This window comes from Mirounga leonina, unplaced genomic scaffold (assembly GCF_011800145.1).
Source record: "Mirounga leonina isolate KUSES-001 unplaced genomic scaffold, KU_Mleo_1.0 Mir_53, whole genome shotgun sequence".
Lineage (NCBI taxonomy): Eukaryota > Metazoa > Chordata > Mammalia > Carnivora > Phocidae > Mirounga > Mirounga leonina.
The window spans coordinates 57,018,221-57,149,018 of NW_023270807.1; the positions used below are offsets into that span (position 1 = coordinate 57,018,221).

Sequence of the window (130,798 nt, forward strand, 5' to 3'; positions counted from 1 at the left end):
TATATGACAACAGCATCACAAAGGACAGACATGTGGTAAATGAAATTAAAGCATCTAAAGTTTTTCCATTGTATGGAAAATCAGAGCCTAATTAGACACTAATTGAAGGTAGGCTCTAAGAAGATAGGGATGCATGCTATAGGCTAGAGTAATCCTTAAGCAATATATTACTAGTAATCTAAAACATGGAGGAAATGGAGTAATAAAATTAATTAATAATTAAATAAATGCCAAAAAAGGGAAAAAAGAACAGAGGAGACAAAATGTATATAAAACTAATTTAAACCAAAATGTGCTGGTAATTACATTAAATATAAATAGAATAAATAACCCAATTAAAAGGCAATGATCGTGTGTATACTGTATATATATAATATTTTATATAAACAATGTGGGGGTTAGGGAAACTGACTCCCTACACAGTCAAAAATCTACATGTAACTTTTGATTCTCCAAAACTTAACTACTAATAGTCAACTGTTGGCCAGAAGCCTTACTGATGACATAAACAGTCAACTAACACATATTTTATGTTATATGTATTATATACTGTATACTTACAATAAAGTAAGCTAGAGAAAAGAAAATGTTCTTAAGAAAATCATAAGGAGGGATGCCTGGGTGGCTCAGTCGGTTGAGTGTCTGCGTTCAGATCAAGTCATGATCCCAGGGTCCTGGGATCAAGTCCCGCATTGGGCTCTTTGCTCAGTATGGAGCCTGTTTCTCCCTCTGCCCTTCACCCTGCTTGTGCTCACACACTCTCTCTCTCTCTCTGATAAATAAATAAATAAATAAATAAATAAATAAATAAATAAATAAATAAAATCTTTTAAAAAATCATAACAAAGGGAAGATACATTTACAGTCCTGTATTGATTTAAAGAAAAAAAATCCTTGTATAGTGGACCTGCACAATTCAAACCCATGTTGTTCAATGGTCAACTATATTACTTATAAGAGTTGTACTTTTTATACAATGACACAAAAAATTTCAAAGTATATGGATTTAAAAAAGGTATACTATGCAAGTATCAATCAAAGTAAAGCTTCTATAGCTATAATAATATCAGACAAAAACTTTAGGGCAATAAGTATTATTAGAGATAAAGAAAGATACTTTGTAATAACAGAAGTGTCAATTTAACAAGAAGATATAACAATCCAAAATTTAAATGTGCCTAGTAACAAAACATGTAAAGCAAAAACTAACATTATTTTACATGCCTTTCAGCGATTTATAGAAGAAAGAGAAAAAAAAAATCACTGAATCTGTAGAAGATTTGAACATGATTAACCAAATAGACCTCTTAGACTTCTAAGGACACGAGATATATTTATCAGAATAGGCCATATACTAGGCCATAAAGTAAGTCCAATGAATTTCGAAGTATTGAAATGTTATCAGACTAGATTAAGCCAAGCTAGAGAGCAATAACACATGTTTAGAATTTAAGCAATATTCTAAATAATAATGGTCAAAAAAAAAAACACAAATAACAATGAAAATTGGAAAATACTTGGGCGCCTGGGTGGCTCAGTTGGTTAAGCGACTGCCTTCGGCTCAGGTCATGATCCTGGAGTCCCGGGATCGAGTCCCGCATCGGGCTCCCTGCTTGGCAGGGAGTCTGCTTCTCCCTCTGACCCTCCTCCCTCTCATGCTCTCTCTCATTCTCTCTGTCTCAAATAAATAAATAAAATCTTAAAAAAAAAAAAAAGAAAATTGGAAAATACTTTAACCTAAGCATAATAAAAATTATAAGGAATGTGAAAGAAACAGTAAAAGCTATGTCTATATCAGGAATTCTTAATTAGGGACTAAAATTCAAAAGATCCATGAAATAGGAAGAGAAAATGTACAACTTCATTTCTACTAATCTCAAATAGAAAAAGAATAGCTATTTCCATTATGAATAGGCAACAGACTATATTAGTAATGGTAGGTTTGGAAAAATTTGCAAATAATTTCAAAATTTATAAGGAAATGCTAATACAGAAGTAATGGTCAAAAAGAAGAAAATTTAGGGGTTCTTGGGTGGCACAGTTGGTGAAATGTCTGACTCTTGGTTTAGGCTCAGGTCATGATCTCAGGGTCCTGGGGTCGAGCCCTGCATGGGGTTCCACACTCAGAGTGGAGTCTGCTTGAGATTCTCTCTCCCTCTCCCTCTGCCCCTCCTGCTTGTGCTCTATCTCTCTCAAATAAATAAATATTTTTTTAAAAAGAAGAAGGAGAAAATTTAGAGGATGCACAAAACTAGGTATTAAGACATTATAAATCTACAATAATAAAATAGTGTGGTATTAGAGCAAAGATATACAAATAGACTAGTGGAACAAATGGTTGAGAAACAGACCTACACATATATGGTTATCTGATTTATGATAAAGGTGAACAGTACTGGTGAAAGGACAGTGGATCCACTGGAAACACATACGTGAGAAAGAAGAGAAGAGAAGAGAAGAGAAACCAAAGAAAAGAAACTTGACCCCTACCTCACAATATAGAGAAAAATCAATTCTAGATTATCATAGATGACATTAATAGAAGAAAAGAAAGACAAAGGTCCTCTTACTTAAGATAGGCAAATATTTTTTATACAGAACACAAAAAGCATTTACCACAAAGAAGATTAATAAAATAGACTTTATTAAAATTTAGAACTCTTGGGGGGGGCGGAGCAAGATGGCAGAGGAGTAGGAGACCTGGATTTCGTCTCCTCTCAGGAATTCAGCTGGATAGGGATCAAACCATTCTGAACACCTACGAACTCAACAGGAGATCGAAGAAAAGAAGAGCAACAACTCTCTCATCAGAAAAGCGACCACTTTCTGGGAGGTAGGACGTGCAGAGAAGTGAATCCGAGGCGATATTCGGGAGGATAGACGGCGGGGGAGGGGCCTCCGTCGGCCGCTTCTGGAAAGTGATAGAGCCACGGAGCACAAAATCGGAACTTTTAAAAGTCTGCTCCGCCGAGGGACGTCACTCTGGTGGCTAAGCGGGGGTGGAACCCTCCGGGACAGTGTGGTCTCAGGACCCTCGGGGTCACAGAAAGACCAGGGGTGCCTGAGTGTGGCAGAGCTCCCAGGTAACGGAGCAGGGAAGCCGGCTGCAGAGGCGGAGCCCAGGCGCGGGCTCTCAGCTCGGGGTGGCCATAAACCGTGATCCGCGGCACAGTCGGGCCCCTGCTCCTCCAGCAGGGACCCAACAAGCGGCAGATCCAAGGAGACTCACCTTCCTCCCCCGGGAGGAGCCGCGCGGGAGGGCACCGCAGGGATCTGCTGGGTTTGGAGACTCCACCCGGGGTCAGGTGCCAGAGATAGAAACACGCGGTCACAGGCCGGGCGAGCACGGAGTGTGGCCGGAGACCGGGGAGACGGGAGTGACTGACGGCTTTTCTCTGGGGGCTCACTGAGGAGCGGGGCCCCGAGTTCTCGGCTCCTCCAGGGCGGAGATTGGGAGGCCGCCATTTTCACTCTCTGCCTCCAAAGCTGTACGGGAAGCTCGCAGGGAACAAAAGCCCCGGAGAGCAAACCCGAGCAGATTACTTAGCCGGGAGGGGGCAAGGGCGGGGCAATTCCGCCTCCGGCAGAGACATTTGGAAACCACGGCAACAGGCCCCTCCCCAGAAGATCAGCGAGAACAGCCGGCCAAGACCAAGTTTACCGATCAATGAGAACGGCAAAACTCCAGCGCTAAGTAAGGGACTACTGCACATAGAATTCATGGCTTTTTTACCATGATTCTTTAGTCTTTCAAAGTTAATTTTTTTTAACTGTCTTTTTTTCTTTTTTTTTCTTTTTGAATTTTTCTTTTTCCCTTTTTCAACCAACATCTTATCAATCCCTTTTTTTAAAAAAAAAATTTTTATTTTTCATTTTTAGAGTCATATTCTATCCCTTCATAGTAGTTACCCATATTTTTGGCTTATATATATAAGTTGTTCTCTCTTTAAAATTTTGAGATAGTTTCTTCTAACAGATTAAAATATACCCTAAATCTCTAGTATATGGTGTTTTCTATTCCCCTGCCTGATCACATCCTCTCCTTTTTTTTTCTTTTTCTTTTTTCTTTTTTTAAATCCTCTTCTTTCTTTTTTCAAACAACTTCTTATCAATTCCTTTTATAAAATTTTTTATAATTTCCATCTTTACAGTCATATTCCATCCCTTCACCATATCAACCCTTATTTTTGTACATATATAAGTTTTTCTTTCTTTAAAATTTTGGGAGGCACTTTCTTCTAAAAGACCAAAATACACCCCAAATCTAGTGTGTGGCACTGATCTATATACCAGCCTAATCATATTTGATCACATTCTGGTTTTTGTTGTTGTTGTTGTTGTTTTGTTTTGTTTGTTTTTGTTTTTATCTTTATCTTTTTCTTTTTTTTTCTTTTTCTTTTTTCTCTCTTTCCCTTTCTTATCCCACTGCTTCAGGTCTTTTCTGATTTGTTTAGAGTATATTTTCTGGGGACGTGGTTACTCTGCTAGCATTTTGTTCTCTCATTAATCTATTCTCCTCTGCACAAAATGACAAGATGGAAAAAATCACCTCAACAAAAAGAACAAGAGGTAGTACCGACTGCCAGGGACCTACTCAATACGGACATTAGTACGATGTCAGATCTAGAGTTCAGAATCATCACTTTAAAGATACTAGCTGGGCTTGAAAAAAATATGGATGTTATTAGAGAAACCCTTTCTGGAGAAGTAAAAGAGCTAAAATCCAACCAAGTAGAAATCAAAAAGGCTATTAATGAGGTGCAATAAAAAATGGAGGCGCTAAGTGCTAGAATAAATGAGGCAGAAGAGAGAATCAGTAATATAGAAGATGAAATGATGGAAAATAAAGAAGCTGAGAAAAAGAGAGATAAACAACTACTGGATCACGAGGGCAGAATTCGAGAGATAAGCGATACCGTAAGACGAAACAACATTAGAATAATTGGGATCCCAGAAGAAGAAGAAAGAGAGAGAGGGGCAGAAGGGATAATGGAGCAAATTATAGCAGAGAACTTCCCTAATTTGGGGAAAGAAACAGGCATGAAAATCCAGGAAGCACAGAGAACCCCTCTCAAAATCAATAAAAATAGGTCAACACCCCGACATCTAATAGTAAAACTTACAAGTCTCATAGACAAAGAGAAAATCCTGAAAGCAGCTCGGGAGAAGAGATATGTAACCTACAAGGGTAGAAACATTAGATTGGCAACAGACCTATCCACAGAGACCTGGCAGGCCAGAAAGGACTGGCAGGATATATTCAGAGCACTAAATGAGAAAAATATGCAGCCAAGAATACTCTATCCAGCTAGGCTGTCATTGAAAATTGAAGGAGAGATAAAAAGCTTCCAGGACAAACAAAAACTAAAGGAATTTGCAAACACAAAACCAGCCCTACAGGAAATCTTGAAAGGGGTCCTCTAAGCAAAGAGAGAGCCTAAAAGCAACATAGACCAGAAAGGAACACAGACATTATATGGTAACAGTCACCTTACAGGCAATACAATGGCACTAAATTCCTATCTTTCAATAGTTACCCTGAATGTAAATGGGCTAAATGCCCCAATCAAAAGACACAGGCTAACAGACTGGATTAAAAAACAAGACCCATCGATATGCTGTCTGCAAGAGACTCATTTTAGACCCAAAGACACCCCCAGATTGAAAGTGAGGGGGTGGAAAACCATTTACCATGCTAATGGACACCAAAAGAAAGCTGGGGTGGCAATCCTTATATCAGACAAATTAGATTTTAAACCAAAGACTGTAATAAGAGATGAGGAAGGACACTATATCATACTTAAAGGATCTATCCAACAAGAAGATCTAACAATTGTAAATCTATGCCCCTAACATGGGAGCAGCCAATTATATAAGGCAATTAATAACAAAAGCAAAGAAACACATCGACAACAATACAATAATAGTGGGGGACTTTAACATCCCCCTCACTGAAATGGACAGATCGTCTAAGCAAAAGATCAACAAGGAAATAAAGACTTTAAATGACACACTGGACCAAATGGACTTCACAGACATATTCAGAACATTCCACCCCAAAGCAACGGAATACACATTCTTCTCTAGTGCCCATGGAACATTCTCCAGAATAGATCACATCCTAGGTCATAAATCAGGTCTCAACCGGTACCAAAAGATTGGGATCATTCCCTGCCTATTTTCAGACCACAATGCTTTGAAACTAGAACTCAGTCACAAGAGGAAAGTCGGAAAGAACTCAAATACATGGAGGCTAAAGAGCATCCTACTGAAGAATGAATGGGTCAACCAGGAAATTAAAGAAGAATTAAAAAAATACATGGAAACCAATGAAAATGAGAACACAACTGTTCAAAATCTTTGGGATGCAGCAAAGGCAGTCCTAAGAGGAAAGTATATAGCAATACAAGCCTTTCTCAAGAAACAAGAAAAGTCTCAAGTACACAACCTAACCCTACACCTAAAGGAGCTGGAGAAAGAACAGCAAATAAAGCCTAAACCCAGCAGGAGAAGAGAAATAATAAAGATCAGAGCAGAAATCAATGAAATAGAAATTAAAAGAACAGTAGAACAGATCAACGAAACTAGGAGCTGATTCTTTGAAAGAATTAACAAGATTGATAAACCGCTGGCCAGACTTATCAAAAAGAGAAGAGAAATGACCCAAATCAACAAAATCATGAATGAAAGAGGAGAGATCACAACCAACACCAAAGAAATACAAACAATTATAAGAACATATTATGAGCAACTCTATGCCAGCAAATTAGATAACCTGGAACAGATGGATGCATTCCTAGAGATGTATCAACTACCAAAACTGAACCAGGATGAAATAGAAAACCTGAGCAGACCTATAACCACTAAGGAAATTGAAGCAGTCATCAAAAATCTCCCAAAAAACAAAAGCCCAGGGCCAGATGGCTTCCCAGGGGAATTCTACCAAACATTTCAAGAAGAATTAATACCTATTCTTCTGAAACTGTTCCAAAAAATAGAAATGGAATGAAAACTTCCAAACTCATTTTATGAGGCCAGCATTACCTTGATTCCAAAACCAGACAAAGACCCCATCAAAAAGGAGACTTACAGACCAATATCCCTGATGAACATGGATGCAAAAATTCTCACCAAAATACTAGCCAATAGGATCCAACAGTACATTAAAAGGATTATTCACCATGACCAAGTGGGATTTATCCCTGGGCTGCAAGGTTGGTTCAACAACCACAAATCAATCAATGTGATACGATACATTAACAAAAGAAAGAACAAGAATCATATGATCCTCTCAATAGATGCAGAAAAAGCTTTTGACAAAGTACAGCATCCTTTCTTGATCAAAACTCTTCAGAGTATAGGGATCGAGGGTACATACCTCAATATCATAAAAGCCATCTATGAAAAACCTACAGCGAATATTATTCTCAATGGGGAAAAACTGAGAGCTTTCTCCCTAAGGTCAGGAACGCGGCAGGGATGTCCACTATCACCACTGCTATTCAACATAGTATTGGAAGTCCTAGCCACAGCAAACAGACAACAAAAATAAATCAAAGGTATCCAAATTGGCAAAGAAGAAGTCAAACTCTCACTCTTTGCAGATGATATGATACTTTATGTGGAAAACCCAAAAGACTCCACCCCCAAACTGCTAGAACTCATACAGGAATTCAGTCAAGTGGCTGGATATAAAATCAATGCACAGAAGTCAGTGGCATTCCTATACACCAACAACAAGACAGAAGAAAGAGAAATTAAGGAGTCGATCCCATTTACAATTGCACCCAAAACCATAAGATACCTAGGAATAAATCTAACCAAAGAGACAAAGGATCTGTACTCAGAAAACTATAAAATACTCATGAAAGAAATTGAGGCAGACACAAAGAAATGGAAAAACGTTCCATGCTCATGGATTGGAAGAACAAATATTGTGAAGATGTCAATGCTACCTAGAGCAATCTACACATTCAATGCAATCCCCATCAAAATACCATCCACTCTTTTCAAAGAAATGGAACAAATAATCCTAAAATTTGTATGGAACCAGAAAAGACCCCGCATAGCCAGAGGAATGTTGAAAAAGAAAAGCAAAGCCGGCGGCATCACAATTCCGGGCTTCCAGCTCTATTACAAAGCTGTCATCATCAAGACAGCATGGTACTGGCACAAAACCAGACACATAGATCAATGGAACAGAATAGAGAGCCCAGAAATGGACCCTCAACTCTGCTCAACTAATCTTCGACAAAGCAGGAAAGAATGTCCAATGGAACAAAGACAGTCTCTTCAACAAATGGTGTTGGGAAAATTGGATAGCCACATACAGAAGAATGAAACTGGACCATTTCCTTACACCACACACAAAAATAGACTCCAGATGGTTGAAAGACCTCAATGTGAGACAGGAGTCCATCAAAATCCTAAAAGAGAACACAGGCAACAATCTCTTTGACCTCAGCCGAAGCAACTTCTTCCTAGAAACATCGCCAAAGGCAAGGGAAGCAAGGGCAAAAATGAACTATTGGGACTTCATCAAGATAAAAAGCTTTTGCAAAGCAAAGGAAACAGTCAACAAAACCAAAAGACAACCGACAGAATGGGAGAAGATATTTGCAAATGACATATCAGATAAAGGGCTAGTATCCAAAATCTATAAAGAACTCATCAAACTCAACACCCAAAGAACAAAGAATCCAATCAAGAAATGGGCAGAAGACATGAACAGACATTTTTCCAAAGAAGACATCCAAATGGCCAACAGACACATGAAAAAGTGCTCAATATCGCTCAGCATCAGGGAAATCCAAATCAAAACCTCAATGAGATACCACCTCACACCAGTCAGAATGGCTAAAATTAACAAGTCAGGAAACGACAGATGTTGGCGGGGATGCGGAGAAAGGGGAACCCTCCTACACTGTTGGTGGGAATGCAAGCTGGTGCAGCCACTCTGGAAAACTGTATGGAGGTTCCTCAAAAAGTTGAAAATAGAGCTACCATATGATCCAGCAATTGCACTACTGGGTATTTACCCCAAAGATACAAAAGTAGGGATCCGAAGGGGTACGTGCACCCCGATGTTTATAGCAGCAATGTCCACAATAGCCAAACTGTGGAAAAAGCCAAGATGTCCATCGACAGATGACTGGATAAAGAAGAAGTGGTATATATATACAATGGAATATTATGCAGCCATCAAAAGGAATGAGATCTTGCCATTGGCAACGACGTGGATGGAACTGGAGGGTATTATGTTGAGTGAAATAAGTCAAACAGAGAAAGACATGTGTCATATGATCTCACTGATATGAGGAATTCTTAATTGCAGGAAACAAACTGAGGGTTGCTGGAGTGGGTGGTGGGGTGGGAGGGATGGGGTGACTGGGTGATAGACACTGGGGAGGGCATGTGCTCTGGTAAGCTCTGTGAATTGTGCAAGACTGTTGAATCTCAGATCTGTACCTCTGAAACAAATAATGCAATATATGTTAAGAAAAAAAAAAAGAAGAAGGTAGTGGGAGGGGAAGAATGAAGCGGGGGAAATCGGAGGGGTAGATGAACCATGAGAGACGATGGACTCTGAAAAACAAACTGAGGGTTCTAGAGGGGAGGGGGGTGGGAAGATGGGTTAGCCTGGTGGTGGGTATTGAGGAGGGCACATTCTGCATGGAGCACTGGGTGTTATGCACAAACAATGAATCATGGAACACTTCATCTAAAACTAATGATGTAATGTATGGGGATTAACATAAGAATAAAAATAAATAAATAAAATTTAGAACTCCTGTTACCCAAAAGACATTAAGAGCATGAAAGGAATGCCACAGATCAGGAAGAGATATTCCGAACATAGGTCCAATAAAGTATTTTCCAACAAAGGACTTTTATCTGGAATATAAAATCATTTTCTAAAAATCAATAAGCAAACGACAGACAACACAATTTTTAAAAACTGGGCAAGAGATTGAACAGGAACTTTACAAAAGAGGATATCCAACTGGTCAGCCAGAATATGAAAAGGTGGTCAGCATTATTAGTCATTAGCAAAATGCAAAATAAAACTGTAAGATACCACAACACAACCATGGGATTGGCTAAAGTTAAACAATCTAAAAATTCTAACAATTGGTGAAAGTAGGTAGCACCTGAATCTCTTGTTTAGTGTTGAGAGTGGTGAAAACTGATACAATCACTTTGGAAAACTGATACATCCACTAATGCTGATCATACTTATAGCCCATGATCCAGCATTTCGAATAGAAATGCATATATATGTACACCAAAAAAATGCACAAGAATATTCATGCACTATTAATTAACACAAAAATAAAAACAACCCAATGGGCAAACAATAATAAATAGGCTAAATAAATTGTGATAAATACATAAGGGAATACAATTATAGCAAGGAATAAAGAACAATTTATTGTTACATGCAATAACATAAATGTCGAGTAAAAGCCAGACAAAAAAAAAAGAGTATTGTATGATTTTATATAAAACTCAAAAACAACTAAAACTAACCTGTAGTACAAAAACCAGAATGTTTTTTTACCTTTGGGTTAGATCTAACTCATCCTTTAGTCGTCTCCTAAGTTAAGTTTTAAATCTATTCTCTCTTCTTCTTTCCCATTTCCATTGCTTTAATTCAAGTTCTAATTACAGCTCGCCAGGGTTATTATAATCATGTACAATCATGTACATCTTTTAACGCATGTTGCCCCACTGCATCAAAACCTTCATTACTTGTCTGAAGCAAGCTTTCTAAAATACAAATCTAATTATGTTTTCTCCCTCACTTAAAATCCTTAAGTGGTTCTCTGTGACCTTCAAGATAAAATCCTAGACCCTTAGAACAGTATACAAGGCAGTTTATTTTACAGGCTCTGGCTATTTCTCTAGCTTCATCTGTTATGCTCCACATCGCATGCTGTAGCCATGAAGTTTCCAAATCACACCCTGTTACAAGTCCCTGTACCTTTGAACATGTTGTTCCTCTGCCCACAAGACCCTCCATCCTACCCCTTCTCTGCCTGGAAAACTTTAACACATCCTTTTCAAAATGTATACAGCTCAAGGATCCCTACCTCCAGGAATTCTTTCCACCGGCCCTAAAACTAAGGAAGGTAGGTGATCCTTTCTGTGAATTCACATTTGCCTCTGATCTAGTCATGTTTGTACTGCATCTAATTATCTATTTACTCAACTGATTCCCCAACTAGAATACAAGGAATTGAAAACAGGCAGTGTGCCCTTTTCTTCTAAATATCAGTGGTTCACCCAAAGCCAGCAACTAATAAATGAAAAAAAGTACTCATCTGCATTTGTTCAATTTGCCCCAGTTAGTTACCTGCAGCTGCTTTCTTGAATCTAAAGAGGACATGCAATTTATGTTTTCCATAAATGTAAAGCCCATCTACAGATAGGAAAAATACTAAGCAACTAAAATCATTTTTCAAAATTTTATAATTTTTTGCTCATAAAAGTGGTTATTGTATAAAACAAGCAAAAAATGGAAATTCACACTCCCAAATGGAAATTCACCTCCCAAAAAGAGGATAGATTTAAAACTTACTTAGGAGATGACTAAAGGATGAGTTAGATCATAGCTATTAGCTATGAAACAATTGCCAAGTTATTTAACCTCTCTGTGCCTTCACCTCTGCATCTGTAAAATGCAGTGTTTCTTTCTATTACAGTTGTCAGAAGGATTAAATGGGATAATACATATAATGCATTAAGCAAAGTGACTGGAAAAATTAAGTGTTTGATAATATCTACTGGTAGTAATAATAGCAACAGTAGAGCGGTAATTTAGAGAAATGTCTGTTTACAAAATGGAAGTATTCTAAAAATTTTTATGACAGAAAGTTGTGGCTATGAGGCAAGGAAAAAAAATCATTCTGTTGATGCATTACTCCCTGAAAAATCTCCAACCAAACCATCATGGCTTTTAAAGTATAACTTAGAGAGATACCTGTATAAAAAGTGTTGAATCACTGTTACAGGAATTATGCAAAGCAAACTATGAGACATCTCACAAATTCTTAAGTTTAAAAAAAAAGATGAAGGGGAATTGACACTGTAACTAAACCCAGAATCATAAATGTGTTTTTCCTCCTGTACTTAATACTAATCTTTGTGTCTTTATATTAAATAAAATTTTCATAGACCATAGTCTTATAACCATTTCCAGCAACTGAAAAACTAGACTTCATTTAGGCTTAGGAGTACATAATAGTAAAAAAAAAAAAAAAAAAAAAAAAAAAAAATCTTGGTGTTATAGTGCTTTCTTAATGGTAAATGGCCTTCAATTTTCACTTTTGGTGATAAGACTCTTGAATCTCTGTCATAATATTATCTGTTAGATGTATAAAAAACAGTGACTTGTGGTTCTGAAGGAAGCAGAAAGTATAATTTCCAACAAAAATGCATAACAAGGGCGCCTGGGTGGCTCAGTTGGTTAAGCGACTGCCTTCGGCTCAGGTCATGATCCCAGGGTCCTGGGATCGAGTCCCGCATCGGGCTCCCTGCTCGGCGGGGAGCCTGCTTCTCCCTCTCCCACTCCCCCTGCTTGTGTTCCCTCTGTTGCTGTGTCTCTCTCTGTCAAATAAATAAATAAAATCTTTAAAAAAAAAATGCATAACAAAATAAACCTGAACTTAAATGTGCTATGTTTATTATTTCCCACAGGGCCTTTTATAACAATACAAAAAGTTGAAAGCAAAATATATTTTTAACCTTAATCTTGAAAATCTGCATATCTGTAAATTTAAAAACAAATCTTCTGCCTTAAAATCCAAGTAACAGCTTTAGCACACTCTTATTATCTATATGATATCAAATTCTTCCACCAATTATTTTCTGCATTCTGACTGAGACAGAAATACATTTAATAATAATTATCTTATTTTTATTTATTTTGTAGACTAGATTTTATATAGAAACATGTTTTATTATTTACTTTTTTATTATTGCTTCAATGCGATACCAGAAAACCTCCTTAAAAATTAAAATATTCAATGGCCAGTTGTTTTGGCTAAAAATTTTCTGGCAATTGTTTCAAACAATTTTGTTACCAAATTTATTGCCTTGGGATCTTTTAGACACAAGCTAGCACTACTTAATTCTGTCTTCTCTTGCCAGCAGCAGATATGCCTTGGAAGTAAATGAATTATTACCTCACACATATGTAGTTCTAGCTACAGGGGTTGGTGAGTATCATCTTGGAAAGTTGGCATTGTTTTTAATTTTAAAAATCCTATTTTAGCATGTGGCAAAATTACACAATGTTCCTTCCAGATACTAAATGTATAACGATGAAATGGAGAAAACAAGAAACAATAGTAGACGTTATTTAATGACATCCAAATGGATGTTTAGAACCAAAAGACACTATAATATCCACTGCAGACCTATCATATTACAACCAAAGTCAGACCAGAATGATATGCCAAGCAAACATAACATTCCAAATGAAACAAAGCTGATAAAGAAAATCCTATCTCTTTAAGGGACACCAAATACAGGCAATTCCTATAGACTTACACAGGACATTGCACTTCTGCTTAGCAGTGAGTTCTCAAACCCGTGAGTGGCATCTAGGCAATGTTGCTGAAAGATCTCAATATTAATTTTTTTCTAAAGAAAATCAACAGAAAAACAACTAACTCTAAGTCAAGCAATGCTCTGATCATCATAAATATTCAGATATGAAACTGTATAGCAAGAAGGAGCACAAAAACAAGTGACAAAATCCATTTAAAAGATATTTTTGACCCTGTGTAACTGCTCTTTGGCCTGTTCCTAAAAGCCAAGTAACAAGGTGGCCAGATTTCAAGCTTTTTAAAAATATATTAAAATCTCCTGTATTTGGGGAAAAATTACTAGCCAAAAAAATTTTAACGCAGGAAAATATGAAGAAAATAATACATAATTCCATCTAGTATATTTATTATAATCATCGACTTTAAAAAATAAGAGCAGAACACACATAGTTTAAAAATTCCAACTATTCAGAAGGGAAACGAAATGAAAAGTAAACATCTCCCTCCTCCCTCATCCCCAGCTACCCTGGACTTTGCCTAAAATTGTTTAAAACTTTCTAATATATCCATCCAGAAATGCATGTTTATATTTGTACTCACACTTATGAATACTCACCTACCACTGTACAAGCGTGTGTATAATGTACTTCCATTTCAGAACACAAATGCAACAACTATTCCACTCTATGCTTTAGAGAAAACTGGTGTAGAAAAATGTGAACATTTTCTTTATGATGACTTCACTACATTTTATAAGAAGCATGATTCTGAAATAAATTCATCAGTTGTTTGTGCTTTGTTTCCTGCTGTCTCAAGTCCCTGTCACTAATCCTAATGACTCATAACATGCAGCACATCCAAATCTCCACTAAAAGTAATGGGGAGAATTATCCACATAATTCTACATAGGCTCAAAGGAAAATGGAACAACAACAACAAAAACTTCAAATGCTGATATTTAAAAAAAAATAAAAACCTTAAAAGAGAAACAAGTCATAAGGAAGACCTATGTGCCGATTGTATGATTTTAAATTTCTTTTATAAACCACTACTTAAAGCAATCTGAAAAACCTAACTTTAACCATCACTGCTTAAATTGAACATAGGAAGATATAGAAATTAAGAAATGCAAATGTTTTAAAAATTGATATTCTAAAATTCCCATTTATTTTATATCATATGTAAAAATAAGTAAAACTCTCTTGCCAAAAGCTCCCATGTAGATTTTTAAAAGAGCAACTGAAATTTTTAAAAGTCTCAATATTTCAATTTTTTTGAAATCTCATCAAATTGAAATTTTAACAGTTGCCTACTACATTTAGACATATTTTTAATATTTTTAATTAAAATAATTCATGGTCCTGTTCCTTATTTTTAAGTTCTTTAAAAAAATCACAATTTTGTTTATTTACATGAATAAGAAACAATTCCTTCATTTCAACATATTCTGACCTGAAATTGAATTTTTATCTATCAAAAACTTCATTATTATTTAGGGATAGAAATCATATAACTCTCATTTAATTCTTTGACAACAATTTATCTCATATGGGAAAAACTACTCTCCAAGTAAATCTGTGATTTTTTTTTTATTATTTCAAAATTATTGATCAAGTTGTCTCCTAACATTAGCAAATCTTGCCAATTTCAGTAACATGACCCACGACAGAGTGAAAATCAAACTTCTCAATTAGCACTCGTATTAAGAAACACCTGGGGAAGAAGCTATAATTCAAACTGATCATCTAATAGATAAGGCAGCTTCTGTCAGGGGAAGATACAACTCTTCCATTGGAAGAGAGCCTCTGAAATTTATAATAAACAGGCAATTAAAAATAAAAACACTGCATTGCAGAGTATGTTTGGGAAGCAGATTATGTGCATTTGGTCTGCAGAGTTCAGAAGAAGACTTTGAAACCTCCTTCATAATTAGTAACGGCTTGCCTTCCATCAAAATGCCCTTGCTGTTGGAATACAAGTGTATTGAAAATAACACTTGCTTTTAGAAGTGCTTTTTCTCCCCCCGCCTTGTCTCTTTGGTAGCCAGATCCAGCACCTCCCTCCCATCCTTCCAACTGCCACCACCAAGGGTCACAATGAAAAGGAAACTACAGTGGGCCAAATTATTTTACCAACTTAACTCCTCTAGACACATTCATCATGATGAGTCCTGACAAACTCTTATGATTAATACTGTCATTTGTAGTCAATGAGATCGATTCTTTCATCACCTTCAAAGCTGTACAAAAAGAAGACCAGGGGATGTATGGCCGCCGGTGGGAGGTGATTTGTCTTTTATAATTTACGGAAGTGATAAATCCAGCAGAAGAAAGGAAATATTTAACAGTAAGTTAGGGGGCTCTGTCATAGGGCAGATTGAACCACGGGGTGTTTACAACAAGTCCCACACTAACTCTGCCTAGTTATGTGACAAAATATTTCCAATTTTGATCCAATCTCATGCAGATTCCCTGCGGCCCCTTGGCTGGTCACATTCCACAGCACCTTAGAGACTATTTGCTCAGTATTTACAATGAACCGTATGTTGTGGGTAATTTGTCATCATCGTTTCAAAACATCAATCTCCTTGGCTTCTTTCAAATAGAATTGTGAATTGGGAGAAAACTCTCTAACACCATAAACCAACATTGTCTACTGATAATCTGATGTCTTTGTTAACTAAAATAATAATAATAAAATCCAGTGACCAAAACCGAACAACTTTCCCAGTTGCACATTTACTTCCCCTCTCACCTGTGTTTCCTCTTCGGGGACATAAAAATCTTCTTTTGGGTTTAGAGTTGTCAAAAATCAGCCCTGAGCTTCATTCCTTTGCCTTTTCTCCTTTTTTGTCCTGAGTGAAAAATTCCTCTGGAAAACAACATTTTCTGCCTGAATTGATAGCCCAACCTTTTAATTCTAGCATTTCAATACATGGACTAACGGAGATTATATATGTGTCTTCTGTTTCATGGACTTAGGTTTGTGATAATTTAGGTCTAGATTGCTGATAATATTGGGGCATTATACAATATATAGTCTGACAGCGGCCATAAAATGGACATTTGTTACTGCACTATGCTTCATGCTGCCTAATGGTGTCCACAAATATTTGCGAAACATAAAAAATACTGATATTTTGATGATGCAGTAGGATTACATCAAATAAAAAGCACTTTAGCTATAGCTGTGTGACAACAAAATTTATTGCACAACAATGGCAACAGAATTTAAATGGAAAGTTCTATGGAAAAAAAATAGCCTCCTTTCTCGAGGTTTATACGTGTGCATGATTTTATTGGTGTGCTAAATTGATTCTATACAGTAAACGGCATCATTGCCTTTACATAGCATTTTGATAATTTCCAGATGGTCTGTGTTTTCATTTTACATTGGAAATTATGAACATAGAATCATTTTCCAAAGTTTTAAAATGTGACATGGTTGCAAATCTCAAACCTAGGTAAACCCCGTGACTGTGAAAACACCTTTTTTCCTTATAAATGTAACATCTATAGACATACTTTCTATCACCCGTACAAAAGCCCTATGTGCCTAAAACTAATAGAACTGTTGGCAATGACTGTACTGACGACAGCCAATGGTGGGCAGATTATTTGATATCCCACCCATTCACTAATATGCCTTCAATCAAAGCTAAAACTTAAAAAAAAAAAAAAAAATTCTTTCGTTCTTTATCCTCTTCCCTTTCCCCACAACAAGACTCTTGGCCTGAAAGGAATTTTTCCATTGCATCTGATTTCCCAGCAGTCCACCTCCATAGCCTATCATTTGATATTAAATCGCAGTGTTGCTTCTGCCCACCCTGCTCGCGGCGATCCCATTTCAGCTCAGTGCACAGCCTGCATTGCTGTCCATTCTCCACACACGTCCTCCCCAAAGATCCTGTGTTGCAGACAGCTTTGCCACAGGGCAGGCAGCCTGGCTGAGTTCCAGGAGCATGTGGTGGGTGATCCTGCTTTGCGTTTCATGTTAAGTAGGGCTGGTGGATGATGCCGAAGGAAGGGCTCAAGAAGCCAGATGTGACATCCAGTGAAGGTTGGGCACTACCGTCATACCAGAGAATTTCCATTTGGTGTGGAGCTGGATGCCATGTTGGTTCCTGGCAGTCTTCTGTTTCACAAAGCACTTGGCTGCTAGTGTTTGTGATGGGATTATCTTTGCGGAGGAAGCTGAATTAATTCAGGTAGTAAAATTCATCTGTGTCTCAAATACAATAGCATTCGTTTCATATTTGCATTTTAAGTCATAAAAATAATATGCTTCCAACACACTGAAAACTTTTATTCAACTAATATTTTTGAATCCCTATTTAATGCTGGGACCTGTGCTAGGCATGAGGGATAGGGTAGAGAGCAAGGCACCTACAGAGTTTACCATTCATCATTGGATTGTGTCTGTATTTCCCTCTTCAATGATTTGGTGCTGAAGAACTAATTCCAGAACAGTATTCCATTTTGCTATTAATGAAAATGTTGGGGCACCTGGGTGGTTCAGTTGGTTAAGCAACTGCCTTCCACTCAGTTCATGATCCCAGGATCATGGGATCGAGCCCCGCATCAGGCTCCCTGCTCTGTTGGGGGCCTGCTTCTGCCACTCCCCCTGCTTGTACTCTCTCTGTGTGTCAAATAAATAAATAAATAAAATCTTTAAAAAAGAAAATGTAGAAGATTTGGGTATATACCAGTGTTATGTTATAACCTTGGATTCATTGAAGATATAGCTAATTAAACTTTTTCTGTTTGGGGGTAATTGTCATCTGCCTAAATATCGTCTTGCAAAATAGTCAAACAAAATGAATCATATGGTACCAAACATGTTAGTTTCCATTTCACTGACTTTCGTGCCACCTGCCAAACACACATACACATCCATACACACCCGCACATGCTCACACATACTCGGCCACTCCCCTCCCAGAAGTAACTTCTGTCGATAGTTTGGTATGTATACCATGCATTTACATACATGTGTGTTCATATCGCAATTATACTTCATGTCTTTTTTTGTATAAATGGGATTATACAATATTATTGTTTCGTGTATTTTTTTACTTAAAAATATGTCTTAGAGATCTTGCCAAGCCAGTATGCGTAAGTCTACCTCTTTCTTTTCAACAGCTGAACAGTATTCTTTACTAAGGATGGACCATGTTGGATCTAACCCAGGTCCCTATTGATGCTTCGTGGCACCATTTCTCAGCTTGAAGGAATAGGGCTTTATTGCCATTTTTTTTTATTTTAAGGAATTTCTGCAGAAAAGCTACACCCTACATATGATCTCCATTTTCAATATGTTATTCCTTTTCATTTGTAGGGTTTGAAAAGTATCAAAGCTCTAGAAGAGAATTCTGGGTCTAATTCTCTCAGGAGTCTTCTCTGAAGTACTCATTGCTTGGAGGCATTAAGTTCCAAGTTATATATTTGGTGGCAAGAGTAACCTCACAATTACTTCACACTTAAACTATATTTTTAAAGAATATTAATTAGTTTATGGTATTACAAGCCCAGCACTGAAATTTAAAAAACCAAAACTTGGGGCAAAAATAAATAAACAAAGTGGTCTTGTCTTTATTTAGATGATTTGGAAAAGGACATATCTCAGAAAACTGAGGATAAGAGTGTAAGGCATTATTCATTTGACTGAATTTTGAAAATCTGGTCCCAATAGGAATAGAGGGTGGGTCAGGTTTAAATCTGTGTGCTTTGATTCTGACTCTCACATAAACCAAGATATATAATTTGCCCTTTCAAATTCCTTTTTTGTGAAAGATATAAATAAATGTTAATGGAAAAGATACATTAGTGGGTAGTGATGATGATGTGATTTCAAATAATTCCAAACAGCAATTTCATCCACACTGGCTGTTACTGGTTGAACTTTGTCCCCCATCACAGATGATAAGCTGCTCAAAAATCACTATTCTTTGGCAATCTCTCTTAGGTTGTGAGCTTTCTGATATCCCATTAGGACAAAATACGTCAGCACACACATAAGCATCAGTGATGTTTCAGAGAATGGAGTACGACTCGTTTTGTGAGAATTTCTAAACTGAATGTCGTCATTTTTATCATCTTGTGCTTATCTTTTAAAGATCACCTGACTGAGATTACGTCTCCCTCATGTCTCCACATTTTATCAAGTTCTGCATAAAGCGATAAGTTTAATTCTCATGGTATAGGGGATTAGCTGCACAAAGATTTTAGACTCAGAAATAAGCCACTGACCATCTATGAAGCACATTGGAGACTGAGGGTTTGGGGCATGATTATTGCTGATTCGGGAGTATTGTCTTTTCCTTGACCCCTGGTCAGGTTAGCCAATAGACTGGCGTTGTCCTTCCTACTCCCACAGACCTAATCCAAATGTTATCCCAGCACACCAAAGCAGAGCAGAAATTGAAGGGGAGATCATTGTCCGACAATAGTAAATATTCAATTCCATCCCCTTTGTCCCTGGGTTTAGGAGGCGAAAGAGAGAGTCAACCTGGGAAGCGGCATTCTGTATTTAATAATGCAACCTCTATCAGCAAGATGAGAAAAGCAATCATGCAGCCTCAGTGCACTGCCTCGGGAAAGTCTGTCGCTGCTGCGGGCTACCTGCAAGCACCCTGCCTGTCGCAAGCTTTCCCACACGGCTCGCGACGCTAATGCTGCCCCCACGGCCCTCTCATGGTGTCTGGCAGTCTGTTCATTTCAAACAAATCAAAGTAGCCCTACTTTGGAAACCATCTTACATGATAAAGTCTATTTAATGTATTCTCATTTCCTGTGCAAAGTATGCGTTCTTTTCAGGTTCTTTAATTTTCGCTTATTTTCATTACAAAAAGAGAAATTAAATTTCTAGTATTTCTTTATCTCATTTACTCTTATTGTTGATATAATATTAGAAATTAAATTTTATAGCCTGGTTTTCCCCCAAAAACTGTATATAACAATCATATAAAAATTAAATGACCAACCACAATGACATGCCAGTTCACACCTGCTAGAATAGTTCAAATTAAAAAGACTGATTATACCAAGTGTTGGCAAAGATATGGAGCAATTGGAACGCCCACCCATGGAGAGTGAGAATGTAAACTGATAAAACTACTTGGGAAAATAGTCTGGCAATTTTCTAAAAAGCTAAGTATTTGCCTTTCATATGACCCAACAATCCTACTCCTAAGTATTTACCGAAGAGAAATGAAAATGTATGTCCATATAAAGACTGTGTGCAAATATTTAGATCAGCTTTATTCATAACACCAAAAAATTAAAATCAACCCATATGTTCAACAATGGGTAGGTCAATTAATAAACAAATTGTGGTATATCCCTACAGTGGACTCCTACTTAGTAATAAAAAAAAAACCCAAACTACCTATATACACAACATGTATAAATCTCAAATATATTATACAAGGCAGACCAAAAAAAAAAAAAAGTTAGGACCGTATGATTCCATTTATATTAAATTCTAGTAAAACTAGCAAAACTGATTTACTGAAAGCCGAGCAGTGTTGTACGGGCACAGGATGGGAGGTAAACTGACTACTAACAGGCATAAGAAAATTCTGAGGAGCAATGGAAATGGTTTATAGCTTGATTGTGGTGGTGGTTACATGGATGTCTGCAACTGCCAAGAGCTATTGAATTATACACGGGTGCATTTATTAGATGTAATTATACCTCAGTGAAGGTTATGCCTAAAAAAATAAATGGCCAATATTTAAAAAGGGAATTTCTAAAGCTGGCAAGAGGACCCTGAAATGAATAAATGAACACAACTCACACTACTGGTCGGAGTGTACATTGGCAAAATTTGGGGAAACAATTAGGTCCAAAGAAATGTTTGTACCTTTAAGCCAAAAAAACAGTATGTAATCATTAAAAAAATCTATATGTAGGAAATTGTTAACTTTGGTAGGAAAAATCCATTTTATTTACAGTAGCAGAGGTAGAAATTTTAAAAAGGAATCATCTAAATTCCTAACAATGGGAAAATGATTATAGAAATTTCAGCACGTCAATTCAGTAAGATATTCAACCAATAAAAATAACTGAAGATCATGAAAGAACGTGAAAAGTACGTATCATGTAATGTTTAAGAATACAAAATTGTGTCTATATGCATTACATATCTAAAATATTTTGTTTATAAGTAGACAACAAGTGAAGGGAACTGTGGGGAAATAAATTACATTTATATTTGTAGAAGTAATGATATCAGGCGAGGCTGTTTACTTATTTCTGTTTATGTTACTCTGTTCATAGAAAATGTTAACAAGTAAATGCTGAAGGACCAGGAGTGCCTTCTAGGTGACTTAAAAGCATCATAAGCTATTTTGTGGACCCTATGCTGCTCATACAGCTGGGAAAGGGACAAATCAATGTGTCCAATGGCATTGAGGGTACAGTTTGTACACATTCACCCATGAAGCCTTTTCTCTTCATGGTTTGATGTCCACACTGGTTCATTTGTCACAGGCTTTTTCTTTCATTCTCCCCTCTATCATTTATGATTTAATGGTAATTATATTAGTTTTCTTTTGCTGCATTACAAATTATCACAAATGTACCAATTTAAAACAAAACACACTTATGACCATCTGTCACGGTTCAGCATAACTCCCATGTTCCTCATTAAGTCTTTTTGATTAACTAAGTTTGATGTTGACCACAAATAACCCTTGTATCTCCCATATGTTTTCCAAGTCATCTTTCAATTAAATATTTATAGGGCACACTAAGTATCTGTGTTCTTTTCTGGAGCTTGGGCTCCTCTTCCAAGCTCATATGACTGTTGTCAGAATTCATTTCCTTGAAATTGTAGGATCAAGGTCCCTACTTCCTTGCTGACTTCATCTGGGGTACCTCGTGGCTCCTAGAGGCTGCTTCAGTTCCATGCTACGTGGCCCTCTCACAACACAGTGGCTTACCTACTTCTTCAAGGCCAAAAAGAGAATATTTCTTGGGTGCCTGGGTGGCTCAGTCAGTTAAGTGTCTGCCTTTGGCTCAGGTCATGATCCCAGAGTTCTGGGACTGAGTCCCATGTGGGACTCACTGGTCAGCCGGGAACCTGCTTCTCCCTCTCCCTCTGCTCCTCCTCCCCCCTTATGCGCTCTCTCTCAAATAAATAAATAAAATCTTAAAAAGATAGAGAGAGAATATCTCTCTGTAGGAAGGGTCCAGTATGTTTTTAAAATAAATTGGGCCCACTCAGACAATCTCCCTTTGGATTAACTCAATCAATTGATTCGGATCTTTAATTACATCTGCCAAATCCCTTCACCCTTGTGAAAATGTGACATGATCATGAGAGTGATATCCCATCATATTCACAGGTCCTGCCCACATTCACGTACACAGGTGCACCAGTGTTAGAATCTTGAAGGCCATCTTAGAATGCTGCCTACTACCGTCTTTGATAAAGAGATGATTTCTACAGAGATTAAACCTAACCCTCTATGTGTCCACTGTATTTCCTGAAAGTATTGTCCAAAAAATAACAACAACACACACACACACAAGAAAGAAAACCAACAAATAAGAAATGTTTTCTTGCAAGGTTGACTCACTCATAAGCAAAGAAGCCACTCACCTTCATATATAAACATAATCAGCCTCCAGGGAACTTAGAACTCCCTTCATTCAAGAGAAATGTTCTTGGGTTAAGATGAGGATGCTGAACACTAGCAGCAATTTCAGCAACCCCCATTCCATGTCTATGATGGACATTGCTAGTAACCTCAGCATCTTCTCACACTGGGGCCAGCAGGCCTTGGAATCCTTCTCAGTGCAGATCTTCAGAAATCCACAACAATCAGTAGGAGATGACACACCAGATTAAACCTATTTACCATCCCTGGGATAAAGTAATGGTTTCAGAAAGTGCCTATTAAAATCAAACACATTTGAGTACCAGATGTGGGCAAGGTACTTTTAAGAACTTATGCTCTAGTTGGGGAAAAAATTAAGTTATTTCATAATCCATGTGGCTTTTGTCTTTATTCAGATTAACACTTATTGGGTCTCTTGAAGAAAAATACCTATTTCCTACCACTTAGATCACAAACTTAATTTGACAGAAGAAAATAGATGGGAAAAGTGACATTATTTTGTAGGTACTAAGTGTTATCAACAGACATGTTTCTTTTAGTGAAAACCACATTTACCATCCACCAAGGAAGGTGTGGGACGTGGACTCAGACATGAGAAAGTGTTTTAATAGAATTATTCTTGCTATAAGTAACGCCAACTCACATTGGTTTTAAGTAATAATGTACCTCACATCGGATGTTATATCAGCTATTTTGTCTATTATGTTCTCAAGGACTCAGCTTCTTTCTGTCCATCTGCTAGCTGTTCTCAGTAACAGCTTCTCCTAAAATTGGCTTCCCTTTGTGGTCAAAAGATTGCTGCAACAATGACAGAGCCATGCCTTCAGATTCACACGAGAGAGTAAAGCTGTTCTCTATGTGGAGATAGGACCTTTGCTTCAGTCCCTTTGGGCTTCTAGGGTCATGTGTCCATTTCTGGACCAGTAACAGCCATCAGGAAATGCCATGTGCTGAAATGGCTTAGTGATTGACTCTGTAACTTGCTGATGGAGCCAGCTTCCCCAGGAGAATATCACTTGGTTGGGGAGAGGAAATTAGAACAAAATTAAGTTTCTGCTTCGGTGGGAGAAAGGGAAAACAGAAGTCAGACTGGCAACCAAAGTTGTCTGCTTCAGTTGTAGCTTCTGACTGCGCCCAAACCTAACTTCATTCCCCCCAGGCTTATAGGACCTCCTCTTTTCTCGGGCCTGGCTGGATGTTGGATCCACCAAGCCCAAACATGGTGAATCATGCATCATGGAATAGCAGCACCAGGCAGATTTGATACAGGTCCAGACCCTCTGGCTATTCTGCCTAATCTTTCAGCAGGGGCTCCTCCTGGAGCCTCAGACACCATCTGTCACCAAGCCTGTCCCATGGGTCACATATTAGTGTCCTATTGTTGCCATGGCAAAGTACACAAACTTCATGGCTCAAAACAATGGAAATTTATTAACTGATAATTCTGGAGCTCATAAGTCTAAAATGTCTTGACAGGGCTGAGCTCCTTCTAGAGGCTTCATGGGGCAATCCACTCCTTTGCCTTTACTTCAGGCACCCTCTATTCCTTGGCTTGTGGCCCCCCACCTCCATCATCAAAGTGCACAACTGCAACTTCTGTTTCCGTCTTTACATTGCCTGGTCTTTCATCCTCCTGCCTCCTTCTTCCGAGGCCCCTCATGACTATATTGGGCCTGCCCAGCTAATCCAGGACAATCTTTTCATTTCAAGATCCTTAATTTAATAACATCAGGGGGAAAAAAAATGTCCCTTTTGCCATGTAAGGTAACATATTCACAGGTTCCAGGGACTACAACATAGACATCTTGGGGGGGGGGGCATTATTAAGCCTGCCATATCCAATTCCACCAACACCAGGGGGTTGCAAACTGGATTGCAGAATTAGTCTTCTAGGGATGGGTGTGGTTCCACGTTTACAGTAAGCCACGCCCCTCCGTTCCCTCAATGGACTACAAGCCTGGGATACCAAAGGTTCTTGACGCTGACCAGGTTCAGGACAAGTACCACAGGTACCCTCACCAACCCACCAGAGCGGGGAGTAAGAGGCCGGAGGGCAGTATGAGTGCTGGGATTGAAAACAAGAGGTATGACTAGTTAAATTTACCACCAGCACTGCTGGGGACTTTGCTTTCTGGAAGGATGCAGAGGCGGTGGAAAAGAATCCATTGGATACCTTACATTCCATGGTTCACGATGCTTTTTCCAAAACTCAGAAAACCACATACCACAGATGTTATTGTTTTTTTATAGTAGTATGAAACTCACCTTTTAAAACTTAAATACACTTATTTTAAAGAAAACTATGTATTTTCAAAGAAAATATCTATCTAAAGAAAACTATGTGGCATTATAAAAATGAAAAATCGGTACCATAAACAGAGAGCTTCCATAAAAATAAATACAACTAAATATGTTCAATGTCAGTAAATTCTGGCTAGATGCCGTAATCCATCAAGGCTCTGAGCTGAAGGCCCAATCTCTGTTTTATTAAAAAGGATCATTAGCAAGGTTAGAGTTACTGTAAAGGCAATGCTAGCACCAGGTTGAAACTTTCCCTTTAATATAACTTAACTGGAAAAAATTGAAAAGGGAAAAATTTTCTCTTACTATGATTCAGTTTTATTTAATGCCATGTTGGGACCCAAACATCATCTCTCGTGCCACCAGCAGTAAGACATCCACACTTTGGGAAAGGCTGGTTGCAATAACAGCTGCCAAACCGATCTCTCTAGAGGAGCACAGCGAGGGAAGGGGGTCCTACTATGTTTGGATCTTAAGGACCATATCACGTTCATTCCACATAAACAACAGAACCGCCCCAATAAAGGAACTCTCCGTGGGTTACACAGCTACAAAGCAGCCTAATGAGCTCTTAACCCCAGGGGGTCTGACTCCAAAGCCCTGGCTTATTTCATGTCTGGATCACTGGAGAAGACCCAAATAAGGAAACAACTGCTTTAGGCGTTGGGCTAGAGTGGATGCATTCAGCTAGTTTTATGCGCATGTACGCGTACACACAGCCGCATGCAAACAGAGGCTCTAGAACCCAAGGAACACATAAGCCCTATCCCATGCTTTTTTATAACAGGGAGTGTCAAACTCAGCTGCCCATCGGAAACACCTGGGAAGTTTTAAGAACTCCTGAGGTGTGGCCTGGTGCTTCCAGTGATTCTAACGTGTGTATTATTACCTAAACTGCATAGGAGGCATTCTTTGCTCTTACAGAGCCATGAGCATGAGAAGCAGAAGGTCAGATTCCTCTGCAAATTACAGCAACACGTACTGAAAGCTGATGTGGGCCCGGCACAATTAGGAGACTATGTTCAAGGACATATATATTAGTAGAAGATGCACATTACATAATCCATCACAAGTAAGTATGTAGTACATAATACATCTGAAGAGATTGATACGTTAGGACCGCGCCACACTGGCCGGCTCAGATCCCCAGCCCAGCAAACACCTGGCAGAAAGGACAATGCCCACAGCCAGACACCATACTGGATGGCCCCTCACCGACTGACTACGACCCCAGGAGATAGACTGTGAGAGGAGTTCTTGGGGAAGCAGGAAGGGAGAATGCATAGAAAAGTAAAGGGGAAAGGCCAAGTCACCAGAAAGTCACCACTCCACCTGATGGAGTTGCCAACTTGTTCTAGAAAATGTCCCAGTCCTCACTGAGGTCTGGCTCTTTAATTCAGAGGCAGCTTCTCAGCCTTCTGCCTTTCCCCGTGGACTCTCTCCAGGTCAACTCCACCAGCGAAGGTCCCAGAACATGTTATTGTTCCTTACGACTTGAAAAAGCCAACCCACTGATTGTATGAAGTGGTATTAAACTCTCTCTAGATTCATCAGAAAAATCCAATCTTTTATCATTGAGAAAGAGATAGTCATAATAATAAATACCAAATGTTTCCGTAATTGGGAGGCAATGGTTTTATTTTCCTGAACAAAATTCTGTTTTCAACTCCTGATGGAGAGAAAAACCTTCAAACCAGGAAAGAGGAAGTGCTTTCAGCTTCCCCTCTCTTCCCCACCCTCACTGAAATATCTGTGAAACCAATAAAGCGAGCAACATGGTGTTTGCCAGAAATGGACCAAATACATGATGTCCGTGCCATGAACAGATTGGCAGTTCTATTTAGGCCACTTGCGATTTTCATTTTAAAGATATCACATTTTATTTATTTTTGTAATTATACCACAATGCTGCTAAATGTACTGAGTCTAGACAGAGCCTGCAGCACCCCAGGATCTGGGACCAGACCCGGTACTAAGTTCAAGTAGACCTGGCAAGTGTGGCTTGATATCCTGTGGTTTACAGGGTAAGCATTACTTTTCCAACGCAACCCACTCTCTGAAATTGTGTTAGGATGAGCGAGTCAGCTCCTACTTTGTGAAACCATGCTTTATGTTAAAGTCACCCTCCCTGCTTTGCTGCCCCTGGAGGGAAATAAATAAATAAATAAATATAAATAAACAAATAAGTAGGGACTAGACTGCCTTGTAGCTAAAATGTATGTGACCCCTGTGTGTGTTTTTCTTCTGTTGCAGCTGGCTGCATGAATATGTGGAGTGTGTGAATAATGAATCAGGAAGCGATAGTTCTTATTTTCAAGGAAGAAAAACATCACTCCTCATGGGTGCCAGTTTCTAGCAGGTTATTAATCTATAAATGTTGTTGCCACTTAGTGACCCCACAATAGCAGGCAGAGTGTCTCCTTCTCCCCCACCCATACTCACACCTGCATGTAGTAAGCTCCTAGGTGCCATTAGTAACAAACCCAGGCTCTGTTTAAAAGATGATAACTCAGTTATTCCAAGATAGGAAGCTCTCCCTTACCCTCCACACCTGCATAAAAGTGCCAGGGGTATTTAAAACAAGTGGCCTGGTATTTCTTTCCAAATACCAACAGTATGACTGCTGCAGCTAGATAAATATCACATGACACAAAGGATAACAAACATTCTACCATTGCCTTCGATAGATCTGAGTTTACAGAGATTAAGGCAGACAACACTGAGAAACTCAGGCAAGCAAAGAACTTAAGATGTGACTTCCTCCTGACAGTGCAAAAAGCAGTGGGAAATTTGCGGGGGGAGAAGCAGATGTCAAAAGCTTTGTAAAAATAACTTGGAGAAAATAATAGTATAGCTATGAGTGTTTAAACACCTCTGGAAGTGGATTTTGACTCAGACGATGAGAAGCAGATTTTGGAACTGGGCCACTGAGACCAGTCTTTATTTATTTACTTATTTATTAAGATTTTATTTATTTATTTGACAGAGAGAGAGAGAGAGAGCACAAGCGGGGGGAGCGGCAGGCAGAGGGAGAAGGAGAAGCAGACTCCCCGCCAAGCAGGGAGCCCGATGCGGGGCTCGATCCCAGGACCCTGGGATCATGACCTGAGCCGAAGGCAGACGCTTAACGACTGAGCCACCCAGGAGCCCCGAGACCAGTCTTTAAAAGGATGTGAATTTGGCGGTAGCAGGCTCCGGGCTGGTAAGGTTTCAAGACATTGCTAGCTAAAAGGACCTCCCTTATTTCCTGCTGAGTAAAATTCCTCCATCACAAGCTATTTCTGTGACTTATAGCTTGTCTCAAATTAACAGGCCTACATCAATGAGGAAAGCATTACTTACACTTCAGTGAAAATTATATTGTTATTTCCCCAGGATGACTTTCAACTGGAATGTTAAAAAAAAAAAGAGAGAGAGAGAGAACCAACCCCCAATGTCTGAAAATGTTAGTCTGTCTCAGTTCTCTTGCGAGAGTACAGCTATGTCATCTTTGCAACAGGGAACATGAAAGCTGGAGACTGCCCTCTAGAACATCACGTGCTCCAAGCCGTGAGGGAGAAATGCAGCTGAAAATAACTTAGAACCTTCGGGACTTTTTAAACATTTAGTAGGTTTAATCATGGTGTTCACAGAGATCTACAAACTGTGCTTATTAACACCAAAGAAGAGCCTGTCCTCTAACATCATCATCTTATGATTAATAAACAGTGTTTGTTGAAACTGTTTCGTGTAAAAGTTGATAGAGACACAGCAGCCCGCTTGTGATTTTGCAGAAATTATTTTGCTGGTGGAAGCTTCTGTCAGGATGTGACCTACACCGTAACCACAAGAGCATTGTTTTGTTACCAGAGGAAGTGGAGCAGATATGGTGTTGGGCTCACCTTCTCGTAGAGCCCAAAGGAAGAGGAAAGATTTGTACTGCCTTCGAAGTTTGAAAGCAAGCGAAATGAGCTTTTCACTCCCCAAAGCAGTCCTCTTGTTTAGAACACGAAGCGATTCAAATTCACTTCCCAGAATATAAAATCAGATCATCGGGGGGCGGGGGGGAACTCAAGGAAAAAAAGACTGAAGGAAGCCATGTGTCATTAATTCAGTTATAAATTATTAGCCGAAAGCAGCCTCTCAGCATTTGTATTTGATGAACAAAAATTGATTGCTTCAAGGGCATTTCAGTCCTTTTGATGTTCCCATCTTTTCGCCCACCACAAATCTGAATCCTTAACAGAATGATTATAGCATTATAGTAATCCTGAGAGCCAATACGAAAGGATTTGCAAGAGCAACGGAGATCAATAGTTTGAAAAAAGAATGTCTTTTTGAATTGACAGCGCTGTCTCGCCTGATCGTGAACCTGAACAAAATAAGTGGGGCCTGAGTACACAAGCCACAGCGCGGGCCGAGCCGAGCTGCTGCGAGGAGCAGGGGCCCGGCGTGCTTGAATAGGCCTGAGCCCTGAATATTTCTAAAGGATTAAACCCCAACTAATGGCAACCCAAAGATATTTTGCAAACAATCAGCCTCTCCCCGAAATAGTTAAGATAATACATGACGGGTCTCGGTTTGGCATTCAAAAGACTGGGTTCAGCTACAGGTTCAACATTTGCTTTTGCACAGAGTTTGAGATGATGGGAAATTGGATTAGAGGTAGCGTTGTCTTAATGGCTATCTCCTCTGGGCCACTTTGAGATCGAGAATCCGCCGCCCTGTTTCAGGGTGGACGGGAGAGAACCTGGTCCTGAACACCTCACATATCAGAAAACCCGATGGGCCCGAATTGTCTGAAGACACCATCAGCTGCCTCTATGGGATTTCCAAGTTGTAACATCACTGGATACCTCAAAAGACAGAGAAAGGCAGCTGACCGCTAAAGGCTCCTGCAACAATTCAGGGATTAGCATAAAATTATCCATACAGGAGGGCAAGTAAAGCCGTGGCACTTGGTCCCCACAGTAGGGGCATTGTTAGGGGACGCAAATGAACTCCGTGCAAGTGTGAAGGCGTCTTAACATTGTCTGAGGACCTGCATGCTTTAACGTTGATGTATATATTTCCCAGTTCTTTGTTTCCTCAGCAAGAGGCCGGCTTCGTCCACCGGAGAGAGGCGTCAGGAGACTTCAGATGGCACACATCTGGAGAACATCCCATGGAAAATTGTGAATGGCTAAGTAATCTCTTTCAGTACCAAGACAAGGAGTGGTAATTTATGGTTTAACAGACTATGAAACCTGACATTAATTCTGAATAACAAACTTTAAACCAAACGATGGGGCAGAGCAGAATACACAGCGCCAATTAACAGAAGGAAAGCAATTCTTCCAAGGGACATGAGTTCCACATTGTCTCGAAGAGGAAGACAACCTTCCTCGGGCAGAGCTCAGGTTTGCGGCCCCTCCCGCGGGGCAGCCTTGCTGGCATGGCCCCGGGTCCCCGCACTGCGGACACCTAGAAGGGTGTTAAAACCGCAATCCCTGAGAGGTGTGCTGGAGCCGATCACACGTTTTATCTGGAGGTTATGCATCATAACATGTGATCCTTAAAGGTAACCTTTTTTTTTTTTTTTTTGAAGCTGTTTAAAATGTTTTGTAACTGTTTTTGTCCAAACGAATCCAAAGAAGGATAAGCAGGAACTGGCATAAATAATAGCCGCCTTAAAACGGGGCAGCAAAATTGATAGCTCTACAAATGGCAGCCACCTGTACCAGGAAAACTCAAAGATTGAGAATAAGTATTTGAAGAGAAAGAATAATTGGAGATGTGACAGCAAAGAATAGAAATCACTCCCCAGAAGGTGTTTAAAAAGCTCTTCTCTCTCCTACTTAATCACTGTTCCCTTAAGCCCATAAATTAAAATGCAGGGCATATGTTATATGCATTATAAGTATGGATACTTATGTTATCTAAAGCATCTTAACTTTACCCAGCTTGTTTTCATACTGCCAGACTCCATTCCGCTAATGATATAAGAACAACAAGATCTTACAGGGAACTGTTCTGCATCACATTCTCTTACAATTTTATTAAATTATCATATTGATGGTCTGTTACTTAAGGCCCTCTTAGCAGTGCCAAAACAAAATCTTGATTTCTCTGACTCATAAGGATTTCTAGTTCGTTCCTTTAGCAAAGGCAGAACAGATATTTCACTAAATTATAAAGAAATTTGTAAAAAACTTCCTGGCAGTCTCTCTCCAAGAATTAAAATCGTGCCACTTGAGGTAGCCAGTTTAGCTATAGCTTTGTTACATCAAAGTTAATGTGTTAAAGGAGTGTGTTGTTGGAAAAAGAAATATAGTTTCCTAATTGTTGAAAGAATGAACAATATTTAATTCTAGATCTTCGGCAATTTAATAATTCAATTCAACTGATATGATAGGCATCGACAGGCCCTGTCACAGAGATCCGAGGATGAATGGGACACTGCAAGGATTTTATAATCGAGTCAGGGTCATCTATGTGTCCCCAGATGTGCCTTTAGGAGTATTGTTTCATTATTGCCATGTCACTAAAAGTTGGTACCGATAAAAAATACCTGTGATTCCCAAGGGATTTTGGCAGGATTCATAAATGAAAGAGCCATGTGTAAGCAATAAGACAATGGTGACAAGCCAAGCGACCCCAGGAAATGCCAATCTTACCTAAGTACTTCTCTTACGACAATACGCCCAGAATATGTCCCATGGAACATTTGTCCTGAAAATGTCCTCTACAGAAAAAGGATTCCATGACCAGTTTGTTCAGGAATGACTACAAGTCTACCACAAATGGAGAATCACAATGTGTATCATGTATAAAGTCTTTAAAATGCTTCAATAAAGAAAAGAGCTGAACTGTGTTTAAATTCAGTATTTCACAGAATATTTGAACATGGACCTTTTTTTCTCATTACATTCATGAACATCTGAAAACAAGAGTCCTAAGGAATATACTTGGGGAAATTCGACTATAACCACCCTCTGGGTCTGGGTTTCTGGGCTGCCCAAAGTGAGGAATCCTCTCCTCTGAGATTCAACTTTAGTTGATACCAGAAATGTTACACAGTTTCTTTCTTAAACATGAATTAGCACTATTACAAATAATCTTAACAGAATTTGAGGCACCTCTCAAACACTGGGTTAGAAGTAAATGAATGTAATCAATCATTATTTCTTAAACTTTCAGCTCAATTATAAAATTAGACTAATTCCAAATTTGTATAACTAAACCAGATGAAATGTTCCAAGTGTTCCAAGAGTTAAAAACAAACAAACAAAACAACTGTTTGAAACATACATGGAGATCAAGTACCACTGCACCAAAAATCAATTAGTCAATCAATCAATGAGTAAATAAAAACAATAGAATGACAGAGGTCACAAGTGAGTGGTGGAGGCCTGTGGGTTGATGGCAATGGACTTGTGAACTTGATTTGAAATCATCGCCAATCAGAACTAAGAGTCTTTAAAGGATTTGGTTGCTACTCAACTACCTTAAGTAAAAACAGGAAATTAATGATATAGACAGAGGAGGCTTCATAAAACTGAGGGGCAAGAATACAGCTGGAACTGCCAAGGAACCAGAAATTCTGTAGGCCAGTTCTCTTCAAATCTCTCTGAATCACGTCTTGGCTTCTTTTGTCTGCTCCATTCTTTCCTCTCTCTGCAGACAGGTTTTCTCTACTTCTCTGCACCAATGGCCCAATATGGCGGCCCTATGGCTCCCAGGTTTACATGTTATAGAACCAGCCACATATAGTGACTAAAAGTCTTAGTCCCAAAGCCAAATTTTGGGGAGAAAGAATGTGATTGGTCCATTTTAGCTCAGGTGTCCTGACAGCACTGGTTAAAGGTAAGAGCATATAAATATGACCACCAAGGGCCCACCCTGTGGAGCTGAGAGATAATTCCTAAAGAGCCATAGGGAGCACAGAGGTTAAGGAGTTGACATTGGGTCTTGAGAAAATGGATAGGCCAGACAGTCCCACAGATGTAGGAAGATTGTCAAATGCCATTACTAATACTAATAATGGAAAGGCTTAAGGAGCAAATTAATGGAGCAGAATTGCAATGGTTTGTAGAATATCATAACCTCACTTCAGAGAAGAAGATGCGATGAGAGACTTCTTCCCCTCTTGTCTGACTACATGAACTAATTTTTTAACACAAAAAAATGCTTTTAAGATTATCTTTCAAATATGGTCCCCTTAACAATAATGGCTAACATTTTCTGAGACACTCTTCTAGGTTTCCTAGGTGTAATAATTCAATTAATAATCTTGACAACCCTACAATTAAGTCCTAGTTTCATCCCCACTTTGCAAACTATGAAGCTGAGGCTTAAAAAGTTTAAGTAAATTTTCAAAGATCACACAGCTAGCTAGGTTTTCAACCTAAGGAGTCACAGTGGAGGCCTTCGAGTAATCAGTCTGTCCAATCCGGAGTCCGGGAGAAAACTGACGCCGCCCTGGGCCGCAGTCACATATAACCAAGTGCCTCCTCGACGTCATCTAGATATCAGCCACCTTTCTCACGAGGTAAAGTAAGTATCTTCAAACTTCAAACTGCAGTTTAAATCAGTGCACTAACAAAGCCTAGGAAACATAAAAAATTCACTAACAACACAAGACTTGAAAAATTATTGCTTCCGAAAGCAGTCAGGCCCACACCCTGTACACCATATGTAGAGAGACACTCAACCCGCGGGTGCTGGGAATTAGATTTTTCCTTACTCACAAGAGTTGGGAGAGAATTAAAAGAGTTTGTGTTGGGGGTAAAAAGCTTCCCCACTAGGTTTGTTCACTGGAGTTAAAGGACAGTTAATTTTAAAATACGTGCACTTGGGCGCCTGGGTGGCTCAGTTGGTTAAGCGACTGCCTTCGGCTCAGGTCATGATCCTGGGGTCCTGGGATCGAGTCCCGCATCGGGCTCCCTGCTCGGCGGGGAGTCTGCTTCTCCCTCTGACCCTCCCCCCTCTCATACTCTCTCTATCTCATTCTCTCTCAAATAAATGAATAAAAAAATCTTTAAAAAAAATAAAAATAAAATACGTGCACTTAAGAACAGCGTTTGATCTGCCAACAAGCAAACCAAGAATTTTCAATAAAATGGAAAAAAGTTTGAAAGTCTGGAAGTGATATAAAATTGTCATGAAAAATAAAATGTTTCAGTTGTGTGATAGCAGCTTGGTGCCAGGTCTGATAGACGCTGTAGGATCCGGAAATTTCCCAAACAGGGGGCATCTGGCAGACAGTGGGTGTGTAGGCCAGTCAGGTCTGGTGCCGGACCAGCCTTTCTGCTCGCAACAGATAGTAGGTCCTTGAGGACCTAGCTTTAGCTGGAGGGGAGACAAGTTCAAGTGGTCCCAAAGTGGTACTGGTAAGGCTCTCCTCCTCCGTGTTTCGCATAGTCATTGCCGCAATCTGTGGACACACTGCCAGGTGACTTGGGCGCATGCTCGCATGGATGGACTCGCATGGATGGCCTCACACGGCTTTCCAACAGCACATATGCTGGCAATTAACACACTGGTTTTCAAAGAGGTGACTCCGCTCTTAACTACACAGCTCTGTTTACGGAACTGCCAAGGCAACAAAAGGTTCAACAGCTGGGATGGAAGAACCCGAGTTGTAAGATTAGGAGAAACGAGGACTGGTAACAAACTCAAGGAGTGTTCCTAGGATGACCTAGAGGCAGCCTCAGTAAGAGCAGAAGCCTGGAGCCGATTAGCACAGGCTCCCTACAAGGAGAGCCTGACCAGCACAAGAGGGACAAGAATGAACTGCGGCAAGTCCGAGAATGCACTCTTCCTCTCTGGTCTTCAGCAAAGGAGCCTCGACATCAACCCCAGAGAACACAACTACGCACCCCAAAGAGCTCCACTTCAAGATGAGAAGAAATACAAGTTCAAGAAACTCAAGAGTTCCTTGAGTATAAACTATTCGCAGCCTAGTTAGAAATGAAAGTCCTGGGTAAGAAAATACCCCGGTTATCATAGACACACGCTATCTATGGATTATCAGTGTCCGAAGATACGACAGCAAAACATTACACTTCCTGCATTCAATGGGATAAACTTCTTTTTCCCTTAATGGTGTGGGAGGCCCTTGAGAATCTCATTCTGCTTCAGGCACATCATTTAACACTATTTATCATTCAGCTGAAGATGTGTGAAATTGCTAGTTAACACGATTCCCTCTGAAGGTCTGTCAGATAAAAAAAAAAAACAAACCCAGCTTTCTCTGTTTGCAATATGTGTTCTATATATAAATTAATATGCTATAACTGGAGTTGAACCCACAGCTAATATTGACATTGCCATGGTCATGGGTGAAGGTCCACTACATGCTCGGGAACTCTGTGCTTCAGCCTTGCACATGGACGCCAAATGGCTCCACAGCTCCCTCCTTCTCTTGCTCCTTCTCACCCTTTCTCTTCCCCCAAGAACCTTTTCAGTACTTTCCCACGTTACCTCTTTTGAATTTGGCCTGCTTTGTTTATTATGCCTTCCTTACGTCACTGTGGATCGTGGTATATATTCTCCAAATATGAATGTAAAAATCAGTCCAGAAAGAATCATTTGATAGAATTTGATAAAACTACTACTGGAAAGACCTGAGCGGGGAGGGGGGTGAGGGCGGGAGGGAAGGGAATGATTTAACGCTTTGCAGAAAAATCATCCTTCTCTACAAGCAGAAAGTATTACCCATTAGCATTCCAAACATGCTGTTCAAAGCTTTGAAATGGCAAGGCTGAGTTGGTCTTGTCCTCTCCCCAAGCACACACATCCCAAGGGTGCCTCCGACCTGGAGTCTCCACACACACGGCTGGCACAGCATCTGGGATTTTATCACCACTGCAGAGAGTGAGTCTGGACAGACCCACTGCTGGTTACTCCAAATTTTTCTCGTGACTGAATGGCTTGATATGCATTAACTCGCATGGTATTCTTTGTAGTTGTTTTTTGCAGATATTTGCTCTTTCGACACGTTTGTATTACAAAGAGGAACATATGGCCCCCCAAAAAACTATTTCTATATGTATAGGCTCCAGAGTTTTCAGATCTTTTGTTTCTAATTTAGCTTTACAAAAAAGAAAGAAAGAAAGAAAGAAAGAAAGAAAGAAAGAAAGAAGAAAGAAAGAAAGAAAGAAAGAAAGAAAGAAAGAAAGAGAAAACCTTTTTTTTTTAACACTTTAAAAGTGTTGTTTTTTTTGTTTTTTTCCTGAAAGGACCACATACAATCAGACTTAAAATTCCCTAAGGTCAATGGAGTTTGAGTGTACACATTCTACTTGGGAAATAAATAATGATCTTCAGGAGGCTTAACAGACAAGTACGAAGAATGGATTCTCATAGAGCAAAAATGTACAGAGCTACACAGAGCCATCTTGCCCCTGATCTGGTATTTCTCTAGGCCCCCACCGACCCAAGCTCACAGAGACTACCTCCATCATCATCAGGACCTTGGCCATTGGGATTCAGAGGCTATACTCCCTTGATAGCTGGGGTGCAAAGAGTCACATGGGAGATGTGGAACTAATGGAAATAAAAAGTAATCCCGCCAAATAAAAAACAGAAAAGTGGGTAGATTCTATTGTGTAATGTCTTACTCAGTTGAGGTATCCTGGCCCAAGTGGAAAAAAAACCTATAAAGATGATGCATATCTATTTACATTGTTATATGTGCTGAAATAGGTACGAATGACCCAAGAACTGAGATTTTTCAGCTATGAAAATTATAGTTACTTGTAGCTACTTGTCACAATATTTTCTATGATGACTAGAGCAAAAACTTATTTGAAGCTCACGCCACCCCATGATTTACCTCTATAATGCAAAAATAATTATAATACATGATATATTTCATAGACAATATCAAAATAAAATGGTTCGGGCATAAGCTTCGAGATCATTCTACCCAGCTTTCAATCCTGGTTCTATCGCTCATTAGCTTGTGACCTTGGTCTAGGAACTTATCCTCTCTAAGCTTCAGTCCTTGCATTGAATTAGTGTTCAATAGATATTAGCTACATTTATTATTTTGAGTCATTTCTATGTTGGTAAAGAAGCACTTATATGAGCTGTTTTAGTCAGGGAAAGCAATGTCAGCTGGTATAACAAACAATTCCAAAACTTCAGTGAGCTTAGCACAACAGAAGTGTTTTCATCCACATCACAGGACAGGTTGTGAGGGTAATTCTGCTCACGAGTGTGGGACCCAGACTCTTCCTATCTAGGTGCTTCTCCTTAGTCTATGGCCTTGGAGCCCATCACTGGATCCTCTCCATCTAGCCTATAGAAAGAGAGCTCGGGTAAGTGCGGGAGATTTGAGGGGCCAGGCCTAGAAGTAGCCTGGATATCGCTTTCACCACTTCTTATTGACCAGCATTTAATCATATGGCCCCACCTAGATGTCTATATTTCACATCCTCCCTTTATTAGACTCAGAGAAAAACAGAATATCCTTCACAGTAAGAAGATGAAATCAAAGTCCCAGAGCAATATTACGTTCTATATTTTCTAATAATCCTGCTGCCTATTTCTCCTAGACCTCATCTCAGCTTCTCTTAGTTATTTTGTCGAGAGTATTGAAAATGGAAAAGAGTAATGGCGTAAGGATATTTTATGTAACCTGATAACACCACTATGTTATCATTTAGGAACACGATCTTCTTCACAATTTATATATCTCATAGCTCTCCTTTAAAAATTATCTAGAATTTCACCTATTTTGCAGAAAGTCCTGAGAATCAATTAAATTGGGGGTATCATTTTATTTATTTTTTTTAAAGATTTATTTGTTTATTTTAGAGGGAGAGAGATTGAGCATGCAGTGTGCAGGGGCAGAGGGAGAGAGAGAACCTTAAGCAGGCTCCACGCCCAGCACAGAGCCAGATTCAGGGCTCAGTCTCACAACCCTGAGATCACGACCTGAGCCAAAACCAAGAGTCAGAGGCTCAACCAACTGATCCACCCAGGCGCCCCGGGAGTATCATTAAAAGAGTAATTAGCTTATACCGATTAACCTTCACAAAACATAAACCGAGAAAGAAGAAAATATTATGTGATTTAAATCTAAAGGTCACTTGTGTCTGTCAGGCTATCGAAATACACTAGCAAATTATTTCTTCCCTGGTGATACCCTATGAGAGTTAACTCAGAAATGTGTCAGAAATTATGTTTATTTTATAGAAGCCATGGTTATCAATGAGGGATGATTTTCACTCCTAAAAAGAGCACAAGTTGGTTTTTGTAGAAAATTTTACTTTTTGAGTCTAAGAGAAATTGTTTCAATCATTTTCCAGCAAGAAGAATAAGCTACCTATATAATGTTGACAAAATGGTATCACGAAATAAAATTGAATTAAGCTCCCTAATACCTTATGATAAAAAAATACCAGTTAACACATCCTGAGTATTTACTACATGCCAGATAGGGTTTGAGGTCCTGTGAGGTAGGCTCTATTATTATCTTCATTGTACAGATGGGAAAATGGAGATGAAGAGAAGTTAAGCAAATTCCCTTAAGGTCCTGGTGCTGGTTTGGGACAAAGCTGGAATTTGAATAAGGAACCTTGATCCAGGGTGCAAGTTGTTAACTGCTACCAGTCCTTAACAGCCAGGGGGTGGCAAACTCTGAAACTGATAGTCGATGAAATGTGTTAAATATTTCTCCTGCCACTTCTGTGTTGAAAAATTACCAGTTAGTATTCCAAACCAAGAGTTGGTCTCTAGTCCTGAACAAAGGAAAAAGAGTGATGAGACTAAGCTACTTGTTTACTCATTATTTCCTGCCCCCTCTCCTCACCAGAAACACCTCCCTCTAAAAGTGACTGCATGCTCCAAGCATCAGACTAACTGAACAGTGTAGAAAGTTGGTGAGGGCAAAGAGAAACTAATAATCCAGTGGTGTAATCTCCCAAATTGGGACTGGGCAGGAGATGATGACAGTACCAAAGACTCTTCAGAAGTTCATGTTCACATGCCTCTTGAAAACAGCGTCTCCTCTCCTATATCCCTGATCCTAATTCCCATGGGGGGCGGGGGGGGATCGGCTTTGATGTGAAGTTGCACAGCGAGCGCCCAGGAGCAAGAGTCCCACACAGACAGCCTCCTGGAGAGGGCTGTGGGGTGGGGGGGCGGCTTCACAGAGGATGCTGTCCCTCCTCACCACTCCCGACAACCCCACCCCCCCTGCCCCAAGTGTAAGCAAAGCTCAAACTTACAGGCAAGCCACAGGGAGGATGCACATTCTCCAACTCTTGCAGTATCGGATAAATGGATAGTGGATGGATTGCAAAAGAAGATACTCAAACGTTCTTGGTCCTTATTGCTTTTCTCAGTTGGTGCTTGCCATGAAAAGAGTAAGAGCCTGTACCTTTTTATTTTTTGCACATTGAAGGGTATTAACCTTTTATGGAGAGGAGATGGATTGGTCTTCTTGAAGTGCTTGCTTTGCTATTATAGCTCAAAGAAAGAAATCAGTTCCGCATTAAGGCGAGTCTCTCATAGTAGCCTGGGAGCCCAGAGGGACATCGTGTTTCCACTTTCTGAGCTTAAGACACACAGCTCAGAGAAAGTCATGGGCTATCTCAGGTCCGCTTAGAGCCACTTGCAAATTAGTAGCTATAACTGGACCCAAACTAGCCGGCTGTTGTTTGTTGCTAAATGGGTGCAGCAAGGAGAAGGCCCTCTTGCCCCCAGTGGGAAAAATGGCTCAGTCAGACACAGATGAAACAGGAGTGAGACAACCTCTCAGGCCGTAGAGAGTCTGCCGCTTTCACTCAAACTCTCCGAATTGTTGTGTAATGAGAAAACTTGGAAAACCACTTCCGAAATGCCTCCAGACGCTCAGAGGGCAGGAGGAAAGTGCGGTCCTCCGCCGGTCTTCTTGCCTCCGAGGCTGAAAGCTGCGCGCACGTTCCCCACGACACCGGTGCTCGCCCTCGCGGCTCTCTGGCCACACGCCTCCCCGCCCCCGTCGGACGTTCTCTCCACCGCAGCTTCGCAGCTGGCATTTGCTCCTGGGCTCGCAGGTGCTCCCAGCGCCCCGGAAGGGCCGAGGCTCGCCACCCTGACACGTGTCCGCAGCTCTAGCCACAGCCCAGTTGTGCTATTTCATCTCCGCCACAGAACGGGAAGTGACCCAGAGCAAGTCATTTAAAAAATCTCCGAGCCTCAGCTTCCTCATCTGTCAAATGAGGATAACCAGGTGGAGGGGGAAAGCGAACATGAAAATCCATGACCGGTCTCCAGGCTTGTTGTAATTCCTCCCGCTCTCGTCTATCACTATGGCGGCTCACGTGCTCCCAGCACGGTCCAGTTCTTCCCTGCTGGGACAGTTAGCCAACCAGAAGGGGTTCAACCATGAAGGACACTCCCCCAGATCGCTCGAGTTTAAATGAACTTAAAATGTTCACTTGCTTTTAATTTCAGCAAAAGAGGAATAAATAACGGGAAGGTGGAAAATGGGTTGATGACATCATTACCCCAAACGTCATCCCCACAAAGGGTTTTGTTTGTTGTTGACGTCTTGACCAAAGAACAATATGCTCTTTAGAGCACTAAAGAGAGAAGAGGAGGAGACGATGGTAAGTGACCCACCACCATTTCCCCCACTTTTCCTTCACGATGGCTCCCGGTCCATCTTTGGTGGCAGGCTACCTCTGGGACCCAAAGCCAAATCATTTCATTAGAGGCAGGAAACAGTAAATTTCTGTTTCCACTCTAGGCATCAGAGCAGCATATTTTATAGTGGGCTGCAGATGCTAAATTATTTGAATCTTCGTTCAGATGTTCCTAATTTACATTGTCTGTGGCAAATAAAAAGATAAGTACAATCCATATTGCAAATGCATCATACTATGATAAATCTGTAGCCTTCTTTCTCTGGGCCTTCTCCACCTCGTGGAATTTATATTGCAGTCATAATAATGTCAGACATACACTATGAATATCTTCCTGCTAATTGTGCCTAGTTTTTAAAACAGTGCCCATTTATGAAGACAGTATTATGGCATTCTTGATTATACCCTAAATAATTCTGTAAACATAAAACATGCTGAATAATATTGGAATTCCACTAAAGAACTACAATAAAAATAAAACTATCACATACATCCCAACATTTTTTTTTCTTTTTATGAAGAATCCTTTTGATGGGAGGCAACGTCCTTTAAAACCCCTGAACTAAAAATATCCATCAATATTAATTCTAACTTCAGTTTAATCCTAGAAATACAAATTACAGAATTTAGCTCAAATAACAATTTCAAAATCATAATGATTATAATAATCATAGCACTAATCATAATAAATAATACTGATTGAGTACTGAGCTAATTATGTCCTAAGTACCCAGTGTTTCCATGCTTTGAAGATATTACTTTTTAATCCTTTTATCAATTCTTTATAGTAAGGACTCTTCTTTTCTCCATTTTATGGTTGAGGACACTGAGACTTGGAGATCAAGTACTTTGCTCAAGGTCACATTGCTGGTGTGATAGAATATAATTAGCAAGACTTGGCTTCAAGGCCATTAATTAAACTGCTTGTTTTTATGATTCCGCAGATTCCAAAAAAGCTAGGAGCGGAGATGGCGGAGTATTTCTCCAGGTGGGCTTTCAGCCCATCTCATCAACTTTTTTTTTTTTTTTTTGCCTGCATATAAAAGACCTAGAAAGCAAACTTACACTGTTGGGTCTTGTAAGCAGAGTCTCAGTGGCTACAGTAATCATGTAATGTAAATGTCCAAGAATTGGGCTCTGATTCAAGATCAAATATGTTGGTACACAGGACACGATTGGATGACCTATAAGACTCAGCTTGTTGTTTTCCTCCTAATGCTCCTGACAACCCAACCCTGTCTTACTTCTCATCCTGTCTGTGTTCACAGCTTCTCCACTGGAGGAGTTTCTCAGAACACTGGCAGCAACAACAGGGTCCCTCCCCCAGCCGCCCCCATCCCCTGCCCTTTAAACATGGTCTTATAAAACCAAGGCAACTGATGGGGATGTTCTTCTGACATTTTAAAATTTTGCTTCAATTTTCAAAGCTTAATTTGCATCTATCTTGGCCGAGTTTATGGTCCTGAAGAGCATGTCCAGACCAGCAACATGTGACAAAGGATTGTTATATACCTATGACATGCATGTGAATCTGGAACAGTGCCATGGCTTGATGGTAAAGTGGAGAGCTAGGTTCTCAGTACTTGAAATAAAAGTATTCAATTTTGTGCAAAATGAACGATCCTAAACATAGTGAACAAAATTAATAATTAAGATACACATGTGCTAGGACACTAAAATGTAATTTACTCATTTTGACATAAAAAAGACAAACCAAATTTCCCTATAATACAAATTTTAAAATCAAATGCAGTAAAAAAAACCCTGAAAGGTTAATGGCCTCATTAAAAACTACATTTATCCCCCCAAAATTATCTCAAACCTTAGTGCAATTAAATGGTCTGGCCACTTCTCTATAAGGCAATTCGAAGTTGCATGAATAGCCTCTGTGCTACCCCACGCCCCAGGACAAGACCACCAATAAAATCTCACACTTAACAAAAAGAAAATGATTCCATGTGCCTTGTGGAAAATTGGAAACATTAGCAGAGATCTGTGCAAATGATTTTTTTCGGATCAATGATAACTTATTAAATAGGACTTGGTCTGAAATGAATATTGTAAAGTTTGGGGTACACTAATTTTTCTTAATACTAAAAAGGTTTATGTTCTTTATATCCTTCACCGATTCTTTTTTCCAGGGGATAAATGAAAAAGAAAATCCAGTTCAATCCATTTCTTCCAATATAGTGCACTAGGACTTCCTCTCATTTAAACCACAGACAATGTCCTCTCTAGTCTCCTCCTCCTCCCCTGAGCCTGAATAGAGGGATACTCTCTCAATGTATGCTCAGCCACCAGCTACCACAAGTCACTTAAGTAAACACGGAGGCACCTTGGTGAAAGCAATTGCATGGTCTGAATACCATCAACTGACACTTCTATTCAGTGACCCTCTCAGGTCTCAGAAATGGTCTTTTCAAATTCCGGGTCTTGAGATATTGATTTCAATCAGCAGCTTTTCCTAAGAGCATCATTTCAAAAATAGCCCTGTCACAATTTCTACGATCTCATCTCAGTTTCATCTGGGCTTTGTATTCCTATTTGAAACCGTCCAGTGAGATGACACCAGAGGGCTTTACTGAGGCATTGATTCAACTTCATGCATAGGCAATAGAATTTATTCTTCTGTATATGATAAAACATTAATATTTAAGTTTGCAGAAGGAGATTTCAGGTTTAAACAGGCCAGTTACTTTTTTTCTCTTCTGGTAGAAATAAAAAGCCCAAATTAGACCATTCTTATTATGAAATTCTCAAGCTTACTGCTAAACTGGTGACTTAACAAATCAGCAATCAATTCTACCCTTTTGGAACATGTTAGAGATAAACTGGGGGGAAAACGGTAAAAAAAAAAAAAAGATGTGAGGTAGGTGTACACACATGAGTAAAGTAGAAACATGAAGTGATGAACTATAATTTCAACATAAATGTCTTCCAAATTGGCCCCTGACACCTATCCAATAGTAATTTCTTCTCAGGTTGTAATTATAAGCTGCCTAACAAATATTTATTTAAATAGTAAATATTTATTTATTTATTTATTTATTTAATGACAGTAATCAAAGGTTGACATGCATCATTTCACTTTGCAGTGAGAATGTGGAGGCTCAGGGTCACCCATAACCATGTCTATTAAAAACTCGTAGATTGCCCTGATAACTCTCCCATGACAGATAAATTCAGATTATTTTTCTATTTCAAAGGGAAAAGAGAAAGAACCAATCTTAATTTCTTTCTATGCTCTAAACTCTGTAATAAATACTCTCTACATGTTCTTTCATTTAATCTTTCCATGGGCCCTCAGAGGAAGTAACATCACATTTAACAAAGGAAGAAACAGGCTGATAGTAAGAGACCCACCTACATCATTAGACAGAGGCAGGATTGGGATTTGAACCTAGTTCTTCAAAGCACAGATAGAGGCACAGTTTTTAGCATCTACTACATACCAGGTGTTCTATGAGGTGAGGGGTGTTTACAGCTGAACAGCATTTGGTTCCTGCCCTCAAAGAGCCCATATTCAAATAGAGACAGACACAACAAATTGATGACAACTGAAAACATAGAGGAAAAATTCTCAAGTTAAACATTAGCACACTGAATACAGAATTTGGTAAAAGAATAATGTGAGCAGGTTTTGGCCAGGCAGGCAGGATTTTTTAACATTAGGAAAGAATGTTTCAAGTTGGGAAATTAAGAAGGAAACATATTATCATCTTAAATGCCAAAGTGGCATTTGATAAAACAGTATCTGTTACTGAGGTTTACAAACTTACTAATATAGAAATAAAAAAATAAATAATTATAGATATAGGAAAATAAAGATTCTTGTCTACCCAGAAAATCCAAAGGAATCAATAAAAACTATTAGAAGCAACAAGAGTTAAATAAAATGTCATTAGCATAAGGTATATAAAAATTAAGCACTTTCCTTATATGCTATCAATACCAAATTAGAAAAAAAAAGTTATATAAAAAGATCCATGTGTTAGTAGATCACTAAATTATTGAATACCTAAGAATAGAGTTAAGAAATACACAAGGCCTATATGAAACTTCATTAAAGGACAAGAATATAGTCTCATATACTACTGAGGGGAGAGTCCACTTTTACAATGTCTTTGGAGGGCAATTGGGTAGTATTTATCAAAATTGAAGATACCCTTTGAGTCAGCAATTTTACTTCTAAGAATCCGTTCTACACTCTCATCCGTTCAGTGACAGATGCAAAAGGATCTATTTGCAGAGATGTTTATTATATATATATATATGTATATAGTGTAAAATAATAAATAAAAATTGGACAGAAGTAGGTCTCTATCAAAAAGGGAATAAATAAACCATGGCACATCAATACTATAAAATATTATATATCCATTAAAGAGAATAAAAGAGATATATAGAAATTGACATGAAAGTTGCCCATAATACATAGTTGAATGAAAACAAAAAAGGCCACAAAATTGTATGTTATTCTCTTTATGACTGCACACATTTCGGTATTGTGTCAATTTTGTAACTGGCCAAATGTTTTCATAATTTAATAAAGATCCTACAACTCCCAGTATGTTCTATAAATATTGTAACAGAAATATGAACCAAGTACTGTGCGAGCCCAGAAAGGAAGTATAAAACTTTCCCAAAGGGGAGTCAGGCTTCAGGCATCACATGAGAACTCTGTGCCCTGAAGGGTGAAGAGGAATTTTCCCAATAAAGAATGGCTGTAAAGAAGTCCAGAGAACAGCCAGTGCCAAGACCGAGGGGAGCAAAAGGCATGGCACATTCCAGGAAGAGGGAAAACTTGGTGCAGCCGAACCCTGGGGTGTCTGGGGGGCCAAGTGGAGAAACGACCAAGGAGGTAGTTGGTGGCTCAGTTGTGAAGACCTCGTGTGACAAGTAAGGGATTTAAATTTCATTCAGATGCAATAGGGACACAAAAGAGCTTTTTAAGCAGGTGAGTGGCATAAAATCTGTGGGAAAAAGACCCTGCCAACAGTGAGGGAGATACATTGTGGAGAACAGGAGGAGGAAATTAGAGGGGGAAGAAAAGAATTTTGGAAAGAGAGTAAGAAAGTCAAATTGTGGTGGTATTTCACACAGTGACAGAGTAAGATCTGAGAAAAGTGTTTTAAAAAATGGATCTGTTTCATGTAACATGTAATATTCATCAGAAATACAGAAAAGAGACTTAGGGGCAAATTAGGGGGAAAAGCGGATTTGATAGGGGGAGGGGAGAGGTGGAACACAAGGGTGCTCATACTCGCAGTAAGCCAGGAACTGATAGAAAGTGTCACATATATATCACTCCTTTACTCTCTAAATAATAGGAAAAAATCATGAACATGGATGAGACTTGTTCAGGTCTCAAAATCAGAATGTTGAAAGCAAGTTGCAAACCCCACCGCCCAAAGAAAAAAAGAGAAAAAACACAAAGCCACAATAATCATGTTTATAGGATCCAGAGTATTATTTTGGGTAGTACAAGCCACGGGAAGCTTAATAATACGGACTGTAGAACAAAATGCAATGACTTGAAATACCTCATCATCATTTCTGAGGGAGCATTTATTCACCCTTCCGGTGCATATTTGCCACGTTTCTGCGATGAGTCGTCGGGCACTGTTCTGGGCACCAGGGCACGGAGGTAAAGGTGGGAGAGGGAACAGTCCCTGCATCGAGGATCTTTGCTGCAAACGAAGGAGCCCAGACAAGCACCCTGGAGAACTGGAGAACGTGAGGGAGTAACTGCCAAGCTGGCTCAGGACATCAGCAAGGGCAGTTCAGAGAAAAAGTGAGTCCTGAGGCGGGAGGGGGTTGGGGGGGTGGTGTCAGTCGCGGTGTCAGTCGAAGCCTCAGCCACAAGTGCAGGGTTCAGGGAAGGGGCAGCGCTCAGGGAAGTGGAGGAGGAGTGGAGGACTGCTGGGGTTCTCCGTCCCCACCACCCCGCGAGTCAGGGGCCCCATGTGTTTAATCTGTACTGCCGGTGGCAAGCTGAACGTCGTACATGGAGGCACTTGGTAAGTGTTAATTGGACGCTGACTGGATGATGAATGAGGGGAAGTGGAAAATGGCAGGAGCATATTATCAGAGCCAACATCTACTGAGCATTTGCTGGACGCTGAGGGCTCCACGGGCATTCTTCCTTGAATGCTCACAACAGCTTTTTGGGATAGAAAGCCTTCGCATAACATCCTCATTTGACAGAGCAGAGTCACCTGGTTCATGAGTTAGGCAGGCAGAAAAGAAGTGCAAAGATACAGAGGTATTTTGAGATGTTGGGGAGAGAAATCAAGATATTTCAGGAAAGCAAGGACCCCAGAGCCCTCGGTCTTCAACTCAGGGCAGGATTCAGGTTGCTCTCAGGCTTTAAAACAGAAGCTGTGAGAACTGAGCCAAGAGCAGTGAGCAGGAATGAGGCCTGATGCACTGAAGGCTGGGCTCATCTGGGAGTGTGTGTGTGTGTGTGTGCACGCGTGTGTGCATGTATGTGTTTATTAGCCTAGGTATGTGTCCAAAGAACACTAGTACATGTAAAAATCTGGGGGGAGGAGCTGAGAAGAGCCAAAAAGGAAAGGAAAGGAAGGAGAGAAGGGTAAGTAGATGAAGAGAGCTGTGGACGGGTGAAAGAAGGGTCCAGAGAGGCATCAGGACCATAAGACATAAGGACAGAACTTCATGCCTGATCTCCATCTCCTCCTTTTAAAAAGTGCCACATTAAGAAGTTATTGTTAATTTTTGTAGGTGTGACAGTGGCGTGATGGCTATAGATGCGTATTTTTAAAAGTCCTTCTCATTTAGAGATGGTCATTGAAGTAAAATAACATGTCTGTAAGATGAGGGAAGCTGGAGAAAAAGGTAAAAATTTTGGGGCCATACAGTACGACAGGAAGTCTTTGTCCAAAGAAGGAGACCTGGCCATAAACCAACCAAAGGGAATATGACCAAGTGCTAGAATTTTTCAGCCATCTTATTTCCTTCTGGGGACATTAAGTGGAACAATAGCAGTGTCCATGAAAGAAAAATGAATTTCAAAAATAAAACATTCTATGTCTTACATTAAAAGACACCTCCTACAGAGGCGCCTGGGTGGCTCAGTCGTTAAGTGTCTGCCTTTGGTTCAGGGCATGATCCCGGGGTCCTGGGATCAAGTCCCTCCCCGCTGAGCAGGGAGCCTGCTTTTCCCTCTGCCCCTCCCCCTGCTCCTGCTCTCTCCTCCTCTCTCTCTCTCAAGTAAATAAAATTTAAAAAAAAAGACACCTTCTACATACCTTAATTTTATGCAGAAAAAATATCAGGGTTAATTATATAGCAGATGTAGGTATCTAAGTAAGGTACACAGGTGACTGAGAGATGTTTTTAAGTAATCTAAAAACTTGCTAGTTTTTCCACTTGTTCTCACCACCTTGAAAAAATTTCTTAGCTATTGATAACCTTTAGTTATATAACAGAACAGCAAATGTTTATTAAAAATGTGTCTCGGACCTTTTAAATGAAAAAAGTTTTAGCATGCCACCATACATAAACCTGTCTAGCCTAACTAATGGGGCATGTGACTAACACAAGGGCTGAAATCAGAAATTAGAAATGTAGAACTGAACTAAATAATGAACCTCAATTACTGCCTGGATGATTCTTCTCACATTAGATCTCAATTACACTTTCCCAAGTGAACTCCGGAGACTTTACCTATAAAAAGACTCCTTGGGTTCAGCTTTTTAAAAATATATATATACTACACAAAGCTGTCAGAAAATCCTCACCAGAAACTGAGAATGATTTCCTTATGGCTCAGGAGATACTGCCAAGATTTCCTTTAAGGTTTACTTAGATGGCACTCAAGTAAGATTCCCATATGGAATCACTCCCCACACAGGAGCCTGACCTGGGGGAAGCTGAACAAAGCAAAGATTATTTACAAACTCCCAAAGCGGGGGCTGTTTTACATTTCTCCCACCCTGGATCTAATTCCATCGGTAGATACAGCACATGTTAAGTTATAAAGCATAATTATGAAAAGGCCAAGAAGTGCTACAAAGGATCCACCCTCCTGACACTGTGAGGCAGATGCCAAGGGCCAGGGGTGGCTGAACAGCCTGCCTGGGCTGCATGCACCCAGGAGTTACCACAGTTCCCAGGGCAGCGAGATCCCAGCAGCCTCCTGCTGTTGTTAAAGACGTCTTATAGGAATCATCATAGGGGCAGCCTTCCTGTCAGATAAATTTTGAGCGGTTTCCTTCATATGAGGAAATCCCATAATGTGGTAGTTTGCACCAGCCCAGTAAGCGCTACTCTCAAAGTACCCTCGAAACCAGGCCCTTGAATAATACAGGCAGTGTTGACACATCTGTTCTCGGTGGTGTGGGCTTTGACTGGGCTTTCTGCAAAGAGGAAGGAAAGTTTTATAAAGCAGAGTATTTAATGACAATTACGAAAAAGCAATACTTGCTTTGGCGCATATCCTGAAAACGTTGGGTAAAAAATTTATAGCTTTTTTTAAGTATAGTTTTCAATTACAACTTAAACCACTCGTATTTTATTGAGAAGCCTCAAAAAAATTTTTCAAATAATAGGGATCCTGTTAAGATACTCTACCTGTAATTAATTGTGCCATAGACTGTTCTTGGTATCATGTTCATATTAAAGAAACATCAGAATGTTCATCTGGCAGGAAGCAAAATATTATGTAAGGGGGTAGTGGACCTGGCCTCTGTCTCCCTCAGGCTGGCCATCATGTGTCCATGGAATAAGGGAGAAACAGCATCCTTGGCCCTGAGACCATACATGGGGCTACTGGAGCTGCCCTTGACTGAATGGAGTGATCTGCTTTATGTGACCGCCATGCAGACACTGTTTTATTTATTTATTTTTTTAATTACATAAAGAAAGCAGAATGAAGTAAGGTAAAGTTTTGGAGTAAACCTGGCTGGGTTCAAATTTCATCTCCACCATGGTTGGCTGTGTCACTAAGTTACTTAACGACTCTGAGTCTCACTTTCCTCATTAGTGAAATGGAGCATATTGGTATTTCCTTCAGTGGCAGTGCCTGGTTCAGTGCCTGTTACTTGGCAACTCAATAAATGTTCGTCATTTTTATGATTATCTAAAGAATTTACACTTTCAAAGCACAAAGGGAAAATCAAGAACCCTCCCTATGTGCTTTTTTATAACGTCCTACAATGAGGAAGATTTTTGGTGTCTATCCCATTTGAGGAATATATAGGTATTCCATAAATGTTGTAGATTAAATTGAAAGGGCAGTTACTGTGAAGTATGAAGTGGTGAAAACAATTTTACTTTCAGAAACTAAAGCACTAAAACAATTATTTACAAAATCATGTGAAAAAATATCTGATAAATGCTATAATATTAATGGTAATGATATTTGGGGCAGCTTTATCAAAAAAGCTTTATGAAATACAACCATTTCCATTGAATTAAAAATATATTGTGTAAGTTTGTCAAATTGGCTAATGGTTGACAATTTCTAGAATACATGAAGGTATATCAAAAAACCCTGAAGGAAGAAAAAAAACCCACATGTTTGATGCTATGAACTACCCAGAAATCTATTTCTGTTTGACCTAAATTACTAATTCTAGATTTAAAAACTACTTTGGATTCCAAAATCTAAATTATTCAAGATGTGGGGCACCTGGGTAGCTCAGTGGGTTGCATGTCTGCCTTCGGCCATGATCCTGGGGTGCTGAGATCAAGCCTCGAGTCCAGGCTCTCTGCTCAGCAGGGAGTCTGCTTCTCCCTCTCCCTCTGCTCCTCCCGTGTACTCCTGCTCTCTCTCTCTCTCTCTCTCGCCCTCTCAAATAAATTTTTTAAAAAATCTTAAAAATAAATAAATAAATAATTCAAGATGTGTTTTTTAAAGTGTTTTTGAATGACAGCAAATTTAAAAATCTCGTATTATAAGTTTTCTTTTCCCTTGGGCATTAAAAATGTAATCTGTACTTTTACATTTCTTGCTTTATTTTAGCAAAGAGGAGATCAAAGGAGTCCTCCCTAAGATGTTCTAAATTGAGAAACCATTTTCTAGTATCTAATGAAAATCAGACCGATTACTTAATATTAACTGTGTATATGCGTAAGCTTCTATTGCTAGGTCCCTCAAAGTGTGTGTGTATGTGTGTGTGTTACCTATTCCAACACAATCTAGAGCTAAAATGGTTCTTATTTCTTTACAGTTCCAGTCTTCTAGTGGACAGTCTGTTTTGTCCGATAGAAACTTTTCATTCAATGAATAATTCAGACTCAAACTGCATATTGGTAACTATATTTTAAACCAAAAAAATTCCTCACATAATAAATACATTTTATGCACATTAACTTCAAATTTACTTCAGAAAGCTATTTACAATATAAATAATTATAAATGGGAACACTTTGCAAGATATCATTGACATAGCTAGTATCTTCTACTTTACATTCCAAAGGAAAAGTTCAAATTACAGATTTATACTACGATGTCACTAAAAACTATACATTGCAAGATGGTATTTGAAATATTGGCAATCAGTATCTTCTTTCACAAATATAATCCTTTTTATAGCATGTCAGTCAAAAAACAAACATAAAATATTTTTATCTTTTTTGAAATGCCTACTCATAAGTTTCACTTTTTGAAATATTTCCCTTTGGAAAAAAACGGAAAAAAGCTACAGTACTTCTAAAAATTTTTCCACGCCGATTTCATTTCTTTTGAAATGTAAACACACCAGGGTTGTTGGTGTAAATTCAACTGTGATTAAATGTGTTCCAGATCAGCAAATTAGGACAAACTCTCCACTGTATAGGTATATGAAAGCAAAGTCCCATGCAGCAAAATTGCAATAAATAAAATTATAAGTGTTTGGTTCAAAAGTATTAGGATTTCTTGTGTGAACCATCGGTTTTTAAGGAGCACAGCGGAACAAAATCTTGTTACTTGCTTTACAACTGTGTGTGTGTGTGTACACACACACACACATATAGCCTCTCTGCGTACAGCCCTAGAGAAGGAACTCTGAACAAACCCCTATTTGAATATGAGCACAATATCACTTTTTGAGTTAAGCACTACCCGTACAACTCTTGGGCACAAGAAATGAGCACCACATGGTAATTTCCCCCAAGAACATTTTCTACGTAAGATACCCTTTGCATGTATCCATAGTTGTTCTGTCATTCATTTAAAGTTTAGAATGATCTTTTATCCACAATGCATGTCCCAGTAAGAACTAACCAGTAGCTTCTGCTGTCTTAGAGTCAGATCCCTATTCACAAAAACTGACATTTACGTGAAAGTTGAATCACTTATTTGGAGAGCCATTGAATTTACATTCTTTAAATCATTCAGTAAATAGAATGTCGATCTATGTTCTATGGTTTGAATGAACTGAAGAACCAAATCTGGGCATTCAAACTTGTTTAAATCAAAGAAAGTATATTAAAGTGGAAGCTATTCCACTGGGCAAGGTAAGTAACCCCCAGATAACCAAACCCTCCGTTTTCCAAATATCGGCATTCACTCTGTCACTTCCAAATACTACTAGTACTAATAGAAGTGTACTGAATATCTTAGTAACATCCTGCTCTTGAGAGGCAGAGAGAGCTATAAAAAACATACCTGTCTTCAGAATGTCTCTTTAGCTGCAGTGTCTTCTAGCAAACTTATTTGGTCTAGGTCTTGTGGGGTAAAAAGCCTTTCATTTTATTTTAAGATAACTATGCATATTTTCCAAATGATCTTTTATTGGATAGATCCTTATCCCCCAATTAAAAAAGAAAAGAAAATGGAGCATATTATCCTTTTCTGGAAGATCCCATTAAAGCTTATTTTAAGTGGGATTCTCTGCCCAAAGGCACCATGTGGCAGCAGGGCGTAGAGAGAATTAAGAATAGTGCCCAATGGAAATATTCTAGCCCTATAAAATATAATCAAGAGAGAATGAGTGGGTTTTCTGTATAAACGCTGAAAGCTAATTACTTATTGCATCCTGTCTCATTTTGAATGTCACATCAGCACTGCATCATATTATCCTAGATCAGGCAATTACAGTTTAGAAAAGCTAGCCCATTATATTCAGCATAGTATGTCAAAAGACTTGTGAAACTGAAGGACACCTAAATGTCCGACCTGTAGTGATTAGGACATTAATAGTATGCACCCAAAAATAATACATCAAATCTGTATATTCTCAATAGTTTTAATAGAATTTTCTCAAGGAACATTGGGGAAATATTTATTTTTTTATTTGGTCATCCAAATTGGTAAATTAGGTATGACAGGTAGGTAAATGGGCAATAAAGATATTCTTACTATTACTAGAAAGCATGAACTTTGTATCATCTAATGAATTGCTACATATTATACTAGCAATTGGATATAGCACATTTTTATGAATCCCCAATGTGATATAAAAATCATACTTCTCTATTTCAATCTAGTATCATGATTCTCAACATTTAGCAAAGTTATGGAAATCAAGGATTAAAACTAAAGCCAATTTAACTTTAAGTTATTGGTAACATGCGCATTTTACATCCCATATTTTAAAAAGACACAGATGACATCTTCATTATGAGGAAATATGTTCCTGGACAGAACAAGATAATGTAGATTATAAATACATTTTAATACATTTTTGTGCATATTAAAAAGGTACTTTGTCATAAACTGTCTCATCTTATTTTTGGGGCATTTTGTAATAATCATGCCACATTGCCAAAAATGTAAGCTTATAATACTGTGGGCCTGTAAGGCATTATATGTAATGTAATAAATCTGCCACTATAAAATTATTGACATGTAAATTAAATAAATGGTTTGTATTTAAAACTGGGGTCAGCCTACCAAAATTTTTAATTAGGATGTAATGTAGTTACTTCTGTCTTCACTTAAAAATATTGGTCATACCACCTTACAAGGCTTTATTTCTTCTGATTACCCCTTATTTGTAGAGTTCATAATTTATTTTTTGCCAATTAACTATCTGCCATTTTAAGATTTCACTGAAGTCTCTTCAATGGCATTCTTTTCTTTCATATCAGTTCCTTTTCCTTGATTCTGAAGATTCTATTTATTTTATAGCATCTGTCCCTGACATTTTTGGTAGGATGTATATCCATCAGTAAAACCCATCTGTATAGATTTCCTTTCCAAAATACACCATATTCTTCAGATGTTTGTGTCTTTGAACCATTAACCCACCTACAGAATTCCCCAAAAAGTTTAGCATTCCTAAAACCTGACTTTGTGTTTCAAATTGATCAAAAATCTATTTTAAGTATTCCAGGGGTTTTTAATGAGTATTTTTCTCAAAGTCACTGAACACTTTTGCTTCTGTGGTTTAACATGTAGTTTTTCTTGTTCTTTGAACTTTTTTGAAAGTATATATGATAACTACTAACTTTCTCACTTGCACTTTTTCCATTTATGACACAAATGTCGCTATGTCATACCCAAGAAATACTTAATTTCATGTCACCTCTTTTGTCATATACAAACGGCCCCCTCTTCATCTCTCAGACTATCATCATTCAGATTGTTACCTGCCTATAAACTGCCAAATAACTGTTAAGTGATGCAACTAGAGTTCTAATCCCTGAGTGTCAGTGTCATGTTCTGTCTTGAAAATCATGAGTCCGTTTCTTCCAAAACATTCCCCTCCTTGCAGATGGCAAGAGTTGCAGGCATGGGGCGCCTAGAAAAGACTGCCTAAGAAACTTCTCTAATCATTTGTGTCACTTTGCTTTGATTACTAGAGACTAGTGCATGAAATAAATTGTCCTCATTTTCCTACTCCCTCATCAGTTTCTACCATCTACATTCTGGCTGGACCAGAAAGTTGACTGTAACTACACATGCCTAAAAGAGCCCATGCACCTGCTGAAGTTACAAAGGACCTGGACCTCTGCAGGAGTGCAGACAAGCCAGAAGGATCGGTCTTGACAACTGACGGCAGAGAGTTAACTCGTTAACAAGTGTAGTTCTGTCGCACCGATGATCCACAGAACCATGGCAAGTCAGAACGGCCATACAGACAAAGAAACTAGGGCCCAGGCACGGTGATATTCCCAAACTAAGTTATAGGCGGGGTCAGGACTGGAACCCAGAGACCTTGCTTTCTAGTCTGCTGGTTTTTCTACCGTTATCACCCGAACTTAAGACCAAGTTTGTTGTTTTTGTCATTCACAGACAATAAGGAGAACGAGCGCTTTGCGTGTTCCTTCAGTTGAAGTAACTCTTACCCTTTTAACCACTTGTCCATCAGCCCGAGCTTTTATCTTAGGCTCTCTCCTGAGGCTTTCCACATGTTGTCGCATTTGCACATCTGTGCTCTGAAATGTTCTCACTTACACTGCTGCCAAATAGCCCTCCATTGGCTTTCCTTAGTTCTTTCTTGCACTTAGCAGCCTTTTTTCTTGGTGAATCGGTTTGAGTTTTTAATTTGGTTGGTTTTATAGCCCGAAATATGTTGATTACATATTCGGAGGCTTAAATTGTTTGTGTTGAGATATCATTTCATTTCTCTCTGTCTCTGGCCTTTCCATCTTTACTAAACTATTTCCAATTGGGCATGCCAGATTTTTGATGTGTGTCCCAACATCTCAGTCCTTTTACTCAGAAAACCCTTACTGCTATGTCAGTGTGATCCTGTTCCTTGTCTAACTCAAAAATAAAGTGAAAAATCACCACTTCCTGATTGCTTAAAATGGATACCAGGTGGAAACTCATTCTTGTACCATGCCAGAACCATTTCCCTAATTTATGCCTGAACCAAATGAGCTGACTGGTTGAAATCACAACGAAGAAACCAGTTTACAAGATGTATCTCTCTCTTTCTTAGTTATTTTAGGAATGGAAATTTCTTTAATAAGCTTAATGTGCTAGGGTTAAGAAAACTTACCCATTTGTGGGTTGTATTTAAGGTATATAGTCGACATTTCTGCATGTAAAGTGTACATAGCCGTTTGTGGATAAGTGGTCTGTGTGTATGAGGTTTACATCACAATGCAATACTGTCTTCTACCAGTCCTTTCATGTGGTATATATGCTCACTTAATCTACAAGAGTACTTTTCAATTCAAAATTTATCTATTCTGGTTCCATATAATTAGATGGGCAATTTATGTATTCATTTTAACTCCATTGTCTGTGTGTAACCCTGAAGGCTAGTGCTCTTTGATTTTGCAGGAACACATGTCAAATATCCAGTAACTTAAATTATCCTCTCTAACCATCTGTGGCATAGTAAATGCTGGTAATGGGGCATTAAACTATAAATATGTTTCAGAGATCCTTAAAGAACAAAATATTTTAGAAAAACATCAGCTTCCATTGGTTATTATAACAGATGTTCCCTTGTGTCCTTGTGCCGGGTCTGGCTGCATCCTTAGATGGGAAGTTACATCAAAGTGTGAGCCATTACAGCCCAAGGAATAGTTTCTAATGGTTTCACTGTCATATAAGTGCTCCAGGGCATATCCAGTTAATGTGTAAGCATGCTTATCAAAATACTGCCGGTGAGAACCAAAGCAGTTTGGAGAGACGGCAGGATGGTCTCCCGCTGTCTGATGTGGAGACATATCCGAATGTAGATAGTCTTTAGCTAGGATCAAACTGGATTTTGAAATGCGATCCGAATTGGGACTACTTATTCGAGACAGTGCAGTGGGACTGTTGTCATAGTCATTTTCATGGGGGCTCAGCATCTTTCCCTCTCTCTGCTGGATGTGGTCACATGGTGAAGTGTTGGCAAGAGCCGAACTGTGGCAGACATCCCCTGTTGGCGGGGGCTGTTGGTAGTTTGCAAAACAGAGGGAGTGTTTTTTCCCAGCTCCATTAATGGAAGCCAGTTGGTCTGGGGGGGCTTTCCTTAGCTGCAATCTGTTCTCTTCTTCTTTAATCATCTGCTGGGTGGCTCTTATCAGAGTTTCAATTTTGCTAGGCTCGTGTGGGCTACTTTGATACTGCTCAGTGCGGTATCGGTCACCTGATTCGCTGGCAGACCCGGGGTCTGGAGAACTGACCACACTATCTTCATCCCAGTGACCTCGCCCTAGAAATTAGAAAAAGTAAAAAGTAAGTGGTCTCAAAATTCATCCCCAAAACTGTAAGTGTGTTTCTTTTTCCTATTAAAAGAAACATTTATCTTTCATTTTTAAATGTATGCACCAATATTTGAAACAGACACAGGCTCACATGACAAAGCGTCAATGTATCGTACTGGCATTCCTAGTTTTCAGTGGCTTTTAAGTGCAGATGAAGTTTATCCCAAGTTTTTTAGAAGGTAAACCTTGCCCGTAGGTCCTGGATGCCAATTAACAAAATGGTAGAGTGTTTATACTTCTCCGTGTATGCATAGAGTTGGATCTGTCTGACTGTAAATAATAATAAAAGAAAAATGCATAGCATTTGGTTTATGATACTTTCTAGAGAAATGTTACATTAAACTGATGCTTTGAAAATGCCTTCCATTGGGTTTCAGGAAGACAATGATGGAGACTGGACTACTTTCCCAATTCCAAATAAATCATCTAAAATGTTAAAATTATTAAGTGTATCGTAAGTAGAATTACAATAAAGCTCTAGTGTTAGTTTTAAAACTACTTGAGGGTTCAATATATATATATTCATAAATACATATATATGTATATGTATGCATGGATATATATATCTTGTCCCAATCAAAAATATAAATACTGTCTCCTCAAATCTAGAGATATAAATCTCAGTTTTACATATACTCATGTGGTAATTCTGGTATCTTAGTTTCTGAAGGTGGAGAATAAATAAATACTTAAAATGTTAATAACAATCTGTTCTGAACCCAGGAGAGAGATCTAATACAGAGGAACAATGCATCCAAAATATTCCATAAGCTATATTATTCTTAAAGCAGTGTGAAGTCAATATAAAAAGGGAAAGGAAAAGCAGGAAGGGACATATGAAAGCTGTAAACTGCTTAATGCAGAAGAGAAGCCCTGGATCACACTATTCATTGCTTTCCTTTTTCTCTTTCTTCTTATTTTATTTCTAATATTTTCTTCCAGACCGTGTAGGTTAAGCCAGGATTTTCGCTTCACTCCATTCTTTGGCAAGCAATTGCCCTTTGCCCTGGGTTTCCATTACCAGTCTACCATACTGAAGAAACTCAAAGCAAAAGTAGAAAAATAAAAAGCAAAAACAGAAACAAATTAAAATCCTTCGTGGAAGGCCGTCAGTGCCTGGGTGGTATCTGACAGAGACCATGGATGAGTACAACATTGTCTAGCCCATTTCCCACCCTAAAGATCCAGCAAGAAGAGTAATATCACCCTGTTCGAGCAATCTTAATGTCACTGACTTTTAATGAAACAGGGAGGGTGTCAGAGACCTGCCCGGACCCAAGCCTGGAATGGACAGAACGGGCTCTCCTTCACCAGTTTACTTTGAAATGAACAAATAAGAGCATTACTGGACTAAAGGCTTCAACCACAGTGCCCGTTTCTATGTGGTCATAGAACTGTATAATAATCCCAAGGTGAAAATTTCCATGGGTTCTATATATCACTCCATCTTTCACCCACAGAAGACATTGTGGGTTGTCATAATAATGGGGGAAGGGGGTGGTTACCAGTATTTAATGCCCAGAGGACCACGAGGGTTAAACCACCTATGAAGTGAGTGATAGACCATAAAGCAAAGCCTGGACTCCCCAGCAGGTCAGTGGGGCCCTCATTGAGAAGCATTACTAAAAGAGCCCCAAAACTACAGAGGTCCACTTTTGAACCATCAGAATACAGAAGAAAATCATGCACAAGAAATTTAAATGCATACATATTACAAGTTCAATAGACTTACTCAACAATTGACTTTGACTTAATTTCTTTACTTTTTATGATGTTTACAATGGGAATCATTTTTACTCACATGTCAAAAATAAATGCATGTGGCAAGCATGAGCAAAATTAATACACTTAAAAAGAGTGGATGTGGTTTGTAAAATCCCACTGGTGTGATTTTACAATCAGTTCCTGATTTGTCAATTCAAAGGAGAAAACCACTGGCTTGGTCCCTCCAGTGTCAAACCTAGAATCTTAAAGACCTGCCCAGGGGCCCAATGCTGCCAGCTCAGGACTCATTTCAACTGCCCTTACCGTGGATCCTGTGGACGGAAGCGATGTGAGGCATGCTGTTTTCATAGGCTTCTCTGCTTTCTGGGGAAGACTTGGTCAGGGGCAAGGCTGCGCGAGAGCCCCACCAGGGCTCCCTCCCGGCCTGCGGCGTTCCCAGGAAGTACCTGCCTGCCTCACACCGGCCGCCCTCGCAGGCCTGGGTGTGGAAGTGCCTCTCCTCCACCAGCCTGGAATGGTCCAGCGCAAAGCCATAGCACAGAGAGCTGCGGTCAGAGAACTGTCTATAGGCGCACGACGCGTCATGCTGAGAGCCGGGTCTCTCCGCGGGGTCCAGGAGCTGCGGAGAGGCTGTGTCGGTCAGGGGACTTCCACCCCACTGGCTGTCGTGATCAGATTCAGATCTTTCCGTGTGGAATCCCGAATACTGAAACCAAGAGAGTGAGAAAAGTACATTTAACAACAACAACAAAAAAAGCACCACGACAGTCACGTGAGCTTTAAGGCACCAAAATAAGCTCTATAAACTCTAGCACCACGCTGGGCACCCCTGACTTGGAACCACTTAATCAGTCATGGTGCCTCAAAAGAAAATCCTTTTGGCTGCTGAAAGGAGGTAAACATGATACCAGAGATGGAGGAACTAAATAGCAGGCTGCAGAAGCGCTTCACGTGAGTGACTTCACGTAGTTCCTCTATCAACCCTTTAATGAAGAGATTAGTAACCCATTGCATGAAGAGAGAAACTAAGGCCCAAGAGAGAAAATTATCTGCTCAAGGTGAGCAGGCGGCAGAGGCAAGATTCAAACCCAAGTCCTCCATCACTACCCACAGGGTATTGCCAAAAGGAGAGTCCAAGAAAGCTCTATATTTTATTCCAATTTGCTGTTCAGATTTCTTTTTCTTAATTTAAAAACAAGACAAAAATAAGGTTTAAGGCCCAAAGTGCTACATCTTCACTCTTTATACTAGACTGGTAACTCTCTGAGGGCCATGTTAATAAAGGCTTAACTAATTCAATGGCAATACAATGGTTAAAAAGACTTGCCCATATAGGCTGAACCTACTCACTAGGAGGCCTTTCTTGCTTCCCAAAGTAAAACTTCAAGTATGCACAGGCTCATAGGACAAAACAGCTGCAGGCAACAATGTGCCTTGCTGGAATCACGCTGCTCACCTGTTGCCAGAGTTATTTGATCTGGTGTTGAAAGAAAACGCAAAAGGTTTAGCAGACCTCCCTAGGAGGTATGCTCGGTTTGAAGTTCCTCACGAGCCACTCAAATTAGTAATATAATTTCTATCAGTTTTTGGTTAGCTAACTAAGACAAGTCTAGGTACCATACAGAGATTACCTGCTATGATAATCACAGATGCCATTTATTGAGAACTTACAGTGTGTCTGGCAGTTGCTAACCATGGTACATATATCACTGAATCCTCACAACCCCCTGGACTGTAACATATCTCCATTTTACAGATGGGGAAACTGCATCACTGAGAGTTTTAATAAGATGGTATGGCTACCCCGCAGTCTATCTGGCTCAAAGCCTGCACTCCAACCTTGATTTTACACTCAAGAGAAAACACTGTTAAGGAAGAGCGGAGAGAGAAAAAAAGGATCCAGTGTTAGAGACATTTCCAGAAAAGCGGCAGGGACCAAAATACAGTCTCTGGAACCAAAATATGAGTCCATTACATTTTCTTTCTTATCCCAGAAGAAAGAGGGATGGTGCTGGTGGTGCTGTGGGGGGCCCAGGAGAAATTCAGGCAGCTCTATCTAGGGGCTCTTAGAGCCAGAGAGATGAGGTGCAGAGGTGCCTCTGGGGGAACTCCAAAGTATGCCAATAACATAGCATGTTCAGGAAGGAGTTCTACACAAATTCCAAGCCGAGATCTTTCTGTTACCATATCTCATTATTACTTTAATTATTTTCCAAATGTACATATGGACTATCAGTATATTCCACCAAAAAAAAAAATAGTAAATGCAAATTCTCTCCCTGCAGAACTGTAAGATGAGCACCATAACGTATCCCGAGTGCCATTTCCCTACATCACACCTCCACATGCCATCGGCCTTTTCTCCCCGTGAACACCAGCCTCTCATTTTATAAGACACCACCTTCACTCTCACCAAGTGAACGTTGGCACCCCCTTCCTTATCGAGGGGGGATCAGAGTGCTATACACTTGCCCTTTGGTAACACCATTTGTGCACCTGCCTAGGAGAATTTCAGATCATCAGTGCTCTTCCAAGCCAGGAATTGCCCAGGCTCTGCTTGTTTTGATAAAAGTATAAACCAGGCCTATTTCTGAAGTACTCCAGTCAAGACTTTTGAGCCTGTTGAGAGTGAAAAAGCTTTCCCTGAGTGTGTATGGGGAAGTGCTATTGGTGCAGCAGAGAAGAACATTCTGTCCTTGGCTCACAAAGAAAATTCAACACAAGGCAACCCTGGCAGACATGAGGTACACGTTTCAAGAGCACCCAAAGAATTTGATGGATAAGCCTCTTGTCAATAGTCAGGAAACTATAACAGCAAGCACACTGCCCTTAAAGCAGGCAGAAGTTGGGTGGTTGAGTTAGACCAAGAAGATTGGTACAGAGGAAAAGCCTAGATGCAAACCTTTGTTTTTCAAGACCTGTAAACTTGCACCTGTGTGTACCGTCAATCCTCTGAGCCACATTCACCTCTTTAAAATAAATTGCACTGGATGTAAACTCTGTTGAGAACCCTATAGATCCATACATTGATCTGAAAAATTTCAGGTGTTCATCAAGTCTTAGAGGCAAGAGAGAGAGCAGAAGGGAAGGCGGGCAGCTGATACATGCAGACCGTGCCATACAATCAGTGACTGCTGCATAAGAAGGCTCCTGGTCTTCCTCACACCTACCTTTGCTGCTTACTACATAAACAATCTTGGGCAAGTGATTTAATTTCTTTTGTACCAACAGGAAAAGGGTCGTGATGGTACTTAACCTACCAAAGGCCAAACCAGAATGGGGGCCATTTAACAGAAGAGGAAATAGGGACAGGAAGCCAAGAGAACCTGGTTCCAGGTCCACCCCTTCTAGTAACTCTCAGGGTAACCTTGGGCACATTACTTTACCTTTCTTAGCCTCACCTATAGAATGATACATTGGATTAGATTAGATGCTCTCTAACTTTTCTTTCAGCTTTAAAATTCTATACGATAGAATCATTATTTGGTATCATTTCTAGTGTTGAAACATAGGATTCCTATGCCTGCCTTTATATTTCATTGATTTAAAGGAGATAAATTATTTAGAACTATAATCCAAGTCCAAGAATGTTTATTGTCATGGTTATAAAAAGAAAGTTGTTATGTAAGTTTTATTTTACTATTATGTAAATTTTTCCCCAAGTGTCCCCTTACAGCACAAGTTTTATAGGGACTACATGATGTCTTTTGGTCAATAAATTATTATATTCTAGAGGCTTCTGGCAGGATAATGGCAGCCATTTGAATCTGTACCTCTTCACAAATCCTAACCCTAGAACAAAGAGCACAAATGGAATCACCCATGACCCATGCTATTGGCATTACTGGGAGGTAGAGAGTATGCTAAATTTCAATTTATGAAAAATAAAAATAAAAAGTCAAACAGCAAACACTATGAACCTGTGGGTCCAGAGAGTAGGGTAAGGGCAGGTATAAGAGACTCCAAGAGAGAGACAGAGACAGAGAGGAGAGAGAGAGAGAAGTCTGAGAGAGAGAGAGAGAGAAAAGTTTAGGACAAAGGCAAAACAGACAAAATTGTCCACAGAAAGAAAAAAATACACCACAAGTAAGTGCCAAAATAAGAACAGAAGTCAGTGTCTGGTAGTTCACGACACTGGCCACAAGGAAAAGGCTTAAAATCAAGCAAAATGTAAGGTAGCAGCATGGGACAAGAGTCATTTTCATAAGAGAAAAATGTAAATCGAGAATGGGTTGTGTCCATAGAAAAGAGAGCATGAAAGGAAAGAAGGAAAAGGGGGAAACTAAGGATCCAAAAGACAGGAAAGAAAAACAAAAGACAGGTGAACCCCTTCTTTCCTCTCTACCCCCTCTCTACCACCATTGTCATCCATTTACACAACCGTATTTCACAAAATTGACAAGAGAGGGTGCTCTTTAAATAGTAACCCAACCCATGAAATGCTAAGGAATAGGGGAAAAAATTAAACTCGCTATAAAACTCCTGTAGGAAAAAAAAAATGAAATGGAAATACGATCATCTCAGCTGATAAAAATTTTCATCAAATAAGCAACTACTTCACAAAGGAAAGTTTTAAGACAACACACCAACCTAAAATAAGTACCTTCAACAAGCACACACAACATACCTGGGTGCACACACTCAGAACCAGAAGTTTTAAAACTAAGAAATGGACCCAAAAACCCCACCCAACAACAACAAAACAGGAAAAAATGCAGTGAAAACTGACCAAACTCACAGAAATTGAATAAGTGAAGAATAAGTTACAAGTTGTGAAAAGGGTACAGATTTGAATGAACATTTAATGAGGGAAATTGAAGATAAGCTGGAAAACATGTAAGGATACAAAAATTGGATAGAGAGGGGTGCCTGGGTGGCCCAGTCATTAAGCGTCTGCCTTAGGCTCGGGTCATGATCTCAGGGTCCTGGGATCGAGCCCTGCATCGGGCTCCCTGCTCCACGGGAAGCCTGCTTCTCCCTCTCCCACTCCCCTTGCTTGTGTTCCCTCTCTCACTGTGTCTCTCTCTGTCAAATAAATAAATAAAATCTTTAAAAAAAAATTGGATAGAAAAAATTAAAAGGTCAAAGTGGTTGAAAGAAGATAGAAAAGTTTCAATATATGCATAGTGTTTATGTAGAAGGTAAAGGAACTAGAATTTTTAGAACAATTTGAAAAAAAAGAATATAGTGAGAGAGAATCTGTCTACCCAACTTCAAGACTTACCATCATAACTGTGTGGTATTGATGGAGAAGTACATGTATAGATCAACAAAACAGAATAGAGAACCCATAAAGGAACCCATACAAATATGCCCAACTGATTTTTTACAAAGGTGCAAAAACGATTCACGAAAGGAAAGACGGACTTCTCAATAAATGGTTGCTGAAATAGGGGCACCTGGGTGGCTCAGTCATTAAGCGTCTGCCTTCGGCTCAGGTCATGATCCCAGAGTCCTGGGATCGAGGCCCACATTGGGGTCCCTGCTCGGCAGGAAGCCTGCTTCTCCCTCTCCCACTCCCCCTGCTTGTGTTCCCTCTCTCGCTGTGCCTCTCTCTGTCAAATAAATAAATAAAATCTTAAAAAAAAAAAGTTTGCTGAAATAATTGGACATCTACAGGCAAAAATAAAATGAACCTCAACCCAGGTCTCATACCTTATATAAAAATTAACTCAAATGGATCACAGACTTAAATATAAAATATAAATATATAAAAGACTTAAATTAAAAATATAAATATAAAATTGTAAAACTTTTAGAAAATAAAAAAAGAAAATCTTTAAAATCTGGGACTAGGTAAAGATTTTTTAGACTTGATACCAAAACACAATGCATTAAACATTTTTTGATAAATTGAACTTGATCAAAATTGAAAACTTTTGCTTTGTTAAAGATTCTGTTAAGAGGATGAAAAGACAAGCTACAGACCAGGAGAAAACATTTCAAAACCACATATCCAACAAAAGGACTAGAATCTAGAATATATAAAGAACTCTCGAAACTCAATAAAAAAAGGGGCAAAAGGCATGAAGAGACATTTCACCAAATAGATATACGGATGACAATCACATGAAAAGATGTTCAACATCATTAGCAATTAGGGAGACGCAAATTAAAACCGCAATGAAATATCACCATATACCTATTAGACTGGCTAAAATTAAAAATAGTGACAACAACAAGTGCTGACAAAGATGCAGGAAAACTGGATCATCCATACATTGCTGGTGGGAATGTTAAATGGTACAGCTGCCTTGGAAAACAGTCTGGCAGCTTCTAAAAAAAAACTAAACATACAACTACCATATGCAATCCTGGACATTTTTCCAGATAAAGGAAAATTATATTCATACAAAAACCTACACATGAATGTCTAGAACAGTATCTTTTTTTCCACTTCCTGGTCCTCTTTTTTTCTAAGATTTATTTATTTATTTGAGAGAGAGAAAGCATGAGCAGGAAAGGCAGAGGGAGAGGGAGAGAGAGAATCTCAGACAGACTCAGAGCTGAGCTCAGGGTTTGATCCCACGACCCTGAGATCGTGACCTGCGCCAAAACCAAGAGTTGGATGCTTAACAGACTGAGCCACCCAGGTGCCCGTCTGGTCCTCTTTGTTATTGTGCTCTTTTTTTTTTTTTTAAGTTATTTTTAACTGTGGTAAAATGCACATAAAATTTTCAGTCTTACCCATTTTTAAGTGTACATTTCAGTGACAGCACATTCACATTCCTGTGCAACCATCAGCACCATCGACCTCCAGAACACTGTGTCCTGCAAAACTGAAACTCTATACCCATCAAACAATGACTCCTCATTCTCCCCTCCCTCTAGCCCCTGGAAACCACCACTCTACTTTCTGTCAGAGGAAAACCAAATGAATCCCAGGAACCCCCAAACTGCCCTAACACTGGGTATTCCCAGAACCTAGCCACCTCACAGATCTTTCTGGCACTATTATCTAATCATGCCACTCCCTTGCTTAAAATCATTCTTTTTTTATGTCTTTCTGTCTATGCATCAAAGAACAACACATCAATACCACTTATGTACAAAAAAAAAAAACCTAGAGAAGATGCAAGGAGACTAAGAAACCACTCTCAGTATAAAATAAGTAAAGTCAACTTGAAAAAAAGACCACAGGGGCGCCTGGGTGGCTCAGTCATTAAGCATCTGCCTTCAGCTCGGGTCATGATCCCAGGGTCCTGGGATCGAGCCGCACATCGGGCTCCCTGCTCAGCGGAGAGTCTGCTTCTCCTTCTCCCTCTGCCTGCTGCTCCCCCGGCTTGTGCTCTCTCTCTCTGTCAAATAAATAAATAAAATCTTTAAAAAATAAATAAATAAAAAATTAAAAAAATAAAATTTAATTTTCAAAAAAGGCATTCATGTTGGCAAATTAAAAAGTAGGTCAGATGAAAGATGCCCTTGTTCTCACGAAATATGAAACCAAATGCCACCCACCAAAGTTGGGCTAAAGCTGGCAGTCAAAGAGCTTGGATGACTGCCAGAAATGGATGTCAATGGCATCCATGTATCCCAGCTCCCCTTTGGGATTCAGTTCACGAAAGAATCATCCCTTCTAGAAGAGACCGATATCTCATCTGGTTACAGGTTTAAACCATCAGCTGGGGCTTAATATGCATCCAAAGGGAACTTTTTGCAATAATTCATCCTGTGATTCAGTCTAATATTTATTGAGTGCCTACTATTTGCAGAGCAGTATGCCTGGTGAAATGAGAAATGCAGCTCCACCTTCACACTAGTGAACAGAACATAAACAGTGCACAGAACATAACTTTAATACAAGTAAGAAAATGGCATTGGCCTGAATAGAGAGGAAACCAATATAGTTTAGGAGTTCAAAGAAGGGAGCCATTTTTCTCTCTCTCTCTCAACACTGTAGTTGCTTGGGAAGGTAAACAGGAGTTTATGACTGATTAAGAGGCAACTGACTATATGATTGGCATATGCTAACTAATACCCATAACAATAGCTACCATTACCAAATACTTGTATGCACTAGTCACTGTGCTGAGATCCCACGGACATTATCTTATTAAATGCTAACATCTTAAAAGTATTATTAATCCCTTTACAGATGCAGCAAATGAAGCTCAAAAAACAAAAAATTTGCCCAAGGTCACATGACTGGAGTTTAAGAGGAGAGATTCAATTCCAGAGCCCTTGCTCCTTCCGGTTCCCCAGACTCATCTAGATGTGTGTATTTAGATACCAAGGACAACAGTGTCCTACTCTCTAAGCAGTAATGGATGCCAGGTCCCCAAGCGTGTTTTCACTAAGGACGCTTTCTCTAAGCCCTACGCTACAGTAAACTATCTCCACACACCTTTGGGTGGTATTCTCCCATCCCAGGAAAGTTCTTCCACCACAATTACACCCACAGATAGTCTTCCTTCAGTAACAGTCAGGAGGTTCATTTCTGCCTCCACAGTATGTTCCAGACAGGTGCTCTGCATTCATCTGGATGTGGCAGCAATAACCCAACTCAGGAAAAATGCCAGATGTTCCAACAATAGATGTTACAGTTATCTATTTTTATTCTGGCAGCTCATTGAGGTTTTTATCATTTTTAACTATAAAATATAGAGAGAGACCCTCTTATGGTAAAGTCCTGTTTTCCATGAAAAACTTTCACTCTATCAGGCATGAGCAGCTTTCCTCTTGATTTGTGTCTGAACCATGAGAAAAAACATCACAGATGCAGACTACATTGTACTAAGAACATATGCATGCTTTTAAATCACTTTTATCTTACTTTTTACTAATGTAACCCTGAAACATGAAATATGTTCTTTTTTTTTCATTCACTGTTCTGGGAAGAACAGATGGTAAAAGGGTTAGATTAAAGTAATACAGCATGTCCATTAAAATAACCCCCACTGCTGGGGCTGCTTCCCTCAGACAGGAGTTGTGTTTACTATACAGTATGACTTTGGCTTACACAAATTGGAGATTGCCGGGGGTTTTCTCAAGGATAAACAGAAGGGGAAGAGAAAAACTAACATCAAAATAGAATGCATTTCTAAAAAACAATTATGCAGGTTATTTTGTGCTAATCTGAGAAGCTGAGTGAAAACACGTGCCTGTGATAATGTAAGAGAACAGCAGTGAAATAAGAGTCCATTTCTAACTTAAAAAATTGTACTACCTAGAAGTCATAGCTAACTGAAACGGCAAAGAGGATATCAAGTAGACATTACTTTCTACATTCCTGAATTCCTGCTAGTAGCAGGTAGAGATTTCTTGCACCACTTATTTCTAACTTATTGTCTTATTAATCAACAGCAAGAGTAATTCTGTACAGGCTACACATTAAGAGAGGCTAAGTATAATTTATACACAAGTAGCAAAATATTTAGCACTGGGAAAGAATCCTCAAGAGTTTTTCTATGAAATCCGGTTTAATTACATGTCGGTCTTAAAGAGTTAAGTTAAAAAAAAAAAAAAAAAAAAACTTCCTCAAGAAAAATTAGAGAATGCACTTTAAAAGAAAAAAAAAAATCAATTGAGTCACATCCCAGAGCCAAGGATGGTTTTACCAAAAGAACTGAGCAATAAATATTTCCATTTATACCACAAACAATTAGAAAGCAAATACAGACTCAAAATTCTACTATTTGCAATTTTAAATATTTTGGCCATTTCTTCTTTCACTTAGAAAATGGTATTAATTGTCAGCTTCTTGTAATCACTGTTTAAAAATGTGTTCACAAGATTTTCTCCCATTATTTTTATGATTTACTCCACTTACAACTATTATTTATTGTGACATTGCTTTTAGCTTTAATCCACATTTTAGTTATTTTTAGCCCAAAGAATATTCTGGTGAGAAATCTTTCATACCTGTAAGTTCCCCGATACATTTCATGAAGTAGAAACATGGGAAGTTTTTTAATGAGCCTCAAGTATGGTTCGAAACATCATAGGCCTTCTCTTAATCCACTCCCCCACCCCCCACCCACCCCCAGTTAAAGAAATGCTCCTGGGATCTGGTTCACTCATTTTTTCTCACAGAAAAGTAACCATAGTTGACATCTCATTAACTGTCAGGGTGATATGCAGCTGGAAGGGAATCTGCACTCCGGACCCGAGGCTAGGTTTCCTCCAATGTAATTCTGTAAGGAATCTCTTATAGCATTCCATATGGAGAGAGCTGTTCCCAAACCATGAAATCCACAATTCACATCCTTTTGTAAGTCCAAAGGTAAAGTCCTAAAGGCTTGCAGGCATTTTCATCGCACCAAAGATTTTAAAACAGGTAATGAACATAGAAGAAGCATTTAATTAAGCCCCTTATGTCATGGCATATGCAGCTGTAAATGATCAAGAATATCCCAACTTGCATAGACAATACAGAAATAGCTCTATTCCTTGGGGTAAATCCTGGATTTCTAGGACCAGTAACATTAGTTTTAATGGTGATGTTCTTCCATGATGGGCTTCGGGCATGAGCCAGAACCACTTCCATTCTTTCATCAATGCTCTAACTCACCCTCTGACTTTTCACATAGAAGTGGCAGGTTAGATGGGCATGAATTAGATGGGTACAGGTGGTCTCACCTGCTCCAGCCCCTTAGTGCAGTGTTTTTGGGTCTTCTACAGGTTTGTTCTGGGTCTGGACAAAAGACTGGCTGCCCACGCTACTCTTGGCAGTGTCCTAGAACTGGGCCAACAGACTGGCAGTTGTATTACCTGCTTTCTGCCTGGTAAAAGAGAAGATCTATCAGCTTTGTAATTTTGTGAAAAGAAATTGGAGCTCAAAGGCCCTCTACCAAGTTAATCAGTTTCAAAGTGGTATCTGTAAAAGGAAAAATGGTTCTATCTTTTCTTCTGCTAAGTCAAACACAGTAAAATAATGAGGAAAATTAAAATAGCACAAACTATTAAACAATATAAATCAGAACCTTGACTTTTCCAGAAAATCATAGCAATTCGATGCAGTATAATATGCAACAGGAGTTTTCTAAAAGTTATGAAAGAAGGAAGAGTTAAATCTAGATTTCTTAAAGATATCCAAATCTAACTTTCTTAACTCTAGAAGGTTCCCATTATGAGTGGGTCAAATCCCACCATGAACTGTCAAATAAGGCACTGCTGTCTTTAATTTCACTATTTAGTTTTAATAATTTTTATTTAAACAAATTTTTTAAAGAGGTTTTTGTGTGTTTTTTTTAATGATTTTATTTATTTATTTGACAGAGAGAGACACAGTGAGAGAGGGGACACAAGCAAGGAGAGTGGGAGAGGGAGAAGCAAGCTTCCCGCAGAGCAGGGAGCCTGATGCGGGGCTCGATCCCAGGACCCCAGGATCATGACCTGAGCCGAAGGCAGACACTTAACGACTGAGTCACCCAGGCGCCCCTGAAAAAATTTTTTGTTAAAATAAATTCCCCTGGATACATTTTGATGGGAGATTCAGCCATTCCCCTCTTTCTGTTCAGCTGGGGAGCAGAATTGCTAATTCCAGAATTGCTATCACTTCCACTAAGCCAAAAGCAGAGGCTTTCCACTTGATTTTTGACACTAACTCTCCCCCAGATTCACACCATCCTATGATTTGGCACAGATGTGTGTAACATGAATTATGCCTTATAATCAGGAATCTATGGGGATGAGAGGCAGTCTGCAGCTGGGCTTTTGTGGGTAGCTGGGATTTGAGAGACCCCACAGGCAAGGTGTCCATACAGTGGACTCCAGCTAGAGTGGAGAGTTGATGTAGGGGAAGCTGGAGCCCATGTAGGTAAGGCAGGCAGAGGCAGAGATGTGGCCTGGGCCACATTTAGAGGCTGGACCTCATACTATAACCAACAAGGAGCCTCTGTAGGTTTTTTTTATTTATTTGAGAGAGAGAGAGAGAGAGCACGAGTGGTGGGGAGGGGAGTGGTAGGAAGGTGCTCCCTGAGCAGGGAGCCCAACGTGGGACTGGATCCCAGGACCCGGAGATCATGACCTGAGCCGAAGGCAGATGCTTAACCGACTGAGCCACCAGGCACCACTTGTAGGTTTTTATGTAGGGCCAGGGGCAGAGGGTAATGAGGTGGGTATATGCCAAAAATGATTTGCTCTGGCAGGAATGATCAGAGACTGAAAGAATAGTAAGGAGGCACAGGAGGTAGTCTAAATGTGATGTCCTACTCCAGAGAGCCTGGAACCAGACAAAGACAATAGGAATAAGGTAGAAGAAGGGCCAAGGGCCAAGAAACATGAAGCAACATGACCCTCACAAGGCCCTTTGTGTTCAAAGGATCAAAAACCAAACCAAACCAGCAAACCAAAAAAGTGTTTTAAGAGAATTTTCCCTTTCTTATAGAAGAAATCTACCCCACATAGAGCATAATATTACTAAAGGTATAATACAAAAAGTGCATATAGGTTATTAAAAGAATAAAGGAGTGATCTAGAAAGTATCTACTGATCATGGGACTGAGCCCTAGAACTAGGGTTGAACCTATAAACAAAGACAAGTCTCTGGGATGGAAGACATGCCAAAATGGCATTTCATGCACAGACACTCAAATGTCAATACAATTATTTTGTAATCAAAACGCACACACACATATACACACACGTGCGCGGGCACAAATATCAGCTGTCACATCTCCATTGTTGCATTCAAGATGCAGTGGGGACATGGAGAATAGAAAGCCCACTTGAGATGTGGATGGTTCTCTGCCCCTAGAGTAAGAGACAGAGAATGCTTATTCAAAGTTATACTCTTACAACACATCTAATTTATGCTACCACATCTAATTCCTCCTCAGCACCTAGGTGTTTGATTTGTGCTGCAGGATTTTGCACCTGTGAAACCATTCCCAGGCTGTTTTTGGTGTGTACTTTTTGCCTCTTTACATAGGTTATATAAATTCCTTAGTAGCAGAATGTTTTCCCTCCCTGGAGTTTTTATATCTCTAAAGGCAACCAACAAAGTATTCTCACACTTTAATGTAATCATTCATTCATTCATTCATTCATTCCCTTACATTTAGTGAGTAAATATGTGGAAGACACCATACTAGATGCTGGGGTGGAGTTGGGTTGGATATGAAATAGACACGGTTACTACTTTCAAAGAGATTATAATCCAAGAGAGGAGACACAACATAACTAGAAGGCAGTAGAAGGTAGATTATTCTAAGTGGAGAACCAAGGGGAAATATAATCCAGTTATATTTCATGAAAAATGTAGCATTCAGTCTAGGCCTTGGAAGATAGGCAGAATTTTTAAAAATAGAAGCAATGCAGACAGAAATAAATGCACAAGCACAAGCATGGAGGCAGGGAAGGACAAGGGATTCAGCAAATAGTGAGCAGACTGATCTGGCTGCATCACGGGGTTCAGGCAATTAAGGACCCAATTATAGATGACCTCGAGTAACAGCTAGGGCCATGGCAGTTCTCCATGCACTGACATGGTTGGTGGTCTTTTAAGGTCCATCTGGGAAATAGGGCAAACTGTAGAGGAAAATGTCCCAGAGTGGGGGCAAAATTAAGATACCATTGCAATCCTCCAGAGTGAGAGAACTTCTAGGACACAGGCAATGGGAGAAAGGTAAGTGAGTGGGAAGCTAAAAAAGCACAGCTGCTAGAGCAAGCATGGAGTCTGGTCCTTGAGGGAGCACCCACAAACTAAAGGGCTTTATTGACTGTCATTCCATAGTCCCACTGCAAACCTTGCAAACAGGGATAAATTTGCACTTGCTGATAACTCCCCATGACATGTGAGGTCTCTAGGCCTCGAGGCCATTGGTTCTCTCACTGTCAGCCCCCAACTCCGACCTCCAGCCCACTGCTAGAAGGGCAGCTCAGCCTTTATCACACGTCCACTACACTGGGTTTCAATTATCTTTTTACAGTTTTTTTAAATTCTTTTTAACATTTTTAATTTTTTAAAAATTCTTTATTTAAATTCATTGTAGTTAACACATAGCATATTATTACTTTCAGAATTTAGTGATTCATCAGTTGCATATAACACCCAGTGCTCATTCCATCAAGTGCCCTCCTTAATGTCCATCCCCCAGTTATCCCATCCCTCCCCCCACCTCCCCTCCAGCAACCATCAGTTTGTTTCCTAGAGTTCAGCATCTCTTATGGTTTGCCTCCCTCTCCCTTTTCATCTTATTTTTCCTTCCCTTCCCCTATGTTCATCTGTTTTGTTTCTTTAAAAAAAAAATTACCGTTACTTTTTTTTTATCTCTCCCAATGAATCTGTAAGCCCTCTGGGGCAAAGACTGTATCTCCAGGACTTAATACATCTCATCACTGCCCTATTTCTTTCTCTACCTCCCCTACCCCCTTCATGGGCTCATCCATCCATTAATCTTGGACACTACTGTGCCCCTGCCTCAACCATGTGCCAAGAGAATAAAAAGGCAGAAGCTGTGGTCTTGAGGTCCCACGAATGACCACATCTTATAATTCTTCTCTAAAATGTTGCCTTGCCTCCCCAACAAGACCATGCACATGGTTCCTTAAGGACCTACCTTTAGCATTTTAGTGTACATACTAGTTATTTAACTAAATATAACAGTAAAAAACAAAGAACAAACCCATAACACAGAGGTCTCATCTTATTGAGCAGAATCTTTTCTAAAATAATGCTCAGAGGGATGGGGTGGGAGGGATGGGGTGGCTGGGTGATAGACACTGGGGAGGGTATGTGCTATGGTGAGTGCTGTGAATTGTGCAAGACTGTTGAATCACAGATCTGTACCTCTGAAACAAATAATGCAATATATGTTAAGAAAAAAAAAAGAAAAAGAAGATAGCAGGAGGGAAAGAATGAAGGGGGGGAAATCGGAGGGGGAGACGAACCATGAGAGATGATGGACTCTGAAAAACAAATGAGGGTTCTAGAGGGGAAGGGGGTGGGAGGATGGGTTAGCCTGGTGATGGGTATTAAAGAGGGCACGTTCTGCATGGAGCACTGGGTGTTACGTACAATGAATCATGGAACACTACATCTAAAACTAATGATGTAATGTATGGTGATTAACATAACAATAAAAAATTAAAAAATAAAATAATACTCAGAGTTTCATCTATGAAGATGTTTTTAAAAAACCATAAAGGACCACTCTAATAATCTCCCGATATTTCTGTAGGAGAGGGACACTAATCTCAAATTTATACATGGCCAGAAAATATAAACAAGCCTATAAAATTTCTGAAAAGATAACTTCATTTATTTGAAAGATGCATTAAAAACTTTTCTTGTGGTTAATGATCAAGGATTACATGTTTTCATGCTACATATAAAACATGAAATGAGGGGATGTCTCTCCTGGTAGTCATAGAAGTACTATATTTGAGAAATCCTTGGTCCTTCTTTTCTCTGGAACTTAAAAAGTTAGGCTCTTAGCATAGCAGTCACTGGTGTATTTTTGAGGTCAGAAAGCACCTTTGCAGAAACAGAGTTTTTACCTTCACCAAAAGGAAGCCAGATTGCTGGCAGTGAAAATTAAGAGGGTTCTGTGGGATTATTTAATGTAATGGCTGTGGAGTAAAACCTGCAAGTGTTATAGCGTATCTGTAACAAGTGATTAAATACTTTCAGATTTCAGAAGCACACACAGTCTTATGCATGCGCTGTTATTACAGAATTATATGGTGTATTGGTTATTACTGACTAGGGAAAAAGCAAGAGGAGGGCAGGATGATGCAATAAAACAAGAGGGCATGCACTGTCTATAATAAACGTGACAATTATAAACATGCCATAATGAGAAGTTTAAAAGGAAACAGGAATCAGGAGGTGGAATGGGGGGGCTATGGGATAGGAAGGCAATTTATTCATGATTGACATGATTAAACCATAGCAAGATAACAGCCAACTATATTAAAGTAGCCATGACTCCTTCCATAAAAACAGGTGAAAAATATTGTAACAATCGATAATAGATAAGATCTGAAAAATAAATTCTACAAACTCAACATTTCTGATTCAACAGAACTATAAAAACAAGTTGCTATTTTCATGACTATAAACCCAGTAACAATAAAATACAACTGTCATAATGTATCCCCAGGCCCTAACAGTTTTGCCACTGTACAGAAAAGCGCAGTAGCTCTGTGCAGAGTCTTTGGAAATCAACTATAATAGTGCCTATGACAATTTTTCCAAAACCATTCAAAAACAATTCTGTTTTGACCTTTCTTGTCCTGAGTAATACATAGAGGTACAAAGGTGATTGAGTCATTCATTAAGTGGCTATAATATAATCAAGTCTAAAATCATTCCCAAGAGCATCTCATATCAGGAGGGGACCTGAAGGTTCATCTATTACTGCAAACTGGGTGTGACAGCAAATTACAATTTGTGCATGTCTCACATGTTCAAAGAAGGGCGCCTAAATAATTCCAAAAAGCAGCGTTACTATTTGCCATTCAGCAGACATCTTTGAGAAATTTCTAGATATGCCCAACACATCATAGAGCAAGGAGCCTAATAAATAACATGGATAGAATCATTAAATCTCCATTTACATAACTAACAAGAGGAGCAAGACAGTACCCTGTGAGTTCAGCTTTGCTCTGGAAACTGCCTCTTGAAAATTCTAATGAGAAGAATTTGCACGCTAAAAGCATGTAACCATGGAAATAACAGACAAGATTTTCTTTTTATTTTTGAGAAAAGGGGCAGAAGTATTTAAAATTAAATGCAAAAGCTTGATCATTTAGGAACCAAAAATGCATATATTATGGATCTATTAACCTATGAAGGAAAATTCAGTATGAGTTTGTCATTAACTACAAAAAATAAGCTTTAAAGTATAATTTCAAGATAAATCTTTAAGTGATCAAATTACTCTGTAAGGAGAATTGGTGCAAGCAGCCAAGGACAAAAAGGATTTCATCCATTCTTCCTCTATAAGGCCTTTTACTTCCATAGAGAACTTTAGTTCAGACCTTCACAGATGCACGCCAGGACTATTCACATGAGGAGTCTGCCTTGCTTCAACCACCTTATGTTTTCATTCCCTGTTCAAAAGCCTTTACTGGCTCTTCACAAAACAAACTCTAAATTCCTTGGCCTGGCAGATATTTGGTACCAGTCAATGCTTCCCAACATATCATCCCTAGTCCTCATCCACAGGGACAAACTCTCCCCCACTTCACTCCAGTTCCAGTAACAATGCATCCCTGCATTTCTTCATAATCTTGGTCTTCCTGAAGTGTCCTCTCCTTTCTCTTATGCCTGTGTGCCTGAATCCTACTCTCAAAGCCAGGTCAGGCACAATGTCTCCTCCAGTCATCCAAGCCACAGTCCCTGCAACTGACACCACTCATAAAGCCCTTTGTGTACACCATCTCTTTCCTATACACTACCGATTCTAATGTGTAAATTATCATTTCAGCTGTGCTGTAAAACTTAAGGACATTTCTTATACCACTTTTTAATATTCTAGCACCTTTCACCCAACCCCTACCCTCATTCACCACAACGGCCAGCATCTTTCCAATGGAGGTGCTCAGCTAGCATCTACTGAGTCAAAGACACATAATAGCAATGATGCATGAAAATTAAAGGTTAAGTATCCTTTCATAATACAAGGACAATTTGAAACAAATGAGACTTCTGAGTAGCTAATTTTTTTTCTTTAACACTTCTAAAGATTTGGAATCCAAGATGATGCTACCAAATTGCTTTCTTCCAGAAGGTACAGTGATGAGTTTGCCCTGGATTTCATGCTTTGCCAATGTGCCTGCCCCCAGAGGGCCTTCTGCTCACCCCATGACAATTCACGATAAATGCCTGTTCCCTCATCTGTCTATAGGAGTAGCTCCTTGAAAGCAAAGGCAGTATGTTCCATTTCTGATCTCTACATATTAGTAGCCCATATAGTAGGAACTCAGTCAATGATTGACCTAGCACTATGATTGTCTAAAGTAAACACAATTGAAGAATAACCTTTACTAGGCACATAAACATTAAGGAAACTTAATTCATGACTGTGTGATTTCAAATGAGACATATAGCCAAAATTTTAAGGACTACATATATGTAAGTACTAAGCACAAAAATGAACACACAAACATCAAGAGAAATCTTATATGGACATACGTGTTTGCATGTGCATGATTTTTATACATCCTAGAATATTTCTAGAAGAAAGCACAATTTTAGAGAGGGAAAATAAGGGAATAGAGGTGTTTTTTCTACTTTCCACTCTTCTGTATTATAATTTTTTCCTGGTGCAAAAGGTGTTTTTATTATAGCATGGGGGACAGGACCCATGGGCAGAAAGGGCAGCACTGGAGTAGTGCGGAGCAATTGATTATATACTTTGGAGTTGAGGAAGGTAAAGAAAAAGGGAAGTTTCCAAAAGAACTTTCATAGGCTAAAGAATATGCGAGGGATCCTGGAGGCCTTGCTATTGTCAAGGAAGGTTGTTTTTCCCTCTAGCAAAGCATTAACATTAAGATGGGAGTTTCCTAGAGGAATGTCTACTCTACCAGCCTCAAGTACTTGTCGATAGGCTGCAGGTTATAAGGAAATTTAATTTTATCTACATTTCTTTTCTTGCCTTTGTTCTCCACATCCTGCCCCCCTGAACAATTTTGACCCTTAAATCATGAAAGTTGTTGAGGATGGAAGGTCTTATCTTCTGTAACTTCTTCCTGCTAAATAGGTGCATAGAGATGTCCCTACCTATGGGTCAACATTGGTAGGTTGGAGAATTTATATATAGGAGTTACCAAAGGCAGAAACAGCCAGTCCAAGGTAGATAATCTTCTGTATTTTTTTTAAACTAGGGAACATGTGGGGTGCCTGAGTGGCTCAGTTGGTTAAGCATCTGCCTTCAGCTCAGGTCATGATCCCAGGGTCCTGGGATTGAGCCCCTCCTTGGGCTCCCTGCTCAGTGGGGAGCCTGCTTGTCCCTCTCCCTCTGCCTCTCGCCTCTGCTCCTGCATGTGCTCTCCCTCCCTCCCTTCCTCTCTGTCTCTCAAATAAATAAAATCTTTTAAAAAATAAAATAAACTAGGGAACATGTATAACTTTCAAATTAAGTCCTCCTCCTTTGTGTATGACTACATGCACAAAGAGCAGTCTAATGACAGTTACAACATTTTTTAAAAAATGAGTCATCTAGGGGCGCCTGGGTGGTTCAGTCGGTTAAATGTCCAATTTGTGATTTCAGCTCAAGTCATGATCTCAGGGTCATGAGATCGAGTCCCACATTGGGCTCCATGCTGGCCATGGAGCCTTCTTAAGATTCTCTCTCCCTCTGCTTTCCCCCCACTCATGCATGCTCTCTCTCTCTTAAATAAATAAATAAATAAATAAATAAATAAATAAATAAATAAATAAATAAATATTTTTTAAAAATGAGTAGTCTACCATTAGAGCAAACTAACAGAAATTTTAGATGTTAGAGCTATGCATGAAAGAATACAGAATTAGTGAGTTTTTAGAAGTCCAGTGGGGAGATATTTTGTGGCTTAATTTCTGCATAACAACAGATAGATTCCTTCTTAACTGAGTATTTCCTAATTTAAATTCTTCTTTCATCTATGTGTTAAACATTCCTGTATATTTAAGGATAAAATTACCCGAAGGCATAATTGATCCTTCCAAGTAATAAAAAGAGAGAGTAAAATTTTTTTCCCAAGGTACAAGATTATAATAAGAAAAGCTTCTCAGATGTTCAATAAAAAGAAGCAACTCCTCTTCCACAGTGGCTTTAACTAAAATGTACTTTTTAAGTAAAGTGATCAGACCTCATAACAGAGGGTGGACACTGAAAACTGTCTAGACATCACGTATCAACTCCCTCTCTTTTGTCAGAGTAAAGAGATCTAGCCTTCTGTGGGAGATTTTAAATTGTGTGACATAAGTGTCTTGTGGGGGCCATGATCTTCTCATCTTTATATACCAAGCTGCTAAAATAATCTAGCAAATAGTAGCTTCTTAGTAAGCACTGGTTCAATAAATGACATTTCTTCAAACAGTATATACATTTGTAGAAATCAACAGAGTAATATAGCTCTGAGAAGTAAGGAAATAACAGTTTCTGTAACTAGTAGATGGCCAGTTTTACTCTAAAAAATATATTTAAAACATAAATGATAAAGACCACTTAGACAAAATAACTCCAAATCCAGTCTGGCTTTATATAAGCCTAGGAATCATCTCCTGGGTTACTCTAGTGATGTGGTGCTATAAGGAAAAGGATAGAGGTAAGATGGTCCCAAGATCCTAGGAGTAGAGAATCCCCAGTTCTGTCCTACTTCTTTCAGGCCCAGAGAGAGCTGTGCACATATCTTGGCACAGTCTAGTTTCTGTATCTCAGTGACTGATCAGAAAAATAATTTTTTCCTTCCTAGAATACAGACTCGTCCTTGTGCCTTGCAGTATTTCTGGAATATCTCCTCTGGGTCTCATCAGCTCACCACCTTGTAAAGATGAGAAGAGAGTTGCTTTTCCTATCATTCCTCCCATCTGGTAGATTCTATTTCCCTCCTTCCCCAGATAGTCCTCCTGTGCACAAATCTCATGACGAGATGCATCCTTGATTCTTTGCCTCTGCCTCTTCATTTCCTTCTACTTCAGTTCCTGTCCTAAGAATCAGTTTTACTATGTTAAGCTCTTGTTTTCCATATTTTGCTATGCTGGCTACATCTTTTTGGTCAGGATCAATTTCTTTGAAAAAACAAAGTTACGGCTCCAACTGCAACTGAGACTCTCACCATCTTCGTATAAAAGCATCAAACCACAAGATCATTTCAAATTTTTACTAGCATAGTTATTTTAAAAGGAGAAGAGCAGGATGAAGATAGTTTTAGAAAGCTTTCCAGATACATAGAAGTTTTAAATTTATTACAACCAGATAATGAATTCCAAACTGTTTTAATATTTCCTCAACTTTGAGTCCAAACCAAGTCTCTCTCTCTCTCTATCTCTCTCTCTCTCTCTCTCTCTCACACACACACACACACACACACACACACACACAAGAAAGTTGCAAAATGCAGTGCACCTACCTGAGGATACGGGGAAGTTCTGGATTTTGACTTTGAGCTGGAAAGCCTGGACTTGGCCCCCTTCCTGTTGTCAGTCATGGTAGGAGTGGAGCTGCTGGTGTAGGAGAAGGCTGGTTTAGAGACTGAGATCTGATCCAGGGAGAGCTGCAACCCTTTGTATTCCGTGTCCCTGTAGGGTGAGAGGACACAGCCCTTAATCTGCCACCACAGGAAATGGCTACATGTGTTCTCTCACCAGGAAAGGCAGTAATCCATATTTGAAAAGGAAGCAAGCAAAAGTTAGCCATATAACTGGTCGCCACGAACACTTTGATTATTTTAGAAATGCCTAACATTTAACTAATGTATACAGAGGTAGCTGTATACAGCCAAATTATGATATGCTCATGAAAATGTTTTGATTTTAAAACACATTTTTGATTATTTTTATAAGTAGAAAATAAATCCATAATTCAACTTCTCTGAGCTTTTGTGTCCTCATTGGTGAGGTATGGATTATAAAATCGACTCTAAAGGATTTTCTGTCTAGGGTGAATTCAACAGACAACTGACCATCTGATGCTATTGGATTATTGGCAAGAAGAAGGTCAGCTGTTCCAAGATCAATCATTGTGGCAAACATTCCTAATATTTTTATAGCTAGCAAACCAGTGAAACTAGGCTACTAAGTAGTTAAAAATCCCTTTTAATAGGCTAACTGATTCAGTTACATTAGGGTACATTTTACCATCAGTTATTTCCACTTCATCTTCAATAAATATCTATTAAGCTCCTAGTACATACCAGGTTTTGTGTTATCTGGAAATGAAAGAATGAGTAAGATGCCTAGAGTCCCTGCCCTTCCGGAGATTACAATCTATTTCCAAGAAGAAACAGTGAACAAATATTAATTAAACATAATCACTGCAGACTGTGATGTGAAGAGGATAAAGAGTATGTCTTGGAGAGTTCTTTACAAAGGTATGTGGTATGAGGTATTTAGTGACTGAAGATGACAGCTATCACCTCAGCCCGCTCCAGGCAGCAGAGAATCTTGACTGACTCCTCAGTTTTCATTAAGAGGATATCAACCTTTCCCACTGGCAGCCAAAATAAAATGTTTCATAGCCTTCTTTATGAGGACTCGTGGGAGAATTTCCTTTCAGGTTCTAGAACTAGTTGGGCTGCTCCTGGGTAATTGATTTCTTTTTCTCTCACAGACACCGTGAATCATATAACCCATCATGTTTCCCCCGTTGCCCTGGAAGTCAAAAAGCCCTGAGCCCCAAATCTGATTTGTAACCACCTCTAACAAGTGGACAAGTCCTCAGGGCAGGCATTTTGTGCAACAAACCTCACTGGCTTCTTTCATTTTCCTAATTTTATTTTTCCTTTTTTTCTAATGGGTTCACCTTTCTAAAAAATGTACATGCATTTTTAATACTCTTTGGATTAAGATAGGTATATTAAATGTAATAAACTAATAAAGTTAGATATGTTAAAGCGATTGGTAGATTTCCAGGGATCAGCAAAGATTCATTTATCTTCTCTTCCTTTTCCCTATTTGTTCTTCTACAGAGAGATCAGGCAAAGGCAAAAGGATAATTCAGGCAAGGAGTCCCTCAAGTGACAAGGGATAGAAATCAGCTAAAACAGGTTCAATAATATCACTGCCACAAACTACAGTGTGCTGGTATATGTCAGCAAGTTACAATGACTTTATATCAAATAGTGCATCTACTCAGTGCAAGTTAAAAAAAAATTATCCTATGTTAGCAACAAAAATTTAGAAGGTGGGCATGCAATTTGTCTTCCGGGCTTGGGAAGTTAAATCATATGACTGGTCTGCTTTACTACTCTAATCATCTCCCAAGGAAAACACACAACACAGAGTCATTGCACTCTCAGATCAGAAATTCAATGCCCTCCAAAATGTGGTTCCCACCTATTTTTCTGACAGTATCTGAAAATTTTCGTTCATCAGCCCCTCACTTTACCCAAAATAGTTCTCCCCAAACTAACCTCATACTTTCCTCTCTTCCTCCTCCAACACATTCCTATAGAACTCCTCTAATGAAGAACTGTCTTAAATCCTACTTGCCTCTGAAGCCTTCCCAACTGCTAACCCCATTCATTCCTTCAACACATGTTTACTGAGTGAGTGACTCTGTGGAGGCCCTGGGGAGACATCAATAAACAGAAGGACTAAGTTGCTGTGCTCATGAAGAAGACACCAGGGCCAGTTCCTGAGGGAAGTAGGGCGGGGACCAGAAACTATCTCCAACCTTATTTTTCAAGTGATAATGTCTAATCTTTCCTAGGGGTTCTAAGTTCCTAGAGGGCAAGAGTCAAGAGACATTCTGGTATGTTCCAATGGCAACTGCATAATATTTCACACATTTGGAAGAGGAAGAAGATAAAGATGCAACTCAGAAAGGACTGTTGTCCTCAGTGACTATTAATAACCAGCAACCCAACAGTATGTCTCTGTTGGAAAAGACCCTCCTGGACGGTGAGTCCCATGAACCACCTGCCCTGAGATCACATGCATGTGACAGTGAGCAAGATGGGCTCTGACAGGAGGTAGAGCTCCCTTGCTTGGGTATCTCCTGTGTCAAATGGGTACTAGTATATCCATTCAGTCCCTTCCCAACAGGACCTAGACTGAAAACAAAAACCCTGCACCCCTGAACATATGGCCACATAATTTTTAAAACACACTCTTAATGCAACATTTCAGCACAGAGACTTCATGGTGATAAATAGACAGTAAACAAGGATTCATTTCTCTCATGTACACCATCAGACCCCCAAAATATGTATCTCAACTACTGAAGAAGTCTTCCCGAAGTTTTTGCATAGTTTCCAATGATAGAAATACTCTGAATAGGCTTAAATAAAAATTCAAAACCAATAAACGATTTGAAATTCTACACAGTCACATGAAAATGTTAAGAACTATAAGAATAGTTATGCAAATACTTTCGATAAAAAAAATTTAATATTTTGGTGCACATCTAAAAAGACCACAAAGAATCCACCAAAACAGCAAAAGATCATGAGGTCAGATAGACCATGGTTTGAGCCACTTACTGTGTAACAACCCATCTAGACCTCAATTTCCTCTTTATAGCTCATAGAGATGGATGTGCTAAGGTTTAGAAAAGTATTATACGAAAAACTCATAGCACAGTGCCTAGAACATAGTAAATGCTCAATAAATACTAAGTATTATTTCTTCACTTCCACACTTTGTGGTGCTTTTCTGGCACCTGATTTCCCCAAAACAACAGTTCCACTTTGGTAGCGATTGTGATACATTTTATTACAAACACCTCCTTATGGTGTATTTCTTTCCTCTCTACCGCTAACTCATATTAATTTGCTCTGTTGCTTCTTAGTCTGTAAACTCTATTGCACTATGGCCAAAATACTTACTAAGTAAGGTAAGCTCTTCATGGCTAAGTAAGCAAATGGGGACTTCAGAGCTGCACAGACCTGACATGCTGAAAGGAGTTCAGCCTTCCTAGTCCTCTACCAACTCAAAGATATGTTAAGACGAAAAGCACAATAAAAAAATACCCACTTAAAGACATTTCAAGTACAGTTGATGTGCTGCCAAGAGCAGCTCTGAATGACAGATTCACTAAGAACAAAGCATTTGTTTTACTTTTAGAATTCTATTAAATTGGAGCATTTCATTTGTATGGATTAAAGGTCTAGATGCTGATGGGAATCACATTATGGGTTCCATTTCCCTCCTCCAAACTCAGACACTCCCTCCCTTCTCCTCAGTGAGGCATATTCTGGTATCTCTCACACACACACACACAGACACACACACACACACCACACACACATCCTCAAAGTTAGGTATATGCCTAGTAAAGCTGTTCAATGTTCCCCTGTGGAGTGGGACAAAATAAAATACTTGGGTGCACAGCCCTTGGACTCTGCAATGAGTATAGGGAGGAATTTGACTTAGCTGACTTTAATAAAGGAGGGACAGGACACAGCCCTACTCTACTTCTAAAGCTTTCCTGAAAAGTACCACCTAGACCATGTTCAGGACTCCACAGTCTCCGCTCACTAGGGCAGCTCATGCTGTTCTCCCAGATACAATCGGCATATCAAAGAGGAACTGTGGCATATGCCTCTTGGCATATTTTTCAAAATGGTTATTGATATCAATTTACATTTTTTCTTCTCCCTTGAATGACCTCTACTAGAGCTGCAGACATCAGGTACCTCGGCTCCGAAAGCAATGTGAAATGGGTAATTTGCAGTCACTAGGACTTGCAGCTTGTCAATCTCACTCGTGTTTGCACAGACCAAAGTAATCCTCTTATTCCATTATGGACAGTCAGAAATCATTCAATTTGCAGAATTAACCATCTGAGTCTACTCTAAACTTTGTAATAGTCATGTACATATTTGGAATTACTCAAATTCCAATAGAATAAAAGGGGCCATTTTTGCATCATTGGCCTTCTCGGCCTTCCCTTCAGCAATACGCCATGACCACCCACGAGGTAAGTGCCATATGGGAACCTCAGTGTGATACCCTTGCAAAGCAAATAAGAGTTATCTTCATCACGAAGAGTACTTTTAGCTTCAGAGAAATGCATTAATATAATTTCTATCATTTTGACCGGGAGACTGGTGTCCATGATGTCAACAGCAGCACTGCTATATTTACAACCTTCAAGTGAGTTGGAATGATTGCACAGAGAAGCAATCAGCAGTATTTGATCAGCTCATGTTGAGTCAAGATTCTTCGCAAGAACCTTTCCTCTTCAACTCTGCCATATCCTATTGCGCTTCCATTTTAGACAAGTAACTTTTTGCTTCTGTCATGTCAGTTTTAAAGCTGGCCATTGTGAAGTGTCTTTGCTGGCTTTACGTTATGGGGCAATACTTAAAAGATGTTGCCAGATTTCCCAATTGAGCTATTAAAAAAAAAAAAAAACAGCTGAAGGTGATCAAATTACAGAGGAAAACGTGGAAACAGAGACATACAATTGATTTAGCTCCAAAGGCGCTGACTGCAATAAGCAGAGGATTGCATTAAACTGTGATCGGATTAAGTAGGAACGACTGCGTCTATACTAAACTTTTTAATTGGATTCTCGAATCACTGTCACACGAAGTGCATGACCTTCTTTATATTCTGGCAGAGTTACCGCCTGGCCACTGGGTAAACCTCTGCAGCAGAGAGACCTAGTTTATGTTTCATTTTCAGGCTCCCATGGAGCCCAGCAGAAACAGCTGATAAGGAGGATTCCATACTGTGAGAGGCTCACAAACGAAGACATCTGCTGGGAAATTAGGCTAAGGCACCCTTGGAAATATAATAGTCTCATACTAATAAGTGGATTTGTGTTTGCTCCTTGTGGTTTTCTCCATTTGCTTTGGTGATTTCAGTAGTTCCCCAAAAGTCTTTGGTTTTACATAAACACTGCCTCTGCCTAGAAACATCTTTCTCCTCTATTTTGTAGGTCTCATCCAACATGCTATGGAGTGGATAGCAGGACAAGGGGGAGGGATGGCTTAGGCACAAAGTCTGCCATCACATTGTAATTTCAAGAAGGAAAGATTGGGGGGGTGTAAACAATAGGCAAACAATAACTAAAAAGGAAGTAAAAAACTGTAATATTTTGGTAAGATGTAGCAAAGTCAACCATCCTCACAACAGGGATTACGGAATACCTTTGCACAAACCCACGACACAAGTTGCAATATAGCTAAGTCCAGACCTGCCACGACATGCATCTGAATTCATTTCTTCCCCTCACAGGCCACAGTGATTTCCTGCTCCCCCCTCTCAGCTCCTACGCAGGTCACTGCTTCTAATACTCATTTAGCACATCTAGTTCCTGTCACACAGTGTGGTGAATGGTGTATCTGACAACAATCTCCCAAATTCCTTCTCTTACGATAGTCTCTATTGACTGTCTAGCACCATATCTTACAGAGAACAGATGCCCACTTGCAAGTGATTAACAAAATAATTCTCAATGCAATAAACTTTTATTCTTCTCAAATCCAAATGACCAAATGACCAAAAATTCAAAAACTGGCAAACCTTTCTACATAAGTAAGAAAAAAAAAATATCTACTAAGTAAGCAAGTTTATGTGAGGGATTTTTAAATTCCAAGATTATAATTGATAATGATCATTCTGATATCCTGTGAGATCTTAAAGAAACAAATCATGTTATTATTTTAGCATTATGCATATTAAGAAAATGCACTTATTTTTCGTCAAGTTACAATTCAGGCAGGGTATATGTGATACTTAAACTAGAATACTAAATTAATTTTATCCTCAACAATTTATTCAGGATAATTATAACTGTATTGAAGTAGCGAAGAGGAATAGTACTTTAAACCTCAGAGAAATAACTTCTACAAATTGATAATACAATATCTCTGAAATAGAAAAATGTGAAAAGGATGTAAACAATGTACAAATTGCTAAGGAACAATTTTTTTTTAAAGTTTAGCCCACTTGTAATAACCTATATGAATTAAGGCAACTATCAGATTTTCTTGTCATTTTTATCTTTCAAATCAACGAAGATTTTATTTTAATGACAATGAATCTCAGTGAAGACAAGGTGAAATAAATTGGCGTTCTTATATACTAATGCTAAAAAGAGTAAACTATCAGTGTTTATCAAGAGTCTTAAGAATGTTCATTCCTTAAATTCAGTAATTCCACTTCTAGGAATATATCTTATGAAAATAGTCAGAGATGAGTATCAAAAGTCTATATACAAGGGTACTTAGCATAATTTCTTACATTTAATTGTAAATAAGTAAATAAAAACCAACAATAGAACCATTACTTAATTATGGCATACCCATGTGATAAAATATTATGCAGTCATTAATTTTTTTACTCTAATGATGTGAAAAATACTACTGATAGAATGAAAACTTATCTCTTTTTAAATTAACATGTACCATATATGCCCATATTTGCACATACATGTAGTGGGAAGCAAAAAATTAAAATGTTAACAGTGACTATCTGGAAAATAGATTAAAGATGTTCTTTATCTTCTCTTTATTCCTCTCTATACTATCTTAATTCTTTCTATAATAAACATGTATGACTTTCATAATCAAAAATATTTCGTGAAAAAGAAACTCTAACTGAGGCAAACTTCAGGTACTCCCACCTGATATTGAAATGGTTCCCCAATTTCTCTTCCTTGTATTTCCAGGATTTCTTCTTTGTGAATAATATTAAATTATGGAAGAGACAACACCCCTAAACTTCTTTTCCCATAGGCTCAACTTCTCTTGAACACCATTTATAATTTTAAAATGTCCAAATGTTCATACGCTCTCTCGGTGCCTATACATTTCACTTACTTTCTGATCTATTTTCCACCCTTCCTACCTTACAGAATTATCTGTCTCTGAAGACTTTCATGTGAACTCTATGACTCTATGTTTCCTTTGTTGGAGAATATAACTTAAATTATTACTTATAATTGAAAAAAAAGAAAGTCTTGCCATGTAGTTTCTTATAACAGTTCAGCTTCCTGTGAGTTATAGATGGCATATTTATCATTGTTTAAATAGAGTAAACCTTACTTTGGGGGCCACATTTTTTGTTCTGAAAAACTTAATTTTTTATGCTCAGAAATTCATTCTGTATCTATAGCTAGTAAAGTTTAGATGTATTTGTAAATCCTACAGATCTAAGTTCCAGATTCTATTGATATTATAGCTTTTTTTGTTTCTTATTATCTCAAAGTTTGGCCAGGGATGGGGGGCAGTTAGGGAGGTATTGGTCTTTAAAGGTTAGATCCGAACAAATTAAATGAAAATGTGCTGCCTCTTTCACCAAAGGCATAAGTTTAAAAATGCCAATCTCCTTTTCTACAATCAAGACCACTAATTAGGCCTCTTCTAGGGGAAAAAAAAAAAAGGCCAAATATAAAGAAAGAAAAAATGATACTAATATTAACGGAGTTTTTCTTACTTTTAAGAATGTTCGCAAATAGCAAATAAAATGCATACATGCTATTCTGCCGCCCCCTGCTTTCCGTGTCTTTCCATTCTTTTTCACCTCCCTCCCCATGCTCTGTGTCCATCCCCCTCACCTCACTGTCATTTTATTAAGCTGACGTTTTTCAAATGTATGTTCTCTTCAGAACTTGCCAATACCCAAGATAGATAAGCAGTGGGGAACCCATCACCTAACACCTTATATTTGGTTGAGATTCTATTCTCTACAGGAATAGCTTTCTCACCCAGTTCTGACTCTTACAAAGCTTCTTCCTAAACCCTAAAAATAACCCCCTGGCATAGAGGGTGAAAAAGCACACCTCCTATTTTCAACTTCACACAAACTCCTAGAACAGAAAAAAATACTTGTAATCACAAAGAAATAATCTTCCCACAACACTGAGAAATTTGCATTCTGAACTCAAGACCAGAGGGTCCCAAAACTCCCACAGTTTGTGGTGAGACCCCACAAGGCTAAACCTCATGGCACCTTTGAAATCTCTGCCCTTTTCAACACAACACAAAGGCGCGGGCATTTCTGCAGATAATAGAAAAGTAGAACCTCAGGCTTTGAACTCTCCAGGAAAAGACACAGCAAAAATGATGGCATGATGTGATGTTTTCAAATGCACAAATCTTCATTTGTTTAACTTAAATGTTTTAAAATATGTCCTATAGCATTTATTTTTGATTAAACCTCTTCTAGACAGTTAATCATTAACGGTTTCTTTACAGTTGCTGTGCAAACAGTTCATTCATACCTATGACATATCAAATCTCACAGACGTGTTCTTTAATTGGATTCATTTATTTCTAATCTCCCTAAGCCCTTACTACTGTAATGCTTGACTAAATATACATTAAACTCTATTATTTAAATGGCTAAAATAAATTTGAGGTGTATTTTATGAATAAAAATTCACAATTCAACAAATGTTCTGCCATTATCATCATCATTATTATTATTATTATTATTATTATTATTATTATATGCATTGCTGTTGAGGCATTTTAAACTGCCTGGTAGATAAGTTGTGTTTAAACAACTTTAAATAGGGACACCTGGGTGGCTCAGTCAGTTGAGCAGCTGCCTCTTTGATTTCAGCTCAGGTCATGATCTCAGGGTCCCAAGTCCAGCCCCAGGAGGAGCCCTGCCAGGGGCTCCACACTCAGTGGGGAGTTTGCTTGAGGATTCTGTCTCCCTGTCCCTCTGCCCTCCCCACTTCTTGTGCATGCTCTCTCTCTCTCTCTTTCTCTCTCCAAATAAATAAATAAATCTTTTTTTTTTTAAGATTTTATTTATTTATTTGACAGAGAGACACAGCGAGAGAGGGAACACAAGCAGGGGGAGTGAGAGAGGGAGAAGCAGGCTTCCCACCGAGCATGGATCCCTATGCGGAGCTCGATTCCAGGACCCTGGGATCATGACCTGAGCCGAAGGAAGACGCTTAACGACTGAGCCACCCAGGTGCCCCTAAATAAATAAATCTTAAAAAAAATAAGCAACTTTTAACAAAGTAAGTGTTTAAACAAAATAAGTTCTGAATTATCACTAGAGATTTTGGATTGCCCACCAAAATGCCCAAATTTTCATTGCCTTTCTATTTGGAGTCAGAGAGCTTATACAATACTACACAGACTATAAAGTTATTACTAGAGTTCATTACCAGAGATACAATAGGCAGCTGCCTGCATTTATGACTTGTAGGGCTTGAGAAGTTTCCTTGGCCCCCACAAAGGTATCTCAAGAATGGTCTACTGGCTTATACTTAAAATCTACTATTAGATATTTATTTCTTTGGCTTTAGACAGATGTCTCAGAAAAGGTTAACAGAGTAAGTCTCATCTGTTATTTTTCATTGGTTCAGTTTAGCAGCTACTTTCTTTAGAGCAGTGGTTCTCAAACTTCATGCATCAGAAGCCCCTGAAGAGTTTATTAAAATTCAGCCTGCTAAGCCCCACCCCTTAGAGTTTCTTATTTGCAGGTCTCGGGAGGAGCCTGCAATTTGCATTTTTAACAAGCTCCTGGGGGGGATGGTGCTGATGCTGCCAGTCAGGGGACCATATTTTGAAAACTGGAGCCATTGTTATGTGGGATAAGAAAACTAAAGAAATCAGATGAAAGAGGCCCAAAGAGAAGATGGAAAACCACTGTAAAGGGAGGGGACATTCCAAAGACAAACTTCACACTTTCCCCAGGGCCCAGCCTTACTGCATATTTCACCAGCTTATTCCCATCCCAATCCCTTCCCTGTTCGTGTCCTTTCAGCCTCCTCTGGGGACACTGCCTGCTCCTGCAGATCCCACAACATGGAGAGCTACAGGGCTTGGTCTTTAGGCTGCATCTCAGTTACCACTCACTCTCCAGGGATCTCATGCACTTTTGCTGGCTTTAAATCCTATACATTGATGACCCACCATCTCCAGCCAGACCTCCCCACTCCATGATACCCAGATCCAACTGCCTGCCTGACATTATCACTTAAATGAATGACAGGCATCTCAAACTAAATATGTCCACACACAACCCTTGACTGTTGCCCTGTCTACAAATCTGCCCCTTCCCACCATTCACCCAAGCCCCTCAGGCTAAAAACTTAGATGCTGACCTTGACTCCTCATTTTTTCACAACTTCCATCTAGTCCATCTGCAAACCCTATTTGTCTATTTTCAACACATCCTGAATCTGACCCTCCATCACTACCTCCCTCTTTCAAGCCATCATCTTCCCTCACCTAGGCGATGGCAATCATTTCCTAACTGGTCCCCCTGCCTCTACCCTCCATCTTTCCCTAAGCCTATTTTCCACACCAGCCAGATGACCTTTTCATAACTTAAATTAGTTCATGCCATGCCTCTGCTCAAAAATCCAGGGACTTCCCAAAGCCTTCAAGACCCAGCATGGTCTGACCCTGCCTATTCTAGCATCAACTTCTTATGCCCTTCCCCTCCTTTTCTCTTCTCCAGCTACAGTGACCTTCTCATTCATTGGCTTACTTACCTAGTTTGTTTCTACCCCAGGGCTTTTGCATTTGCTTCCCACTGCTGGGCATACTCTTCCTACGGGTCTCAGCATGACTGCCTCCCTCCCTTCATTCAGGAGTCTTCAGAGAGGCCTTCCCCAACCACTCTTTGTCCTGCTTAATTTTTTCCTTTCATTTCATGATATTGTAGGACATATTTATTTGTTTATAAGTACTATCTGTTTCTTCCCACTAAAATTTACCCTCCACAAGGGTAGGGATGTTGTCCGTGTTGGTCACGCTACAACCCTCCTACAGACCCTGGCACCCATTAGGCACTGGGGAAAGACTTGCTGAGTGAATGCAAGAACCATCCCATTTGCAGAAGGAAGGACTATACTCTACAACACTTCTTACCATCCTCTTAGTTATAGCAACAAAAATTAAGCTAATTCTAATGATAGAGATTTGTTTATAATGAAGGTCCTATTGAGTCAACGGGGAAGAAACACAAATAGAAAAGAGATGATAATGTAGCGTATCTAAATATTTTCCCCTGATTTTCAATTAGCTCTCACAATAAAATGCTACCCTGCATTTTGTTATTTCTTTAACTGCTCTAATTGGAAGAATGAAATTGACACTCACTCTGCCCTCTGCTTGTGGGCTTCATCCTTCCACCATTCCTGAGCTGGAACCCTGCAGGGTTCCATTACCCAAATCCAGCACAACAAATGCTTCACTTTGCCAGGACTGTAGTAAGATTTCAACAGCTAATAGAAATGCTATGACTTTCAACAGTCTTAGTCTCTGAACGCCTTATAAAATTTAAAATGCAAAACCTTGTGTTGCATTTGGTTCATTTCAAAAAAAAAAAAAAGCTGCTCTTTTCCTGTCATACATTTGGACACCAATATCAATTAATGGGAGTGTTGAAAGAAGTAAATCTCATGGGTTCTTACCTTCAGCCACCAGAACACATTATAATCATCCCAAGTGCGAGTAATCATCCCAATAGAGAGTAAAATGAATGACCAAGGAGCAGCAACAAGCTGTAAACCCCTAAAAATGCTCAGAACCAGGGATTCTATTTTTGTAATGGTTTTCAGTAGGAGGAGGCAAGAGACAGCATGTTCTCAGATTGCATTACCAGAGTGTTGCTATTCTCAGAGAGATGTAAAAAGTGGCAAGGGACTTGGGTTTAAAAGTACAAACAGAGAGAGAATCCCACCTTAATGGGTACCATTATGACATCCAGTTCAATATAATGAGGCTATTTCCATGGTCTGGCCAGCAGCCCATATTAACACGGCTTTACTGATGTGGATACAACAAATTCTGTTTGAACAAGAAATCCCCAGGAAAAAGAGAGAGAGAGAGAGAGAGAGAGATCCTTTCACAGTCTCATTTAACAATCAATCAAAGGGGAAAATACCCTTCCAGTAAAGACAGCAATGCCCATTTGAATCCTGGTAAAATATTAGATGTTCCAAATAAAATAGTGTTCTGTGGGGATGGATCGCTGTTCTGTGAGAATGTCATAACTGTTGATGCCTAAACTGGCGAAGGGGAGGTGTGGTCGGGCCCAGGGATTAAGCACATTGCGTGGCAGCTGACTAGGTTCTGAGTACGCCAAAACTTCTGTGAAGCTATTAGGTCACTTTGTGGAGACCCCGTATTGAACTCTTTTAGTAAACTATCCATAGACTTTTGCAAAATCTCTTCAAAGTGTCCTATTACTTCCCAAGTATTAGGTGGAATCATATGAAATTGCCAATATTGGACTGCTTCAATGTACATAAATGGCAATTACATACGGTTCACCCTAGTACAATGTTACCAACTTAAAGATAGCATGTCAAAGAGGAAATCAGGTGGGCCTGGAGTCCCGTCCCTGGGTTGGCATGTCCACTCAATAGCTGTGTTGTGTTGGCTAAGTTACTTGGCTTCTCTGAGCCTCTGGAACAAAGTAGCAGCCCCTCAAATGTAAGTCCTTCTTATTCCCTGACCTTTCTAAGTATGGCAACAAACAGAGCACCTTCCCACCCTCCCTCACTTGCACCTGACAATCACAGTCTTTCCAGGGCAGGGCGGCCAGGGAATGACCTCTTACAAAAGAAAAGTTAAAAGTATTACAAAGACCTAAAAATCATTAGAAACTTTTTTTAATGTAATAAATCTGCAAAGACTATTTTGACTCTCATGTGATTCTTCATTTTAAAACTCACTAAGATTCCTAATCCTATTAGAAGTCAACCCCACAAAACACCGAAATACTCCATTCAAAGCAGAACAAAAAGCAACTCAATATCATTCCAACAGGATAAAAATCAACTTGGCACACACAACTGCTCTCTCTGGCTGACATAATGAGATACACAGGACCCACCATGGGCAACAGTGTTTTTGTCAGAGTTAAGATGGACTCCTTACCTTGCAGCCCATCCTGATCTCCCTCACACACACATATGCACAGCCCTCCCCGGGGGCTCAGCTGCTCTCCCTGCTCCACTCCCTCCCCACCATCTAACCAAGGGGAGTCTGACCATACCCGCAAGCTTATTCCCCAAGTGACCTTAAGAGTGCCAAGGCACTTTGGGCTTTCTTCTAATTGTGGATGGAAGCGCTTCCCTCCAGGAAGGAATCTGTCATCAGCAAGCCTATAGGGAAATCACACTGGGATAGAGCTTGTACTTGTGCTTATTTCTTTTTCCAGCAGGTACTGTCTCATTCATTTTGATATCCCCAGAACTTGGCACAGTGCCTGACACATAATAGGTGCTCAAGAAAACATTTATGAATGCTTAAAGGCCTACTAGTCCTAATCATCTGAAGTAGGATCTAACAATCCATTCCAGATGGATCAGCATGATTGGTGATTTCTCATTCTTGGGCAACACTCTGCCTTCCTAAGACTCATGCTTTCCCTCCTCCAGCCCAAAGACTCACAGACATTTATTTTGTGTTTATTGGCAAGCCAAAAATTATTTTATTTAATTTCACTGAAATAACCACCCTAATAATTCACATTTACTCAATGTTACTTTGTGTAGGGCACAGGGCCAAGAACCTCACACATTTCCTGATTTAATGTTCACAATAAAATAGATATTACTGAAATAGATATTACTACTACCCACATTTTACAGGTTAAAAAAAATAACAAGGTAAGCAATTTGCTCACAGTCACAGAGATAGCCAATAGCAGCACTGGAATTCGAATAGGCAGTAGACCCATAACCCAAGCTCTTAACTAATATGCTATGTTGCATAATAAAGTAGTGATATCTCATTTCATAATATGTTTTGCAAGTATCTTATAATGCATTCCTATGGTTATCAGGGTTGAAACATCTAACTAAAAAGCCTAGGGGTTAGACTGCATCATATTCTAATACCATTATGCTTATGATGTCAAACACAGCACTGGGGAGGTCTTCTGGCTGGCCCTGCAAATCTGGAACCAAAGAATCAGGTTCTTTGCACCTCCCTCTCCTCCAGTCTGCTGATGTTCATTGTCCTAATGTATACCTCACGTTGCTTTCTACACATAATTTTTAAAATACAACCATTATACAGGTGGCAATACTGTGTATTCATTTCACTAAGATTCTACATTCCATTCAGAATACTGACATCCTTTCCAACTTTAAAAACTGTGTCCTTGGGGTGCCTGGGTGGTTCAGTCAGTTAAGCGTCTGCCTTCAGCTCAGATCATGATCTCAGGGTCCTGGGATCAAGCCCCATGTCGGGCTCCCTGGAGAAGTCTGCTTGTCCCTCTTTCCCTGCCTCCACTCGTGTTGTCTCTCTCAAATAAATAAATATTTTTTAAAAACTGTGTTCTAGGTCTAAATGCTATATACCAGATGCTAATATATATAAATATATATTATATATATGTTACTGAGGCTGGGTGAACATGTTCAAGATATATACCAGGACTAATCTGAGAAAGGTAAGAGGCTTAGAGAAAATAATCACCAAACCTGATGAAGCATGTTCAGTTCCAACAAAAAAGTTCAGGGTAAAAAGGTGAGAGAAGGAAAGAAAACCAGGTCAGATAAGAACAACGAGACAGGCATTGAATCTAATTTGGAGAGCAATACTAATTGTGCTATAATGTTCATGGAAAAAAGACCAGTGAGACAAATGTGCATATGCATATGTCACCATTCCATCTCAAAAGACCCTACCTCTGCTTCCACCCCTACATTCTACTCCTTCCCTAATAGCTCCACCATTCAAGCTTCTCTGAATTTTTGCTCTCAACAAATAGCGCAAGTGTGCCATATCATTTCAAACTGTGCTAATCTGAGTTCTTAAATATTTAAATGGAACTCTTCTACTTTTCAAACTAAATTGTAAACTACTCAAGAGACGCCAAGACCTCTGCTTCATGTATTCATGCAATAAATCATTGCACTCTGCCATACTCTCTGAAACACTTGATTTAGCCATACCCAGTCCATACAGAGTAAAGGGAAATATACAAAGGGTTCCACTGGACACCATCAAAAATGTCAGTACTGCATGTTTTATTCACTTTAAATTATAATTACTGACATTGGTAAAGTGGACAAAACATTGGCTCCAACTAAATTAACTTGAGAAATGTGATAAAAAGCTTGGTTTCCTAGATCCCTCTTTTTCCCTGCAAAGCACCATGTAATGCACCTTCCACTTTGCCTGGGACAAATAAGGTGCTCAATAGTTATTGGCTTCCTTCCCTCCAAGCACAAAACTCAGCTCCCTATAGAGTACACAACGACAGCAATGAAAAACAGGGTGAGCTTAACCAAAGTAGAGAAACCACCACCCACAAAGAGCACAATACTTGGAGATGTGTGTGTTGAGGAACTGGGGAGGGGGAGGAAGATAAACACTTAAATTTGTGAATTTGAAGATTTAGCAATTCAAGTTAAAAAGGGAACTACTCCTCTCTTTTCAAACTATTTCAGCTGACATCACATAACTGGCAAGAGCTGATAACAATAGTTATTTTGAGCACCTGTTTTCTGCCAGATTCTGTGCTATATATACATTATTTCATTTAATCCTCCTCAATCCTTAAAAGGTGGGTAAAAATATCCCCATTGCACAGATGGGGAAACAGGCTCAAAGAAGCAGAGCTGTGCTCAAAGTCTCATAGCTATAACGCAGTAAAGCATATTCAAACCAGATCCATCTGACACCAAAGCCCATGCCTTTCCCTTGCAGGTTGCTTCAATGATACTGTGGGTTTTTATAAAGACAAAATCACAATCCAACTGTGATATAACCTCCCAGAATAAAAGTCACAGATGGTAAACAGATGGCCCAGACTCAGCCAGACCCTAAACGTTGTCAATGCCCTATAAAAGTAAGTTCTCTTCTCATCCCCCTTAGCCCTGCCATCACCATGGACCACCTTTCTCACCCCAGCCAGCTCCCTAGACCTCAGAATGCCTGAGGCAGGGGAAAGGAAGTGGCCAAGTTACCCCTTCAGATAAGACAGAATGAAATTCCTCTACTGATAAGCACTCAAGCATTTCCAGGTTTCATCTAAACTCCAGTCAATCCTTTTTGCTGGACTACTTAGGCATAGACACCAGCACTTCAACCCAGATGAATTTTCTATCACTACCTGCTCGCCTGGAAAGATGCCACAAGCCAATGTGGCATGAGAACAGACAACAGACCGGAAAGCACTGGATACGTGGAAACAAGTAGCAGCCTTTTACTAAATCATCAAGATATGCATAATCCACCCCCCCCCCAACACACATACACATACACACACCTTGAATCAAACATAACAGTGCTCACAACACAAATAGTGAAGTCAAATAGATGAAGTCAAAAGATGAAAACATACTTTTCCGGAGTTCAAGTAAAGCTTCATTTGAATTTGTCCATTCACAATAACATGTATATCCCTGCCTTCAGGAAGGTATGGTTTTTGAGCATTCAAAAATGATCATGTTTTTCCATGATAAGACACAAAGATCAGAACCCTTTCTGTCCCAACAGCCAGAGAATAGTGGTCAGGCTGGTCATTTAGCACATACCAAGTGGCCTCCACATAGGATCCTTTTAAAGAAGAGGTCCTGTGACTCAATGCCCTCCAGGTCAGGGCCACAACAAAGAAAGGAACGGAGGCCAGAAAGGACTGGGGAGAGCGAAGAAGCCCAGGAGCAGCATTGCCAAAGGGCCAAGGATGACTCACCTGCTCAGAGTGTGTTGGGAGGCTCCCCATCCCTAGCCTCCCTCCACCAACAGGATCCCCAGGGGACAACCTCTCCTGTCATTCTCCCTCAAAAGCAGAACACCATCTAAGAAATACCCCATTGCCATGGGAGGTAATTTGTGCCTCGTCTGATGAAAAGGATGATTTAGCTTGCCAATCCACTGACATTTGTTTTAACACATTTAACAAAAACATAAAATATTAAATCTGGTTGCAGAAATGAAATAATTAGGAATAGCAATAATGTACCTATGTAAACTAAAGGCAAGCAACTCAGTGAGAAACTGAAATGTTTGCAAGGCCACATTTTTTTTCTTACAAAATGAAAATGTCCTCAGTGAGACTTATGGGGGGAAAAAGATATATTCTTAATTGAATGTTATTGAGAAGATAGCATTGCTAAATTTAAACCACTAAATTGTCAATATCTGTACATAGTTGTGAAGCAGCAACACAGAAACAGCTTTTTAATTTTCCATCATGAGATCAGATGAAAGTCTCTCCAGAAGTTGGGTGGGCTGAACACCACAGGCCTCACCCATTTAAATCCATCCCTCTCTTCCAGACATTTTCTCCCCTGCAACCACGCCTGACTACCACCTCCATGTAGAGAAACTTGGCACACAGTAGGAGTCAACACCCAAGCCTTAATCCTGGCTTCCCCGCTTACTCTTTTTTTTTTTTTTTAAGATTTTATTTATTTATTTGACAGAGAGAGAGAGACAGTGAGAGCAGGAACACAAGCAGGGGCAGGGGGAGAGGGAGAAGCTTCCCGCAGAGCAGGGAGCCCGATGCCGGGCTCAATCCCAGGACCCTGGGATCATGACCTGAGCCGAAGGCAGATGCTTAACGACTGAGACACCCAGGCGCCCCTCCCCGCTTACTCTTACTCAGCATATCTGATGTCAGTTTTCCTCACCTAGAAAATCCCTGCCCTAACCCTCATACAGAGCTGTCAAAGGAGCTATGTAATGAATGTGACAGCACTTTGAAAGAAATATTCAGCTTTTGTAATGATGCTGCAATCAACATTTGTAATAATAATACAAAATTCTAACATAAATGATGAATTCAAAACTAAATACAGCTCATTTTGATTAAAAAATTACCATAAGTAAAAAGGATATGAAGGATAACATTATTTAAGTGAGTACTGGTGGTATGAACTATAAAACAGACTAAATGTCCCAGCTCTTTCTTTTAATAAAGTGTTTTAGTAGTTATAAAATCACTATTAATTACTATTAATAGTTTTAGTTGTTATAAATTACCATTCATAGAAATGTGTCTTCAATTCATTTTTATAATCATTCAGTTACTTAAAAGATCATTTGAAAAGGACAACTGGGGCTTTGATGTTCAATATTATTATGATAAAGATTAAACACAATTAAGGTTCAAATCTAATTTATGGGTATACATTAGTGCATGATTATTATTCTTAATGATCAAAAAATTAATTCTATGCAATGAGTGCTCCACAGATCCAAGGCATGAGAGTACATTTTGCTATGGCTTGCTAAGTCAAAAGGCACTTCATTTGACATTATTTATAATATTAAAAATGGTTTTGCTAGCCAGAAAAATAAAATCTATTTCTATAATTATGTATATTATTGGCCAAGTTTTTAAAAAGCATTTTCTAAAATTTCCTGGTAGTAATAACAATAATATCACTGGGGCTTTAAATTAATAAAAAAATAATTTTTAATTTAAATGCCCAAATTAACTCAGCACTATTAATACACTTGAAAGAGCAAACTAACATGAGCATATTTTAACATTTGCTGCTTTGTGATAAGAATCCATAAGGCTTTACCTTCACAGAGTATGTTAACACTTAAAGACCCTTTTTAAATGTGGGAACTATAGCGGTTTTATAAAAAGAAAAGCAAAAATATTGGACCTGCAATAATTACAATATAGAGACCTTTTTTTTTTTTTTCTTTTACATGAAGGAAGTATGTCTCCTTTGGCATTTTGCCCAAACTTTTCTACAAATGCAAAGGGTTATTTAGTAGATAGTGTTGCATAGACCACTAATGTACATTGTCTATTTGTTCTGCTTTTTGAAACACTGAAATAGAAATTTTAGCATAGAAAATTCCTTTTATGTGTTCAGTGAATCACTCTAAAACAGTATGTGAGATTTTCCACTAAAACAATGTTCTATCCTAAACTTAGGATATAAGCAGAGAAGCCTTCTTTACGAACAAAAATGGTTGAAAATATTAAATCTGTCTGATTCCAAAGTTACCAAAATCACTCTCAAAATCTTTTACTTTCCAGAAAGAAAATGCCAGAATTTTATTAACTTAACAATTCTTACGAGAAGTCTAATTTAAAATACACTAGCTTTCACAACTATGTCCCACAGAAGTCCGCTCACAAAATATCATCTATCAATCAATCTACTGAGGTCATATATCAGTGAGTACTTGATGAATGTCAGTGACAGATTGTTTTTAATGGTATCAGTAAACTAGATCTCATGTATGTTTTTGCAACCTTCTACACACAGTAATTTTGAACCCTTTAAATGTGCCATCATAAATGGTACAGTGGCTATGTAGGAGAATGTTATTTAGGATGAAGAATCATGATGTCTGTAGCTTACTTTGAAATAATTCAGTGGAGAAAAATGCACATACAAATAGACAGACATATAGGTAGAAATGGAGATAAAACAAAATGGCTTATATTATGAATGATGTGTGTATGGGTATTCATTGTACTAGTCTTTCAACTTTTCTGTATGTTTGAAAAATTATTGTTCTTAAATATTTTAAAATGGGATTTTTATACTTCATTGGTTTATCCTTAAAAGTAGATTTTAAAAGTTTTATTTTTATAACATATGAAGTTTAAAAACATAAAAATAATCAAGACTCTTCTTCATTTTTCTAGAAATTACTTTTCATAGTTTATTGGGTGTTCCACATTTTCAATTTTCTTCACATTGAGCACTAATGTTTTCCATCTGAACTGGCAATGAATAATTAACACTACTAATTAAACAAACTCAAGGAAATATGAATTCAGGAAAACTACTCAGTTTTCATACAGAATTCCTTGTACTCTCCATACTTGTCTGGACTTTCCCCAATATTCACTGTTACTAGACACTATCTCCATTCATCTATCCTCCTGGAAATAATCAGGGAGTGTGGCCTGTCATACTTAACACTTATTTCAAAGCCTGTGGGCACTCAAGACCTATAAGAATGATTTTTTTTAAGGTGGAACATAAAGCTAACAGGATATGTGTGTCTTATAGAAAATCATGAACTGGTCTGTCTTTTGGTTTGAAAGGAGTTTTTTGTTTTGTTTTTGTTTTTGTTTTTGTTTCTGAGTTTTAATGAAGAGCTGTATAAGCTTTAGAGACCCTCAAGCACCCTGAGAAAAACTAAGAGAATTTTTAAAATTTAATCATAATGTCCCTTCCCTCTCCCCTCTAGATTTTCAGAACACCAACATTTTGTGTGATGGTCATACAAAGGCGGTTACCCCCTGCCTCTAAAATTCCTATATTCGCAGTTGCAGCTGCTTATTAGAACAAGATTACTGAATATTTCTATTCATCATCACTTTTGTCAGATAATAATGATGGGTATTTCTAGGCATATTTTAACTTCAACAATAAATTGGCCAACAGGAAATTTGAAAAATGAGTTTCTTATGAATGTAGCTTCCGTCAATATGTCACACCTTCATTTAACCAATGCTTATTTAAAATTCTCTCTACTTTCATGATAATAGCATACACCTTCAAAATGTATGCTATTAACATGTCTAAATTGGGAAAACATCTGATCTGTCAAATTATTTGGGGGGCTTGTTGTTTTAAATACATTGTTTGAGGTGGCATATTTGGAAAGAATTCACTTATCACTCTCAGGCTTCATAGAGAACTAGCCTTGAAAACAAATGTATGTGGTAGTTCACTGCTACCATAGAGAATCAATAGCCATCTATTTAATTTGCTAAGACAATGTAAATTAGTAACTTCCAGCCAGATGTGTGATATACACATCAAACAAACTGCAACCTGTTCATTATGAAAATCCTGTCAACACACACAGAGCCACTTGATGACATTTCATCTTCCACATTTGCAGCTATAAAAATTGTCCTAAGAATTTTTATACAAAGAATTGGAGTTGAGACTCATAAAAGGGTAATCAATTTCAGCTTTTCATCTTGTGTGCTTCTGTGTGTTTATTTCTATTTTCATTCGGAGGTAGAAAACATTTAGAAAAATATGAGCCATGCTATTTTTCCTTCTGTAAATCATTTATCCTCATTACATCTTTTTAATCTGATGTAGAGTTGGTAGCCTAATCCTGCAGCTCTGGAGAAGTGTGTGAAGTGAAGAATGACAGAGTTAACAGAAGAAAGGAAGTACACTTATCCACTGGAAAACAAAACAGAATATTTCAAAATGACTCCAAACATAAATTAAGCTTACCCATTGGGAGGTCTAACTTGCATTCTGATCATTTATATGGGTCTGTGTGACTATATACCCTGCTGTTTGATAAAAAATGATTACTAACCACAGGCACCCACCAGAGAACAGAGTGTATGTATAATGCTTGTGATGTCTCAGACATACAAAGCACCTTCTTAAAGAATGTCCGTTTCCTTTCCATGGTAAGCAGACATAATTTTTCACTCCTTAATACTTCTGCTTCACAGAGTGGCTTATTTTATGAGTTATGTTTTGCCATTTTCTCTTATGTTTATTTTAATAATATAAAAAATTGCTTTCATAAAATAGATGGTTTTGTTTCATGATACCCAAAATATTGGTATGTTTGCTGCTCTGTATTAAAATCCACAGCTTTCTTGCTATTACAAAAACCTAACAGTATTTATTTTAGTACCATTCATTAAATGAAAGGAGTAAAAAGATTCTTCTTAATAACCAGCTATTATTCTTGAATACTGAATCCTCATTTACACCAAATTCATTTCCCAAGTCTATTGAATTAAATTATCTTATTAAACAGGACGCAGAGTAAATAGTCTATTGCCAAGCACAATATTTTCAAGTACTACATTTTTAACTCAGCAATTTAAAACAACGTGGAATGAATCTAGTCCTCATGGCCTGTAGTATAGTCTGATTCCAAATAGTACCCCTTAACCAACTCTAATGTGAAAATAGCATTTCTACTAAGTGCCGGGTGTGTCAATGCTTCCAAAGTAAACTCCTGAGGTCCCCTAAAATCACAACAATTTCAGTGACTACCAAAAAAACCCGGCAACTGTGCACACAAAAGGGCTCTTCATAAAGGCTTCCAACCTGAGCAATTCGACTTCACAGACATTATACAGAAGGTGCTTTCTTCACCAGCCACACACCATACCACGTGATCAGCCTGCAGGGCCACACCGCCGACCAGACACGATTATTGTTTCTAGAAAGAATAAGGCTCAAATGCCGCCACCGCGTCTGTCCAGCCATTTGTGCCCGTAGGTGGCACCGTGAGGCCAGCTCTTCACCTCGTGATGCGGTCACACAACGCGCGGGGCCTGGGCACCGGCCAAGACTTGCAGCATTAGCTCGGGTCCCTTTGCTTCCTGGAGGTTAAACTCAGACCCTCCTGGTCACTTAAACCCCCTTTGTGGTTCAGCGTAAGAATCACTCTCTCAGAACTCTTAACTTTGATTGGAGACTCTGGTTAATATTAAGAACTTCAAACCCAGATTTGAAAAAGTGAAACAGATGTCCTGTTTGTTAACCATAAATGGCTCCGTACGTCGGATGCTTTCCTCTCTCTCTCTTTTCTTTCTGCCGTATTAAGTTTTATTTAATGCAGAGTTCGCTTAAAAGGTTAAAAGAGAGAGAGAGCAGAAAGCAAATATAGACTGTGGATGGAAAAACTCCCAAGTCTTTCCCTAGAATATAACAAAGGAAGCTTCTTCATAAAGATGAAAGTGCTCAAGCTGCGGTCTCCCAGCACAGCCTGCATTCGGGGTCAGAACCTGCGTCCCAGTGGACCCCAGCCTCCTCTAACCCGCAGTGCCCACCACCCGCACCCTCCTGGAGACCAGGGTTGCCTGGAGTGGGCGAAGGGTTCCAGATATGCACTCACGTGAGGACATAGTTGACGCTGACGATACAGTGTGGCCTGGACGAGCGGCTGTTGTGGACGATGGTCGCATAGCTCTGTACCCATACCCAGCCGCCGTGCTTCGCCAGGAACCTGTAGTACTTGGTGGTCACCTGCCCCTTCACGAGCACTGATGGAGAGACAGGAGGCAGCTGGGGGTGAAGGAGCCCGCTCAAACGCAAACCCTGGCGGTGGGAGTGCAGGTCCCTACGGGCTCTGACAACTGCGCCAGGCAGGAGGGAGGGAGAGACAACCCATGCATTCCCAAAGGAATCGACTGTCCTGTTACTTTGCATTGAGTCCTCCAGTCCCTTGCGATTGGCAAAGCGGTGGAGGGCGCTTAAAATAGGGGGATTTCCCCATTCAACTTTCTAACTAAGGAAGGTAGTGTCTGGGCAGCTGAACTCCGAGGCTCATGGTCCCTGTTCCCAGAGATTAAGTTCAAAGCAAAGCTCTATCAAAAGCCGAAGCAGGTCAGTGCACGTGAGCCAAGTGGCCTAGCCCCAGTTTTTATTCACTTCTTCAGTGAGGTTTGCAGAGGGCAAGGAGAGGGAAGCAGAAAACCCCTCCTGGGGGAATTTACCCAGAAACTCAGAAACTCGTCCCGCGGATATTAGAGGAACAAGGTGGGGCTCAGCGTTGGAGCGGCCGCTCGCTGGCAAGGGCCTTTCACCACCCCCCCGCCCCGCTACCAAGGCTTCCACCCATCCGCTTACTGTGGACTTAAATCACGCCCTCTCCCCTCCCCGGGACGCGCTGGGGTTAGTCCGGTGCCGGGAAGAGTGGCGCCTTACGCAGGTGGTGGGCGCAGCGCAGGTGGAAGGTGTCGCAGCCGTGCACGTGGTGGTACAGGGTCTTCTCAATTAGGTCCTGAGGTTCGTACCCCGTCAGCTCCGCTACTCTGCGGAGAGCAATCCTCGCGGCATGAACTCAGGGTGCCGGGATGCCCCCCACCCCCCAGACAGCCTTCTCAGACCTGGGTGCCCGCCCCCACTTCGCAGAGCCCGGTGAGTCGCCTCATCTGCAAAATGGGCTCCGAAGGTCAAGGAAGAGCTCTCAGACACTAAGCAGGGCCGCCCTCCCGCTCGGGTGATCCTTTCCCGCCTGAGCCACCCACCTGGAGTCCAGGAAGATGAGCTTCATGTCCAGGCTGGCGCGGAACATGAACATGTTGCTGTGCAGCTTGATCTCCGTGACGGCGCTGGGAGGCAGCGAGTGTCCCACGGCTACCAGGCCCACGTTCTGGTAGCAGCCATCGAAGGGGGACATGTCCAGGCTGTACTGGCGGATCTTCAGGTAGCCGCTGCAGTGAATGACCTGTAGTGGGGGTGGGGGGTGGGCGGGAAGACTCAGCCACAGCCAGGAAACATCCCCAAAAAGGTGGGTAAGGGATTGAAACATTTTGAGACTCCCCCGGGGCCACAAAGGCCGTGTGGGCCACGCCCCGCACTGAGGTGTCCAAAGTTATTGGTGTTCCAGCGTCTCAAGGGAATGACTGTCCTGCCACACGGAACTCACCTGGGAGCTTGTAAAAATACAGAGGCTTGGCAACACCTGCCAACCCTAACTCCTCAAAATCGGGAAGTGGGGCCCTGGAACCTGCCTTCTAATCCTGTTTCCTCTCATTAAACAAGAGAACCATGGATTCGACCTAAAGCTCTGGTTCTTAACCCCTCTGGGGGTCGCAATCTGACGCTGTGAGTAAACTCCAGGATCCGCCAAAATGACTGACCATTTCAGACGCTTTACACACCCCCAAGGCCCATTATGAGCCCCAGATTAAGAGTCCCAGCGGCCGGGCAGTAACCGGACACAGTGAAACTAAGTCTTTAAACTTAGTAGTCCCCAAGTGTTCACAAAGTTCAACAACTCTCGAGGTGCTCCCGGGCAGACAGCGCTGTGGCGCGTGCAGGGGGATGCCCTCCGGGGCAGTCAGGGACGCCGAAATGTCCCTCCCACGCCGCCAGCTCCTCTTGTCCTGCCCTTTTCCGCTACACGCGGCTGGGATGGTCCCTCTCAGCCACGCACCTTGTAGCCGCCACAGGTGAGGCCCGCGTTCCTCTTGGCCAAGACGCACTTCATCCTCAGGAAGAAGGAGCGCTCGATCTCATACTCTGGGAGAGAGGAGCGGAGGGAGGGGCAGGTCGTGAGCCGGTGAGACGGGTGGGGCCGCGACCCAGTCCCTGCCCCTGCAGTGGCTAATTGGGGAAAAGCAATAAGTGAGGGGAGATGGGCCCAAGTGTCGCCGGTCCGCACTGCTTACCCTGGACGAAGTGAGAGTGGTAGGGCTGATGGGCCGTGAGCACAGCGGTCATCTCGTCGTGGTCCGCTGGGTGGATGTATTCATAAATGCTGTTCCCAGTCAGCTCTACCTGTAAAGAGGGGGGTATCACTTTCTCCGAGGTGGTGGAATGCCCCGGCAGGGCCAGAAGATTGGATCAGGGAGTCTACAGGACTGTGAGGACAGGGGCCAGAACTTTAGAGTCAGCCCTGAGTTTTAATTCCCGTTCTGCTGCCGGCTACCTATTGCAGTCTATCTAAGCTTCAGCTCCCTCATCTATGAAAGGAAATAATGATAATATAATAATAGTAAACTTCACGTTTATGCAGATTTCCAGTTGGCAGTGCCCTGACAATGTTCAGGTGAACACATCAGACGTTAGTAAGTAAACAACACCCATGGTGTTGGACTTACGGTAGGGACTCTAAAAGGCAGCAGGATAAGGGGTAAGGATAAGGGAAGTAGAGGAAAAGGGAGATGCAGACCTGCCAGCTGAGATGTTTCCAGTCCCAGAAATGCACATATAAGAGCTGTGGGAAAGCACCCCCACCCTTACCACGGGCCTCCAGCTCTCAGTGTAAACATGGAAGGCTGGAGGTGTGGACCACTCACCTACCTGAGAAAGACCCAGGTGGACTGAGGCTGTCTCCGAGATGTACATGATCTTCCCATCTGGGGCCACCACAAAGATGAAGCCATCCAGGGTCTAGGGAGATAGAAACAGAGTTGAATGGAGACGACCCCCCCCGCCCCCGCCCAGGGCCATGAGGAGAAACTGGGGTTGGGGGCAGAAGTTAGATGTTCAGTCAGGAAGAGCGGACAGAGGGGATAGAGAGAGGCTGATAGGAAATAGGGCGTAGAAAACTTGCCACAAGAGTCCCTCTCTTGTTCATTCCAAATATGTAAGCATCTGGGACATGCAGCACACTGGGAGATGCCTGGAGGAAGTAGCTGGCAAGGCTACTGCCCTCCGAGACTCGGGATTCACCAAAATGGACAATACAGACATATCTATAGCATACACACACACAAATACAGGGGGCAGGGGGTCACAGCCTGTGATAAGAAGGTAGGTTCTTGGGGTGATGGTCACTGAAAGAACGAAAGGTTTCCTGTTTCAGTCTTGGAGGACTCCATAGTGGCAGCATCCTATAATGGAAAGAGTACCAGCAGGGCTGGGAAATGGGCACTGAACCATATGGAAGGGCTGGTAGCCTGAAAAGTTTGTAGACAGAAGGCAGCTGCTCAATAGCTCCAGAAAGAATCTGGGAGAAGGGTTTTAGGAAATGAGAAGCTTTCCAGGCAGCAAGTCTGTAAGAGTAGTGGTATAGTGTGTACATATGTGTGTTTATGTTGATGCATCAAACTGACAGGCTTTCCATGAAAGAAAGTCTTAGACTTTCAATATCCCTTTATCTCTGTGAATGAGGCTTCAGTCCAGGCAGTGGGGACATAAAGATGAGTCAGATCCTGCTCTCAAGTTGCTGGAAGTCCAGCAGCAGTAACTGGCTAAAGACAGATATAATGACCACACAGCTGAATAGACAGTGTTGTAGGGCCACAGAGGCTGAGTGGCCAGAGGCCTGCGGGAGAAGCAGAGAGGCCTCAGAGGAACTATTTGAGCAGAGCCTTGAAGAGGAAGCTTGAACTGGAGATGGGAGAAAGGGTATCCTAGGCAGAAGGAATGACGTGAGAAAGGCAGGGACTGGGGGGAGGGTGTATCTGGTGTACTCAGGTGTGATGGATTTGGTGTGCCAGAGATGGGCTAAGAAAGTACACCACTGCTGGGTTTTTGGAGAGTTTGAGATATCAGTCTGAGGAATTTGGAGATGCTCTTGTAGGCATCAGGTTTCCAACAGTTTCTACACAAGTAAGCAGGGAAATAGCATGCTTAGGTGTGTGTGTGTGCGTGTGTGTGTGTGTGTGTGCCTTGTTTCATTTTGTTTTGTTTTTTAATGGCAGAATGTGGACAGTGACCTACAGGAGGAACAAGTGGGGATGAACAGATCAGAGATGGTTGAGCCTAAATCTGGGTGGTCACCGGTTGGTGATAAAGAGGGAGAGTTTAAGTCAAAGATGGTTCTAGCTGTGGAATTTATAGTGGCAGAAAGAGAAGCTGAGAGGGACTTCAAGGTCATTGAGTAGAGGGTAACACCATGAACCAAGATTGAAAATTTAGGGAAGCATGGTGAGTTTTTGTATGAGTGGCAGTCTGGAGGAGGGAAGAAATGAATTCTTGTCTTGGAGATGCTAAACTTCACGTTTAGCCAGATTTCCAGTTGGCAGTAAGAAATAAAGGTCTGGAGCTCCAGAAGGGTGTCTAGACTGGAGAAACCAGCTGGAGTCATGCAAATGTGGGAAAGAAGTTGAGGTGATGGTTTTGGCTGAGATCACCCATGAGGCCTTGAAGTTGTGAGAGGAGAAACAGAGGTGGAACTTTGGAGAAATGCCAGCATTTACAGCCAGACAGCAAGGGGGAAACCAGAGGAACAAGTAGAGAGGGAGAAGAATCCAGGAAATTGTGTTACTTTAGAAGCCAAGGGAGAGGGTGAATGTCAAGTAAGCAGTGCCACCTCTGTCAGGTACTTGCCCCAATGTCCCCTTCTCAGTGAGGTCCTCTATAATGTCTCCATTTTAAGTGGCACTACTAAAACACAGCCCCCCCCCCCCCCGGCCCTTCTTATGTTTCTCCACAGCACCTACACCACCTGTTACTATGTTATACTATGTAAAGCACCTGTGTGGGTTTGCAAGGCTGCTCTCCTTAGAATGTAAACTCCATGTGGGCAGGACATTCTGTCTGGCACACAGTTGGCCCTCCTATATTTGTGGAATGAACAAAGTCAGGTAGGATAAGAGATGAGCATCTTTATGCTGGATATCAAAATGTGGTGGGGCCAAGACAGAGCACAACAGTTAGGAGAGATGCCAGACTGCAAGGGTGTGGAAGTGAGGGCAGCAGGCAGAGTGATGGAAACTGAGGGGGTAATTAAGTCCTTCCAGCAGTGTGGGATGAAGAAGAGGGAAAAAATTGGGCAAGAACTAGGAGTGGAAGATTGTTTGGGTTTCATTCTCTTTTTTATATTGATGAGGGAAATTAGCTGGGAGCATGGAAAGACTGGGGGGGGGGGGCGCTTTTTGAGAGACAACTGATGAAAGGTGTCCCTGAGAAAGGAGAGGGACAAGGCCTTTCTATTTAATTCAGAGGTTTGGAGGCCAGGCCTGTGAGGGGATGCTTACATGGGCCTTTCTGTGTGCTCTGTGACAGGAGAATCTCTTTGGCCTCCAGGACTGAGGGAGGGACAGCGTAGGACAGGGGAAGCCACAGCACTCCTGCTGGGCCCAGGAGGAAGAACCAGCTCAGATTCCCACCATGCTATTTAGGTTTGAGGCTCCCACATGAGGAGCTGGCGGTGGACATGGATAATAATAAGGGGGTGGAGGGTGGGAGACAAGTGTCAAGCCTAAAAATGCCACCGGGAGTTTTGCTATTTTAAATATTTGCTATGCGACTTAAGCGGGCAACGGGCAATTTAAAACGGTGTACACTGCAAACAAGGCGGTAATGGGCGCCTCCACATTGGGTAAACTCATTACCTGGGGAGCTGTGTGTGTGTGCGCGAGGGTCTGTACACGGGTTGGGCTGGCCTGGGGTGAGAGCTCATGGAGAGAGAGGAGAGGGCCCGCGAACTACAGGGAGGAGACGAAAGAGTTGCAGACGCAGCTGGATCCGGAATGTGTGGGCTTAAAGCATTGATGGGCATTTCTACCAGAGTCCCGTTATTCCTGTGTAAATCCTTCATTTCTGGCGGTTTTGCAGCCTGGCCCGGCGCGCTCCCGTTCCTTCAGCGGAATGGTGTCGAATGGCGCTCCCTCCCTCGGTTCAGCCATCCTGATTTGGGGCCTTGCGGGACTCCCTTCTAAACCCAACGTACCCATTGTCACCTTGCCTTCCTCTCTGCCTCGAGAGGTGCCATCAGCCCCCAACGAGGTTAAGAACTCAACTTTTTAATTTTGAAGAAGCTGTAGGGGCTGCGAGAAGGCTACGTCTGCGCCTCATCCCATTTCCCTAAAAATCAAGAAGCCCGGCGCCGGTGCCAAGCACCTGAGCCCTCGAAGCATGTGTGCCTCCGCGCCGGTACCTGGAGCAGATGGGAGCCCAGTTCTCTGCCCACGTTGTCCAAGGGGCTGGTGCGACTCGAGTGGCCCCACGCCTCGCCGAGCCCTGTGGAGACACAGAGACACCCTTTAGCGATGGGACTCCGACCTGGCTAGCAGTTTGAGCCTCATCTCGCGGTTCTGTCACACACAAGTTCGCACCCATGACTGGATACCATCCGAGATCCCCGGCACCAGGACAGCCTGGGACGCGAGCCGGTAAATTTCGGCCCCGCCCTCTCCACTTACAAAGGACTGCGTAGAGGTCAGACTCCCCCTCCCGGACCGCTTCTCAGGAAGGGCAGGGCCTTGGCGGAGCGCCCCTCCTGGCAGTACCCCAAGTGGCTGAATTTGAGGACCGCCTGTGCCCCGACGGGGCCGACACCGAACCCCCGCGGTAACTTTTGGGTAGGTTCACTAGTGTGCTTAGACGGGTGAGGGACACTACTTCTCTCCCAAAGTTTCATCATCTTCCTTATCAGGAGGCCAAGGATGCCCACACATCAAGGGAATGCCGCGGCGAATACCTGAGGCTTCGAGCCAGGTCCAGCTGGCCCTTGATGGGCTTTCTCATTGGCTGCGGGGCTCTCCAGCTATTTTCCTCCCCTAGGCCTCTGACTTTGATTCCCTCCGTAGAAATCCGTTTGCTTGCGAATGGCTTCCAGCACCAACATCCCAGAGCAATCCTTCCTCTGCTTCCCCACCTCCCCACCCCTAGCCAGCCCTCGACTTACACGTCCTAACTTTGACTCAAAAAAAAAAAAAAAAAAAAAAAAAAAAAAAAGGTATACGCTCTTTTGAAGTTACTTTCAGGTTCTAATACCGTCTTAGCAATATTCCCGTTCCTTATTGGATATAGACAATCATTCCGTTTCTCTACTTTCCAGGTACCATCTATTAACAAAGTCCCGTTCTCGCCTCGATGCTACCACGTTAAGATCTTTCCAGGCGTTGCCAGAAATCATTTCTCCGGTGATGCCTAAAAAATAAAATTCTCTGAATACCTGTGGCTGATTTTTTTAAAAAATTAATATGGAATCTGCTATAGTACCTGTTTGTAGAAAGAAAATGAAAAGAAAAAAAAAAAGCCAGAGGAAACCTGAGGAGACAGAGGTTATACTACCTGTAACTACTTACAGGTAATATTTTTTAACAGTGTTACTGCTGATTTAACTAGGTAAACTCTTTTATTCTTACACCAATAAACAAGGTTTAACATGACAAAAAGGGGGATGATTTACTGATTTACTGCATTAAAGTACAAATCACTATGAAGTACACAATGACAGACACACTCGCATTGTAATATGGGGGTGAGGGCGGATCTTTCAGAATAAAAGATGGAGTTGGACTCTTAAAATGTGTTGGCCAGGAGCTGCTTCCTAAGCAAGCGATCAAAACCCTGGTAACGAGTAACCATGAGCGCCCCTTAAGCTCGAATCGGGTCTTTCTGGGTGTTTGCACATCTAAATAAATCTAACGATTTCCCCACCGCTCTGCAAACACTGAGGCTCCCCGCCCGCGGCCGGACTCCTCTCCCTCCCTCGCCTCTCGTCAATCCCTCCTGCCTCTTGAGCCCGCCCCAGTTTCCCTCCCTTGAGTGACTCCACTGCCCAGATGCTTTGGTCCTCCTGGACTGTTCAGGAGGGCCTCCGCCACAGCCACCTGTACACACCCCTTCCGTGTCACCTTCCCTTTGCTCCTCGGGTCTCGGCCAAGCTATCCTCCCTTGTTTCCGGCACGACGCGTTCATTTTTTCATCGCTGCTCACACACACACACACACACACACACACACACACACACACACCCAAAAGTGGCGGAAGGGGCGGGGCTGTTGGTTTAGGAGGGCAAACTGGGGAAAGGGGAAAGGAACCTGCTGGGAGAGCCGGGGACGCGGGGGGCGCTGGCCGGGGGACGCCAGGGCCCAGCCGAGGCCTGAAAGCGCCAAGCTGTGCGGGGGTGAAGGGCCGGCGCGCTCCGGCGCCCTGGGAGCTGGCAGAGGTCTCCTCGCGTCTGGAATCTTGTCTTCCGGAAGGGTGCGAAGCCTGCGCTTGGGGCCAACAAACGCCTTTATTCTAAAAACTGTGAAGTTCTCCCAAGTCGGCTGGAAACAGCCCGGGAACGGCCTCCCGACCCGAATCATTTGAAAATCCCCGAGCTGGGCTCGGGGTTAAGTACTGGTTCCGAACCCCAGCGCCAGCCTGGACTGTTTGTTGTCTCGGGTTGCGGCCTCATTAGTATGCGCCTACGAGGGAAAAACAAGACTTCCCCGCAGGTTAATAAACAGCCGGCCTGGCGCAGGTTAGCTGGGGCCTCCCTCGCCCTCTCCTGCCCCAACCCCCACACCTTTTAAGGAAACTTTTGCTTTCACGGAGCATTGCCTCCTCTATGTTTGCGGTTGAAATCTCCGTCACACGGTTTTGTCTGGGTTAATGTTTCATAAGGGACTGGCTGCCCTCGTCTACCTGCCAGGCTTTCCTGACCTAATCCTAGGGCTGAGCTCGCCCTTCAGCCTTCCCAGGACACCTTTTGAAGCCCCGGTCAAAGGTTCGGCCTCCCGAAAATCCTGGAGTGGGCCAGAGACCCCTCTCCCCGGACCCCCTCACCTCCTGCAGGCGGTGACCTGCTCCCGCACCCAATTTCAGTTGGCGAGGGGGGTAAGCTGAGATTTCGTTTCTGCACTTGACCTACCGCAGAAAATTCACAAATCCTTTGATTGTCTGTTTAAAATGAGGAGGAAACCAGCTCCCTTTGCGGCAGGATTACAGTGGGAACAAGATCTAAAGATTCTCTTGTAATTCGGTGAGGCCGAGGGAACAGGGTTTTGCAAAGGAGAAAAGGAGCTCTGTGAGGGAGGCGATAACTAAATCGGGTTTTAGACAAAAGGATTTTCCCCAGCTAAAGTGGCCGAAGACAAAGGAAAACATAATCTATTTTGGAAGATTTCCAAGATATGCCACATTAACCTTAGCAGATAAATTTTGCTTCTCCCCGCCCCCCTCTACCCTTAAAGTCTGGTTTATCATATTTACATAAGTAGTACTAGAAGGGATGTATCTATTATGGATCTGAAGGGCTAGCTCACATTTCATGTGAAAACCCCGGCGAAGTTTCACTCTTACCCTCAGTGCTCGGTTGAGCCATTTCCATTTAAATACCCCCTGACCCAAGGATTACCTCAATGGACTGACTGCACGGGTTTTGTAATTTCCTGAAAATGAGATTTCGATTTATAAAACAAGAAACCAATTAGTAACCAAATGAGGCGAAGTAGATCCACTAAAATTGACCTAATCCCACAGGCACAATTTAGGCCCGTTCTTGGCGAATGAATGATGAGCCCCAGTCTAGCGTGAGCTCAAAGCATCATCCAGCTGTGTTATTACAAGCAGCAAAAATAAATTGATCGAGCTTTTCCTTCGGAATGAATTTCATACCCTTGACAAAATATAGATTACAGACCTGGCATCATCACCTCCTTCACTCAGACAGGAAGAGGAGGAAGAGAAGAGCTTGTTCTACTGTTCTTTCCCCCCTCCCTTTAATAAACTATATCTCAATAGAAATGTGTCCTCCTTATAGTAGTTCCCAGAAAGCTTCATCTGATTGACAGATCGCGATATACCTTTTAGGAATATGGGGGTGGGAAGGGGACTGGAAGAGCTGTCCCAGGATCTGACCACAATTTGGTGACTACGGTAGGGAAATGCCCTCCGAGACCGCGCTCCTAACTTCGGGTCCCGGAGGGACTTGTGTCAGCCATCTGGGTTCCCTCCACCACCCTCGTCCAGCAATCTAACGGTTTTCCTGTGAGGGCTCCGGAGGCCTCAGAAGCTGTGCTCTCTGGGGAAGAGAGGGACGGAGATTGGGCGCCCTTAGACAAGACAGAGCGCCCGGAGCCGTCACTGGGTAGAAGGCTGCTTCCCGCGGCTCGGCGTACCCACCCCCACGCCTCGGGCGCCGTGGCCCTCTCGGCTCGAGGCGCCCTCCGGCCACCTGGCGGGTGTGGCCGACCTCCAGAGGGCGACGGTAGCTGTGCGCGGCCGCGCAGCAGCCTGAACCCTACAGTGTGCGTCCTGCACTCCCCTGTGTGTTCTGCACTCCGCATTGGCGGTGTGTACCCTGCTCTCCCTTGCGCGCCTCTGAGACCCCTGGCCGCGCCCGGGGAATCTGCAAATATTAGTTATAAATCTGGGGTGGAGCCTGATGGTCCCAGCATTGATTGTCTCTGCACCCTCGCTGTGCTCTGGCCCTGGAGCTAGGGCTTCCAGGTCGGGATCGAAAATGCCGGCCAAGCTGGCCTCCGGCGTCAGAACCCGCCGCGAAGAGAGCAGGAGCTGCAGGAACCAAGGACAGGCGGGGTTCAGCCTTGTCCCAACTAAATTGTGGGACGGAAATGCACGCGGGGTTGACAATAGTGCACGCGTGACGCTGAAAAACGTCAAGCGGTGTCGCCCCAGGGCTCCACGTCTTCAAACGTGGCCGGAAGGTGCAATGCCATCGCCCCAAAGGCAGGCGCGGGTGGGCGGACAAGGCTGCCCCGCTGTTCAGGCGTATCCCGCTTGTGTTCCATTTGGCTGCCGGGACGCGACCGCCGCACTACTGTCCGCTCGGGCGGGGTCTCCACTTAAGGTTTAAACAACGGCCCGTCCTTGGGGCGGTGGCCCGGGCAGCACGAATCACAGAGGGAGCACTCCCGCACCCGCCCGGCCCCTGCTTGGGGCAGGCGCGCTGGGACGTCTTCGAACCTTGGAGGGCAGAGACCTGGTCTGGACCATGCGGAGACTCCAGCGGGCGCATTCTCGGCTGCGGCCACCCGCGGCCGGGACAGAATGGGCCTCGCCGGGCCGACCTGGCCTGCGAGCGGCAGCAAGCAGGCTTCTCCCAGCTGCGTGCTTCGTTACGTACCAGAGGGCGGTAGAGGTTTCTACAAGGTCGCTGTCTCGGGTCGGCCTGAGCCACCGAGGTCGAGCGACTCCGCGCAGGACCCGCCGCCCGGATGGGACTACCTGCAGAAAGTTTGCTCCACACTTCTCCAACAATGTTTTAGTACTAAGTAGCAGGCCCCTTGCTAAATACTTGAGGGCTCTCCTTCCCTACGCAAAACTTAAAATTCCATGAATCAGACCGGCAATGGGTGGACAGCTAACATCATAAGGTGTTAGCTGGGTCTAAACTTCATTCTATTGAGAAATACCTGGGCCGACATAGAGCCAGAATCCATGGGTTCGAATTGTGTCCACATTTGCGTCTGCAAATCTCCAAGCTGCCGAGATTTCCCCCAGGATTGAAAAATAACTCCCCTAGAAATCATGTTTGTCCTCTGGAAAATTAGCCTGATTTTAGCTTCAGGTGTGTGATTGTACCCTGCTTAAAAGCATCTCGCCATAGCTTATAATGCCCTATTTTGCTGTTGTTATTGTTTTTATTAGTGACCGTCCCCTTTAAAGAAAAAAAAAGTATTTTTTTCATTGATCTAATCTACAATTTCAAGCACATAAATCTGCCTTGCAAATGCTCTGTGCGGAGGTTAGTTCTGCCCTCTACATTTTAAGTCAACATCAAAACTGGAATTAAACAGAGAAAACCAGCATGGAGCGTAAACTGGGCTTAAAGGCTTTTAAATGAGAAAAACTTCTGTAAGAAAATAAACATGGAAACCTAATGCTCAATCATTTCCCCGAGCAGCAAGAAAAACAACCTTAAATCACCCATCCACGTGGGAAATGGGGCCTCTTCTTCTCTTTCAGTTCTCGGCCTCAAAAAAATATAAGGCGATTAAGGATTTCAATCTTGAGGTGAATATTATAGAAGGGGTCTGTGGAGGTTTGTTTAATCATCCTTGTCCTTGCAGCCTTTGTAGAGACTCGCTTTCCTGCACAGTGACTAATTTCATTTCTGTGATTATTTTTATTTTCCCAGGACATCTTGACAATGAAATGGTAGTGTGATGTTACCAAGATTCTCAATGGCTATAGATTTGAAAACATGTCTGATCCTTTCAAAGGTTATTCAGCAAGCCACTACGCCCCCAGCTAAAACCTGTATTATAGCTGGATAACAAATACATATTTCTTTTTAGTTGAATTTGTCTTATTTTGCACACAAGGCACACCATCTCTCTTTTTTATCCTGTCTTTCTAGCTTTGATAACACCAAAGACTCATACATTTCTCAAGTTTTTTCTTTGCAAGGCTATTTTAGAATGGAATATGCTGCCAATGGGAGATACGCAGTTTTAATGATTTCACAGTAATTTTCCCTGTGTTTTTTTAAGTATGAAGTCTCCAATCTAATGCTTTATTCTTAATTATTCCAGGCACCCATATCCCGTTCCTGTGTTCCCAATCTCTCTTTCTCTCTCATTTTTTCTTTCAACAGCTCAATTTTATCCACTCAGATAAGTAAAAACTGAAGTTTGCCCCAGACCAGGAATCTACCAGAACCTGGGGAAGGGGGGAGCTATATTTAGTGATGGGGAATTAGCTATATTTTAAGTATTTTCTTACGTCTTTCAAATGTAAGTATGGAAAGATTTCTGTGTGTTGATTTAAGCCTTTTGATATTACCTGGGTATTGTAGATGAAATGTAATCTGAGCCAAAACAGTGGAGTTTTATAGTCATCCTTGTGCTTATAACTAAGATGTCATCAGATTTATAATTATTTTAGATTATATACCTTGCAAAATCCATATGTTACATGTGACAGAATGCTTACCATGATGAAAAAGCTATCATTTACTCCATCCTTAGAACAAAATTTAAGACCTACTATGTGCTGGAATGGCATCAAGATAGGTGTAAACAGGAACTACAGCTTCAAATTCTTTCTATTTCTCATCACTAAAAAAAGGTTACCTCCACAAAAAAGTGCCCAGTTTCCCCTACTGTCATGGGCCCAGTTTGGTCTACTCTTCTGCCTTCAGTCCACAGCTGAACCCAAATCTGGCACCCTCTGCAGGTTGTGCCTGGTTTTGCTGCTTGTGGTTTTTTCACTCCTTTGAAAGATGTTGGTTTTTTGGGGGGTTTTTTTGTTTTGTTTTCTTTGGGGTTTTGTGTGTGTGTGTGTGTGTGTGTTGTCATTATTCTTCAATATTTTAAAGGGCTTTAATATTTTAAAGGTTGTCTGGGTTTTGGATTTTTGAAGCTAATCTATCCTTAAAATTAAAACTTCATCCCTAGGAGCCAGCTGTTCGGATAACCCTTCTAACTCACCGGGTGGAGACTGCGGGTGAGTTATGAGCTCAACAGTAGCTGGAGAAATAAATGATGTGCCCAGAGTTCACACATCGTCCATCCCCTCCTCCCCATAAACTCACACTAGTCCACCGGAGAAGGGAGAGGAGGGAGGGGCCCGGGGCTCCGGAGGAAAGTGAAGGGGGCTGCAGAAAGCACAGTCGTAGTTAAAGTAGCCACAGGGGATCCGCCCGGCCACCAAGGGGACTCCAGGGGGCGGTGGGGGGGGGGGTTCTTTGCCAGTGCTCTCTTTAAAAAAATAAGAAGTTGGCTAAGAGAGTTTACCTTCTGTTCCTCCTATTTACCACGCGATTTATAATTTGTGGAGTTAGCACTTATTTAAGACAGCTTGCTCTCTTAGAAAACAAAACCAAAACAACAGAAAACCAGCCCGCAACCCTCCCGGCCGAGCCAGCCCTGGTCTGCGCGACAAAGACCAGCCCCCGGCCCGGCAACTCCCTGGGCGCTCCTAGCCCTCGTTCTGTGCCCGCCCGGGAACGCCGATCCCCTATTCTTTTCCTCCCGCGATTACTCGCAGCCCCACAAGCAGCACCATATGCTTCTTCTGATCAAACAGCGAGCGACATCGGCACCGATAATTGACGAGACCCGCTAGAAATCACGCAGAAAGGGAACCCACTGAGACCGCAGGGGCTGACAAATCACTGCTAATAATCCTGTTAGGAACAGCGCGGCCAGCCGAGTTCGCAATAGCTTTATTTTTATAAAGTAGGCGCTGACAGTATAAAAGACAACGAAATCTCTTTTTTTTAAACAGAAGGCAGTGTAGCATAATAGTACTTTTCCCACCAGCCTTTCTCAGCACAGTTTGAATGGGAAATATGGTTTTTTAATATATAAGTTCCCCCCTTTTCTTTTCTTTCTTTCTTTCTTTCTTTCTTTCTTTCTTTCTTTCTTTCTTTCTTTCTTTCTTTCTTTCTTTCTTTTTTTAACTTTTCAGGAACTTTAGGTTTTGATTCCTCTCTTCCTGTGGTTTCCAGGGTCATTTGAGATTGTTCAAGGAACTGCTTTAAGACAAAGCAACTGTAACACTACTTGTAGTTCTGGGGTAAAATTGAACTATAATTTGAAAGTTTTCCTTTAGTGCCCCTGGCTAATTTGTCGACACGTTTTGCAAGATTTTGATTCAGATAATAACTTCTAGTCAAGATCAAACAAAGTGAAACTCCATGCCCAATAATGGCTATTTCCTTCCCCCTATTTCCTTAAAAGAAAACAACAGACCCCAAACACCCAAAATCAACAATAACATAAACCTCTGTGGGTCAAATAAGACATTCTGGTTTGTAAATAAACAGGGTTCTTTCTCTTGGAATTTTTTGTTTGTTTAGTATTCTCCCCTTTATATTCCCCAATCTCTCTCCTCTAGCAAAGATGTATCTTAAATACTTTTTAAAAATCTGTACATATTATTTGAATGTGGGTAAAGGAAAGGATGGGGAGATGGAAGAGAGAAGTATCCTTTTCCTAGTGAGTATAAATGATTTTATACAGGACAGTGTTCTTTGACAGCTGCTCTGTCCTCACACAGTGAATCTTGATAATCTAAATACATGTTTTAAATCATGACCAGCTCAGCTGTTCTTCCTTCTAGGCCTTAAAAGACAATTTTCCCAGGACTCGTTTGCCAACCTGCCACCTAGAAGATATTTTCCACGCGGGCTAGTCTTCTTGAGTCAACCTTTAGTATTTGGGTCCTAGCCTATTATCTCAGAGATAATATCAAACTCAGAGTTGCAAATCATGAAGCCCCAGAGTTAGTTTCAGAATGTGTGAATGTCTCAAAAACTCAGAATAAATTTGCTATAAGCAGTCAAGAGACTGGTAAATTCAGGACAAATTTGTTCATAAATATGCCTGCTTCTCTTCTGCAGAATTATAAACTTGGAGAGAAATTATTTTCTAGCTTAGCTAGCTCCATGTACATGAGTCTGTCTATATGTAGCAAAATACAAGAATTTGGCAATGTTCCTGCCTTCTGCTAGATACAATTCTAACAAGAGGAATTAAAAAAAAAAAAAAGTCATGTTTGGATTACTTGTACTTTCAGTGGAGCTCAGTATCTGAAGTGTTGACAAAAGCACTGTTGGGCTGCTTCCCAACCAAACATATCCGATGGACTGGAGAGAAAGTAGTAATGGGGAAGTAGAAAGGGCCACAAAAAGGCAACAGGAATTCTAAGTTCAGAGAGGTCCTTAGTCAAGCAGCCATGCTAAACTTCCCTTTGCAGAGAGTATGTATGTATGTGCGAGCGTACGCCTCTGTTCAGTGGTGTAGGCTCACTCACTGGCAAACCTTTACCCCTTCTGCCTTTGAAATCCCATCTGGGCAGAGTCACTTACCTTCTGGGAACACTACTCTCATTTTGAGATAGCTGGTGGTGAGTCTGATTATGGATGCTTTGTCCAGCTGCGAGGTGATAGCCGAGGGCAAAGGCAGTAATTTAGCCAGTTCATAAAATTCACTGTTTTCCTTCTCCCTCCTAGTCCGGGCAGCATTTTTGGACTTCTCTTTCATTGTGTCTTGTTCTCCCTTTCTTCTTACAGCATAAACTCCACAGATTCATCCAAAAGCAACAATAAACTTTCAATTAGAGATCATATTTGGCAAAAATATAAAGCACACTTTGAATGAAAAGACCGAAGTCTTTGCTTCAGTGTATTGATGTCAGTGAAAGACCAACGCAGCAAACAGAAAATGATTTTCTTTAAAAATAGGGGACGCGAATGCAGGAAAGTTGCTGATCCAAGGCAATCTGGACAATCCTAGGCGTCTCTGAGTATCAAATGCCGGCGGGACCCCTGAGAAGCCAGCCTTTTCTTCTGTTCGGCGAGGCAAACCCCGGTCCCCAGAAGATCGACATAATAATCCCCGACGTTTGCTCTTCAGTCCCGCGGCGTTTGAGGCGGCTCCGAGCCCCTTTGGGAAGAACAGGAATGCCGGACAACTCTTTCAGGCCACTGTGAAGAGAACAGCATCAGAGCGTAAGAGATCTGCAGCTCCGCAATCACTCATGCACTCGCCCGAATTCCGAAAAACGGCCGGAAAAGGCCTCAGCTGGCCTCAGCGCGCCTCTCCAGGCTCCGCGTTTTTGTTTGTTTGTTTGTTTGTTTGTTTGTTTAAGATATGGAGGAAGGGGAGAGACTGAGCCCCCTGCAAATAAAGCTCCCATTCCCTCATCCATGCCAGCCACATTCTCCAGCCCCCTGGGAAGTTGCCCAAATAACAAAATACATATTTTTGAAGACCCTTAGAAGACCCTCAGTCGCCGGTCCCCGTGCCTGTGCCCAGGCCAAGCGCATGTCCCAGGAAAGCAGGTTTCCACAAGTCAGAATTCCTCCACAGCGCCGAGGCCGCCTTTCAGTCCCCCCACTTGGGCAGATCTGGAATTTGGCTACTTCTCTAACTTGGGTCTCAAGTCTCAGGGAGTCCTCAAAAAGTGGCACTTACACATCAAGTCCCTCGGGACTCCCAAGGCGACCCAGGGCTCTCCCTGCCCAGCGGGGGCGGCAACACGCCGGGCATGGCAGCGCCAGGTTAACAGGTGGCACATTCACGACAGCCCCTCGCAGGCATGGGGAGGGGGGAGGGGGGAGGCGTCCCGGCCTGTCCCCCTCCGCCGCAGAGCCGCGGGTGCCTCTGGGCGGGCGCAAGGTGTCTTCCGCTTCACCTACCTTCAATCCCCGCTGGCGGCAAAGGGTGCAGAGGCGCGCACCGCTTAATTGTACTCATGCCTACCATCCAACTCCGCCGGCCTCTCGGCTTCCCACCGGCAGAGAGGAGCAGAGCGCGCCCTGGCTCCCTTTTCTTTTCTCGGTCATGAATTGGGGAAGGGGTGCGTGGGAGAACGAGGGGGATGCAGGATTTGGCACGGGTGAGGTGGTTTTAGAATCCTCCTCCTCGGTAGTTGCTACGAAGCCAGTATTATTCCTAATTGGAAGCCGAAAACGCCCCCCTGTAACTTCTTTATAGCTCACCGGGTTTAGCTTCAACTTCACTCCCGGGCTCCCTCTCTCCCGCCCTCCCTTAATGCCACTCACAAACTTCCTCGCCTCCAATTGGCTCGGCTTGCCCCGGGGAGAGGCCCTCATTGGCCGGCCGGGCTGAGTGACGCGAGCACGACCCGCACCACCCCTTGCGCGCCCCTGCTCGGGGCTCGCTCTGCTACCCGCGTGGCTGCAGCGCTCCCGACGAGCCCTGGGCACCGGTGGCGGCGCTGCCCGGCAGCCGCCGCTGCTCCCGGCCTCCAGGGGCCTCGCGGGTGATGTGCAGGACCCTCGCTTCCCGCTCTCCCCGGGGTCGAGTGGCTGCGCTCCCAGCCCCGAGACCTGGCCCCGCTGTGCCGGGCGCGTCCGAAACCCGCGGGCTGCGGCCTGAGGCCGCAGAAGTCTGGCCGGCGGGGCTGGGGTTCCTGGCGACGAGGCTGGAGTCGCCCAGACTGCGGGCGCGAGCGGCCCAAAGGCCGACCTGGCGGCCGAGCCATTCCCTTGGGGCAAGTCGCGGGGCCCACTGCTTGCGCGGGGCCGGTGTTGCGCTTTCTCTCTCACGTTTCTCTGAAACCACAGCGACACTGAATTCATCGCCAGAGAAGATACATATACCTGTCTTTAATCCCAAAGAGGAGAGTCTTTTTCGAAATGGCTCGAGTTTGGGGGCTGATTTGTTCACCGTGGAAAGCTCAGCGGTGGAGTTGTCCTATGGGGAGCAGATAGGGGACTCTAGAGGAAAAGAGGTGAACATTTCAGCACAAAATAGAGTTAGGTAGAGTGGTTGATACATAGATAGATATCTCACAACAATCTGTTATCTTAAACGAGCGAAGATTTTTGTTGTTGTTGTTGGGTTTTGTTTCAGGAAACACAAGTCCAATGTGACATTCCTTATGAAAGGATACATTCTGCATCAATAAATTTACAACATTCACAGTTTTCCCAACAGGACTCATTTAAACAAACGTTTGTAAGTACTATCGCTGACAAATTATATTTAAGAGACCCTCTGATTTGAATCTCTTGTCTTCTGTCATCTGAGGAAAGACAGCAGATAGCAACGGGGAAAGTTGACTTCCCCCCCACCCCAAATAATTACTACTGCTTGGAATCACTCCCTACAAAGGCGATTCCCCGCTTGTTTTTTGGTGCAGCTGGTGACCACCATTCTCCTCCTGGAGGTGCACTTGGAGGCAGTTGTTTCATCGGCGGTAAAAGACAGTAAGCACACCAGTGATGTTGCAGTCATCCTCTCCTTTGTGGCCGTAACTGCCGCCAAGAAAACATATACTCTGAAGAGGGGTTGTGCCATTTTTTCTGATATTCGGAACAACTTTAAGAGTGTTCAGAAATACAGACATCTGCAACTTCCTTGCTGCCCAATGGCAGTAAGCTCGCAGAACGACAACGGGAGCTTTCTGGGGATATTTACACATCTGGGAAGCACCTGGCAAGAAGAGGTGAACGGTCTGGATAGAAAGAATAAGACAAAACGAAACATATAGATTTTACAGGTGTTTCAAAACTGGAATCAAGCCGATAGGCTCCAATCTAGAAGGAGTCATTTCCCCAGAGGCTGGGGACACTTAGAGACCCGGCTCTGGGAGGGTTCCGACCTCCAAGTGATACACTCCTAACAAGAGAGGAGTAAGAATACTGAGAGCGATGTAGTGTGGCTCTCTTACACACGACATTCCAGGAAGACCAGATAAGATCAAGTTAACTACTGCATTTAAAGAGAGAGGGTGTGTGTTTGGGAAGGGTGAAAAAAACCTTCTGTGACCCTTCTCCCCCCTCCCAAATCTGGACACATCTTACGGGTAAATGGAGGGGCCAGGCGCAGCAATGGCACTTTATAGAGTTAAGCAGTTTTCTATTCCGACTTTGTTCTGGAAAGGATGTCGGTTAAGTCACTGGTTACTTAAACCCTACCTCTCCTTCAACAACGTGCAGGTGTATTAGTGCTTCATTAGGATCTGAAACCCTTGCCCACGGCAGAGACACCCTGGGGCGTCAGGAGGTGCCCCGCTCCCCATACAATAGAGCGTTTCACCGGAAGAAAAGCAGTATTTTGCTCTCAGAAGCAAAATGGGCAAAATGAGTAGGTAGGTCTTCACACCAAAGATGACGTCCTGGGGGGCCCAGCGGGCTGTTCCTGCGTCCCAGTGAAACCCAGTAGTCGATGAACCGAGTAGATGTTCAATAAACAAAGTGAATGCACGGCCATGTGGGGACGGCCCCCTCGCTAAGTCCTCCGCACACAACTGTCTGAGCCGCGTTTACCGAGTGAGTGAATTAGCATGGCGACGTAACACCTGTTTTTCTAATCTTTGAACCTAGGCTGAAGCCGGAATGCGGCTCCTGCATGCCCTCCCCCGCCCGGGTGCGGGGACCCGGCCTCGCACCCCCCACCCCCCGGCGACCCCGCGCGCCGGCCCCGCAGGAGCATCGCGCCAGCGAGGGGCGTGAACCGGAACCTCAGGTGTCTCCCACGTGTTCGGAGAATTTGCGTTCGCCTCTAGCGTGAGAGATTTTAAAATAATTTCTTGAGTTTAAGAAGCTAGTCCTACCCACTTCTTTGCCAAAAAGTAAGGGGGAAAGCCCCGGGAAAGAAAGAAATGGGCGCATGCGACCCAGCAACACCAAACAAGAATCCTAAGGCCGTCTAGGCCGCTGCCTCCTTGTGCGAGTACCTCTGGCGCTGGGGCACTGTCTACGCAACCACGGACCGATTTCCTAATGCGGGAAGAAACCGGGGCCTCTTTGTAAACAAGTATCTTCCTCCTTCCCTCGGGCAAGGAGGGCAAAGAGCAAAATTGAACCCCCGGGCGTCTCTTCTACCACGGAGGCGACCCCAGAAGCTGCCCGCACGGAGCCCTCCTTTTCAGTCCGCTCGGACAATGCGACGTGCGGCCGCCCGAGGCTCTAGATTAGGGGGCAAGGCGTGCCCGCTGCGGCGGATCTGAGAGCCAACGCGCCTGTGCGGGCGGAGTCCCGCGCGCCGCGCGCTCCCGGAACCAAGAGGAGGGGGCCTCCGAGGGCCGCCGGACCCCTCCCAACAGCAGGCAAAGTCCAGACCGGAGAAGCTAAACCTCTGGGCTGGGCAAGAACCAGAACGCCCAGCGGAATTCCGGTGCAAACTACGGAGCTGGGTTTCAGCGTACTGGCCCCGACCTGGGCGCATTGTGATGCTGACCGTGCCCAGGCACGGACTTCTATCCTGCCTTCTGGTAACTCCCCTCTGCGCCCAGCTGCTTCAGCATCTTAGCAAAACTGGAGTGGTTTCTGTCGCCCCTTCCTTGCTCCCATAACACACTTTTTTGTTTTGTTTTTACAGACTGCTGGGAACGCATACATGTACTTTTACTCGCTTCCACATCACATATACACATTTGTGCAAAGCACACAGGCACGGATTTTGCTCACTGGCCAAGGTCAGGATGAATGATACATTTATTTATAATCTGAAGATAGTCACCTGAATATCTCAGTTATATCCAGATGTTCACCCCCTACCATTGAGAAGGAGAATTTATCTAGGGAATATTAATGTCTAGGGAAATACTAACACTTTTCTTCTTCAGTGTATGTAAGTGAATCCTGCTGTAGCCTCATTTTATTATCACATTTAGACATTCTGATGTTGAGAAGCAAACAAGGGCCCCTTACAATTTCGACCTGATGGGACAAGTCGGCTAGAAAACAAAGAATAGAAGGAACCTCCAAAAAATAGCCATATTTAATATTTCTAAAACTTATGATATATATCACTTGTTTGATCAGGACGTTTTGGAAAGTGTAAGATTTTATGCAAAACAACACAGCCCTTTTCTGAGACACTGCTTCTGAGGTCGCCTAACTGAATTGACCATTGAAATGCCCCAAAAATTAGCTTCAATGAATACACATTTACAAAGAAAGAAAAAAAGAAGGAAAGGAGAAATAAAGGAAGAGAGGAAAGAGAAGGAAAGGAAGAAGGGAGGGAAAGGAGGGAAGGGAGGGCAGGTAAGGGAGAGAGAGAGAGAGAGTAAGGAAGGAAGGAAGAAAGGAAGAAAAGAAAGGAAGAAAGAAAGAAAAAGAAAGGCACCAACCTGAAAAATGAGAGTGGTGAATTTTATGCAGTTTTTCTAAGTATTCTGGATAATATTTTCCACTCAGGTTTTGAAACCATAGTCTAATAGAATCTTGAGTTGATCGCTGAGAAACAAGAGTATTTCTTAAACTGTGCCCGCTTTAAAAGAAATGGATTATTCAAACATTAACAGCTGGAAGACTCTGATGATGCACATTCTGTGGACAGGAGCAGGGGGCTGCCTGCCTTAAGGGTGCCAGCACTTTTTACACTACTGTTTTGTTGTTAGCTGGGGATGATGTGTCCGTATATTTCACCACAGCTGGGCACAGGAGCATGGCCAAAATGTTCAAAAAGCTGAAGATGAACGTTGGTTTGTGACTTTGGGTTGAAAGACACTTTGATTCCTAAATCGGTTTCTTTTTTTTTTTTTTTAAAGATTTTATTTATTTATTTGAGAGAGAGAGAGAATGAGAGAGAGCACATGAGAGGGGGGAGGGTCAGAGGGAGAAGCAGACTCCCTGCGGAGCAGGGAGCCCCATGCGGGACTCGATCCAGGGACTCCATCCAGGGACTCCAGGATCATGACCTGAGCCGAAGGCAGTCGCTTAACCAACTGAGCCACCCAGGCGCCCCCTAAATCGGTTTCTGATTTTCAGGCCAAAATATGCTCGCTTGCACTTCAGGAGCGCATGCCAGGCCTGGGCTGGAGAGCGGGTGGCCAAGATGCAGCGTGGGGGGGAGGGGGCGGAGAGGGCGGGGTGAGGCGGGAGGCCGAAAGGGGACGGAATGGGGTCAGTGGCCTCCAAAAGGGTGAGGGGCATCAGAATTGGGTGGACCCAGAGAGCATGTGGTTCACCCTCCTCCGGCTTTTAGAGCCTTTGAATTAGGCTTCTGTAGAGTTTTCCCCTTCTCTGAGCCCCAGCTTTGCGTCTATTCCCTGGCACCTATGAACCCCGGGACTATGCTGCGAGCGCCTAAAGAGGACCCCCTAACCCTGCACTGCCTGGGAGGAGGGGGTAAGGTATTCTTATGAGACTGATCTCGCTAATCTGTCACAAATGACCGGCTTCCAGCCCGGGCCGAGCCTCAGTGTCACCTGGAGGGGGGGGGTGGTGGCCGAATGTGGCTTTAAAAATAAGGACTTTCGGACCCCGCTCCGATTTAGAAACTGGAAATCTCTGTTGGACTCTGGAGTTGACATTCCGTAAATTGTAGGAGGGGAGAGGGTGGCCCAAAGACAAAGCAGCTCTGAGAGCTGCAGGAGCAGGGATGAGAACGACCTCAGAGCGAGGGGCGCGGGCGCCGCCTCCCAAGGTTCAGGGAGGGTGGCGGGCCGGTTCCGAGACGCCCGGGCTTAACTCGGCCGGGGCACGGCCCCACAGAAGTCGCTGAGTCTCCAGGCCCTAGGTCTGGGGTCTCGAGTAAGTGCTGCCTGCGTCTACCCTCCTCCTGACGTCCTCCGGGGTTCCCCGGGAAGTACCTCTGCGCTCGCCTGGGCCAGGGACCAAGTGCCTCGGGCATTTGGGGCACATTCGTGAGTCCCACCGTCCAGCCACTCATCATCTCTGGGCCCTGGGGACATGGAAATCTGCCCTCAAAAATCTGGCCACCCTTGCTCCTAACTGGGTGGTTTTGGAACTTCAGCTTGCATGGGAATTGCGGGAGGGCCTGTTAAAACACAGATTGCTGGTCCCCACTCTCAAAGTTTATGATTCAGCAGAAATGGGCTGGGACCCAGTAATTTGCTCTTCTAACAAGTGCCCAGGTGAGAACCATTGCCTCAGTCTGCTTTTTCTGTTTGTTTTTGGAGAAGACTAGAAGGGAAAGATTTGAAGTGATAGCCTTGTACCAAGTAGGACCTTGGGCATATAGTATAAAATGATATGACTGTCTATTTGAGGTCTGGGGGTGAGGCTCATAGCTGTGATAGGATAGGGTCCCTGAAGATAGGTCATTAGGATGCCTCCTTAGGAAAGATCCTGAGATAACGGCCTCAGGATGAAGGAAAGGAGGCCCAGGAACCCAACCAGGCCACACTTCAGTGGGGAGATTGGCCTCAGAAGGGCGGGGAAGTGCTCAGGGCATCCACAGAAGGTTCCAGGGTTCCAGGGTTCTAGCTGGGCTACAGAGAAGAAGTCCAAAGGGTTTGGGTCAATCGACCAGGAGTAGGGCATATTGGAAAAATAGCAGATAAGTTTTGGTTCTCCTTTTGGCACAGAAACTGTTCCCTAATTGTGCCAGAGTACTTTAAACTGTCCCTGGAGGAAGAGGCCCTGCCTGTACCCATTGGGTCTGTGAGGTCTAGGCCTCCCCCCAAGTGGCAAGGGCTCCCTCCCGTGCATGGCTTCATTAGGACATTATGACTTTGTCAGCCCTTGGGCATTTCTGTCATGTTCTTATGGGTCCTTTCCTCCATAAAAAAATTAAAGGTTATATTTTACAACGGTGTCATTCAGGCTGAATTCATTATCATATATTCCTTATTCTCATATTTATCTTTTTTTCTGATTGTAAAAGAAATTAAAATTAAAACATTCCATGAGCCTCTAAAACTATCATGGGCGCTATGCACTGTGCCAACTGTGACAAATGGATAAGTCAATGCTGTTCTTGGGCACATTGGGGAGGATGAGGATGTTTCGAGTGCCTTTTCCCAGCCGTGGCTCCTAAGCCTCTTTAGGAAGCCTAGCGAGAGCCTTGGTACAAGGATCTCTCTCTATGAGCCATACCTCTACTCCTGGTATGAAACTGGTTGGCTCATCAGTGCTCCCACTGCAGAGCCCTTCCACCCTGCTTTAGTTATGTCCGAGGTAGTACCCTAAAACAGGGTGGAAAAAGCAAACAGGTTATCAGCACCATTTCTAAACATCCAGCCAGCTTCACTTCTATCGTTACTTGGATATCAGATTATTAAGTGAAATCCAATTTTAAAATGCTATGCAAACCAAGCAAGTGCACCTTTGGGCTACCTGCTCTACAACTCGTGAGTTTCTTATCTTCTAGATTGTTTATGCATATTTAAGAAAACATTAAGATTGATCTTTTATGTACTGTTCTGCACCTTGGTATTTTCATTTTCCATAACGGCTTCCTCATCCTTCCTTTCTTAAACATCTGTACACTATTCCATTTTAAGAACATATCCGTGTAATTTATTTAACCTGTCACTCATTGAGGGCATTTAGGTTGTTTCCCATCATTGCTTTTGCAAAAAATGCAGCAATAAATAAACCGCACGGGTACCATTTACCTGTGTACAAATGCAACCACAGGACAGATTCCCCAAAAGTGGAGCTGCTAGAGCAACAGTACGTAGATTGGTACTCCTAATAGATAGGGACAAATTGCCCTCCACAAGAGTTGTGCCAATTGACACTCCAACCAGCAATGCATGAGGATGACTGTTTCCCAGCCTTGCAGTGAACCACGTTGTAACTTTTTTTTTTTTTTTTTTTTGGCCAATCTGAGAGGTGAAAAAAAATCAGCCTACTTTTGTTTTTCTCTAATTATGGAGGTTGAACATCTTTTCATACCCTGAGGGCCTTTTGAGTTTCTTTCCTATGGATTGTCCAGAAACGTTTGAAGGTGGGACCCTCTTGGCTCTGAAGTGAGTTAAGGTCCTTGGGCAGGAGGAAAAGCTGGGCCTTGGCTCTTAATGAAGATGAGGGTTTCTTGAAGCCCTGGTACAGAAATACAGGGTCAAGGGCCTAGCATCATCTACCAACATTTTTTTTCCCTCCCATAAAACATTTAATACTCTTTAATGCAAAACACAGAAGATAAATATGCAAATATATTTTTAATGTGTCTTCATCTAACAGATCTCCTGACTAATTATAATCAATTATATTGTACATATGTTAAAATAGTGGTTAATTTATGGATTCTGTATGTTTTGAAATTCAGTTGTCCCAAGCTGATATTTGATCAACCTGTTTTTGTGTTTTACCTACAAACACATGGGGACTTTACCACATAAACAACTCAAGCATTAACATAGGCCAGCCAATCACTTCTCATGATTTAAACAAGTAACTCGGAGGAAACAGGGGATAGATTCATCCTGGCAGCCGTTTCACAGGAGGAAAAGCTGTAATGGTCTGGTTAAGAATCTAAATAAAATGATACATGGGAGAAAACAAGTGTACTGCAAATGTGCAGCCTGTGGTGGTTTAGATTTGCTTTGATATTTATTTTTACTCCTGGAGATCTGATAACTTGTTTGTGAGGATAAATGTCATCTGACAAGCCATTGTGTATCTTCTCCCTGAATAATCACAAGTCCCAGAAACGAAACCATGATGGCAATGTGATTTTTTTTTTTTCACTCCAAACCAGACAGGAACATAAGTGTGTGTTCAAGCTGATATTAAGTCTCCTTACACATTTTAATTTCTTACTCATTTTAGGGCTCGAGTGTATTAGAATTATAACACATGGTTTGATATCAGATGGCTCCCCCTCGCTTCCTCTCTCTTCCTGTGCCCCTCTCCCTACCGTAAGACATGATAATCAGAAACTATTCCAGCAGGAGGAGCTGGTTTAGAAACAAATGGCTTCCATGGCAACTCCTGACTCCACATGACTTCTAATAACCGGCATTTCGGTCGGAAATTGTCTGTGTGATATTCTGTCCAACACTGGTGTTTTATGTGGGGTTTTCCCTAGTTTACAGCTCAGACATGGAGTCTTAACCTCCGGTTTCATGAATAAGCAGCAATAGCAATATGTCACCACCTGCAACCATGATGTGGCCAGTGATTTGTCACATGTTCTGGGTTCCAATTTTCAGACTAGCTGACGGAGATGAACACCGAGTGAGAAGTGTCCAGAGCTGGTCTCACATAGTGTTGAAAATCTGGAAAGTGTGTCCCACTGCTAATTGACACAGAGTCCGATGTTCTCATTCAGCTCAAGAGAATGCGTGCATCAGGCCCCCGATGGTGGGTCAGGCGTGTTGGGCCGTGAGTCACAGACCAGCCAGAGGGCCCCCTTCCTCATTAAAGAAAACCAAAATAGTCAGAGCTTTTCCTAGAGCTGAGTGATCTGCTCACCTCCCAAAGAGTATTGGCACCTCTGTCCTGGTGACAGAAAAAGAAACCCGGAACAGGATGGGTTGGTAAAACCTCAGGATGAAGTGTTTTATGATTTTTGCTGGGACCCAGGGAGAAATGTGTCACAAAAGGGTCAAGAGATTGCTCTTGGGCACCTGGGTGGCTCAGTCAAGTGTCTGCCTTTGGCTCAGGTTGTGATCCTGGAGTCCTGGGATCGAGCCCCATGTCAGGCTCCTGCTCAGCGGGGAGTCTGCCCCTCCCCCTCCTCGTGCTAGCTCCCACGCTCTCTCTCAAATAAATAAATAAATAATCTTTAAAAAAAAAGGTTAAAAAAAAGAGAGAGAGAGATTGCTCTTAGAAACACTGACAGTCAGTGATGGAGTCAGTGTAGAGGTGTGGGAGAGCCCAGCTTGTGCTTCCGAACTTGCTCCGGAGCTTCTGGTCCAGCTAGGAGGCTGTGTGATGCCCGGGCAGGCCAGGACTGGAACTGAGCCAGCACGCTGTCCCGTGTCCTCCCCAGGGACAGTACCTTTTCATAACTGGCACGGTGGAGAGCTCACCCTGCCCACACTTCCCTCCTTGTGGGTAGTAGTCTTGTGTGACACACATCAAGGAAGATTTATCGTGATGCATTGGAAATAATCAGGCAGGGGCTTCAGTGGTTAGTGAGTGACCGGCAAGTAACGCTTTATCCCAGGGGACTGTAAGAGAAGAAGGAGAAGGAGAAGGAGAAGGAGAAGGAGAAGGAGAAGGAGAAG

The 130,798-nt window shown here is 41.4% G+C and overlaps 1 protein-coding gene across 1 annotated transcript; it reads right to left on the reverse strand.

The window, feature by feature from the left end:
* Positions 1–51,353: 51,353 nt before the first annotated feature.
* Positions 51,354–120,909, reverse strand: SIM1 (SIM bHLH transcription factor 1). Its single transcript, XM_034991606.1, has 12 exons — positions 120,597–120,909; positions 119,265–119,882; positions 109,647–109,729; positions 106,121–106,210; positions 105,487–105,595; positions 105,252–105,337; positions 104,341–104,540; positions 104,018–104,124; positions 103,206–103,353; positions 79,911–80,079; positions 59,211–59,613; positions 51,354–57,130 (listed from the first exon to the last, which is right to left on the reverse strand). Exons 2-12 carry the CDS (start codon positions 119,437–119,439, stop codon positions 56,400–56,402), a joined length of 2,301 nt encoding a protein of 766 aa, XP_034847497.1. The 5' UTR covers positions 119,440–119,882; positions 120,597–120,909; the 3' UTR covers positions 51,354–56,399.
* Between the last annotated feature and the right edge of the window lie 9,889 nt (positions 120,910–130,798).

Coding starts and splice junctions, on each gene's coding strand:
- SIM1 (XM_034991606.1), bottom strand. CDS start 119,439: ATGAAAGAGAAGTCCAAAAATGCTGCCCGGACTAGGAGGGAGAAGGAA. Junction 109,730..119,264: donor GAGAGTAGTGTTCCCAGAAG/GTAAGTGACTCT, acceptor GTGTCTCCACAG/GGCTCGGCGAGGCGTGGGGC. Junction 104,541..105,251: donor TCACCTGTGGCGGCTACAAG/GTGCGTGGCTGA, acceptor CCCCCACTACAG/GTCATTCACTGCAGCGGCTA.